This window comes from Coregonus clupeaformis, chromosome 16 (genome assembly GCF_020615455.1).
Source record: "Coregonus clupeaformis isolate EN_2021a chromosome 16, ASM2061545v1, whole genome shotgun sequence".
Lineage (NCBI taxonomy): Eukaryota > Metazoa > Chordata > Actinopteri > Salmoniformes > Salmonidae > Coregonus > Coregonus clupeaformis.
This window is the reverse complement of record NC_059207.1, coordinates 37,412,008-37,556,186: the sequence shown is the minus strand read 5'-3', so window position 1 is coordinate 37,556,186 and position 144,179 is coordinate 37,412,008. Positions and strand designations below refer to the sequence as shown.

Sequence of the window (144,179 nt, the reverse complement as noted above, 5' to 3'; positions counted from 1 at the left end):
CTGTGCCAAGCTAATGAGGGGAACCCTGCACTGAGCATCATCTCCACACGGATAAACAACAGTTTCACACAAACAGGTTGAGAATAATTAACTAAACGCCATCAGAATGGAAGACACTCCAATGACTTCACTGTGTGAGGATCAATCATTGATCCCATGTCGATTAATAGATAGAATCGCATCTGTAAAACACACCGTGGCCAACTGCATGTGACCTTCAGTGGGTAAAAGAGCCAGACAAAAGAGGAATCTGCTCCTGTGTGTTCTGAAAAGCAAACTAGATCTTGGCTATAGAGACAGTGGAAATAATATGCAATGTATTGTGTTCTTCTATTATTGTACTCTATCCACTGTCCTTGAGCTTGCTCAATGCAAACACACAACATACTTAAGATTTCTTATACACCATTATAAACTGGGTGGTTTGAGCCCTGAATGCTGATCGACTGAAAGCTGTGATGTATCAGACAGTATACCACGGGTATGACAAATATTTGTACTAATTACATTGGTAACCAGTTTATCATAGCAATAAGGCACCTCAGGGGTTTGTGGTATATGGCCAATAGACCACGGCTAATGGCTGTATGCAGGCACTCCACGTTGCATCGTGCATAAGAAGACCTCTTAGCCGTGGTATATTGACCACCACACCTCCTCGGGACTTATTGCTTAAATATAGCAAATCCTTTCTTCGCCCACATTACATCCTGGCTGACCATGAAACTATGGACGGTCCAGAGTTCATACAACCAACAAGGAACATTAGTCTACAGTATCAAGGCTTTGTGTTGAGACTGAGGATTGTTCTGCCTAGGGTTTGGCAAATATAACACAGACCCTAAAACAAAACCTTTTCTTTTTTTTTAACGGAGAACACTTCTGTTCCTGTTAGGTTCTTAGCTATGAGGTAGAACCCGGTGGAGTTTCATAAAAGCTAAAATACTGTCTGTTTTGAGTGTGTAGTTGTATCATGAGGTATTGAACGGATATGTCACATGAAGCTTTGCACTTGCAGAAAAATAATTCCTTGTGAGTAAAGTGACCACCTTTGGCCACGTGTGCAAAAACAGGTCAGGTAAAAACTTGTGACAAGCAGCAGAGCGTTCATATTATCAATTATTGCAACATGCCTATATTACTCTGTAAATATGTTTTTTTTTAAACATGGAAAGATTAAAGAGAAAACAAAAACAACATAGAGGCCTTGATTATTGAGGCAACCTTATCAATAGCAAGTTGATTCTCCTTTCTTTTGAAATAATCTACTTCTCTTCTTCTATGTTAAACATTCTACTTTCACAAAAATGGACAGGCAGAAAACCTGGACGCACAAGGTAGGTTCAACATTTGAAGGAGCCACTTCCAAAAGAAATCCTAAACGTAAAAAACAACAACATTATGTTAAAGCTTTTTCAACCCGAAGCAGGGCCTAATAATCACATCTGGACACCTGGGCTTCCTCGGGGCTGCACTTTGAGCTTTCTTCCATGTCGGTGGCCGGAGCCTCCTCAGCATACTGCGTCTCAAAGGCCATCCCCTCAGAGGCATCCTCTGGGTCTTTCTGACCAGAGCTCCCCTCCGTCCTCTCTGGAGAGTCCATGTGGTTGGTGCCCTCTGTGGCCCCCAAGTGCTTCTTCCTCAGGTGCTGGTTGAGGGTGCCCTGGAAAGGGAAGCACTTGCCACAGATCTGGCAGTTGAAGGGCTTGTTGTCCGTGTGGCCGCGGATGTGGTACTCCAGCTGGTCCTTGCGCGTGTACTTCTTGCCGCAAAACTTGCAGACGAAGGGTGTGATTCCCATGTGCAGGCGCATGTGGCGGTCCAGGCTGCCCTTCTGATTGAAGGACTTGCCGCAGTAGATGCAGAGGAGCCTCTCGTTGTAGGGGTACCACTGGCTGCGCAGGCTCAGTTCCTGGACGTCATTCTCAAAGCCTGCTTGGCCCAACACTGCTTCGCTGCGGTCCTCTGTGTTTCCTGGTTTGATCTGACACTGGACCTCTGCTGGGACGGCTACAGGGGGGCGCTTGGCTCTGGCCCGGCCGCCCCTGAAGCCACTGAGCATGGAGCGGGAGGAGCTGGAGCTACTGAGGCTGACGAAGCAGGGAGACGACAGGCCTGAGTAAGTGTAGCCGGTCGGCTGGATGACAGGACCATAGGAGCCCACACTGACAGCCAGCACCTGCTCTCCATCCACCAGCTCTGTGTAGTAGCCATCGTCGCCTGCCGAGGAGCTGTCGGAGTAGCTGGGTCGGTCCGTCTTTTCCAGCTTCACATGCACGTCTGTCACCAGGCCATCCTTCCCAATCAGCTCCACCTGTTCCGTCTCTCCCTCCATGGCTGCCTCCTGCTCGGACACACCGTCACTGCTGCCGCGGTCTGACTGGCCCTCCTCCTGGTGCCGCGCCCTGCCATGGCCTTTCCCTGCTGCCAGCTCAGAGCGGGCCTCTATGCTGTGTCTGGAGTAGTACGGGGGGGAGATCTGTGTGGGGTTGATGAAGAGGCTGCTGTCTTTGACACCGTTACGGCTGGCCTGGGAGCCCTCCTTGTCTGGGCTGGTGGCGCTGGAGGGGATGCTGATCTTGGAGTGGATTCCCTCCAGGATCTGGGTGCACTTGTCGATGACGGCCTGCATCTGCAGGAAGCTGGCTGCTGTGAGGAAGCTGATGACATCCTTGAGCTGCAGGGACATTCGGCCAGTGTAGCAGAAGGCCAGCAGCTGCTCAAACACCTCAGGGTTCTTGATGACGGAGATGGACAGGCCGCTCATGGTTCCCAGGGCCGAGTGGTCGCGGAAGTACGGCGAGCTGGCCGCCAGCACAGCCTTGTGGGCCCGGAACGGCTGGCCCTGGATGTGAACGATAATGTCACATAGCTTCCCTTGCAGTCGCAACTCGTTGAGCTGGTTGAGGACGGTGTTGCTGAATTCTGGCACGTCAAACTCTATGTAGGTGCTGCTGTCATCCATCTCTTGGATATGTCTTTCCAGTTTGTAGACAACCTGGCAGAAACAGAGAAAATAAAACAATTATTAGGAATAAGAATCAGGATATATCTGAGAACACCTGTCATGCAGTGACAGTTTAGTGACTAGTGTATTTCAAGTTTAATTTTCACATAAAAAATATATAAAAGAACATTGACAGTTAATGTTGGAGGTTTATTTGAGATATTTTACAAGTACAATCATGGTGTGCCACAACAGCCAAATAGAAACAAGCATGCTTTATGAGCAAACTTTGGCTGTCTGTGCCAAAAAATATGCCAACACTAAGAAACCTGGCTACAGCCAACAGAATGTCACATTCACACTGGCCTGAGAAAATACTGTATGCTTTCGAAATGGCTAATACAAGTTAGACTACCCTCTCATTCTTTGGCAGAAAAAGCACAATGGTACTTCATTAAAATAAAAAATAATAATAATCTTGAGTTTATTCAGATAAGAAACGCCTGGACAAAAATGTAGTGCATTTGGCATATTGTTGTAATAGGCATTGAGAGTCATAGCCTAGTTAAGCATTGACCCTACTGACTCTCATAAGAGAACAATTTGGCAATCTGGACTTGAAATAAGATCCATCCAGCAGCTGGGCAATTTCATAGTGATTTGCCAAAGGAATGACTGTAGGGATAACTGTAGCCTCATCCAAGTTTGGAGATGGCGTGCAAGAGCATACTCATTCCACCCATTTCAGGATTCAGGCTGTCTTTAGTGTTGGAGTGCACATGTTCAAAACACAAAAGCTCTCAGAAAACAAGTAATCTGCACCACAGCAAAACAATTTACGACAACAAAAAATACAAGCAGATGTTTAATCTGGAGTGAAAATCCTCACAGCACGAACATAGCTGGCCCTTAAACCTTGAGGAGAGGTCAGAACAGATAGAGCTGTAGCATGGTAGTCTGATCATTTGAAATTAATTATCAGATGGAATATGACAAGAACCGTAGTCCTCCATGTGGAATAGAATGTATTCTAAAAGCATTTCTGCATTTTAATTAGACTAGCACATTGTTTTATCTGTTTTGGCAAATAAAATAGGAAAATCTGGTTAATGTCAGAAAGTCACTTCGTCACACCCAGAGTAGGACTAAACACTGCTTTGTTAAAGAGATCAAAATAAAAATGCTGTAGGCTACACCAACACAGATGGAACTAGCTTAACCACCCCCTGAGGGAAATTATTATAAGGGTTGAACATGCAGGCCAGGGCACCTTGATTACCAATGCCATGATAATATGAGGCAATTCCAGTTTTATGGATGTGACATTTGCACACAAAATGAGAAACCGAATGTCTCACAGAATTGACTTATCAAGCATAAATGAAAATGTTAATGTATGTATTTGTAGAACCCTATCGGGGAAGTGCAGACACAAAATTACAATTCTAAGTAATACCACTTTGAAGTAACGGAACAACAGAACTTGTGTTATGGATGTGATGGAAATGGACAGGCATTTTTGGAGAATAAACATACAAAAACTAAATTCAAAGTTTTTTTATAAACTCATGCTTTGTGTTAATCTCACACCATTTAATCTGCCAGCACAGGCTCTATTAAATGGTACCTCCTCCTCCTGTTGTCCACAAAAGGACACAGAGACTGGACAACTTGACCTGCAGCCACCCAAGCCTTGTCGTCCTTGGCTGGCAAGATGTACACAAATCCTGTGTGGTCGTTTCTCCTCAAGAACTGCATTTCAACAGCATCAGTCAGTCTTTATCGGTTATCAGTCCCACAAACTGCCTGTATATACACTGAGTATACCAAACTTTAGGAACACCTTCCTAAATAAATTACACCCCCCCCCCCGTCCCCCCTTTGCCCTCAGAACAGCCTCAATTCGTCAGGGCATGGACTACAAGGTGTCGAAAGCGTTCCACAGGGATGTTAGCCCATGTTGACTCCAATGCTTCCCACAGTTGTGTCAAGTATGAAAAATGTATGCACTCACTAACTGTAAGTTGCTCTGGATAAGAGCATCTGCTAAATGACTAAAATGTAAAGTTGGCTGGATGTCATTCGGGTGGTGGATCATTCTTGATACACAGGGGAAACTGTTGAGCGTGAAACCCAGCAGCGTTGCAGTTCTTGACACAAACCGGTGTGCCTGGCACTACTACTACTACCACCATACCCCGTTCAAAGGCACTTATATTTTTTGTCTTGCCCATTCACCCTCTGAATGGCACACATTCAATCCATGTCTCAATTGTCTTAAGGCTTACAAATACTTATTTAATCTGTCTCCTCCCCTTTCTCTACATTGATTTGAAGTGGATTTAACAAGTGACATCAATAAGGGATCATAACTTACACCTGTCATGGAAAGTGCAGGTGTTCATAATGTTTTGTAGACTCAGTGTATACCTCTGACCCTAGACTCAGGGATTGATACACCCATTTCATTCCCTTGTTTTTTTGAGACAGCTGGACTCATTACTCACTCATCCCTTATCTCTACTATATCTTGACGTATGTCATTAAGTTGATATCTTTCCTATGAAGGTTTAACTATTTAATTTTCGTTACTGAAATACAATTTTTTTTTTTTACTACCAGTGGCACAGGTTTTGCACTTTCGTAGACATTCTGAGGCTTGACAGCTGCAGTTCACAAGCATGCGCATGGCAGACTATACATATACAGACCAATAGTCACTGGGGGTACCCGTAGTTACTCAAGGAAGTAAACAAACTCAGCATGACCGGTGAAAGTTTGTTATGGATTTTTAAGACCTTAATTATGTTTATGAATTTAAGACCTTTATTATGCCATGTGATCACATGCAATGCTCCAGTTAGCAGAAGAACGCATGATTGCAGTTCATATGAGAACGTGAGTACACCCGAAATAGATCACACACACCGATAAAGATTGCCCGCTAGCTTGTTTGCTAACATAAACACACTTCGGAAGCAGTAGGAAGGGCATGAACATTCGATCATGATCGTGTTATGCTGACTAGTGAGTCAATTATCAAGTTATGAAGTGTCCGGAACAGTCACATCCGTTACGCTTAGAACGAGTACTGACAAAGAGAGAAAGGAAACATTTTTACATTTTAGTCATTTAGCAGACGCTCTTATCCAGAGCGACTTACCAAATATACACTACCGTTCAAAAGTTTGGGTTCACTTAGAAATGTCCTTATTTTTGAAAGAAAAGCAATTTTTTTGTCCATTAAAATAACATCAACTTGATCAGAAATACAGTGTAGACATTGTAAATGGCTATTGTAGCTGGAAACGGCAGATTTTTTATGGAATATCTACATACGCGTACAGAGGCCCATTATCAGCAACCATCAGTCCTGTGTTCCAATGGCACATTGTGTTTGCTAATCCAAGTTTATCATTTTAAAAGGCTAATTGATCATTAGAAAACCTTTTTGCAATTATGTTAGCACAGCTGTAAATTGTTGTGCTGATTAAAGAAGCAATAAAACTGGCCTTCTTGAGACTAGTTGAGTATCTGGAGCATCAGCAATTGTGGGTTCGATTACAGGCTCAAAATGGCCAGAAACAAATAACTTTCTTCTGAAACTTGTCAGTCTATTCTTGTTCTGAGAAATGAAGGCTATTCCATGTGAGAAATTGCCAAGAAACTGAAGATCTCGTACAACGCTGTGTACTACTCCCTTCACAGAACAGCGCAAACTGGCTCTAGCCAGAATAGAAAGAGGAGTGGGAGGCCCCGGTGCACAACTGAGCAAAAGGACAAATACATTAGTGTCTAGTTTGAGAAACAGACGCCTCTCAGGTCCTCAACTGCAGCTTCATTAAATAGTACCCACAAAACACCAGTCTCAACGTCAACAGTGAAGAGGCGATTCCGGGATGTTGACCTTCTAGGAAGAGTTGCAAAGAAAAAGGCGTATCTCAGACTGGCAAATAAAAAGAAAATATTAAGATGGGCAAAAGAACACAGACACTGGACAGAGGAAGATTGGAAAAAAGTGTTATGGACAGAAATCGAAGTTTGAGGTGTTCGGATCACAAAGAAGAACATTTGTGAGACGCAGACCAAATGAAAATATGTTGGATGAGTGCTTGATGCCATCTCTCAAGCATGGTGGAGGCAATGTGATGGTCTGGGGGTGCTTAGGTGGTGGTAAAGTGGGAGATTTGTACAGGGTAAAGGGGATCTTGAAGAAGGAAGGCTATCACTCCATTTTGCAACGCCATGCCATACCCTGTGGATGGCGCTTGATTGGAGCCAATTTCCTCCTACAAAAGGACAATGACCCAAAGCACAGCTCCAAACTATGCAATAACTATTTAGGGAAGAAGCAGTCAGCTGGTATTCTGTCTATAATGGAGTGGACAGCACAGTCACCGGATCTCAACCCTATTGAGCTGTTGTGGGAGCAGCTTGACCGTATGAAGTGCCCATCAAGCCAATCCAACTTGTGGGAGGTGCTTCAGGAAGCATGGGGTGAAATCTCTTCAGATTACCTCAACAAATTGACAACTAGAATGCCAAAGGTCTGCAAGGCTGTAACTGCTGCAAATGGAGGATTCTTTGACGAAAGCAAAGTTTGAAGGACACAATTATTATTTCAATTAAAAATCATTATTTCTAACCTTGTCAATGACTACATTTCCTATTCATTTTGCTATATTTCCTAGTCAAACTAATTTCATGTATGTTTTCATGTAAAACAAGGACATTTCTAAGTGACCCCAAGCCCTTGATGAAAGTTAGCTTTGCATACAATCATACTCAAAACGCGTCCACAATAACAACATTTCCTCAAAAACATTACGGATGTGACACCGCCTGTCCAAATCAGTGTTCCATCTTCACTAGATTGTAGTATTCTATACTAGCACTCAATGGACAAACATTTGTTTGATATTGTTTCATTAACCTTCTGACTTGGTCAGAAACACAGGGGGACAGATGTGAGTACCAAAACAAGTTATGTGAGCCATTGCCAAAAGCTATGAAATCTGGTTGACTGGATCCTTATTTTGATACTTTTTATCCTACTTTGTAGTAACAATAACATTCAATTTGGCAAATATAAAGGCCAAATTGAGTCTACTTCCAAATACACATATTCAAGGTAAATATGAAAGCAGTTTAATTAGGAAATAAGCCATTTCGTTAGCCACTAGGCCTGAGCAATTTGACAAAAACTGGTTTGTCTCAGTCCGTTCTCCAGCTCTGCCCTCTTCTGCACATCGACTCGGTACTAGTACCGCATGTATATAGCCAAGTTAGTCATTGTGTATTTATTATTACGTGTTATTACTTTTCTATTTTATTTCTCTCTGCATTGTTGGGAAGGGCCCGTAAGTAAGCATTTCACTGTTAGTCTACACAGGTCATTTACAAAGCATGTGACAAATAAAATTGTATTTCTCCCCACAATCTATCGGCCCCTCTCCCATCTCTCCCCCTCTCTCTGGCAATTCAGCATGATCTTCTGTCAGCAGTTTGAGAAAGAAAACACTTTCTCCGATTGCCAAGGCTTGCCAAGACACCCGTCACACTAACCATATGTTCTCATCCTGGCACAGGAGACTGAGGAGGGAAGAAGCAAGATGGAGAGAAAGGGGAAATGGAGGTGCAGTCTAACAATATTTTTTACTGTGCCATCATGAGGCTTGCAAATATAGCGTGCATATTAAACGTATCAGTGGCCTCAGCCAACACCATGCATTGCAAACTGAACTGAGAACCAAGTTGAAGGGCAGCCAAAGAATGTATGCTCTGTGGCTGAGCTGAACGCAAAGGAGTGCAGGTCACATAAGCAATGCTAAAATGGACTGGATGGGAAACACAAACACTCACTTTAGTTTAGCAGGTCTGACTAAGCCCAAATTGTAAACATCCAATCTCTTGTGGGCCTTTTTTTGTAGAAAAAAAAAACAGAATGAAATATCAGCACTGGCAAACATGCAAAGCCAAAACAAACAAGACATGGCAGAGCAATATGAGATAGGCAACAAACAGTCTGCAGATTGAGACTTCTGAGAAAAATGTATCTTGTGAAATTGGAGGGGGATAATATCTTATCTGCCCTGGTGTGAGCAGCATAATATGCAAGCACATTGATGTATTTTGAATTTGAGCGCTGGAAATAACAAGGAAGGAATTCATAAATGTAGCACTGACCCACATGAAATTGGGTTTCTGGGTTGATTAAGACATGAGAAAGAGTTCCATTATCCATTAGCCTATAATCTGACTCCTATCATATGTGTAGCAGGCCTATTAGAATTCCCCATGCATTGAAGAAAAAGCACAACGCAATCCTTTAGCTACTAGCCTAATCAAAATGTGACCAACACCATGAAAATACCACATTTGGGATGTCACTACCTGCCTCATTCTATTGGCAGGTCATCACTCTAACCTCTGTTAACTTTCAATTACTGACATGGACTGCTATTCTCGCCATTCAGTCATTACATTCAAATTTTTTCACATTTACGTCATTTAGCAGACGCTCTTATCCAGAGTAGTGAGTGCATACATTTTCATACTGGTCCCCCTTGGGAATCGAATCTACAACCCTGCCGTTGCAAGCGCCATGCTCTACCAACTGAGCTACACGGGACTACCATCTCAGTTCAGTCATCTCCGTTCAGGCCAGTCCCATTGGGTAAAGAACATTTCAACGACCAGAAAATGATAACCAAGCTGCCCTGGACTAACTGCAGTACAATTACAAGTAGTACAGGCCTAATTAAAACATGGCTATTACAAAATTAGCAAGGGAAATCAGTCTTCGCATAGGCCTATTTGCTGGGCATAGCCTAATCAGTACATATAAAACTACTTCCCTGTAAGTCATTGGGCAGAGAAGACAAATCCTTCTCTTTTATACTCAGCCAAACAGAGCGCTGAGCTGAGTTAATCCAACACTATGCTAACTAGCCTACTGGTAATAACTATAACTTCCTTAACCTGTTCTCAAAGACAGTGCCCTAATACAATTTCAAGCATATATTTAGCATAAGTAGCTACTCACCATTGAGATGTCAAAACAGACAATGTTAATAAATCTGAAAATGAGAACCACACATCAAGGCTATTACTGCTTTATTCAGAGCCAGACCTTCATCTGGCTATTCCTATCAGCTTGCCCTTGTATTGCTCAATCAACACTGATGGCAGAGGCAGGCTAAAACCAATACAATTTTAAAGCTTATCCTGAAGAGAACCATGACTATAAATGCAGCGTTTAATGCAGGGGTGTCAAACTCATTTTTAGCTCAGGGGCCACATGGAGGAAAATCTATTCCCAAGTGGGCCGGACCGGAAAAATCATGGTATATATACAACTTAAAAACAACAACTTCTGATTGTTTTCTTTGTTTTAATACGATCAACATAAAACATAAAGCTGGAGCCTGAGGACAGTGTGTCCAAAATAGTACAAGCACAACATCACTATTAATCATAAAACACGTCAAGTTTATTTGAAAATTCTAAAGAAAAAGAACAAACACACAATGCCTCAGTGATTAACAGAACTGTTTCACAGATCACAGAACTATATCAGGGTGTCATATCTCAGGCAGAAATGTAGATACAAATAATGAAATCCTGTTCCCCAAACAAGTGCAAGAACCACAGAGTCAAGAATAGGTTAAATATACAAATAAAATAAAATCAATTAAAAACAATAGCACATCAACATAAAAACATATAAACATAAATCTGAAAGCGTTGCTCAAACTCCCGTAACAGTCCCGTTATTTTATCTTTGAACCGCTTCATGTCTGCCACATGTTGGGTCGCGCACACATTTTTCAGACAGGGGAAGTGAGCTGCATCACCACCGGCAAGTTGCGTCTCCCACAATGACAGCTTCAACTTGAAAGAACGTATGCTCTCATAATACTGCGTGACAACTTTGTTGCGCCCTTGCAGCTGTTTGTTCAAGTTATTCAGGTGCTCTGTAACATCCACCATAAATGCAAGGTCCTGCATCCATTCTGCGGAATGAAATTCTAACACTGGTTTGCCCTTTTCTTCCATGAACTGTTCAATTTCTTCTCGTAAATCAAAGAAACGCCTCAGCACAGCACCTCGGCTTAACCATCTTACCTCAGTGTGGTATGGCAGGCCATAGATGTGGTCTTTCACTCTGAGAAGGCTGTCAAACTGACGGTGATTCAGGCTTCTGGATCAGATGAAATTAACAGTTTGGATGACCACCTTCATGACGTTATCCATCTTTAATGACTTGCAACACAAAGCCTCCTGGTGCAAAATACAGTGAAAAGTCAAAAAATCACGTCCTCCATTTGCAGATTGCACTTTCTCTCTGAACTTTGTCACAACGCCTGCTTTTTTCCCGATCATTGAGGGCGCACCATCTGTAGCCAGGCTGACAGCGCGGGACCAGTCCACTCCGACCCTGTCCAGCGCGCCGACGAGTGCGGTAAAAATATCAGCTGCTGTCGTTGTATCTGTCATCGGCACCAACTCCACAAACTCCTCGGTGACGGTCAATGTGTCATCAACTCCGCGGATGAAAATGGCCAGTTGTGCAACATCTGTAATGTCCGTGCTTTCATCAATTGCAACCGAAAAACGCAATAAATGACTTTACTTTTTGCTTCAACTGGCTGTCCAAATCCACTGAAAGATCGGAAATCCTGTCTGCAACTGTGTTTCTTGTCAGGCTGATATTTGCAAAAAGCCTGCCGCTTTTCAGGGCACACAATCTCCGCTGCCTTCATCATGCATGTTTTTACAAATTCACCCTCACTAAATGGTTTTGAAGCCATGACCATTTTTCTTGGAACACTCTGCACTCTGCGTCCACTTTTCTCTTTTTTGACAGAGACATATTGGGGCAATGAGGGTGCCAAAGCACATAATGTTAAAAGTAGAAGCCGTAATAAATATCGCGGGCAAAACAAAGTAGCTCATTGGCTGCACGTGCTTGACCTACTTGCTCTGCCCCGGTATAAACAGTTTGCTTGCTTAACACAATTGCTATTGCGCCATCCAGTGGACGCAATTGGAACAGCAGTTTATTTTATTGAAAAATTGCAGCGCATTTTTATACTTTACAAAATTATTATTACCATTTTTTTTTTTTTTTATCATCTCGCGGGCCGGATTAAACTCGTTTGCGGGCCTGATCCGGCCCGTGGGCCGGACGTTTGACACCCCTGGTTTAATGGGTGCAAAGTCATAATGCCTTCTCATGCACAAGGCTTAATTGGTACTGTCTGTTCTGACAAGCCATGTAGTGAAATATTCAGTGGTTGAGTAACTCCTATAATACTGCACCACAATAGAAAACCCCAGAAGGTTGTATTGGCTTCTAGGGTGTTGTTTTCCTGTCTTCCCTTTCATAAAAAAAAAATGAACTGTTACAATGTACTGCCCTTTGTGTTTGTGGTATGGCTCGACCAAGTCAAAGTTATTGACAAAGTAGTTGGTGCATTAGCTAGTGAAAGGGACACCAACAGAATTGTACTGTCTAACAAGTTAATATAGCAGAGCTTTGGAATACCCTTGAATTTAAGGAGAACTCATGAGAACAGGATGATCCCAGATGGCAATGCACTTTGTACTGCTGTGTCCTTACATCATGTCTATAACTAGTGTTCACAACATACAACCAGACTACCAGTGGTTTTATCTGGCCTTTTATCAAGGTCAGATGCTCCACGTAAAGTTGACTACCAAAAACAGACCCATCATGTGTTTGTAAGCCAATAGCCTACATCTTATATTTCTGTATTACATTACTGTTAACTTACAAGGTTAGACCCCTCTGTAGCTCAGTTTGTAGAGCATGGTTGTGGGTTCGATCCCCACGGGGTATGAAAATGTATGCACTCACTGTAAGTCGCTCTGGATAAGAGCGTCTGCTAAATGACTAAAATGTAGTTTTCAATCAGTGAAGCTAATTTGCATGCTATTAAGCTAAATGCCTAGCTAGCTATCAATTGACTGAATACAGGAGACTAGGCTACTTTACTTGCAACACAGTAACTTAGCTAGCTACTAGCTAGTTTATTAGTTACTTGTTCTACAGTATGTCCCCACAAATGTCACCTACCTAAAGGCAAGCGACCTTTCCAGTTCCACAAAAAAGCGAACGTTAATAATGCAATGGCGCCATTGCTTTGGTTCCCTGCAAATGAAATGGAATGAACACCGTAACGTCATCTACTAGCTACATGAACTGGGCGTTATCTTGATACACTGACAAGATAATCCTCTTGAGAAAAAGTTTGATTTTAGCTAATGTTAGCTACTTTTCTAGTGGGAACTAACGAGACAGACATTACCTTCGAAAAGTTGCAACGGCATTACTCCCCGTGTCTGTCTCTACTAGAGCCAAGTTTGCTACCTCCCGAACTGACGTTAACGTCAGCCTGCAACAAATTCTGACAGGCTAGATAGCTACTAGGTGGCTACATCCAACGGCATAAAAACACAAGACTTACACACTTGGGGCTAGCCAAAATAAGCTAATGTTGTTGGTTAGCGAGCTAACTAGTTAGTTAGGAAGCTAATTGACGTTATTTGGCTAACGTTAACAAGCTACGTGATGCAGAACAAACCTGTGCGCGCTGCGCGGAGATCATGGTTGTTATCAGATATCGAAGATGACTCGCTAACTAGCTAGTTAGTTTAGCTAACTTGGAAACCTTGTTTAAGAGGCAAATTCAGAAAAAAATTACTAGGCGTGTGCGCTAGCTAATGTTACCCACGTTGAACAGCGAGCGAGCGCGCGCCGCCAGTTGAACCCTTTTCACCAAATGACACAAGCAGCAATAACGTTTTGGCGATGATGTTATATTCGATTAGTGTCCAAATCAATGTTTTCAGTCTGTCGAACTCACCTTTTCCCGATCAAACGTCGCCCATTCCCCCCAGTAGCTCGCTTTCACTAGAGCAAGGCCTCCCCCACTCCAGCTTTGTCAGTAGCTGTAAAGTTTTTTTTTTCTTATGCAACCGGAAGTGTATTATGTTTCTTGCCCGACCTGCCAGTGGTTTTGTCTGAACAGAGATTTTGATATAATGACGAGATACCAAATATTTTGGCTATAATGGCAAGATGCATGTCTCTCCTCACTAGCAATGGGAGTCGTTGTCCACAAAGCAGCACGGCGGGCTGTCAAGCACCCGCCTATCCTTTCTTTGCATTATTGTAATTATATTCGAATGTTCGATAAGGGTTGTTGAGCCTGTATTCAATGGCGAGAGATGCTATGCAAGCCTCATATCATGAATATGCATATCCATCGCGAGACAACTCCGGTATAAAGTGTTTTTTTCTCTAAATTGCCGGGATGTCACGTGTCCTACTTTATTCAGTACACTCGTAACAACTTAAGCATTACGAAACTTCTATTCGATCAAATAAACCTCACGTACAAATAAGCCATTTATTTTTGGGGGGACCAAATTCATCACTCTCATTGACCTCCATACAAGAACTCCTTGATTCGTGGGCGAAACAACGAAAAAACGCCACCTGCTGGAGAGAGACAGATTTTCCACCGAGTTGGGCCTCTCTCTTCCTCTCTGGAGATACAGTTGAAGTCGGAAGTTTACATACACCTTAGCCAAATACATTTAAACTCAGTTTTTCACAATTCCTGACATTTAATCCTAGTAAAAATTCCCTGTCGTAGGTCAGTTAGGATCACCACTTTATTTTAATAATGTGAAATGTCAGAATAATAGTAGAGCGAATTATTTATTTCAGCTTTTATTTCTTTCATCACATTCCCAGTGGGTCAGAAGTTTACATACACTCAATTAGTATCTGGTAGCATTGCCATTAAATTGTTTAACTTGGGTCAAACATTTCGGGTAGCCTTCCACAAGCTTCCCACAATAAGTTGGGTGAATTTTGGCCCATTCCTCCTGACAGAGCTGGTGTAATTGAGTCAGGTTTGTAGGCCTACTTGCTCGCACACGCTTTTTCAGTTCTGGCCACACATTTTCTATAGGACTGAGGTCAGGGCTTTGTGATGGCCACTCCAATACCTTGACTTTGTTGTCCTTAAGCCATTTTGGCACAACTTTGGAAGTATGCTTGGGGTCATTGTCCATTTGGAAGACCATTTGCGACTAAGCTTTAACTTCCTGACTGATGTCTTGAGATGTTGCTTCAATATATCCACATCATTTTCCTTCCTCATGATGCCATCTATTTTGTGAAGTGCACCAGTCCCTCCTGCAGCAAAGCACCCCCACAGCATGATGCTGCCACCCCGTGCTTCACGGTTGGGATGGTGTTCTTCGGCTTGCAAGCAACCCCCTTTTTCCTCCAAACATAACGATGGTCATTATGGCCAAACAGTTCTATTTTTGTTTAATCAGACCACAGGACATTTCTCCAAAAAGTACAATCTTTGTCCCCATGTGCAGTTGCAAACCGTAGTCTGGCTTTTTTATGGTGGTTTTGGAACAGTGGCTTATTCCTTGCTAAGCGACCTTTCAGGTTATGTCGATATAGGAATCGTTTTACTGTGGATATAGATACTTTTGTACCTGTTTCCTCCAGCATCTTCACAAGGTCCTTTGCTGTTGTTCTGGGATTGATTTGCACTATTCGCACCAAAGTACATTCATCTCTAGGAGACAGAACGCGTCTCCTTCTTGAGCGGTATGACGGCTGCGTGCTCCCATGGTGTATATACTTGCGTACTATTGTTTGTACAGATGAACGTGGTACCTTCAGGCATTTGGAAATTGCTAAAAATAAAAAAATCTGAGGTTTGAAGGTAGGCCTTGAAATACATCCACAGGTACACCTCCAATTGACTCAAATGATCTCAATTAGCCAATCAGAAACTTCTGACCCAATGGAATTGCGATACAGTGAATTATAAGTGAAATAATCTGTCTGTAAACAATTGTTGGAAAAATTACTTGTGTCATGCACAAAGTAGATGTCCTAACCGATTTGCCAAAACTATAGTTTGTTAACAAGAAATTTGTGGAGACGTTGAAAAACAAGTTTTAATGACTCCAACCTAAGTGTATGTAAACTTCCAACTTCAACTGTACCTATGTCTCCACCCTGACAATGAGGGGGTTCGATTAATCTCGACCGGTCGCCCGTGTATTTGTTTTGTATCGGCTGAAGTTTGATTGCATTCGATTTGGAACCGGACTGCCTCCCGGAACTGAGCCAGGTGCTCGTTCAAAGCCCATGCCGAAATTGGCTCAAAACAAAAGTGACGTCTGTGTTTTCCCATGCAAAGTGATTGCTTTTGATAAAACGCCTTCCCAATTAAAAATTGTTAGAAAACTCAAACATTTACTTAGGGAAAATAGATGTTGTATGTTTCTGGACGATGCACTATGCTGCCTTGTTGACAAAATGACAGAGCGGCACAGATTACTGTTTGATTTGAAAAGGGCGCTCCTCCCTCCCGCTTTCGCCCGATGACGTGCCGGACCTTTGCCCTGAGCCCCACGGCTCAGCATAATCGAAACCGCCCACTGGGATTCGTTGCCCACAGAGCGGAAAGTTGGACTGTCAAGCTCCCGCCTATTCCTCTCTTTGGATTGGTGGATACATCTTGTTATTTTAATACTCATTTAAATATTAGATGAGGGGTGTTGTCGCCAACAGCCTAAATTCAACTAATATAATGGCACCGGAGGAGATGGCTGCCGTTTTATGAGCTCCTAACCAATTGTGCTATTGTGTGTGTTTTCACGTTATTTGTAACTTATTTTGTACATAATGTTTCTGCCACCATCTCTTATGACCGAAAAGAGCTTCGGATATCAGGACAGCGATTACTCACCTCGTACTGGACGAAGATTTTTTCTTTAACGAGTCAGATGCAAAGGATTTACTTCAGACACCCGACAAGGCCCAAATCCCCGTCATTTGCAGGAGAAAGAGACAGAGATATTGGGGACGTAGGTCGGGGTGCCTTGTAAAGATCCGACAGCAAGTGGGTAATCTGCCTCTACCATCAGTTCTATTAGCCAACGTACAATCATTGGATAACAAAATAGATGAGCTACGATCACGAATATCCTACCAATGGGACATTAAAAACTGTAATATCTTATGTTTCACAGAGTCGTGGCTGAACGACGACATGGATAACAGACAGCTGGAGGGGTTTATGCTGCATCGGCAAGATAGAACGGCTGCCTACGATAGGACAAGGGGTGGCAGTCTGTGTATATTTGTAAAGAACAGCTGGTGCACGAAATCTAATATTAAGGAAGTCTCAAGGTTTTGCTCGCCTGAGGTAGAGTATCTCATGATAAGCTGTAGACCACACTATTTACCAAGAGAGTTTTCATCTATATTTTTCATAGCTGTCTATTTACCACCACAAACCGATGCTGGCACTAAGACCACACTCAATGAGCTGTATAAGGCCATAAGCAAACAGGAAAACGCTCATCCAGAGGTGGCGCTCCTAGTGGCCGGGGACTTTAATGCAGGGAAACTGAAATCTGTTTTACTTAATTTCTACCAGTATGTTAAATGTGCAACCAGAGGGGAAAAAAACTCTAGACCACCTTTACGCCACACACAGAGACACGTACAAAGCTCTCCCCCGCCCTCCATTTGGCAAATCTGACCATAATTATATCCTCCTGATTCCTGCTTACAAGCAAAAACTAAAGCAGGAAGCACCAGTGACTCGGTCAATAAAGAAGTGGTCAGATGACGCAGATGCTAAGCTACAGGACTGTTTTACTAACACAGACTGGAATATGTTCCGGGATTCTTCCGATGGCATTGAGGAGTACACCACATCAGTCACTGGCTTCATCAATAAGTGCATCGATGACGTCGCCCCCACAATGACCGTACGTACATACCCCAACCAGAAGCCATGGATTACAGGCAACATCCACACTGAGCTAAAGGGTAGAGCAGCCGCTTTCAAGGAACTGGACTCTAACCCGGACGCTTATAAGAAATCCCGCTATGCCCTCTGACGAACCATCAAACAGGCAAAGCGTCAATACAGGACTAAGATTTAATCGTACTACACCGGCTCCGACACTCGTCGGATGTGGCAGGGCTTGAAAACTATTACAGACTACAAAGGGAAGCACAGCCGCGAGCTGCCCAGTGACACGAGCCTACCAGACAAGTTAAATTACTTCCTAAATGACTACAGACCCGTAGCACACGTCTGTAGCCATGAAGTGCTTTGAAAGGCTGGTCATGGCTCACATCAACATCATTATCCCAGAAACCCTAGACCCACTCCAATTTTGCATACCACCCCAACAGATCCACAGATAATGCAATCTCTATTGCACTCCACACAGCCCTTTCCCACCTGAACAAAAGGAACACCTACGTGAGAATGCTATTCATTGACTACAGCTCAGCGTTCAACACCATAGTGCCCTCAAAGCTCATCACTAAGCTAAGGACTCTGGGACTAAACACCTCCCTCTGCAACTGGATCCTGGACTTCCTGACAGGCCACCCCCAGGTGGTAAGGGTAGATAACGACACATCTGCCACGCTAATCCTCAACACGGGGGCCCCTCAGGGGTTTGCCGACGACACAACAGTGGTAGGCCTGATCACAGACAATGATGAGACAGCCTATATGGAGGTCAGAGACCTGGCCGTGTGGTGCCAGGTTAACAACCTCTCCCTCAACGTGATCAAGACAAAGGAGATGATTGTGGACTACAGGAAAAGGTGGACAGAACACGCCCCCATTCTCATCGATGGGCTGTAGTGGAGCAGGTTGAGAGCTTCAAGTTCCTTGGTGTCCACATCACCAACAAACTATCATGGTCCAAGCACACCAAGACAGTCGTGAACAGGGCACGACAAGGCCTATTCCCCCTCAGGAGACTGGAAAGATTTATCATGGGTCCTCAGATCCTCAAAAAGTTCTGCAGCTGCACCATCGAGAGCATCCTCAGGGTTGCATCACTGCCTGGTATGGCAACTGCTCAGCCTCCAACCTATTTTTTACTTAACACTTATTTTTCTTAAAACTGCATTGTTGGTTAAGGGCTTGTAAGTAAGCATTTCACTGTACAAATACAATTTGATTTGATTTGAAGAGACATGCTAAGCTACTAGCCACATATCATGAATATGCATAGCCATTTCGAGACAACTCCGATATAAAGTGTTTTTTCTCAGTGTTGCCGGAATGTCACGTGTCCTACTTATATCAGCACTCTTTTAACAACCTAAGCATTAGGAAACTTCTATTCGATCAAGTAAACCTCACGTAGCAAATAAGCCATTACATTTTTTGTTAACCAAATTCAACACTCGTTAACCAGGTTTGCATCCAAGCTTTTTATGCAAGTAAAGTACATATCAGATAAAAAATGTTGTGACTGGCCTGATGGAAACCGAAAATGTTTCAGTAAACTTTCCAAATGTCGACAAAACAGTATTTTTGTGTCTGTAAAATAAATTATGCGAGAAATGTCGATGGAAACGATTTTATGCGCAAATATTGATATACTAACCATCATATTGAAGTACACTTGGGAGTCACACGATGATATGTTGTGTGGTCCTCCCACTACGACTAGGGAAACCATGCAGTTTATTACACTAGTACAGATGAAATAAATTATGACGACCTTCACAGGGTTGTGAAAGTGCAGTTGATGAGCTTGATGCTCCTTTAACTATCGAGGGTGTTATTCTGGTGACATGATGATTGATGCTTGGCTGCCATTTGACAAATAAAAAGAATATTGCGTTTATCCATAGTCTAATAATGTACAGTTGAAGTCGGAAGTTTACATACACTTAGGTTGGAGTCATTGAAACTAGTTTTTCATCCACTCCACACATTTCTGGTTAACAAACTATAGTTTTGGCAAGTCGGTTAGGACATCTACTTTGTGCATGACACAAGTAATTTTTCCAACAATTGTTTACAGACAGATTATTTCACTGTATCACAATTCCAGTGGATCAGAAGTTTAAATACACTAAGTTGACTGTGCCTTTAAACAGCTTGGAAAATTCCAGAAAATGATGTCATGGCCTTAGAAGCTTCTAATAGGCTAATTCACATCATTTGAGTCAATTGGAGGTGTACCTGTGGATGTATTTCAAGGCCTACCTTCAAACTCAGTGCCTCTTTGCTTGACATCATGGGAAAATCAAAAGAAATCAGCCAAGACCTCAGAAAATTTTTTTAGACCTCCACAAGTCTGGTTCATCCTTGGGAGCAATTTCCAAACGCCTGAAGGTACCACGTTAATCTGTACAAACAATAGTACGCAAGTATAAACACCATGGGAGCATGCAGCCGTCATACCGCTCAGGAAGGAGACGCGTTCTGTCTCCTAGAGATGAACGTACTTTGGTGCGAAAAGTGCAAATCAATCCCAGAACAACAGCAAAGGATCTTGTGAAGATGCTGGAGGAAACAGTATCTATATCCACAGTAAAACGAGTCCTACAGTGAGGGGGAAAAGTATTTGATCCCCTGCTGATTTTGTACGTTTGCCCACTGACAAAGAAATGATCAGTCTATAATTTTAATGGTAGGTTTATTTGAACAGTGAGAGACAGAATAGCAACAAAAGAATCCAGAAAAACGCATGTCAAAAATGTTATAAATTGATTTGCATTTTAATGAGGTAAATAAGTATTTGAACCCCTCTCAATCAGAAAGATTTCTGGCTCCCAGGTGTCTTTTATACAGGTAACGAGCTGAGATTAGGAGCACACTCTTAAAGGGAGTGCTCCTAACCTCAGCTTGTTACCTGTATAACAGACACGTGTCCACAAAAGCAATCAATCAATCAGATTCCAAACTCTCCACCATGGCCAAGACCAAAGAGCTCTCCAAGGATGTCAGGGACAAGATTGTAGACATACACAAGGCTGGAATGGGCTACAAGACCATCGCCAAGCAGCTTGGTGAGAAGGTGACAACAGTTGGTGCGATTATTTGCAAACGGAAGAAACACAAAATAACTGTCAATCTCCCTCGGCCTGGGGCTCCATGCAAGATCTCACCTCGTGGAGTTGCAATGATCATGAGAACGGTGAGGAATCAGCCCAGAACTACACAGGAGGATATTGTCAATGATCTCAAGGCAGCTGGGACCATACGCACCAAGAAAACAATTGGTAACACACTACGCCGTGAAGGACTGAAATCCTGCAGCGCCCGCAAGGTCCCCCTGCTCAAGAAGGCACATATACAGGGCCGTCTGAAGTTTGCCAATGAACATCTGAATGATTCAGAGGAGAACTGGGTGAAAGTGTTGTGGTCAGATGAGACCAAAATGGAGCTCTTTGGCATCAACTCAACTCGCCGTGTTTGGAGGAGGAGGAATGCTGCCTATGACCCCAAGAACACCATCCCAACCGTGAAGCACAGGGGTGGCAGCATCATGCTGTGGAGGTGCTTTGCTGCAGGAGGGACTGGTGCACTTCACAAAATAGATGGCATCATAAGGAAGGAAAATTATGTAGATATATTGAAGCAACATCTCAAGACATCAGTCAGGAAGTTAAAGCTTGGTCGCAAATGGGTCTTCCAAATGGACAATGACCCCAAGCATACTTCCAAAGTTGTGCCAAAATGGCTTAAGGACAACAAAGTCAAGGTATTGGAGTGGCCATCACAAAGCCCTGACCTCAATCCTATAGAACATTTGTGGGCAGAACTGAAAAAGCATGTGCGAGCAAGGAGGCCTACAAACCTGTGTGATGAGGTGGTGTTGAAGGAGTCAGGCGCAGGAGGGTAAATCACAGAATAATAGGCTTTAATCCGCAAAATACAGGTTTATGCAGAAATGCGTCAAACACACTCCAGGGCACAAAACAGCGGCACTGGAAAATACAAGTCACACGGGAAAATTCTCCCGTCGATACAAAATACACGAGCTCCACTGAGCTTCACTAACCTCCACAAAAAACAATCACCCACAAGGACAAGGGGGCAGAGGGAACACTTATACACAGACTAATTAGGGGATTAGAACCAGGTGTGTGTGATTGACAAGACAAGACAATTGTGATGATGATTGGGGCGGCAGTGGTTAGTACTCCGGTGACAACGAATGCCGAAGCCTGCCCAAACAAGGAGGGGAGGCAGCCTCGGCCGAAGTCGTGACAACCTGACTCAGTTACACCAGCTCTGTCAGGAGGAATGGACCAAAATTCACCCAACTTATTGTGGGAAGCTTGTGGAAGGCTACCCGAAACGTTTGACCCAAGTTAAACAATTTAAAGCCAATGCTACCAAATACTAATTGAGTGTATGTAAACTTCTGACCCACTGGGAATGTGATGAAAGAAATAAAAGCTGAAATAAATCATTCTCTCTACTATTATTCTGACATTTCACAATATTAAAATAAAGTGGTGATCCTAACTGACCTAAGACAGGGAATTGTGAAAAACTGAATTTAAATATATTTGGCTAAGGTGTATGTAAACTTCCGACTTCAACTGTAGGTAGCCTGTTGGCTATAGCGCACGTGCCAAGGCCAAGGTTGGCTATATAACGCAACAGTTTTCATGAGAAAACCACCAGTAGCGTTGAAAATGCGACGCAAATCCATTTAACTTGCATTTTTCATTCGTACATAGGAATTTAACCACAAAAGTTATTTTTATGTGCACTGCGTCATCATGCACAGACTTTTATCCACAATAGGTCAGTTTGATGGAAACACATCTATTCACATGAAAATCTTTCGGCAAATGGATGGAACCCTAGCTATTGACCTCCATACAAAAACTCCTCGCTTGGTGAGCGATAGAAACAAAACAACGCCACCAGCTGGAGAAAACAAATGTTTGGCCCAGTTGTCCCTCTTGCTTCGCCTCTTCCTCTCTTGTCTGGGTCTACTAGTATCGAATCTTTGTCCCTTAATAACTGGTGATGATGAATAAAGTGTTTGCCTACAGGTAGCTAGATTGATAACCAAAACAAAACAAAGATGCCTACATATGGGATAATAAAACTCACAAGGTTCTATCCCATACCTACACAGCCTACTGCATCAAACACCTGCTAGGTACGTTTTTCTATACATTTTTTTTATGGTGACACATTTGTAGCATATCCTATTCTTATATCTATACAATAAGGTACAACAAATAATGATTTGTTTGAGTTACGTTCAGAGTTGCTAATCACAGTATTTAAGAAGTTTATGGGTAGGTTGTGGGATCACAAAATGCATTTCTGTACTGCTGTTTAGATTCCATCTCTATAGGCAAGCAGATGGCCTATAGGGCCTGCCCTACAAAATCTATGCTACATACACAGGAGACTCTTTAAATTATATTAATAATGATTACCTACAGCATATCACAACATAAAACTCCAAGAAAAATAACATTTGGGATTTGTAAAGAGAATCCTCTCACAGTTGAGTATTTTCAGAGAAATGCACATTGGGCCAGGGGTGCCAAACTGTTTGAAAGTACGGGTCAGAGTCTGCATTTGGACAACAAGTCAAGGCCAAGGCCCCTATATTGGGGACACATGGGCAGCATTTAGACAGGCTGCCCAATTCTGCATTTTTTTTTCACTAATTGGTCTTTTGACCAGTCATATCAGCTCTGAAAAATATCTGATGTGATTGGTCAAAAGGCAGCTCTCCTTTATCATACCACATATGTGGTGATCTACAGTGCCTTGCAAAAGTATTCATCCCCCTTGGCGTTTTTCCTATTTTGTTGCATTACAACCTGTAATTTAAATTGATTTTTATTTGGATTTCATGTAATGGACATACACAAAATAGTCAAAATTGGTAAAGTGGAATGAAAAAAATAACTTCTTAAAAAGATTTATACAAAATAAATAACGGAAAAGTGGTGCGTGCATATGTATTCAACCCCTTTGCTATGAAGCCCCTAAATAAGATCTGGTACAACCAATTACCTTCAGAAGTCACATAATTATTTAAATAAAGTCCACCTGTGTGCAATCTAAATGTCACATGATCTGTCACATGATCTCAGTATATATACACCTGTTCTGAAAGGCCCCAGAGTCTGCAACACCACTAAGCAAGGGGCACCACCAAGCAAGTGGCACCATGAAGACCAAGGAGCTCTGCAAACAGGTCAGGGACAAAGTTGTGGAGAAGTACAGATCAGGGTTGGGTTATAAAAAAATATCAGAAACTTTGAACATCCCACGGAGCACCATTAAATCCATTATAAAAAAATGGAAAGAATATGGCACCACAACAAACCTACCAAGAGAGGGCCGCCCACCAAAACTCACGGACCAGGCAAGGAGGGCATTAATCAGAGAGGCAACAAAGAGACCAAAGATAACCCTGAAGGAGCTGCAAAGCTCCACAGCGGAGATTGGAGTATCTGTCCATAGGACCACTTTAAGCAGTACACTCCACAGAGCTGGGCTTTACGGAAGAGTGGCCAGAAAAAACCATTGCTTAAAGAAAAAAATAAGCAAACACGTTTGATGTTCGCCAAAAGGCATGTGGGAGACTCCCCAAACATATGGAAGAAGGTACTCTGGTCAGATGAGACTACAATTGAGCTTTTTGGCCATCAAGGAAAACGCTATGTCTGGCGCAAACCCAACACCTCTCATCACCCCGAGAACACCATCCACACAGTGAAGCATGGTGGTGGCAGCATCATGCTGTGGGGATGTTTTTCATTGGCAGGGACTGGGAAACTGGTCAGAATTGAAGGAATGATGGATGGCGCTAAATACAGGGAAATTCTTGAGGGAAACCTGTTTCAGTCTTCCAGAGATTTGAGACTGGGACGGAGGTTCACCTTCAAGCAGGACAATGACCCTAAGCATACTGCTAAAGCAACACTTGAGTGGTTTAAGGGGAAACATTAAAATGTCTTGGAATGGCCTAGTCAAAGCCCAGACCTCAATCCAATTAAGAATCTGTGGTATGACTTAAAGATTGCTGTACACCAGCGGAACCCATTCAACTTGAAGGAGCTGGAGCAGTTTTGCCTTGAAGAATGGGCAAAAATCCCAGTGTCTAGATGTGCCAAGCTTATAGAGACATACCCCAAGAGACTTGCAGCTGCAAAAGGTGGCTCTACAAAGTTTTGACTTTGGTGGGGTTAATAGTTATGCACGCACGTTTGTTTCACAAGAATCTACAAAGTGGTAGGCATGTTGTGTAAATCAAATGATACAACCCCCCCAAAAATCCATTTTAATTCCAGGTTGTAAGGCAACAAAAATAGGAAAAATGCCAAGGGGGGTGAATACTTTCGCAAGCCATTGTATTGTTGCCCAGAATAGTTAACCCTCATTTCAAAACATTATGTCCAGCATATGTCCTAACCACAATGATATGTGATAGGCTATATCCTACTGTCTGGAGATTATTTTGTGTAATTGAAAGTCAATGATCCACCCTTTATGAACCAGTCATAAAGGTACTGTATGTAGTTCTGTAGTCTCTCCAGCATGGGGTGCCACTGACTAAAGAGAGGGCTGTGAAACAACGTAATCTATGTGGAGCAATAGGGAGCAAAGAAAAGAGTAAGGATAAATAGAGATATAGTTATTTGACTTGAAAGCAAAACAGAGGAGAGGAAAGGTCACAAAAATTACATTGTGGCATTGGTTTGTTATGTTTCTCTTAAAAAATACATGCTTATCTGAAAATTCAATAGAAATATAGTTGTTGATATTTTATGTGTAGCCTAATGCTACAGTATGTCTGCGATACTGTAACTTCACCACAATCTGATTTAGAGTAGGACACTGCACCTCAGAGCTATGCAATAGTATGAAACATTACTGACAAGGAGTCCCTCCCTCCTGATTTAGAGTGTTGAAATGCAAAAGTGATTTGCAGTTTTAATTTCCAATAAATCAGTCTAGCTTCTCAATTATAATTACAGTTAACGCAGTACATAGTGTTGTACATATTATCTAATGTAGCAATTGCAGAAAACATAATCTTCCAGTTAAGTTGTGTCAAATTACCTGTGTCACCTCAACCAAATCTATTTTTAAATATGAACCATAATACAAAATAAATGTAACATTCATCCAAAAAAGAGAAGCTACATTTATTTACTTATTGACCAATGTATGCAAAGAGGCGAGTTTGAAATCTTGCATATGTATGCTGCTATGTGCTGTATATAAAATGTTTATTTGTCAAAAGTAAATATTTCTGTTTAAGACAGTCCTCTGTAGCTCAGTTGGTAGAGCATGGTGCTTGCAACGCCAGGGTTGTGGGTTCGTTTCCCATGGGGGGCCAGTATGAAAATGTATGCACTCACTAACTGTAAGTCGCTCTGGATAAGAGCATCTGCTAAATGACTAAAATGTAAATGTACATAGACATCAATACATCAATTTGGAAATGTGATACCACCACATAATAAACACCTTTCAAAACATAAATACTCTTTGTGTGCTGTACACTACACAGTAGACTTTGGAACATATCAAATGGGCAATCTTGTTGTTAGTGCATGGTTGCAACTTTTTCTTTTTGATGATGAACAAACTGAAGCTCACAAACCTGAATTTGTAATGATTGTAAAAATGAAAAGGAAAAAATTATTCCTATAAAGCAAGAATGGAAAAGCTCTTGTTTTTTTTACTCTTTTAGACTATGGTAGTCTCTGGTCTTCCTAGCCTGCAGTATTTATGGAAGAGAGGGCTGAATATGATCCTGTGTGTATTTCTTCTCATTCTGTGTGAGTGACAGCTTGGCAGCTCTAGTGAATATCTGACCTAATCTGGGTGCAGGTGGATAATCGAAATAAGGAACAGAATGGCTTTGTCATTGCACATGCTCTTTGTTAAACAAGTTGCTCCTCTATTCGCAACAGTAATTTGCTTTTTTCAAAAGATCGACACAGAACTGAAGGTGCAGCCAAGGTATGGTGATTAGAAATGGTTTTGTTGACCTGAAGGGGTGATCATGGTATTGATAACATTTCAAACAGCCTCCTAATCAAAGGGTTTCTTGTTGAAGTTGTAATCTTTCTTGAAAAAGGGCTTTGTTAGTTGCAGTGCCGTTTAGGCTACTTGACCAAGAACTCTTTGGTGGTAAGCTAATTGGACTGGGTTTGAGTGGTGCGGTGGCAAGGATCAGGAGAGGGCTCCAGGTGGGGTGGCTTGGGACTCTGAGATGCCTCACTACCTTTTTTTTTTTATTCCAGGTGACTTAGCAAATTCCCCAATGACCCCCCTCCTTAAATCTTTGGGGCTCAAAGCCTGCTAGGATCTGTTTAAAGTCATTATCTCAGGTATCAGTGTGAAGGAATAGGGAGCTCTACTGTTTTGTTTTGCAAAACTGTTTTGTTTTGACTATAGAACATTCACTCCCCTCCCCCAAAAATGAACATATGCCAAAGTTCTTGCCTTTGTTTCAGGATAATAACAGAATAACCTGAACAATGAAATCCTATCATTGTTGTCATACAACTGTCACTTTCATTTTCAATGTCAAACATGATTGAACTACAACATCTTGACATGCAAGAAAATGGTTGACACATTAATAATGTTTAATAGCAATGGAGGACATTCCATTTGTCTCCTTGTAAATATAACATGAATAACACATTGTTCTCTATGTGCAGCAAAAGTCCAGAAATAACTTGGCTGTCAGTACTCAGGAGGAACAATGGCCTCCCAGTCCTTTAGTCTAGAGAGAAGCTATAGCTCACTGATGGAGAACATATTTCCCAATAGCAGGTGTTTGAGTCTGTCAGTGCCTGGTCCTCACCATGACTGTCAATGAAAGGGCCAGCTCGGCCAGGTGTGGGAGCACCTCTCGGCCCTCTCAGGTTACACCTTGAAGACGTTGATGGTTTGGGGGAGGATGTAGCTGATATCAGCAAGGAAAATGTTGCCATTATTTATATAAAGAGAGAGAGAGAAAGCATACCGCATATTTCCCCTGTCATTGTGCAAGACTGAAGATTGGAGCAAATTATTCTTATGATTCTAAAACCACAAACCATGCATTTGCATCTTTTGTTTAGCGCTTTATCTCTCCCTTTCAATATTTAGGCACCTCAATTAAATTGAATAGTTTAGATATCTTAATTTGATCTGAAAATCTGAACTACCAAAGAAGAACAAAGGTATGGCACACTAGTCTCAGCAAAATCATAATTAGAGGTGCATGGATACAAATGATAATGACGCTCTAAATGCTTCTTCTTCAAATGTATCATATTGCATTTGCCTAAGAAATTAAGGCAAATTGTGGAAATAATGGCCTGGGCTTTAAGGGAACACAGAGAGGCCTGTGGGGGATGAGTGATATCTGGCACACCATGAAGAGAAGGAGAGGTGTGCTGTCCGGTGCATAGCCCAAATGAAAGCCCTGCTTAGTGGAGCAGAGATCAAGATGACGGACCGGTGGAGGGTTCAGCTGGACCTTTGTTATTGATAAGTCTGTCATCCCTGCTGATATTGGAGCAGTAATGGCAGCTGATGATTAGGCCACTCCTGAGCTATTAACTACATTTCTTATCCTTTTACTCGAGCCCAGGAGAGCAGGCTAAAGAGACAAAGGCAACCTTTATGAAGCCAAGGTCTTAAACGGCATCCACCTGACCTGAAAGATACAACTGTTACGTCTTTCTGCCAGGCCAAAGAAGTCAGGGATGAGGTACGTGTCAAAGGTTGCTATTTTAAATGAAGGGGTTCTGAGTGACTGGGCTGTTGAAAGAAGGCTGCGATGAAATTAGAGAAAATTGGCTGTTTTGTCAACATTTCATCGGCAGATTTACAGAAAGCTGACCTCGACCCTCTCTCTCCCCTTTTTTTGTTAGGCTAAGGGGATTGGGTCACTCAGAATTGACTGACAAACAAATCTCCTCTTTATTTCTCTCTCGCTTTCCCTCTCCCTCTCAAGAAGTGATATTTAATATGATCTCTTTTTAATGATCGTTAACTGGCTGAAATTTCATATCCTCCAAAACATGTAAAAAGACAGGCTTTAACTTTATTTACCAAAATATAAAGGAAATGTGCCTCTGAAATGTTTACAACATATAGGCTGCTTTTATTACAATTAAACTAAACAGTAATACAAAGTTATATTTTGCCTACAAATATAGACATTAGATATTATAGTGAAACCGGCAAACAATGTTGTCAATCTCACAAGTGAACCAACCTGTAAATTAAAAATGACAGACCTGAAATTAAAATAGAGCTACTGGATTGGTTGCCTATGAACACATCACCTTACAAGTTTTGCAACACAGCATTTACATCTCAAATCCCTATCCTTGTCCCTGACCCCATACCTGTCTTATGTCTGTCTCTGGTATTCCCTGACAAAGACCAGCAGGAATCCTGCTCTTGTTGCTTTAGACACCAGCAGCCAGAGGCAAAGCATCTTTCATTAAAGTATAAAACTTCAGTAATATGATACTGGCCCCGTGATAAGATCTGGTAATGCAGTAACATGGAATTATGGAAGAAGAAAATTGCCATTTTGTAAATAAGCACCTATGATCTCTTATGAAAGCCCCCTGTTTATGGGCCGGGTCAGTACAGGGAGAGAGGTGGCCCTGGAACCCAATCCATCCCCGTATGCAGACTCAGAGGAGGGATTTACAGACCAGGGGCCATGTAGGGGCCGGGGGCAGTAATATTGGAGCTGTGGAAGGTCAGCCCAGGGAGGACCAGACTGTGCTCTCTCTCTAGTACCTGCTGCCAGAGAAAATCATTTCCCCTGGCCTCCTGTAGATGGTCCCTTTCATAACCACCAGTCAGTGGGCCATGTTAAAGTCATGTTGAGAGTTGTGTTGTGGTGGTCAATGCTAACAGGGAGGTAGGCTCTACAGGGCAGCATTCCGCACTGTCCGTAGTGTGTGAACCAGGCTGACCACAGCACTTTATTGCATTGATCCCTGACCTCAGTGTGGAGGTGTTGTCATGTTATCAGAGACGGAAGAGGAAGCGAGACACCCCACTCACAGTTTGTTTTCATGATTTTTTTTTTGTTCAACGAAAGTCAATGAACTAAGTAGACCAGACCCAGCTGCTATTGCGGGAGGGTGATCTCTCATTCGCCAGCTTAACAGGTTCTGAGACAGCAAACAGCTTAACATTGTCAGACAGAAAATGAAAGGGACAGTTCCAACAGAACGGCAGAAAAAGGACTAATGTTTATCAGCACATTTGTTTGCAGTTCCTTTTTTGACATTATACGTAGAGGCCCGGGTCATGAAGCAGCTAAAACATTGCCGTTATTCTCTAATCCTTGTTAATTATCCACATACACAGCACTTGTGGAGGTTTTAGAATATAGGCTACCCAACACTATAGCGCTATCCATTGTTTCGTTTCCTCTGTCACTTGTCAGTTATTTTTAAAGGCTTGTAATGGGTTGTAATGATCTAGTGATTGATCTCACAGAGGCATGTCTGTTCTCCCTCCCCTCCATCCCTGAAAGTGCATGTCAGGTACGATAGAGTTATGTGACATTCTGACAGATTTGACGAAGGAGATACAGTGTTGTACTTTCACTCACCCCAAGTTCAGAACCATCAAAAGAGCCCACCAAGCATGCAGGTGTTCTGCTTGCAGCAAAACCCCTGCAAGAAAATTCTGCTCCCCTCCCCCACCCCTTTGGTTCTCTCTTTTTCTCTCTCTGAGCAGCCACAAGCAGAGCTATGCTTAGTGCTCACATGCCAAACATTCTGAACATACTGATATCAATGATCAGGGCTGGCTGTAGCGTTTTGGGGACCCTAAGTTTGGTTGGGGGTTGTCCTTACCTCGCGGGCAAAACATTTTAGTGGCCCCCCTCTTTGTGAATTTTCTGCAATTTATGGGGCGGAGAGAAAACGTTGCAGTTTTATAGCAAATTTCCTGAAATTCTACACATTTGCCATCTGAGTGTAAAGTGACTAACAAAATCAGGGACCCTGGGCACGTGCCTTGCGTGCCCTGTCAGTAATTCCGCCATGATTACTACAAGGTTTAGATAGCTGGCTTGACTAACTTACCTAGCAATCTATAAAATGTTAGCTGACATGGGCTAATTGAGTGACTGTCAGTGACTGACATAACAAGAGGAAAACCGCTCATGCACTACCAAATTTCAAAATTGCACCTTGTGTATTCTACTGTTCTAACCCTAAACAGTAAGTTGAGACCTCGACTGACTTGTTTTAGGTTTTGGTCGGGGGCCCCCTAGTGGCCGCGGGGCCCTAAGCGTCCGCTCATGTTGCTTAGTGGCAGCACTGTCCATGTAGTTTCCAACAAGGTATCATTCTCATATATTGTGGTTGAAATCTTCAGCCAAGAACAGGCCTCTGGTCGTTCACACCTCATAGAAGTACAGGACTATCTGTAGACTGCCACCCCAGAGGATTTGTTCTGTTTCACCTCATTATACGCAGCTTGCTTTGACAAATTCTTGATTTCCGTTCGTAAGTGGAGGCTTTGGTGAAATTTATGTCAGAATGCCCAGTTCTCATTGCAATTAATTTACCCAGCCTTTCCTTAAACATAATCCCCACTGTTAGTTAAGTGGCCACTGACTCATGACTACATAAGTCCCCCAACACAAGAACAGGTTAAAGTGGCTGGAAATGAGTGCTCAGGGGGTCGGCTAAAATGGAGAGGTTGGATGGAAGAAAGAGAGAAGTCTTATAGTGCTAGAACTGATGTTTTTCTTGTCTCCTCTGGGTAGTTTCCTCATCACCTCTTTAAATTCGAAAGCGATTGGCACACAGCCCACAGCAGGTTCTCTTGAGGAAACCAGCAAAGCAATGAGGGTCAATGGTGGCCATACATTTTAAACTCTGCAGATTATAATCAGCCATGGACACACTGAAAGAATACTAACACATTTACCTTGATCATATTATTGTCATACTACCCTCTACAAGGATAACGTCAATTAAGATACTCTACAATGAAAGGTGATTGAGATATTTTGAATGTAATAATCCAAGTATCCGAATGTCTGTCCAGGACATTTTGAGGAGTCAGTTTTAATATAGGTGGCTCTGTGCAGTAAGTGCGAATTCAAAAGTTACTTTTAATTAGTTCCCCAAAGATGTCTTGTGAATGAACATGAAAGATTGGAAATTGAATTTAAGTGCTCAAATTACTTGGCAAAGGCTAATCAAGGAAAAAGAAATAATATAGACATTTTGGAGAAATGGTCTCTCATGGAAATTCATTTGGAATAGTGTCTTAAATCACAAATAAGTAAACTTAACTTATATTGTCAAGAGATTTGGGGACCAGAAATGTAAAGCCAGTGTGACTACAAAACAGATTTTTGCACAAATACCAATCTTTAATAACCATAAACTGCTTTTGACCTGCAGAGTACAATGTGTAACATGCTCAAACTCCCCATAACTCTCACTCTCGGTGGAAGGTCCGGAGATGGAGTGGGGTTGGCAGAATTTTTTTCGCAGCTCATTCCAGAACGATGTAATAAGTGACATGACAAGTGGCCTTAACTAACACTCACAGACAAGTGTTTTTCCACCAAGTTTCTCTGTCCTACCTCACCTAAATCATGCCTCTAGACTACACTGTAAAATGTACTGTATGCCCTCATGTGGTCATCATAATTGGATACATATCCTTAGGCCTTCCCAATATAGAATATATCAGGGGCCCAAACACAGCAACTGTTTTGTACTGTAGACCCAAGCCTATACTGTGCCACATGTTCAGACATACAGTACTATGACTTCCCTTTCCATGAAGTCTATGTTATATTTTTATATACCATCGGGGAGTGATGTGAGAAAGCTAAAACAAAACATCTAATCATTCGTCCATTAGTCCAATAAACAAGCAACCAATGCAAACGTTAATTATAGTAAACTACAAAGTTATTTAAACCTAATCTCTCTTGGACAGATTTTGTGTGTTAACCGAAAAATCTGTCTGTTTGGGTTTCTCGTCACTGGTTATTTGGATTTCACAGGGGTTAGCATCTTTCGAATTTCTGAAGGGGAAGGGACATTCGGCCCATAGACTTGCCGGTAACTTGCAAAGAAAGAGGGTGGAGCTCCTTGTTCCGGTTCTGTTCCTCATTCTAGCATCTCTTAATCCCTTCTCTTAACATATATGGTCCCAGAACCGGAATCGAGCAGCTGACCAATTACGCAAGAATTTAGTTCTGGGTTAACCAAGATTATTTTAAACTTAATCAGGTGTAATACCGTTATGGGGTTTATATAATTAAATAACAACTATTTTACCATTCACTGTTCTTATTTTGCTAAGTCAAAGTTGAGGTAAAATCATGTGTACTGTGTGTAATAAAGTCTCTGAACTGAAGACACTGAGGGGGAGAAGTTCAGAACAATATTTACAAGCTGGGAGTGTGATTAAGACAATAATTCAATTAGACAAGTATCCCCACCTGCTCTCTCTGTGGGTCAAAGTTAACCACCATCTTCATCATGGGAGACCGGAGATGCCTGAGCTCCGCTGGTTTCCTTTTTGGGTTAGTCAGATTGGACAAACAATGGCCATTACATACATTGACTATTACTGCTAGAAATATCAATAAATTATGCCACTGATGTACACACACAAACCACAGTGATGATTATAGGCTACAGGAGGAGGGAACAAAGTATTGATTAGAGTTCAGTTTTTGCAAACATTTTCAAGCAGAGCAGTTTCACCTGAAACAAACCACAGCTGTTTTGCCCTGGAGGAGAACATGAAAACAAGTTATATGCAAAAGATAATTCATTACATAGGGTAAAGAGGCATGACAGTGCACCAAGGGACATGCATAAATCAGTAGATTGTAACCACCACTGTTCAGTGTAGCTCTTACCTTGTTGGAAAGCACATGTACAGCATGTTCATCTGCTATTAATCCAACCCAGAGAGAGACACTGTGTCATACCTTGAGTCTGATATAACACTCATAACAAAGCAATACAATCTACAGGACTGAATATACTCTACATACAGTGCATTCGGATAGTATTCAAACCCCTTCACTTTTTCCACATTTTGTTATGTTACAACCTTATTCTAAAATTGATTAGATAAAACAATTTCCTCATCAATCTAAACACAATAACCCATAAGGACAAAGCGAAAACAGGTTAGAATATTTTTTGCAAATGTATTACAAATAAAAAACAGAAATACCTTATTTACATAAGTATTCAGACCCTTTGCTATGAAACTCAAAACTGAGCTCAGTTGCATCCTGTTTATTGATCATCCTTGAGATGTTTCTACAACTTGATTGGAGTCCACCTGTGGTAAATTCAATTGATTGGACATGATTTGGAAAGGCACACACCTGTCTATATAAGGTACCACAGTTGACAGTGCATGTCAGAGCAAAAACCAAGCCATGAAGTCAAAGGAATTGTCCGTAGAGCGCCGAGACAGGATTGTGTCGAGGCACAGATCTGGGGATGGGTACCAAAACAATTCTGCAGCGTTGAAGGTCCCCAAGAACACAGTGGCCTCCATCATTCTTCAATGGAAGAAGTTTGGAACCACCAAGACTCTTCCTAGAGCTCGCCGCCTGAGCAATCGGGTGAGAAGGGCCTTGGTCAGGGAGGTGACCAAGAACGTGATGGTCACTCTGACAGAGCTCCAGAGTTCCTCTGTGGAGATGGGAAAACCTTCCAGAAGGACAACGATCTCTGCAGCACTCCACCAATCAGACCTTTATGGTAGAGTGGCCAGACGGAAGCCACTTCTCAGTAAAAGGCACATGACAGCCCGCTAGGAGTTTGCCGAAAGGCACCTAAAGACTCTCAGACCATGAGAAACAAGATTCTCTGGTCTGATGAAACCAAGATTGAACTCTTTGGCCTGAATGCCAAGCGTCACGTCTGGAGGAAACCTGGCACTATCCCTACGGTGAAGCATGGTGGTGGCAGCATCATGCTGTGGGGATGTTTTTCAGCGGCAGGGACTGAGAGACTAGTCAGGATCGAGGGAAAGATGAACGGAGAAAAGTACAGAGAGATACATGATGAAAACCTGCTCCAGAGCACTCGGGATCTCAGACTAGGGTGAAGGTTCACCTTCCAACAGGACAACAACCCTAAGAACACAGCCAAGACAAAACAGGAGTGGCATCGGCACAAGCCCTGAATGTCCTTGAGTGGGCCAGCCAGAGCCCGGACTTGAACCCGATCGGACATCTCTGGAGAGACCTGAAAATAGCTGTGCAGTAACGCTCCCCATCCAACCTGACAGAGCTTGAGAGGATCTGCAGAGAAGAATAGGAGAAACTCCCCAAAAACAGGTGTGCCAAGCTTGTAGCGTCATACACAAGAAGACTCGAGGCTCTAATCGCTGCCAAAGGTGCTTCAATAAAGTACTGAGGAAAGCGTCTGAATACTTATGTAAATGTAATATTTCAGTTTTTAATTCACAATAACTGTTTTTGTTTTGTCATTATTTGGTATTGTGTGCAGATTAATGAGGGGGGGGGGAAATAATTTAATGCATTTTAGAATAATGCTCTAATGTAACAAAATATGGAAAAAGTGAAGGGGTCTGAACACTTTCCCAATGCACTGTACCTTGTTCTCCAAACTGCTTTGTTTTGTGGGCTTATGAGACTTGATGCACCTGCACTGTAACTTACTGGCAACCAGTAAAATAAGATACAATATGTTACCGTAAATTCCATAAAGAAACTTTGGTTTAACAGTACCTTACTGTAAAGTTTTGTATTTACAGTAACATACTGTACCTTTCTTTATAATAACTTACATGTAACTGGCTGCCAGTTTTTTTTTTTTACTGTGTGGTGTTAATTGATGTGAAATTGATGAACAACTTCTTGGGCCTGTTGTATTTATTTGAAGGCTACCATATCAACTGCATATTTTGCGAGACAAAAAAAAATCACAAGTTAGTTAGCTCTTTGCCCCAAGCCATCCTCACACTAAACCCTTTCTGTTTTGACAGATGGCAGTCTGTCCTCTCCCCTGGCCTGTTATTTCTATTCCCAAAGTAACAACTTCCCATTGAAGCCTTTGAAACATTCCAAAGGCAACTTTAATAAGAGCTGGGTCTTAATTGGATGCACAAGTGTATCTTAAACTGGATTTCCGTACCTTCCTTTACCGTCTGAGACCTGTCTGAGACCTGCCTGAGACCTGTCTGAGACCTGTCTCTGCACCATGTATCTTCCTGTATGTGATTTCATACCGCCTTATCTTTTAAATAACTAAGTGCAAACAGTCCCTTCCCCTCAGTCTGAACCATTGCCATCAGATTGAACCGAAGCTGGGGGCACCTGCAGTACTTTGCAATAAAATATCTCTGAGCTACATTACAGACAATGACAGAAGAATGTATATACAATTTGACTTGGACTTGTTGGACTTTATTACCAGCTTCTATAGGCCTATATCTAGTATGGTAATACATATGCAGGTGATGTGACAATAACAACAAAACGTGTGAACAGGGATGCCAATAGTACTACCATATAAATTATTAAAAACAATTCAACCGGGACAACGGGGAAAAATCTATGGGAACAATATTCCAAAATCAATAGGGATATCTATAATTAATGCTGTATGTAGCTGTAATCTAAGGTGGTGAAGTGACAAGACAGGTATTGGCAGCTGACACTTTGAGAACATTGCAAGGCCTTATGCATTATTAAACATCTCCAGTGACCTCTACAACCCTGTAGTCCTCTCCCTCCATAGGGCTCTATTGAAAATTACCAAGTTGTCCTCATAATGTGGTTTCGGTATGACGACAGAGCCAGCATCAAGTACATGCAGTGGAATGTTGAAATGATGGTGTCTTTGTGATCATACAATTCCATACACTGTAGAACTCTTTGATGTGTAGGATCTCTGTGTTTGTGACAGCCTCGTGACAGCCTATCACATTTTCTGAAAACTTTTAAGTACTATTTTATTCTATTTCAAGAAATCAAAAAAGACGGTTGGATATCTCTGATTCAAACAAATTATACAATATTTGCTGTTTGTCATTTCATGTCATGTGGGCATCTCAGGTGAACAATTTGTCACCTGCCACGTCCGTGGACTGAAAGTGGCTGGGTGCAGGGGAGAGAGAGGGTGGGGACAGCAGGGTAGACAGAGAGCGGGAGAGGAGAAGGACCATGGGGAATTAGTGTGGAGGTGAAAGTCTGCTGAGGACCATGGTGACAGCAGATGGAGAGAGATAGGATAAACTCTCCTGGAATTCACAAATGGTATCAGCATGAGGAGACAGAGTGAAGGAGAAAGAGAGAGAGAGAGGCAGAGAGAGATCGAGAATGAGAGAGACGATAGAGAGAGATTTTGTGTTGTTCCAAGCTCTTGACACCAAAATAGGCAGATATTACTTTCTTCACACAAAAAAACACAGGGCTCTGGCCACTAGGTCATTACAGTATGACACCAGTACAAACTACATCCCTGGTACAGATCACTGTTGACCTTTCTGTTTGATAACCTGAGAAATCACATCTTATGATATAAAATAATGAAAGCTGTCTGACAGAGTGGATGATGTGTTTGTGTATCCTGCGGCTGTGTGTGTGTGTGTTGTGGTCCAGCAGCACCAGCCATTCCTCCTCCAGCAGACACACTGACTAGGTGACCGTGGGCTCAGGTATCTCCAGTAACCTCCCTTTTGTCCTGCGCTATAATAGAGCCTTTTGTCTGCTGGTTCCTGCAGGTCATTGTGAGGAGCGCTTCTTAGTGTCAGCTTTAATTTACACTGTAATCCTAACCATGATGCCCCCAACTATCCACGCTGCCTGCCATTCAGCTGCTGTGGGGAGCACTGCGGCAGCATTACCCGATAACTGCACCCAAGGGGGAACTTGTAATGTTTGTTGCTTAAATATTTAAATACCGCTTCAATTGACATCCGTCAGACCTCACCCGGAGTAATGGCAGGGTCCACAGGGCTGGATGGTTGTCTGGAAACTTCCTAAGATCCCAGCCAGGAAGATGGCCCTCGGGCTCTGTCTGTCTGTCTGTCTGTCTGTCTGTCTGTCTGTCTGTCTGTCTGCCTCACTGTCCTAAAAAAAGAAAAGACACAAAGAGAGAAAAGAAGACAGGTCCTCATGTTAAAACAGCAAACATTATAATCAGACACAGATACTCAGCTTGAGTCAGACAGTGACTGGGACATAACACTGTCTGTACAGTGCTTCTCTTGCGAATTATATGATCCAGCAGGAAGAGTGTTTCTTCAAACTTTAGACACCTTACTGTTGAGAAATGGTTAGCAAAATGTTTGTCTTACTTCGACATTAAATTATTATGTAAAGTAAATGCAATATGAATGGGCAGGATTATAACCAATCAATCAATAAATCAATCAATCAATATAATCATTGATCATTAATGAGTCTGGCTGTTCCTAATATCTTATCTAAAATACTTTTTGTAAATAACACAAAAACTGACCATTTCAGGAAAAATCTTTGAGTGTAATGTGTACTTATAGTAGCCATACCAGAACCCAGTTTCCCAGCGACAAGCAAGTAGAAACATAGGGAGGTTCAAACGGGCCTGTTGACTTGTGGAGTGGAGGGTTGTGGGAGCCAGTCTCAGCCCTGTTCCCCGGCACGGCTCACATTTTCTGGGTGAACCTGTGTCCCGGGGCCCTGGGCCAGCTAGGCGGCTCTGTCTCATGTCTCAGGTCCTCACAGTTCACTGAGCCTTTTAAAATGAACACACCCACCAGGGGCACTCAGGCCCACTAACACAGACAGGGTAGTCTTGGCTCCCATCTGAGACACACACACATGCACACAAGCACACAAGCACGCACACACACACACACACACACGCACGCACGCACTCACACACACACACATACACACACACACACACACACACACACACACACACACACACACACACACATTTAATTAAGACACACTACACAAAAGAAGAAGAAACGTTTTATCTCCTGAGGCTGGCGGCATGACATGATTGTAGGCTACTTCTTGAAGACAGTCAGTTTGAGGCTATGTTTAATAATTAGCAGATTTGTGTATTATGGTTACTGGAGGGAAATGTCAAGAGTGGATCAGTTTTCTGACATGGCACACTCCAGTGAACATATGCATGGAGATCAAAGTGACCCCTGTGTCTACCACAGTGCATCCCCAACAGATCTGACAGTGCCCCCATTGTGCAACCCTGACCTGTTACTGATAATGGATAGCCACCACAGCCGCCCCCTTTGAGAACCAGTCACACACAGAGAGCCAGTTAGAGCTATGGCTGCAGTAGCTACCCCCCTGGATCATCATATATGACAACAGGTCAACTCTCATGTAGTATGACAGACAGGACTATGGATAATACACACAGTGCTGAGTCCTTGTATCTTCATGCAAGTGAATGTGATTCATTACAATTCACTAGATTCATAGCTTCCTCCCTGTTGCAGCCATTTCGGTCTGTAATCCCTCCCCCATATGACTGTTTATTTATTGTAATGCAGAAACTCTTGGAACATCAAAGAAAGGGAACAACTGAATGTGAGTTCCGCACATAGAAATGGTTCTCTGCAGTTGTTTGATATTTCTGCTGAAACAGCAATGCACAGGATTTGGTTTCCATCAGGTCAGAACTATTTCTCCCCCCACATCTGCCTCTTGTCTGTGTTTTCAATTCTACTATGTTTTAGTAACTTGATGGAACTTTAGATTAGTCTAAAACAGACTCCTTCAGGCTGGTGATAATTATTTTGTTTTGGTACTTGAATGGATCTGCGAACCTGTTCAGAAAGGTTTTATACCTGAAAGTGCTATTAGCATTCAGACAGTCTCAGAAAGTCTCCCTACCAGCCTTGCCTTTGCCCAAGGCTGATTATCTCTATGTCCTGCCCCTCTCAAAACAAGTTTGGATGATCAAGGCCAGAGCAGTAGTAAAGTAAACCAACATTGACCTTGTCATGAACTCTGTCTTCACTGTACCTTGGAGGTTGACACACATTATTGGCTCTGTGTATATTAGAGACCGATCCATGACAGGTTTGTGAATTATCACTGGCATGAATGTGTAAGATATACTGAAGGGCCGCTGGTGGCTCCATCTCACCCAGACTGACTCCCCTGTAGCAGAGACAGTGGGTGCATGAGGAGGTCAAAAATGCACAAGTTATCAAATGATCCCCAAAAGCTCCCCCATACCCCCCGCCTGGGCTTACAGAAACATGCCAGACTCCCACAACGCACCTTGCCTGCCAGCCTGCCAGCCCTGAGGGCTCCTCCAGACAGCTCAGGAATTTAGAATGGGGATCTGACAAGGCCTACAGCTGGGAGGGGAGTTTCTATCCTCCTCTGTTTCAGCTTCTTATTGTCTGGGACAGGGATCCTGGTGCACTCCATCTTCCTTTATCTTCCTCTGAATCACATGTTTGGATGCCCTGTTTGTTGGGGCTCAGGGGTCATAATCATAAGACATCACTGTCTGTCTTTCAGAGGAAAACTAGAATGTCACCACAACAAAGGTGCACCAAGCTGAAACATTACAGGAAAAAGGAGGGGCACAAAACAGAACTAATACTTCACCTCTCAGGGTGACCCTTGATGGAATTAAAATCTATTGATTTATATCATTCCATTAGATTGAGATGTTAAAGAAATTGTAAATGTAACACCAGTTTGTAAAGTTGAAGCAGCCAAGGCTGGGTCTGTACTGAGAAAGTTCCATAAGAGACAGTAGTTCAATTTTGTATAAAATAAAAATGAGACAAATGCCTCTTGCAATGTGAAGGTAAATATAGGTATGCTAATTATTTATTTATTACATAAACACGTGTTGCACCTTATTATTTAAGGTCTGGAAATTACCAACAACAACAATATCTAAAACACTAATTATTTTCATAATTACATTTGGAAATATTACTTGGAATAAATACCCTCAATATGCGAAGGGATGTTTTAGCCTTTAGGGTTTTATCACCATTCTCAGTTTAAAATCAATATTGACAATCCATCATTATACTGAGCCATGCATGTTGGTATGGTATGATATGGTGATGAACATAACCTATTAAAAACTGCAGTAATCATTTCGGATAATGGGAGATTATGAAGTTATTAACACATGAAAACCATCACTAACACATGGACAAAGTCAGATGCTTAGCGCTAATTATTACAGTAAGAAGTTACCACACTTCATTTTAATATGTGCGCATATTTCTAGAATGATTTCAGATAACATGGTTTTAACATGATTTTGATTAAGTACAAAAGGCTTACAAAATATTTACACGTAAATTTTTTTATCTAACCACTTCTAATCAATCCACAATTCCATTTGGAACATGATTGCAGTACAGGAAATTCGATTCCAGGGGGCAGTATTGAACTGGCAGAGATACATTTGTCCCCACTGCAGGTTGACTACAGAACAAATAAAATCCAATTTTATTGGTCACTTACACATATTTTGCAGATGTTATCATGGGTGTAGCGAAATGCAGACAAGACAGTAAATAATCAAACTCTTATCTATAGCTTAGGTAATATCACCACAAATATTTCACCACAAATGTACTGTTTCATGAACACTGTATCAGTAACACCCATGCAGAATCCTACTAGAGAATTAAGCTCTCAGGCCTTACTGTATTACCAACTTCTGGAGTGTAACATTTACATTTGATTGGTCATTATTTTCACCTTCCCTGTGGCAGGTAAATTAAGTAAGCCAATCTTGGAAGATACAGTGTGACAGGAATGTGTCACAGTGCCATTTCTGAAAATCACAAATTTGTTAGTAATAATATTCTTCACTTCCATCTTTAATTTGATAATTACCATTTTGACAAGCAAGACTATATCTCAAAGATGCATCTTGAAAGTAGTTCTAAGAATAATCTTCAATTCAGGTGAAGCAATTGTATTTTTCAGAAGGTAGGCCTTGTTGGATTTAAGAAGGAATGAAATGAGGGGTGTGTGGGGTGTGTCTTCCAACTCTGATGTTGAGCATGTTTTTAAATATATATATGAATCACTTTTCTCTCAATTAACTGGAGAGGGAGAGCAGCAGTATAGTATGATCATATGATTTCAAAACATTGTTTATGAAATTCATCGCACTGCTTATACAATCAAATATAAAAGCAACCCTTATTTTTTACTGCCTTGGCACAGCTAAGAACGTTCCTCTGTTCCACCCACTGCTTATTGTATTATCAAAATATGATTTTACATTTCTATGATTTTAATAAAACATTCACATAAAATTTCAAGTTTCAAGTTTTAATGTCACATCCACAAGTACAGTGAAATGCCTTTCTTGCAAGTTCTAAACCCAACAATGCAGTAGTAATAACAGTGTAATACTAAAAATAACAAGGTAGAACAAAAACACACGAGAAATAAAAATACACAAGAAAGTAACACAAGAAAGTAAACATACTATATACAGGGTCAGTCAGTCCCTGGATATTAGATAAGCCTAAAGTGAAAAAGATCACAAGGCCATATGACAACAAACAAGTTGCACAGTCAAACAAACAGAAAACAACAAAATACCCAGCTAATCATTGTCCTGGCTAGCTTCATTGTTGACAACAACATATTGTGAAAGCTGAAAAGCAGCTGAAAAGCAGCTGAAAAGCAGCTGAAAAGCAGCTGAAAAGCAGCTGAAAAGCAGCCAGCACAACAATGGTTAAAGACCGGGCCACAGCTGAGGCCACGACACTCGTCACATACAAACTCAGCCGGTGAGATGGACAGATGAGATGGAATGAGAAGATATTAGAGTAGAAGAGAGCAGGATATGGCTGGGCTGCAGATGAGGCCTGGCAGAGAGGGGCAGCTCCAGGGAGAATAGGCCAGCAGTACCATGCAGGTGGCTGGCTGGTTGGCTGGCTGGTGGCCCTCAGATGGGCCTGCCGCCAGCCTGGCCACGGGCCCCATCCCGACCTCCTGCTCTCTATGCAGCCCTTTGTGTTGCTGTAGGGTGGGCCAGACAAATTCATGTCTCATCATCATCACACACTGTGATAGCAGTGACTCAGCGAGTGTCAATATCTCCTGTCACCTGAATCAATAGTGATGACTGTATTACACAACACACGTGCCCGCGCACACACACACACACACACACACACACACACACACACACACACACACACACACACACACACACACACACACACACATGTACATGCACACGCTCATACACACACAAAATACTGATAAATACACAATTAAACAAAGGCTAGATATTGTCCTTGCAGTAATATATTCTTCTCATTTACATGAAGCCTTAAACTCAATTAGGAAGCAATATACCCATACAATGCAAAAATGTCGTTTGAAATGTCATGAGAATGTAATGTCTTTGGACTGGCTCTCACGGCTGATATCTGCAGATATCAGAGGATATCAGAGGAAGTGTCTCACCTTCTATTTGATTTTTCTCTATGCACACTCTACACACTCACTCACACACACTCAGACTGACATTACAACACACACACACACACTTCATTTGCTCACACATACATAACACACATACACATTATTACTGACTCTACACACACTCACATATAATCATCAGACACACTGCTGCTACTCTGTTTATCATATATCCTGATGCCTAGTCACCTATACATATCTACTTCTATCACTCCAGTATCCAGGGCCGGCCCGCTCATTAGGCAGGATTAGGCGGCCGCCTATGACGGCAGATTGACGTGGGCGGCATTTTCTGAGCTAAACTGACCAAGACCCACCTCTAACAACAAAACATTAAACCTCACATAATTCTGCTCCAAACAATGACAATTTCTCTCAACCAGTGGCAAATGGGCTTTTTAGGTGAGCGCTGATGCCGCCCTATGATAAACAGTGCCCACTTTGTCAAAGGCAGGGGTGCAAAATATTTTGCTTGTCCATTCCCAGCGCGCCTGTCCAGGGTGCTGTTGGAGAGAGCTGCGGTGCTCCACCAACTTTCCGTCAAAAAACTAATCTAACATAAATCATGTAGCAGATATAGGATATGGTAGAAAGAGTATGCAGCCTTTTCTGTAACCTACAGGCTGGAGATAACATGTATGAAAATGTAATGAGACGGACACTTTTAACATCATGCAGGTTTCTCCGATCAAATAGCCTAACCTAAATGACGTCCAATCAAATAAAAAATGAACTGTCATGTTAACAATCAGCATATCCTAAAAACAGGACAGGTCAAAGTAAAATGGACAATATGGAATGGACAATCACAATTGTTGTCCAGGAGATTCACCCCATTGTCATGATCAGGGGTTTCAAGTTTGTATCCATCAATTTTTGACAAGCTGATCATAGCAAAAAAGAAAATATGTCTGCTTTTCCCGCTGTGTAAACACATTGCAAATAGGCTGACAATAACTCCTAATAAAGTTGGGTTGCTGATATTCAGAGCTTAAATAGCCAAATTAATTAGTCACAGGAATCAGGACTAATAAAGCCAATGCAACGGACAGTTTTACAAATGGTGGGCCTACCACATGGATGGGCATTCATAAAATTCCATTGCAGCCGACAAGGTAGGCTACACCCCAGTAAGCACGAGCCGACGACTTTTGGACGTCTTTTTTTGGTGTTTTACAAATGGTAGGCTTGCCAAATAGATACTGAACTTCAATGTCTGGAAAATACATATTTTACATGTCTTTTCAACTTCATTTTGCTTACTGGGACTATTCTAGTTTTTTTTGGTTGGGGGGCATTTTTTGGTATCGCCTTGGGTGGCAGAAAGGCAAGGACTGGCCCTGCCAGTATCCGTGCACATTGTAAATACGGTATTTGCACTGACTCTGGAACTGACCCTGTTTATACAGTACCAGTCAAAAGTTTGGACACACCTGCTCATTCAAGGGTTTTTCTTTATTTTTACTATTTTCTACATTGTAGAATAATAGTGAAGACATCAAAACTATGAAATAACACATATGGAATCATGTAGTAACCAAAAAAGTTTTAACACATCCAAATATATTTTATATTTGAGATTCTTCAAATAGCCACCCTTTGCCTTGATGACAGCTTTGCACACTCTAGGCATTCTCTCAACCAGCTTCACCTGGAATGCTTTTCCAACAGTCTTGAAGGAGTTCCCATATGTGCTGAGCACTTGTTAGCTGCTTTTCCTCCACTCTGCCGTCCGACTCATCTCAAACCATCTCAATTGGGTTGAGGTCGGGGGATTGTGGAGGCCAGGTCAACTGATGCAGCACTCCATCACTCTCCTTCTAGGTAAAATAGCCCTTACACAGCTTGGAGGTGTGTTGGGTCATTGTCCTGTTGAAAAACTAATGATAGTCCCACTAAGCCCAAACCAGATGGGATGGCGTATCACTGCAGAATGCTGTGGTAGCCATGCTAGTTAAGTGTGCCTTGAATTCTAAATAAATCACAGACAGTGTCACCAGCAAAGCACCCCCACACTATAACACCTCCTCCTCCATGCTTTACGGTGGGAACTACACATGCAGAGATCATCCGTTCACCCACACCGCGTCTAGCAAAGACACGGTGGTTGGAACCATAAATCTCAAATTTGGACTCCAGACAATAAGGACACATTTCCACCGGTCCCATGTGCATTGCTCGTGTTTCTTGGCCCAAGCAAGTCTCTTCTTATTATTGGTGTCCTTTAGTCGTTGTTTCTCTGCAGCAATTCGACCATGAAGGCCTGATTCACACAGTCCCCTCTGAACAGTTGATGTTGAGATGTGTCTGGGACTTGAACTCTGTGAAGCATTTATTTGGGCTGCAATTTCTGAGGCTGGTAACTCTAATGAACTTATTCTCTGCAGCAGAGGTAACTCTGGGTCTTCCAATCCTGTGGTGGTCCTCATGAGTGCCAGCTTCATCATAGCGCTTGATTGTTTTTGCGACACTTTCTTTAAATTGTCCGTATTGACCTTCATGTCTTAAAGTAATGATGGACTGTCATTTAAAAAAAATTATTTGAGCTGTTCTTACCATAATATGGTATTTTACCAAATAGGGCTATCTTCTGTATACCACCCCTACCTTGTCACAACACAACTGATTGGCTCAAACGCATTAAGTTAACTTTTAACAAGACACACCTGTTAATTGAAATGCATTCCAGGTGACTACCTCATGAACCTGGTTGAGAAAATGGCAAGAGTGTGCAAAGCTGTCATCAAGGCAAAGGTTGGCTATTTGAATAATCTCAAATATAAACTATATTTTGATTTGTTTAACACTTTTTTGGTCACTATATGATTCCATATGTGTTATTTCATAGTTTTAATGTCTTCACTATTATTCTACAATGTAAAAAATTGTAAAAATAAAGAAAAACCCTTGAATGAGTAGGTGTGTCCAAACATCTCATGTGTTTTTGTTCTATTTGACTTTTTTCATAGTACTACTGATATTGAATACTGCATTGTTGGGAAAGAGGAAGCAATAAAGGCATTTCACTGTACTTGTGCACATGACAATACAACTTGAAACTTGAAACATTCCAAACAAGCAGGGAACCAGAATAACCCACTACTATTTGTTTTTCCTTCTGTGGCTGTGAAGCTACGAAAGAGACTGTACAGTATTTGTTACCTGAAATCCATGTTGGTGTGGTTTGATGGTTGTGAAGGAGGCATGAGGTTCATGTACTGTGGTCCCATGAGTGGACAGGACCTAATGAGAAGCAGGGGGGCCTGGGAGGTGGGAGGTGGGAGCTGGATGGGCCCTGGGGATGGGGTCACCCTGGGTTAACTATCAAAGATGAGGGCAAACCTATCCCTGTGGAAAAAGGCCCAAAAGAAAACATCACCCTGCACAAGCTAAGCCCTCCAAACAGAGCAGGGAGTTCCCAGCCATACAATAATTAATCCAATGCATTTTTTTCACCCTACTAACTCCTTACTGGTCACAGCCCACACGACTGGACACTGAGAAACTTTGGTCCAAAAACATATTGGTCTATTGAGACTAGAAAGTCATCATTCAGCCATCCTGTTAAGGATTTTGGTGGATCATTTGACATTTGGCACAATTGCTGTGTGTGATTGTTGTATAAAAAAGGCTTTTATCCTCTTTCTTTGTAAATACAATAGTTTGCTTTATATCAATTTGCACAAATATTTGTTTTCGTGGAAGAGCTGTATTACCCCATGTGTGTATTGCCAAGCCTTAACTTTTGAGAGCATTTCATGGTTTTCAACAAAACTACTGACCATAAGAAATTTATACATGTTTATTTCTCTGACTGTTTATTGAAATATATCTGAAGGAATGAATAAAGTATATATGGTTAACCATGGAGAAAATATGATAATAAATGTATTATAGAGTCTTGGAAAGATTCGTGTGGGGATTTCGAGAAACACCCAGCAAATGTGGAAACCACACAGTGATAGACAGTGAAAAACCATATGAAAATAAAGACAGATGTGGAAGCCCAACATTTAGCTTGACAGAAACAGTGGCAACAATGAAGTTGTCTAGACAGCTAGTTTTTATTAGATGAAAAGCTGGCTCTATTAATGCATTCTCTTGATTAAAGTCAAAAAAAAAAAAAAAAAAGTCAGAACCCAATCCACATTTCTGTGGATGTATAGTGTACTTTACTGTTTAAACTTTTAAACACAGTAAAGTGGCATTCACAATCCCAACATAACTCTTTCTTACAATGCTATTGCAATCTTTCAAACAAGCTTACTTCAAAATGTGACACAATCTGTGAATTTAACTCAAAACGATAATGCTGATTTTTATTGTTATCAACAGTTGTCATCACCTGTTATGAGACGTTGTTTTCTTGATGGCGTCAGGCAATGTAACTGTTATGACCACCACTCGATGAAGATTAAGTGCTTCTTATACAACTAGAATAGCGTTTCCTGAATCCATTGTCCACCATGGTCCAAGAGGGCATGCACCTGTCATGCTGTCACTGGGGCTGGCTGATTCATCAGTGTGGTCCAGCTAACATCACAATTCATAATATAATATAATATAATATGCCATTTAGCAGACGCTTTTATCCAAAGCGACTTACAGTCATGCGTGCATACATTTTTTTTGTGTATGGGGATCGAACCCACAATCTCAATTCATGTCAAACCCTCCATGGGACCACTGCATGGATATCAAGTGAACAGCTCCTCCCTATGTTCTGTGATGATGATAGAGGATCCCAACTGTACTGCTAACAAAACCCAACTTCCCAGCAGATCACTGGATGTTATGCATGAACAGTACCAGTCAAAGGTTTGGACACACCTACTCATTCAAGGGTTTTTCTTAATTTTTTACTATTTTCTACATTGTAGAATAATAGTGAAGACATCAAAACTGATGACAACTTTGCACACTCTTGGCATTTCTCTCAACCAGCTTCATGAGGAATGCTTTTACAACAGTCTTGAAGGAGTTCCCACATATGCTGAGCACATGTTGGTTGCTTTTCCTTCACTTTGCGGTCCAACTCATCCCAAACCATCTCAATTAGATTGAGGTCGGGTGATTGTGGTGGCCAGGTCATCTGAGGCAGCACTCTATCACTCTCATTGGTCAAATAGCCCTTACACATCCTGGAGGTGTGTTTTGGGTCATTGTCCTGTTGAAAAACAAATGATAGTCCCACTAAGCGCAAACCAGATGGGATGGCGTATCACTGTGGTAGCCATGCTGGTTAAGTGTGCCTTGAATTCTAAATAAATCACTGACAGTATCACCAGCAAAGCACACCATCACACCTTCTCCTCCATGCTTCACGGTGGGAACCACACATGTGGAGATCATCCGTTCACCTACTCTGCATCTCACAAAGACACGGCGGTTGGAACCAAAAATCTCAAATTTGGACTCATCAGACCAAAGGACAGATTTCCACCGGTCTAATGTCCATTGCTTGTGATTCTTGGCCGAAGCAAGTCTCTTCTTCTTATTGGTGTCCTTTAGTAGTGGTTTCTTTGCAGCAATTCGACCATGAAGGCCTGATTCACGCAGTCTCCTCTGAACAGTTGATGTTAAAATGTGTCTGTTACTTGAACTCTGTGAAGCATTTATTTGGGCTGCAATCTGAGGTGCAGTTAACTCTGATGAATTTATCCCCTGCAGCAGAGGTAACTCTGGGTCTTCCTTTCCTGAGGCGGTCCCATTGAGAGCCAGTTTCATCATAGCGCTTGATGGTTTTTGCGACTGCACTTGAAGAAACTTTCACAAAGTTCTTGACATTTTCCGGATTGACTGCCCTTCATGCCTTAAAGTAATGATGGACTGTAGTTTCTCTTTGCTTATTTGAGCTGTTCTTGCCATAATATGGACTTGGTCTTTTACCAAATAGGGCTATCTTCTGTATACCACCCCTACCTTGTCACAACACAACTGATTGGCTCAAACGCATTTCCTTTTAACAAGGCACACCTGTTAATTGAAATGCATTCTAGCTTACTACATCATGAAGCTGGTTGAGAGAATGCCAAGAGTGTGCAAAGCTTTCATCAAGGCAAAGGGTGGCTACTTTAAAGAATCTCAAATATAACATATATTTAAATTTGTTTAACACTTTTTTGGTTACTACATGATTCCATATGTGTTATTTCATAGTTTTGATGTCTTCACTATTATTCTACAATGTTGAAAATAGTAAAAATAAAGACAAACCCTGAAATGAGTAGGTGTGTGCAATATGTTGACTGGTACTGTATATGTACCCATACTATAGATAAGATACTATAGATAAGACCCCCCCACACACACACAACACATAACACAAACACACAGGCACACAGCAGCCTTTACTCACTGTCTCACATCTAGTCTTTTTCAACACCTGCCATTGACACTCCCTACTAGAAGGCCCCTTAAAGAGAATCTCTTTCATCACAGCAACACATTAGTCTCATTCCACATGTCCAGACAGAGGTAGCACTGCTAATGGGGTTGTAATAATTGTCAAATGGGTTACAGGTCCTTGGGCAGAGGCAGTAAAGTCACATCATTGAGACACTGCTTGTCTGACAGCTCACTGCATGGTTCTACCTACTATAAAACTATGAACATGCAAGAACCTTCTGATGAATATGTCTGCTTTATTCTTTATATTTGTCTTGAGTCGACTTGCTTTTCATTGTGGTTGCCTTAACCACATGAAAAAATACTGTAGTTCAAAATACTGTAGTGTTTCTGCAGAATGTAGTATATACTATAGTAATTACTGTAGTGTTTTTGTGGACTGTAATATAATGTAGTATTTACTGTAGTGATTTTGCAGATATTACTGTAGAATAGTATAGTATTTACAGTTTACTATGTATAAATACTGTAGTATTACTATAGTAAAACATTTGTAGTATATACTATAGTAATATATGTAGTGTTTTTGCAGACTGTAGTATACTGTAATATTTACTATAGTGTTTTAGCAGACATTATTGTAGTATACTGTAGTGTTTTTGCAGTCCTTACTGTAGTATTTACTACAGTTTTGGTTATCTTTAGAAGTGGATTCTTTCTCCTTGAGAAAACCTACTGGACACATACTAAAAGACCAAATGTTGACCGACCGACCGACAATCTGATAGTTCAGAGCTTCTGGTCTTTTCTATAATCTGTAGGTAATACAACATATGGTCTAACCTTGGCATGTAGGTTTCTCACTTATGGGTGGCACAAATTGGAATATGGGGGAGGGGAATGGGAAGGGTATATGCAAATTAACTGCTGGTATTACTGTAGTTAAAAAACTGTCATGCGTTTGCTGACTGTAGTGTTTTTGCAGACATTACTATAGTATTTACAGTAGTGTTTTTGCGGACTGTAGTACTCTGTTGTATTTACTGTAGTATTCTACAGTATACTACAACATTCTATAGTAAGTACTACATATGATCGAGGGATACTACAGTGTATAGTTTAGTAGAGTATTCTACAGTATACTACAGTTTACTACAGAATTATATAGTAAGTACTACAGAATACTACAGTCCGCAAAAACAATACAGTAAAGACTATAGTAAACTGTTGTATTTTTCATGTGGGTAGAGCCATAAGAAATATGTTTAGACAAGTACAAAATGTATGCGGGTAGGACCTTTCTTTCCCCAATATGTCAAATGAATCAGCAAAGAGTACAACTGTGAAGTAATGCAGGCTGTTAAAGACTTTAGTTATTGGTTATTCGAAATGATCATAATGAGTATACTAGATCAGCGGTTCTTCATCGTCCAGTCAACATGGAGGAAAAAGTGAAACCAATAGCCATTGAGACATCGCTCAGCACTTGTAGCCTACTGGGTCCTAAAGCACCAGTAATGTGTTGTTTCTATATGTCCAATGCTGATTAGTTTATTGTTTTAGAGCAGGGCTCCTCCTGCTGAGATCATTAACAGCTTTAAATTGTTCTAGGCTGAACTCGTGCTGAAATCCAAGCTTCCAGACATCATTCATTAATTCAATTAGGCCACAATGACATAATTTGCTGGGGGAGCATTGTCGTAAACACTAAAGATGGCTGACACCTGTCTATGTTGATAGTGCAGGACAGTCGTACAGTCACATACTTTGCATATTTCTCTCTTAATTGTATTAATACCCGCATGGTCTATTAATGTTGTTCTGTCCAATTGCTGTGGTGACACAAATATGCCATGTTTGCCATCATCCCTGCAGTGTGAGTCTAGTTATGTTTGGCATACAACCTACTGCAGGGATAATGCAATATTAGATTATGTTCTCTTTCTTGTCAGGAGACCAAGAAGAGCACTAACAAATTATGTTATTATCTAATGATTCTTTATTTCTCTGTGAGAGATGAAATATTTGGGATACACATCATTCTGTAAGTGTATGTCAGATCTGCAGCTATTTTACAGACCTATGACTGGGCTAGCTGGACAGGGACAGTTACACTTTACTTTTACAAACAGTTTACGTGGACTTGAAGGATTAAATAATGTACTTCCCTCACCTCACACTGAGACAGCTTATTTTTTGAATCTTCTTCCAGACAGTTTGAACACAAACTTTAAGACAGTGAAGAGGCAACCCAATGTTTCCAGGGCAACTTGACAAGAAATGACATGCACCTTCAAAGGGACAGCCAAAGGCAAGGGGTTTGTGGGTAGCCTTTCCCCCCTGAGCGATGGTAGCTCATTCCAGGCTGGCTGGGAACACAGCCCTCTCTCTGTCAGGGCTTGCTGCCTTCACCTGAGCCTCCTGCTCCCTCCCAGAAGGCTGCTGCTGCTGCATCACATTGTTTTCCTCCTCTCAGAGGCAAATCAGGTGATCCAGTCACACAGTGATTGACACCACCGCTGTGCATCTCAACAAGAGGATTGGATCAGCTCAAGAAGTAAAAGTCATTTAAAATGTTGTTTTTAGGAGCTAATACAGAGTAGTTGTTTCTGAGTAATATGCAGACATCATAAAACTATGAAACAAGAGCTTTATAAAGCATGGGTAATGTTAATGTTAAGTAAATCTTTCTCAAACTCCTTCTCCAATAATATTTTCATTAAGAGAAAAGCTATAACATAAAGACATAAAACAGTGTGTTACTTATCCTAATTCATGGCACTGCTTAGAGCTTAGCGCTCAACACCATGTAGCTTGTCAGGCCTCCCTTTTCAGCAGAGGAAGTCAACAGAGAATTTTCAATCAGGAGGGTACAGGGAGTCTGATGACATGCAGGGAGGTGGGTGATAGAGCCATGTACCTCCACACCACCTTGGGAGAGAACCAGTGAATGCCCGGAACGAACCGATCCATCGTGACCTTGACTTTCCATTGCCTGCTCTGCCTCACTGATGTGAGGGTCTGACAAGCGAGGAGGAGTAGGACTAGAGGGAGGGTCTGTGAAACTCAAGCCTCACACACACACATGCATGCACACACACACATACACGCACGGCGGCCACAGCCGGATGAGTGGTCTGCTGCACACATCAACACACCAAGAAAATGTACACATAAAACCTGTTTACACAAGACCGGGCAGGGCGGTACTGGTGGGTCCAGAGGCTGGGGCTGAGGCTGAGGCTGGGGCTGAGGCTGGGGCAGTGCAGGTCACCAAAGCCTCTACAGCCTCTTCAGAAAAACACCACAACTCTATGTTCTGCTCTGGTAGGTCCACTTAGGTTGTAAGGTAATCAATATCAGCACATAAGGGTCATTCTGGGATGTCACAACCTTTGATATCTGTGCTAGGATGTAATCTGGAGCCAGAGATTATTGCTCCTGCTAAAAACATATACTATAGAAAATGATCATGCATCCTCATCCTAACACTGACAGCTAAACAGTCAATGAGATGGAGGTTTACATAACATGGTGATCAATGAAACATCAAATTATTTGACATGCTGTACATGTTGTGGTGTTCTAGGTCTAAATTTTGACATGGATCTATTGAAATAAATATGTTATTACACCCACCAGTTAATCTAAAAAATCTATCTTCATTAAACGGAGAAGACGAACAATAGCAACACTTAACTTCACCAGACTCAGAGACATTGAAAAAATGCAATTTCTCTCCAAAACTACCCCATAGTTAATTATTAAACCATGACATTTAAGAAAGCCCACAAAAATCCATATAGTGAATGTACTAACCTTTTGAAGAAAAGTCTGGCAGGGCTGTTCATCTGAGGTTAATTTGGGATGTTTAAAGCCTTATAATAAAGCTGTCAAAGCCAGTCAAAAGCTGCCCATCTGAGAATATTGGTCATCTGGTGTGATGCTTCGGTTGGTCAGCTGAGAGAAGAAGGTACTGGGGTTCAGTCAGGCCTCTGATACAGTCAATACAGTCTGGGAGGCCTCACTATACATCCATCCATCTTATGAGACATGTATGGAAAAAACATTCACTTTCACATTAAAATAATAGCATTGATGTCCTGACAAAAACACTGGAGCCTTCATAATATCTCAGAGAAGTTCAGAGGGAAGGGCATGCAAGTGACAGTGGTAGGGACCTCTATCCTCTTGGAGAATACACCCATTATCAGATAGGTCACATAGGTCAGACATAGATCACACAGGGTGACGTGACAAGGTCCAGAATCCAGCCCACAAGTCATTAGGTTTGCACTGTTAAAGAATAGCTTTGTCACTGCAACTGGAGTTAAGCATGATTCCAGTGTGGGGTTTAACGAGGGCTTAAATAATTGAGGTCAGCCAATTAGATTTTTGTGGATTCATTGCATGACTTGTCTGGGTGTAGTTAATCCCTTGGACCATTTCACTTAAACATGGCCCAAAGGTCCTTACTACTGTAGCCACTCCCCTCAGAATGCCACACAGTATGGCTCACACTGCCGCTGACGTTGTAAAGCGTGGAAAGGAAGCCCCTCATCGCTCTCTGTAAAAGAAGTATCCCTCCTGCCCTTGTTTGGAAATTGAATTATTTATACAGACCTAAGGACATTCTTCTAAAACTGCAAGAATGGTCGATACAGTGCCTTGCAAAAGTATTCATCCCCCTTGGCGTTTTTCCTATTTTGTTGCATTACAACCTGTAATTTAAATGGATTTTTTTTGGGATTTAATGTAATGGACATACACAAAATAGTCCAAATTGGTGAAGTGGAATGAAAAAAATTACTTGCTTCAAAAAATTCTAAAAAATAAATAACAGAAAAGTGGTGCGTGTATATGTATTCACCCCCTTTGCCATGAAGCCCCTAAATAAGATCTGGTGCAACCAATTACCTTCAGAAGTCACATAATTAGTTAAATAAAGTCCACCTGTGTGCACTCTAAGTGTCACATGATCTGTCACATGATCTCAGTATATATACACCTGTTCTGAAAGGCCCCAGAGTCTGCAACACCACTAAGCAAGGGGCACTACCAAGAAAGCGGCACCATGAAGACCAAGGAGCTCTCCAAACAGGTCAGGGACAAAGTTGTGGAGAAGTACAGATCAGGGTTGGGTTATAAAAAAATATCACAAACTTTTAACATCCCACAGAGCACCATTAAATCCATTCTTAAAAAATTGAAAGAATATGGCACCACAACAAACCTGCCAAGAGAGGGCCACCCACCAAAACTCACAGACCAGGCAAGGAGGGCATTAATCAGAGAGGCAACAAAGAGACCAAAGATCACACTGAAGGAGCTGCAAAGTTACACAGCGGAGATTGGAGTATCTGTCCATAGGACCACTTTAAGCCGTACACTCCACAGAGCTGGGCTTTACAGAAGAGTGGCCAGAAAAAACCATTGCTTAAAGAAAAAAATGAGCAAACATGTGGGAGACTCCCCAAACATATGGAAGAAGGTACTCTGGTCAGATGAGACTACAATTGAGCTTTTTGGCCATCAAGGAAAACGCTATGTCTGGCGCAAACCCAACACCTCTCATCACCCCGAGAACACCATCCCCACAGTGAAGCATGGTGGTGGCAGCATCATGCTGTGGGGATGTTTTCCATCAGCAGGGACTGGGAAATTGGTCAGAATTGAAGGAATGATGGATGGCGCTAAATACAGGGACATTCTTGAGGGAAACCTGTTTCAGTCTTTCAGAGATTTGAGACTAGGACGGAGGTTCACCTTCAAGCAGGACAATGACCCTAAGCATACTGCTAAAGCAACACTTGAGTGGTTTAAGCGGAAACATTTAAATGTCTTGGAATGGCCTAGTCAAAGCCCAGACCTCAATCCAATTGAGAATCTGTGGTATGACTTAAAGATTGCTGTACACCAGCGGAACCCATCCAACTTGAAGGAGCTGGAGCAGTTTTGCCTTGAAGAATGGGCAAAAATCCCAGTGGCTAGATGTGCCAAGCTTATAGAGACATACCCTAAGAGACTTGCAGCTGTAATTGCTTCAAAAGGTGGCTCAACAAAGTATTGACTTTGGGGGGGTGAATAGTTATGCACGCTCAAGTTTTCAGTTTTTTTGTCTTTGTCTGTTTCACAAAAAAATATTTTTGGCATCTTCAAAGTGGTAGGCATGTTGTGTAAATCAAATGATACAACCCCCCCAAAAATCCATTTTAATTCCAGGTTGTAAGTCAACAAAATAGGAAGAATGCCAAGGGCGTGAATACTTTCGCAAGCCACTGTATATAAAGTAAGATAAAAGTCAATTATTTAATTGTTTAGAAGTTTATTGCAATTCTATCAGAGTACATTATTTCATTACATACTATACAGTGGGGGAAAAAAGTATTTAGTCAGCCACCAATTGTGCAAGTTCTCCCACTTAAAAAGATGAGAAAGGCCTGTAATTTTCATCATAGGTACACATCAACTATGACAGACAAAATGAGGGAAAAAAATTCAGAAAATCACATTGTAGGATTTTTTATGAATTTATTTGCAAATTATGGTGGAAAATAAGTATTTGGTCAATAACAAAAGTTTCTCAATACTTTGTTATATACCCTTTGTTGGCAATGACACAGGTCAAACGTTTTCTGTAAGTCTTCACAAGGTTTTCACATGCTATTGCTGGTATTTTGGCCCATTCCTCCATGCAGATCTCCTCTAGAGCAGTGATGTTTTGGGGCTGTCGCTGGGCAACACAGACTTTCAACTCCCTCCAAAGATTTTCTATGGGGTTGAGATCTGGAGACTGGCTAGGCCACTCCAGGACCTTGAAATGCTTCTTACGAAGCCACTCCTTCGTTGCCCGGGCGGTGTGTTTGGGATCATTGTCATGCTGAAAGACCCAGCCACGTTTCATCTTCAATGCCCTTGCTGATGGAAGGAGGTTTTCACTCAAAATCTCACGATACATGGCCGCATTCATTCTTTCCTTTACACGGATCAGTCGTCCTGGTCCCTTTGCAGAAAAACAGCCCCAAAGCATGATGTTTCCACCCCCATGCTTCACAGTAGGTATGGTGTTCTTTGGATGCAACTCAGCATTCTTTGTCCTCCAAATACGACGAGTTGAATTTTTACCAAAAAGTTATATTTTGGTTTCATCTGACCATATGACATTCTCCCAATCCTCTTCTGGATCATCCAAATGCACTCTAGCAAACTTCAGACGGGCCTGGACATGTACTGGCTTAAGCAGGGGGACACGTCTTGTACTGCAGGATTTGAGTCTCTGGCGGTGTAGTGTGTTACTGATGGTAGGCTTTGTTACTTTGGTCCCAGCTCTCTGCAGCTCATTCACTAGGTCCCCCCGTGTGGTTCTGGGATTTTTGCTCACCGTTCTTGTGATCATTTTGACCCCACGGGGTGAGATCTTGCGTGGAGCCCCAGATCGAGGGAGATTATCAGTGGTCTTGTATGTCTTCCATTTCCTAATAATTGCTCCCACAGTTGATTTCTTCAAACCAAGCTGCTTACCTATTGCAGATTCAGTCTTCCCAGCCTGGTGCAGGTCTACAATTTTGTTTCTGGTGTCCTTTGACAGCTCTTTGGTCTTGGCCATAGTGGAGTTTGGAGTGTGACTGTTTGAGGTTGTGGACATGTGTCTTTTATACTGATAACAAGTTCAAACAGGTGCCATTAATACAGGTAACGAGTGGAGGACAGAGGAGCCCCTTAAAGAAGAAGTTACAGGTCTGTGAGAGCCAGAAATATTGCTTGTTTGTAGGTGACCAAATACTTATTTTCCACCATAATTTGCAAATAAATTCATAAAAAATCCTACAATGTGATTTTCTGGATTTCTTTTTCTCAATTTGTCTGTCATAGTTGACGTGTACCTTTGATGAAAATTACAGGCCTCTCTCGTCTTTTTAAGTGGGAGAACTTGCACAATTGGTGGCTGACTAAATACTTTTTTCCCCCACTGTATGTGCAAAAGATGCTGCAAACTCGAGGCATCAGCTGATTTGAATGTTAAAGATTAGGAGAAAAATTATCACGGTGTCACTTCAATAGGTTTTGCACTCACCAGCTACAGATTTAATATTTTTCAAAGACCTTTGGGCATGAACAAAAATTTGAGCTAATTTATGTAAACAAATATAGACCTTAAGAACAGGCTTGCTTTTATAACTTCCCTCATAAAGAACAGGCAAACCCGTATTTTGAGAGCAAATGTATGTCTTACAAGTCAGCAATGGCCTCCAGGAAGCAGAGAAAAAGGGCCTCTTATTGGAGGTATTAAGCGTATGTAATAAATAGAAAATACATGACAGGATGTGCGCCAAATGCAGAATTCCTGCCAGTTTAGTTTACCAGTTATTGGCTGTTGACTTTAGGATTTACTGTCTACGGCAAGTTCTATGCCTACAGTACCTGTGATTTATTAGCCAATGGCTAGTTCTGTCAAAACACCCAGGGGTGGAATATAGCAGAGAGCCCAAACACCTTGTCCTGTACTACATCTCAGGGTAACTGAAAGGTCTCTTCTACTTCCCAGAGGACTAGATGTGCTGTCTGGAGGGACCCAGTCTAATGCGAGCCAGTTATCTGACTCTTCCCTGCGCTGAGTGTGCCTGGACAAGTTGTCTCCTATTCAGTTTCAGCTATACAAGTGTGATAGGATCACAGAGTGCAGAAAGCATCGGGCTTTAACAGGCTATCAAATTAAACTGATTATGTCTCTCCGTTACATGAAGCCATTTTTTGAGAAGAGATTGAGACGGAATAAACACTTAAATAGAGCTCTTTATTTGACGGTTTGTAAACTGCCTGAGTAATATGAAACCGCAGACACACACTCCCTTCCAAGCCTTGTGGTTAACAGACAGCTTATGTAGAGAGACAAAGCGGTGACAGGTCTAATTCTATGTTCCTTTTTGACATATGCCCATCCAATACAACAGCAGAGGTGAGTTTTAATTGGTAAGAAGTTTGTTAGAACACTGCATAGTGTTCTAACAAACCTCTAATTAAAGTTAAGACCACAAGCAAGATAATAGGTTTTCCAATTAACTTTTCTTTATCCACATTGAATAGCCTTTCTTAGGTTACATAATAGGAGCAAAATACTGTCTGTCTGTATGTCCATTCTAATTAGACGCAGCAAATGGAAAACTCTTCCTCTACTCATTCTTATTCTATAAATTGAGGTCAACGGTCAAGAAATTGTTCTAGTTTGCAAGACATACAATTCCCACGAGGGAGTCCAAAAATGGCTGTGGCAAAAATGTGTTTGGGGATTGTAGGGCAGCATTAAAGGTGGATCTCCAGGAGGTTAGGGGTGCTGGCTTGTGTTAGCCCTGGAGGTTATCACTACCACATCCATTGCCCCTGGCCTCACCGTCCTCCTCAGACTTCAAACAGTCAGACTGCATTCCTCGGGCCATGTACCAATAAGGACTAATAATGCTGAAAAATGAAAAGCAAAACAGATGGTGTCCAATAGCGTGGGAGAATTACCGGGGCTATCCAAGGCTATATCTACACCTCTGGGCACGGAGAGGTAAATCCCATTCCATTTCTTTCACAGCAGAAGGACACATAGTTGACCAGCCTCTCACGACGTAAATGGTTTCATACAGTATCTGTGGAACAGTGTGGTGTTTTTGATTGACAGCCTGAACCAAAAGCTTCTCTGGGGGGGCGGTACCTGGCTGGATAGCAGGCTATGACCTCTCTATTTGGTGACAGCCACAGCACAGTCAGTCAGCCTCAGTCATGTGCTCATCACATTTAGGGCCCTTCAAGACTCTTTCTTCAAGAAAATGACTGGCTTGAAGAAAGTGTCAGAGTCAGACATTGGTTACCACCACTCTCCCTAACAGTTAACCACACACAATGAAAAGTGCTCAACAAAAACAGAGAGAAGCTCCTTTGGACTAGCGTTGAGAGCAGGGAGAACCAGATAGTGGTGAGCCCACAAAGGCCTGATTGTCTTTGGCCCAGCCTGTAATTAATTGTAAGGTTGGGAAATAATGGTGATAAAATATGCCTTAAAGGATCTAATTGCCTTAAAATATGCTGTGGATATGAAAACAATAGTCAGATAAAAACAATGTATTGTGGGATATTCAGAGCAAACCCAGTCATCTGTTACAGTAGATGAATTAATGAAGGGCCTCTACTGATTTGAGCGATGGAGAGAGGATGGTTGTAAGACACATAGTACTATCAATTGTCTCCAGACATGCTGTGTTCTTAAGAGGCCTGCTGCTAAGAATGTATCTAGCCATTCATTTAATACCTTGGATAAACGTATAGGAGAAAAAAAACAGGCCTACAATTGTCTCTCAGGTGGAAAATGTGGCATTTTTGTAATCTAATGAAAATATACTAATTTCCTAAGTGGTGCCAGAGCGGCAGTGGTGAAAATGTGTGAAAAGTCTAAGGAGGCCAACGGTTAACAGAGTGGAAATGTGTGTATGAGAGTTTGTGTGAGGGTGTGTGTGAGTGGTAGAGGTCAGCTCATGTTTCAGGAGTGGTGTTTTCTTGCCCAGGCCACCCCACTAGTCCCTCTCAGGGACTTCTCTGGGCTAGCTGAATCTCAGAGCAAGCAATGATACAGGCTGGCATTCAACCACTGCCTGTACTGTTTTGGCTTGATTAGTTCCGCTCTAATTTGAGAAGCTAGAATCTCAAGTTTGTGTTGATGATGAGCAGTACATTATTAATGACAATAATTAGGGAAGGTGAATGCATTCAACTGAAATGTGTCTTCCAATAAGCGGTTTGAAGTTTGAAATGACAGGATATGAAGGCACGGTGATGGAATAAGGAATTATGGTTGGGAAAAGCTTAAACAACCAGTAAATCATTTAGACCCAGAAGTGCCTAAGAGTGAAAATGTTTAAAATATTGTGATATTCACTAATATGATATAATATCTTAAAATAATGGAATCCAACATGAATAAACATGATGTCAACTCTGTACACTAAAGTACTATACAATACAATATATCACACTACATGCTTGTGTTTGCTGGTAACTGAGCTTTCAGTTGTCCTCAGAGCCCTACACTGTGGGTTCACCTGGCCTGATCTCTACTAGGTGAGGTCCTGACCAACTGTCTTTTTGAAATGCAAACGCACTGTGGGTGTGCCAGCTCCCTGTGTGTTTACTGTAAATGAGGCTCCTTTGTCATCCCAGTTTGCTGTGGCTTTCACTGTGTAATCCGCACACACGACTCAGCCCAATGAGCCCATCACCTCAACCGGCTTCCTGAGAGGAGTCATTATGAGGCATATGCACAGGACATAGCTCCTCACAGCTGGTTGAGGTGAATAAGTCCTTCCTAACATACTAATAATACCACACATATATACTGTATATTAGCTAATATTGTACCGTAGAAATGGCAACTGCATTTGGCTATTGGTAAGACTGTCATAGTGGAGAAATGACAGGAATTCAGCCAGAGGCCATAACTCTCATAGATTTACAAGCTGATATGGGTGGTACCCATTTCCCTGTCATTTGTAGCTGAAGACACTGAGGTGTTTGGGCTGAAGTGGTGATGTCAGCGATGCTCCTTTAAGGAGTGGCGGGATAATGCCAGAGTGACAGGGGAAGACGAACGACCCCATACCTTCCAACACCTGTGATGTCAGATCTCTGGGAAGAGATATACTACTCTACCAGAGATGGCAGGCTTTCAGCAGCTTACGCACACCACAAGCCCTCCAAGCCTCAGTCGTCACCATCACAGCAGTGGATCTTGCACGCCTTGTTCTTGCTGCTGTGGAGTTCTCCTCAGGTAGACATTTATTTAATACCTGTGAAACTATGAACAAAAACTCACTCACTCACACACTCTCATGTATGCTGTGCATGAAGCACACAAGCAAACACACAGAAAAAAAAAGAAAGGGCAGCTACTACCCAATGATGATACAAAAAAAATCGAAGTGAACATCCTGATCGCAGCAGCTAAATGCTAAACGAATATACATACACATGTGATTCACTGTTTGCAGAATGTCAACCTGCAGCCATAGAAGGCCATCGAATGGGAGGACAAGGAGGACTATAAAATCGGATTGACAGAAGTATCACCACATTTAGTATGATAAGATAGAGCTCAGATAACCCCTCATGATTAGAAGAGACTGTAGGCAGTAAGCAGGAGGCAAAGCCTGGCTCTGGAGGAAGTGTCAGCTTGCCTGACCGCATTGAGGAGCTGTCAGGGAGATGAACGATCACCCAGGTGGTATCTAGCCTACATTCAAGCAGCTGCTGGGGGTGTGTCTGGAGCCTACTCAAGCCATGCTACAGTATCCTGCTCATATCTCGGTCACCCAAACTACCCATCTCCCACTCTCCCTCTCTCCCTCTCTCTCTCTCTCTCTCTCTCTCTCTCATCCTCTCTATCTTTCTCTCTCTCTCCGTCTCTCTCTCTCTCCCCTCTCTCGCTCTCTCCCCTCTCTCTCAATTCAATTTCAATTTCAATTTAAGGGCTTTATTGGCATGGGAAACATATGTTAACATTGCCAAAGCAAGTGAAGTAGACAGTAAACAAAAGTGAAATAAACAATAAATATTAACAGTAAACATTACACTCAGAAGTTCCAAAAGAATAAAGACATTTCAAATGTCATATTATGTATATATATATAGTGTTGTAACAATGTGCAAATAGTTAAAGTACAAATGGGAAAATAAATAAACATAAATATGGGTTGTATTTACAATGGTGTTTGTTCTTCACTGGTTGCCCTTTTCTTGTGGCAACAGGTCACAAATCTTGCTGCTGTGATGGTACACTGTGGTTTTTCACCCAGTAGATAAGGGAGTTTATCAAAATTGGGTTTGTTTTTTAATTCTTTGTGGATCTCTGTAATCTGAGGGAAATATGTGTCTCTAATATGGTCATACATTTGGCAGGAGGTTAGGAAGTGCAGCTCAGTTTCCACCTCATTTTTTGGGCTGTGTGCACATAGCCTGTCTTCTCTTGAGAGCCAGGTCTGCCTACGGCGGCCTTTCTCAATATCAAGGCTATGCTCACTGACTCTGTACATAGTCAAAGCTTTCCTTAAGTTTGGGTCAGTCACAGTGGTCAGGTATTCTGCCACTGTGTACTCTCTGTTTAGAGCCAAATAGCATTCTAGTTTGCTCTGTTTTTTTGTTAATTCTTTCCAATGTGTCAAGTAATTCTCTTTTTGTTTTCTCATGATTTGGTTGGGTCTAATTGTGTTGTTGTTGTTGTCCTGGGGCTCTGTGGGGTCTGTTTGTGTTTGTGAACAGAGCCCCAGGACCAGCTTACTTAGGGGACTCTTCTCCAAGTTCATCTCTTTGTAGGTGATGGCTTTGTTATGGAAGGTTTGGGAATCGCTTCCTTTTAAGTGGTTATAGAATTTAACGGCTCTTTTCTGGAATTTGATAATTATTTTGGAACACCATTATTTTTGTCTTACTGAGATTTACTGTCGGGGCCCAGGTCTGACAGAATCTGTGCAGAAGATCTAGGTGCTGCTGTAGGCCCTCCTTGGTTGGTGACAGAAGCACCAGATCATCAGCAAACAGTAGACATTTGACTTCAGATTCTAGTAGGGTGAGGCCGGGTGCTGCAGACTGTTCTAGTGCCCTCGCCAATTTGTTTATATATATGTTGAAGAGGGTGGGACTTAAACTGCATCCCTGTCTCACCCCACGGCCCTGTGGAAAGAAATGTGTGTGTTTTTTGCCAATTTTAACCGCACACTTGTTGTTTGTGTACATGGATTTTATAATGTTGTATGTTTTTCCCTCAACCCCACTTTCCATTCATTTGTATAGCAGACCCTCATGCCAAATTGAGTCAAAAGCTTTTTTGAAATCAACAAAGCATGAGAAGACTTTGCCTTTGTTTTGGTTGGTTTGTTTGTCAATTAGGGTGTGCAGGGTGAATACGTGGTCTGTTGTAAGGTAATTTGGTAAAAAGCCAATTTGACATTTACTCAGTACATTGTTTTCATTGAGGAAATGAAATAGTCTGCGGTTAATGATAATGCAGAGGATTTTCCCAAGGTTGCTGTTGATGCATATCCAACGGTAGTTATTGGGTCAAATTTGTCTCCACTTGGGGTGATCAGTCCTTGGTTCCAAATATTGGGGAAGATGCCAGAGCTAAGGATGATGTAAAAAAGTTTAAGTATAGCCAATTGGAATTTGTGGTCTGTATATTTTATAATTTCATTGAGGATAACATCAACACCACAGGCCTTTTTGGGTTGGAGGGTTTGTATTTTGTCCTGTAGTTCATTCAATGTAATTGGAGAATCCAGTGGGTTCTGGTAGTCTTTAATAGTTGATTCTAAGATTTGCATTTGATCATGTATATTATTTTGCTGTTTGTTCTTTTCCGTAGTGTATTTCTGTATTGTTTTAGTGATTCACCATAGTGAAGGCGTAGGCTCAGGTTTTCTGGGTCTCTATATTTTTGGTTGGATAGGTTTCTCAATTTCTTTCTTAGGTTTTTGCATTCTTCATCAAACCATTTGTCACTGTTACAAGATTTTTTGATTTGATAGGGAAGCTGAGAGATCAAATATACTGTTTAGGTTTTCTACTGCCAAGTTTACAACTTCACTATTACAGTGGAACGTTTTGTCCAGGAAGTTGTCTAAAAGGGATTGAATTTGTTGTTGCCTAATTGTTTTTTGGTAGGTTTCGACACTACTTTCCTTCCATCTATAGCATTTCTTAACATTATTCAGTTCCTTTGGCTTTGATGCCTCATAATTGAGTATTGCTCTGTTCAAGTAGACTGTGATTTTGCTGTGGTCTGATAGGGGTGTCAGTGGGCTGACTGTGAACGCTCTGAGAGACTCTGGGTTGAGGTCAGTGATAAAGTAGTCTACAGTACTACTGCCAAGAGATGAGCTATAGGTGTACCTACCATAGGAGTCCCCTCAAAGCCTACCATTGACTATGTACATACCCAGCATGCGACAGAGCTGCAGGAGTTGTGACACGTTTTTGTTGGTTATGTTGTCGTAGTTGTGCCTAGGGGGGTATATGGGGGAGAGAATGCTGTCACCTCCAGGTAGGTGTTTGTCCCCCTGTGTGCTGAGGGTGTCAGGTTCTTGTCCAGTTCTGGCATTTAGGTCGCCACAGACTAGCACATGTCCTGGGTCTGGAAATGATTGATTTTCCCTTCCAGGACGGAGAAGCTGTCTTCATTAAAGTATGGGGATTCTAGTGGGGGGATATAGGTAGCACACAGGAGGAAATTTTCTCTGTTGAGAAAATGTCCTTTTGAATTTCTAGCCAAATGTAAAATATTCCTGTTTTGATTAATTTAATAAAGTGAGTTAGGTCTGCTCTACACCAAATTAGCATACCCCCTGAGTCCCTTCCCTGTTTCACACCTTGTAGTTTGGTGGATGGGACTACCAGCTCTCTGTAACCAGTGGGTCCGTCTCCTCTATACCATGTTTCTTGTAGGATGACAATGTCTGTATTTCCGATTTCTTTGGTGAAGTCCAGGTTCCTGCTCTTTAGGCCAAAGGCAGATGACCTCAGGCCTGGGATATTCCAGGATGAAATAATGAAGGCTTTGTGTTCCATAAAGTGTCTAATGTTGTTGGTCATGTGGTTTGGCCTCAGGCCAGTAATTATGCTCTCTCTCCTCTCTCTCTCTCCCTCTTTCTCTCTCTCTCTCCCCCTCTCTCTCTCCCCCCCCTCTCTCTCTCCCTCTCTCAATAAAATAATAAATGAACATGGTTGCAATTGCAAATTTCATCCATTCATACAGTTTAATAAAAAATAAAATAAAAACTTGAGTTCAGTCTCTTGAACAATTACTATACAATGAAAATACACAATACAATGTTGAATTTGCTATTATGAGTTTCAGTCTTTTGAGTACAACTTTGTTTTAGTGTAGCACGAATTAAGCTATTATCAGGAGAAGGAAATATTGTTTATTCAATGAACCAATCGACTTTGGTCAGTTAGCCATTTCTTAACATTCAGAATTTACATTTCACATGTTCTCAAGTCTGTACGAAATAAATAGCACAATTTTGCTCATTTACAGCTTGGCTGAAAAAAAGGGTTATGGTTGGTTCATAATTAAATGGCATACAAATTAATTTGATAATCATGTACTCACCAGTGGAGGCTGCTGAGGGGAGGACGCTTATGATAATGGCTGGAATGGAGTTTAATGGCTGGAATGGAGTGAATGGAATGGTATCAAACACATGACATATGTGTTTGCTAACATTCCATTGACTCCATTCCAGCCATTATTATGACCCATCCTCCCCTCAATAGCCTCCACTGGTACTCACTAGTTACATCACAAAATATTATCCTTTTAAATAAAGCTTTTCAGATTCATAAGTAACTTCAAGAGCATGTTGTAGTTAAATAAATAGAATGTTTTCCATTTTAACATGCACAACCAATCTGTTTGGGAAAGTATTTACACTAAACAGACACTACACTCCATATTTCTTTTTCTAAAGGTGAATATGTCTACGCTCTTTCTCGGATGGACACACACTCACATCCTCTCTTGCGAACACACTGTCTATTTACTATGAACGCCATATATTCTCTTTAGGGCTACAACTATCAATGTGAATGCATTATAAAGAGGAAATGGAGTTCAAAACAGCATTCTGACATCTCAATAATTCACATTATTTTTTTTAAGGGTTTTTCACTTTTATGGTCATAGGATTAACTATGGAGTCATGCATTATGAGAACTGGTAGGCCTGTAGTATTTGGTTAGAGGTTTTTAAATCAGTGGCTCCATGAATTTTCTTTAGGTGGACAAAGAAATATGTGCTACTTCTGTGACAGTAATATACAAATATGCTACCAATAATCTCTAGAAAGGAGAAGAAAATAGTATTTTCCCAAGTAACCTCAGTTGAGAAACTAGTTTCTCTCTCTTTGAGTCCATTGTCTGCAAATGATCCAGGAGTCATTGGAAGAGGTTGTTGCTTATGCCTTGTCCATAGCAGTGTGGAAACTCCTTGATGTGAAGCAGTTGAGGAAGTTGAGAAGCAGAGTTTGTGGATGATCTGCTATATTACGTAACATAATTTCTGTATGTGGTTCTTTCATGATGCAAAGTAAGAGTTCTGCATGGAATAGAGTCGGTCAATGGGTCCCACACGTGCTTGCATGTTCACTTCCGAAGATGCCATGAAGCAGTCACTGAGGCTGGTTAAAGATGTGTCACTGTCTATGTCATGGAAAATTGAGTCATTACCTGTAAAGAGAAAGAGAAAAATAAGTTGCAAGAATATAATCATGTACAGTAAAAAAATAAATATGCATGGGGCATTGAATAAAAGCAAACTGCAACTTCCAATTGCAATGATAATACATCTGATATACTGTATTTATGACTGTCTTGAAAAGTGATAATTGTTAGTCTTGAATCCCACTTTGAATGATTGTTATTACATGCTAGTGTAATTCTGAAAACTGTTTTGACAATAACTCTCTGAAGGCATTGTCCTGCCTCTCTGGGACACTTACTATGGAACTGAGAGGAACATGTCAACAAAGAACTTAATATGCATTTCATAATTTCTTGTCCTATTATTTTCCTTGCGGGAATTGTTAACTTTATTGCACTCCAGATTTTAATGACGCTGACGGGGACAGAGTGATGAAGAGACATATCGTTTAATGTGTTGGCAATATCATCCTTCCCTCTATTTATCCCATAAAAACAGAGAGAGTGTGATGAGACTGGGACTTTGGGTGTTGCAATTGCAAGAAACAAAAAAGTGGTTTAAGAAAAGTATATAAAGTTCAGGAAGCTATCTTTATGGGGTTGGAGACACTGCTCAGAATTGTCTTCTAACAGTTTCACCCCGTGTAAGTAAAGGGAAGAATAAAATAAGAGATTCAAAATTGATTAAAATATTTGTGTTTCTTGCTTGCAGCTGCATCCCTCTGATTGTCACATTAATCACATAATATGGTTATTTCCCATCGTGGCACATTATTCACTCATCATGGTCACCATTGTTTTGATTATAATTTACCGCGAGCCCTTTGGATTATCTAAAAGCTCTTCACATAGTCCGCAATGCAAACTGTTAGATAGCATAGCAGAGCATGTCACCAAACCCCATGCACAGAGAGAATATAGCGAGTGATTGTGGGGTGGGAGGAGGAGGGTAGTAGAAAACATGTTGGATTGATTAAAAAATGTACTTCAAAATAAACCAGTGGCCTGTGAGTATGTTTGTGTCATCTCATGTGGGAGGGGGGGGGGGGGTGCTTGTACTTTGTGCGAGCAGCCTAAACCAGGGGTCTGTGGCCTGAACACATGTCCCACACTGGGGAGCGTGTGAGGTTGAGTAGAGGGGCAGGAGGACTGATGCTCACCATATGGGTTCATGTGGTCCCCGGGCATCTGTGGGGGGGTGAGGCCCTGCTGGAAGGGGTCCGTACTGTAGCCGTTCTGATCCATGGCAACCAGCTGCTGCTGGGGAGGGGCCAGTGGTGTGAAGGAGTTCATCATGCCCTCCATCCGATTGGACATCACCTCTGTAACACAGCCAACCACATGGAGAAAGACTTTACATTAAGACTGCTATCGAAGAGGCATTTATCTGATAAGCATTTTTCAGCTGGAAGGAAAGCCATCAACTCGAAATCTAATACAGAAACTAGACCAAGAGCACTGTCTCCATGGAAACCCTCCCTGCTCTGCTGTGGCCAAGGGAGATTCTCCCAGCATTTCCTGGTAGAAGGTTGCTCTTCACTCAGTGGTGAGTGGGATGCACACACAGCCCTTGTGGGTTTCAGTCTAGAGCCCACCACCCTGCACTTTCCTTTACAGTTGTGCGCCCTTGTGAAAAGATATCTGTCATTCATTTATTTTTATATGTTCTTGTGATTTTTTCTTGTTTAAGTTAACTGCACAGAATGGATTTGTTATCTTAAATACATACAATGCCTTCAGAAAGTATTCATACCCCTTGACTTATTCCACATTTTGTTATTACAGTCTGAATTTAAAATGGATGAAATCAAATAAAAAATCTACACACAATACCCCATAATGACAAAGTGAAAACATGTTTGATCATTGCTAGACAACCATTTTCAGGTCTTGCCATAGATTTTAAAGTAGTTTTAAGTCAAAACTGTAACTCGGCCACTCAGGAACATTCAATGTCTTCTTGGTAAGCAACTCCAGTGTAGATTTGGCCTTGTGTTTTAGGTTATTGTCCTGCTGAAAGGCATAGTCATCTCCCTGTGTCTGATGGAAAGCAGACTGAAGCAGGTTTTCCTCTAGGATTTTGCCTGTGCTTAGCTCCATTCCATTAATTTTTTATCCTGAAAAACTCCCCAGTCCTTCACCATTACAAGCATACCCTTAACATGATGCAGCCACCACTGTGCTTGAACATATGGAGTGGTACTCAGTAATGTGTTGTGTTGGATTTGCCCTAAACGTAACACTTTGTATTCAGGGCAAAAAGTTAATTGTTTTGCCAAATCTTTTTCAGTATTACTGTAGTGCCTTGTTGCAAACAAGATGCATGTTTTGGAATATGTTAATTCTGTACAGGCTTCCTTCTATTCACTCTGTCAATTAGGTTAGTATTGAGGAGTAACTACAATGTTCTTGATCCATCCTCATTTTTTTTGCTATCACAGCCATTAAACTGTGTAACTGGTGAAATCCCTGAGTGGTTTCCTTCCTCTCCGGCAACTAAGTTAGGATACACCATCCAAATTGTAATTAATAACTTCACCATAGTCAATGGGATATTCAGTGTCTGCTTTTTATTTGTTTTACCCATCTACCAATAGGTTGCCTTCTTTGTGAAACATTGGAAAACATTCATGTTCTTTGTGGTTGAATCTGTGTTTGAAAGTCACTGCTTGACTGAGGAACCTTACAGATAATTGTATGTGTGTGGGGTACAGAGGTGAGGTAGTCATAAAAAAAATAATGTTAAAACACTATTATTGCACACAGAGTGAGTCCATGCAACTTATTATGTGACTTGTTAAGCACATGTTTACTCCTGAATTTATTTAGGCTTGCCATAACAAAGGGGTTGAATACTTATTGACTCAAGACATTTTAGCTTTTCTTTTTTAATGAATGTGTAAAGATGTTGAAAAACATAATTACACTTTGACATTATGGGATATTGTGTGTAGGCCAGTGACAAAAAAATCTAAATTTATTCCATTTTAAATTCAGGCTGTAACACAACAAAATGGGGAAAAAGTAAAGGGGTATGAATACTTTCTGAAGGCACTGTATATCCTATCTCCTCCCATACTATCCTATCCACAGTATGCACTTTTGGGCAACAGCATTTCAGGGCATGACTACAAGCCTTTTCCTAGAGAGTTTGACAAAAGGTCCATAAATTAACACACCACGAGGTCAGTCTTACAAACTGGTCCATAAAATGAAAGCATTATTACATTAAGTTTATACTGTAACCGGAAATGATTCAATGAGCTTCATGGCTTTTCAGTACCAAGGCATTGTAGTTGTTCAGTAATACAATGTCAATGTAAGCCTTGGGATTTCCACAGTAAAGAAAGATAGAGCTGCTTTAGCTTGTAAAACTATAATTTCTCTAATGCAACATCTCTTAAATCGTGAATCTTATGTCTACTGTAAACTTTGTGTGTTTTCTTACCATACTGTGAGATCCTTCCTCCATAGTGGATGTATGCCTTTCCAATTGAGCTTTTGTCTATGACTGGATTGATATCATTACCACAATTTAATCTAAAAATCCCAATCTAATATGATTTGTAAACATTTTACAACTGCTTTAGGTATTATGCCTGGCGGTGTGTTACCATGGTATTATCTGCAATATTTTTTCATTTTCCTCTGTTTTTATTTGCCTTGAATTCTGAGAAGATTGTCTGTGAACACGTGTTGGTGTGGCTCTAACGCTGTGTGTGTATGACATCATTACAGGAGTGCAGTATCTGAACGGGGACGTGAGAGTTGGACCTGGCTACAGCATGCAGACTACAGTACTCACACAGGGCGGGTCATCTAATTTACAAGGATGCTTAACAGGGTTTGAGTTGTAAATCTCCCCACCCACACACACAGCTGACACGGTCTCTCCTGTACCACGCCTGACTGGGGCCACAGACGCTAGCTAGCCTCCTCCACCTCCGCACACCAGTGGACACTAGGGATAATATGAGTGAGGTCACACATGAGCAGAAGCCATTACGACCGTTCTACTCCCATGGTTCGCATGTTGCCTCAATGAATGCCATGTTTTGGAGTGGTTACACAGAGCTGTGGTTTACAGTAAGTGATTATCCTGCCTCTGTGCTTCTCATTGAAGTGCCATGCTACACGTTTAGCTGGCTGAAACATCATTTTCATTTCTGCTATGTGATAATCCCAGATCACAATTTAAACATCAAGTCAAATGCAAAATAACTGTCTAAAGTCATGGTAATAACAGCTGTTTTTAAACTACTGAAACAGCTATTGAAAACGATACTGGGACAGTGGTTATTGCCCTATTTCAGGCCGAACTGAAGGCTGTGTCCTGTACCTTGGCCAAGCCGTTGAGAATTTTGTTGTTCCTGTTGCTGCTGCTGTCTTCTTGCCAGCTTCTTCATCTGAAAAAAAGGAGACAGTTTTAAGTAACTCCCCAAACTAACATGTGCTCTTTTTAATTTGAAAACGATGCTCCTTGTTGCTCACCCCTGAGTGAACTACAGGAACACGTATCTGACTATACTTCATTATCAAAGGCTTTTGAAGATAATATCAAAAAAAGAGGTGGGTGTATACATCTAATGGAAGACTGAGGTAGATTTGCAAGCGTTGCACTTTAACTTTACAGAGTTGAAAGGAATGCAATGAAAAAGTTTAATTTATCGTTGATAGCTGTGGTGATTTGTTAGCTGTATTACAGTAATGTTTTGCTCATTCCAGCCAATCCATGTGTACCATTGCTGTTGCTACTTTGGTCTCTTGATTAGTAGCAAATAACATCATTATCTCAAATAACACTGCCTTTGGGGTGGTTATGCTCTCACCTTGGCTCTCTGGTTTTGAAACCACACCTGCACCACACGAACACTGAGGCCTGTCTCAGCAGCCAGAGTCTCCCTCACCTTTAATAGTCAACACAAAAGCATTTCAACATCACACAAGAAAACAAACTTAACTACAGATTGGAATCGTATGTGCTTTTTGAAAAACCTTTGGCATATATCCAAGTGGGCGCCTTGACTCTCTATTTGCTTTGATTTCAAATGTTGAATTAATGTGGTGGTCTTTTTGGACCTCTTGGTTACTGCCTCTTCAAAGCTTTGGACCGGGTGCAGTGAATGCTTTTAGGGCCTACGCTAAATGCAGTTCCTCTCTCTCAGAATGTCATTTGGCGCAGGGCAGGCGGGCTACGTTACCCTCTACCTCAGTTAACACAGACCAGAGTGCTGCTTGCCACTTCAAAGCACCGCTCTGAGGTGCTGGAGATTTTTAGATTTGAGAATTTTATTTGTAAAACTACTGTAGGCCTCATGGCATGCCTCCAATTCTAAACATGCCAGTCTGTCCAGGGGGATATTATAAAGTATTAGTATGGATTTGCATCGACCATATACTACAAAAACACCTCAAAGCAAGCTTAAAAGATTGATTTTGTTTCACAAAACCCAGGTTTCAGTTCACAATGTGTGGATAATGCAGCCATGCAGACATTTCAAATAGCTTTCCCAATGTAGGCCGTTCTTACAGTTCATTTTCTGTACATATACTTGTTCCTCAGCTACTTTTGTGCTCAAACTGAAGCCAGCTGTCTTCACGCAAGAGGTTAAATAGAGTGTTAGTTTTCACCTCTGTTCAGTGTTCAGTAGGCAGACAGTGGGATTACATGTGTCTGTCCTTCTGTCTGTCTGTCTGTCTGTCTGTCTGTCTGTCTGTCTGTCTGTCTGTCTGTCTGTCTGTCTGTCTGTCTGTCTGTCTGTCTGTTTGTCTGTCTGGTGAGAGTAGAGCTGCTGTGGTGGAGACCAGGTCATGTGGAGGACAGGAGAGGGCCTCACCTTTCTGCAGGGTTTGGATGACACCTCGAAGGAGGCTTTGAAAGCTCGTCTCTGCTGAGTGGTCAGAATGGTGCGGGGTCGCTTGGGTCTCCTTGGATCCTTCCCATCATCTCCCTTCCCCTGGCCACCCGTGCCTTTCTCCTGCTTGATATCCAGATCCTCATCGTCGCTTTTCTCTGCATGGAGATACAGACATTTTTCACCAATATCAGCATGAGTTTGAGCTGACAACATCCCTGACAGTCTACTGATAAATATATGTTTTTGTTCTTTTCAATTCCAAGAGATTCCGACTTCACAAGTGTATCCATAATGAATGGAGACACATGTGGTTTTAATACTTTCTTATCAATTTATTACAAAAACAATAGGCCACATGCACGATTAGACATTCAGAGGACTGTAGTTCTTACCAGAAAAGCATAATGGAAAATGCACATTTGTCATTAGATTTGACATTGTGTCATTGGTAATTCATTACACTGGCTGTTTTACACCAAATAAATCTTTGATAAGAATCCTACATAGCAGATCCACCACAACATGAAAAGGCAGCATGAGCACATATGGGAAATTCACTCAAGATATCAAAGGAAATGGGAAATATATATTTTAGAACCACACAAACTCAAAATAATAGGAAAATGCACATTGGGTCCCAACAGACAAAAATACTGAAGGGAGGCTATGCATAAAGAGTAAAATGAAGTATGAAAAAAAAAGAATGTATGCACTCACTAACTGTAAGTCACTCTGGATAAGAGCGTCTGCTAAATGACTAAAATGTAAATGTAAAATTGCAAAAAGTTACCAAAAGGTGGAAAGCTGATGTAGATTGTATTGTCTATGGTAATTGCATGTGTCCATAAAGGGATCTTGATGTTTCTCTCTATTGGCACACATTAAGTGCCATCTTAACCAACTAGCTAAATTGCTTTATCATCAAAATAGTCTGCTAATCTAATAAGCAATATCAGTGTAATAGAAAGATAATCATAATTATAACACTAAACATAATGGGTTTGAATCCTGTGTTGAATAATGTATCCCCAATGCATTAGTAAGATAATATAAGGCCTGTGTGAGTGAAAGGCGGTGTTCTCAGAAGCAGCAGCAATGTCAATTCAAGCAACAAATGATGTGGGCTTCCAGTGATTGCTTAGAGATGCATACATGATGGTTCTGTTCTGTCTGCTGTCATCTGGTTCTGATCATCTCTACTGTAAATAGTGTGGTGTAGTAGGCCAAACTGCATTTCTCCAGTTTATTTCAACATTCTGTCTGACATATACGTCAAAGTTATACTCTGTGCATGTCAACTCGGGAATTTTGGAGACCCTCCATAAACTGCCTGTGTGATTCACTGGGATAAAACGAAGAGCGGAAGTGAAACAAATATTCCTATAAGTTGACAAAAGTGTACACAGGCACAGATGCGTTTGACAAGTTCTCTGTCTTTGTGTTTAAATGAGAGCCAGATGGGTCTGAACAGTAAGGCTTGGTGAGATGCCTCATTGTATGGAGGTGAGGATGCAAGGAACACAGAGGAGCAGATAAGAGGTGCTCCGCTCGGCCCTCCGCAGAAAGGCCCCAAATCCTCCCATCAGTCACCATGATACACTGATTTAATTCCTTCCAGCACAACAGCCCGCCAACACAAGAACCCAACAGCCATTAATACAGATTGGCTTCTGCTCCCTGCCCATAATATTACTATTAGAATAAAATGAATCACAAAAAACTGGGGATCTCACCCAGAATATGTTTTTGAGATAAGATTTGGTCCTAGGAAAGGAAATAGTGCTACCTGAGTCGGAGTTGTCTGGGCTGACAGAACTGAGCAGGTCCTTCTCCTTCTCATAGTCACTCTTGCATAGCAGCTGGCCCTCCTTCAGGACAAACTCATCCCCTTTCCTCAGCTGCCGGTCACATACACAGCAGGAGAAGCAGTTTAAGTGGTACACACACTCCAGAGCACGCATCACAAATTCTGTGGGGGAGATCTTCTCCAGGCATCCGCTGCACTTGGTGGCAAACAATCTATGGAAGAAGATGAGAGAAAATCTAGCATTACTAATCACTGCATTGAAAACGTATGTAACATTAATATTATTATTTCATCACAGAATCTTATACTTAGTCTCCCTAGCTTGGCCTGTCACCATGGGCTTTTGATTAAGAGGGTTTGGGGGCAGGGGGCAGGCGGCTGTGGGCTGATCCTGTGGGCAGCCAGTACCAGTAAGTGATTCTTTTGACTGGAGCTCATGTGTTAAAGTGCCTAGGGTTGCCCCAGCCCCACGCCACTCCAACAGCGCTCGGTCATGGGTACCCAAATGCCTCTTAGCCTCAGACAGCTGGCCAACACTGGGTTCAGTCAGTTATAATGCTCAATTAGAATCAGCACATTAAAACCCTACACATGTCCTTTTCACCTTTTCACTTGTTTATCGTAATCACCGTTTCTCTGTCGGATTAGCATCTGATATATTTGGCCCTATGCAACTGTTGCAATGGGTTGTCAGCATGGTCTGTTGGAGTAATACCTTGGAACTGGAACATGCCCACTGTGTCCCCTCCCCATACTATTCTACACCCACTATATCTGTTTATTCATCTCCTCCTACTTATCAGACCTCATCTGGCCATCCTAAACCAGCCTCTATGGTACATTGCAACATTACCAGTACCCAGACAACACCTCCATCTTCCTTTCTATCCTTTCAGGAAGATGTCAAACTGTTTGTACTGTTTTATTGGTGGCTGGGAGAGTTTTTAATTCATGTGTTGTTGTTCAGAAGGAGCCCCATTAGCTGGAGCAAGGAGACAGAGAGTGTGGTTGATTTTGTCCAGCCATGAAGTTGGATTTACTAGCATGCTCTTTGTTTGCGTTGGTCTGGAGGACAGCTGGCAGCCGCCTATCTATTTGTGGTGAACATCTATTTCATTGTGCAAGGGAGCAATTGACATCATCTGCTGTTTCAGGACAGGGATGAGCGATAGTGATGAATATGTGTAAATATGAGGGGAGAGAAACCCAGGGAAGGTTTTGTCATGCTAATTTTATTGTAGATGCTGAATTAAAACTTATAGGGAGTTTGTGTCTGCCACACAGTTCAGTAGAGCAGCTGTTTGCATGGTTGAAACAAGATAGTACACGTTTGGTTGCTGTCTCTAGTCTCTACATCTCATATTAGGTCCATCATTGAGCTGCCATTTACTACAGATCAGACTGTACTACAAATCAGACTGGTTCTACACCAGTGGATGGGTAATTTTATAAGCTATCCAATAGTATCATCATCACAATCCTCATTACCATCAAAATCATTGATAATAGAGCAAATATGACATTTTCTTAATGGTTATAACCTCCAGATATAATGTTTAATACAAAATATGCCATTATTATCCAAAGTGGCGAACACATGTGACCTGAGCGGGAAAACAAGCCTCCAATCCTAAGATTGCCAACATCGCACTCCAACTTTTCTCACTATAATGGCAAAATAACAGAGATAACAGAATTAGCACACACAGGCTTTATGAAATCATTTCATCTTTCGTTTATTACAATACGTTAAGAAGATTATTATTAAACTATGGAAAAACCTAGAGGATAATCCCTTAAAAAATAACTTTTTGCAAACAAGCTGACTTCTTGTGAAAACAACCTGCTGACCTACATTACGCTTATCTGCTCAACAATGAAATTACTGTGATCGCAACAAAATATGGTATTCATATAACCTTAAAGATCACCTAATATGAATAGTCATGCATTATGCATCACAAGATAATAGTAGGGACATCAAACATCCATAATCCAAAGTCTACCACACAAAAGCGTACGTGTAAAACAAAAAGAGATCAGTTACACTGAAAGCCCTCGTGGATCAACCATGCAGTTGCTTGGAATATTAGCTATTGCTGTTTACACAAATCAAAATGTTCACCTCCTTTTTCAAAGATAGATCAATAATAATTCATAGCTTTAGAAAGATGGACTGTCTAACTGTTGCATGCTGGGATTGAGGGACATGGGGGGATGAATGTGTGGAGACCAGCCCAGAGGTCCAGCTCTAATGTTTAGCTAATGATTGGCGTCTTAGTCTGAGAGGATAAAGGCAGAGGAAATGACTTGTTAGTATGGTTTGATATGTCCCGGATTCCACATTCACCTTCAACCGCTCTCTCAAATCTTCTCACCCAGATGAAAACATTCTCATTCAGCCCCTTCTTTATTTTCTTTCTTGCCTCTCTGATTCTAATCTTGTAAGCCATTATTTTTCTATTTCCCCTCTCTGTCACTTTGCATTATTTTTGGTGCTGTAATTCCTATTTGTCCCTTCTGGAATCTTCCTGTCCCGCTTTGTCCTCTGGTCTAATCCGGACTTCTAGCCTGTTGTCGGCCCCTGTTCCCCATTCTCAGTGGGGTTCAGATGGAATATCCATGCATGACGCCCCTTCTATGGCAACCACACCTCCACAGGAAGGCAACAGCAACTTTTCGGATGGGCAGAGAGGGCCTTTCAGAAGCTGGCAGCAGAAGTAAATCCTTCTCTAAGGAACAAGGGGAATTAGCAGGGAGCACTGGACTAGAGATTTAACCCTACCTCTCTCCTTTGAAAGGCCCAGTCACTCCGACTCCCGCGGCTAGCCACAATCAAACAGAGAGGGGGTGGGTGGATGCGGTGCAGAGAAGAGAACCCAGCTCCCTGAATGACACAAGCACTGGATTGTGGAGGACCCTAATCCCACTTTAATACCTTTCCAAGTTCAGCTCCTAAAGAATGCTCTTTAAAACAACACCAGTGTGTGAGCAGTGAAGGCCGACCAGGGGGAGGCACGCCATTCAACCTCCCTAACATTACCTGATTAGCAGATAGAGGCCCAGGCGGTGGGGCGAACATGCCCACGGGAGACAGGGGAAAGACGTGGACTATGATGATTACGCTGATCCATAAAAATACTATAATAAACACATCAACTTGGTTGTGCTGACTCCAGACATAAGATGAACAGGGTCTGCAGTTTGTAGTGTAGGCTAAGCCTAATGGGGCAAGAGGGAAGAGATGCAACAGTTGTTGGGCCAGCATGGTTAGATTATTACTTTCATCCAAACGTAGAAATATGATTATAAACTGGGTGGTTCGAGCCCTGAATGCTGATTGGCTGACAGCCGTAGTATATCAGACCGTATACCACGGGTATAAAAAAAACTTCATTTTTACTGCTCTAATTATATTGGTAACCAGTTTATAATAGCAATAAGGCACCTCGGGTGTTTGTGGTATATTTCTAATATACCACGGCTAAGGGCTGTATCCAGGCACTCCGCATTGCGTCGTGCTTAAGAACAACCCTTAGCCGTGGTATTTTGGCCATATACCACACCTCCTCGGGCATTATTGCTTAATTATGACTCATAAGACAAAAAAATGACCAACTGACTCAATCAAAATCAATATCTGCTAAAGATCCATCAGTTTCTACTGCTGCCAATATGAACCCCTCTGAAGGCTGAGGTAGGACGTTTGTTGTGTGGTCACAGATAGAGCAGGGACCAAAAAGAGGACCACCAGCAGGATCCTCTGTCCCTGCTTTCGTTTGCAGTCAGGATCTGCTTTTCTCTCCTGCCACACCTGAGTGCACAGATCAGCCCATAAGACCCTCCTGTGTGGATCAATGATCACGATTCCAGCAGCAAAGTGTCAATATTTACCCAGACCTTCTCAGCATTGGACCTCATCACTAGAAGAAGAGATACTCTCAGCAGATACCTTTAAGAGGACTCCCAAGGGAATCATTATCTCCTTCCAATCCTTTGTCCACACAATTCCTCCTTCCATCCTTCCATCTCTTAGCACTCACCGTCTCTCTCTCTTCCCTCACTCTCTCCCTCTCTCTCTGTCATGTACACATTCTATCAGTTGAGATTTACAAGAACCGAGACTCTCACCTCGTTAGAGCAATGCACTATTACTACAGCATAGCATAGTTGTATTCGATATGGTGCAGCTATGAACCCTCAAAGCACCCCTTCAAATGGAGAAGACCAAACATTTTGACAAGCTTTGTCAGATAAAGATATTTCAAAAAATATCCCTGCATGGTTAAAGGCTAAGCAGTGCAGCTGAGAGGCCTCAGCCATGGGAGTGGTGGGTTTTCACCTCCCTGTTCCTCTTCTTTCTTTCTCCTGCTAAAGCCCGCTGGAGAAGTATGAACTTTCCCTTTGAACTGATTATAGGCAATTTAATAAAGTGTGACAACAACTTAAGCTTTCACCACATGTTGCCAATGATTTCCCACTAAAGACATTACTTTCAATGCTTCTGCCGCAGTGATAAGTATCAGTGTGAGTGGGTGAGCTAAAAGAGGAGGCCGGAGGAGAGAGAGGGGTATGGAGGAGTTTGTGGTTTGATAATCATGGTACATTTAGCAACACATGTTCTCGTATCACCTACTCCCCGTTTGCTATTGAATAACCAGAGAAATCCCATAACAATTTAGTGAAGAATAGCCCAGGCTATTATGTCCTGGCATCCCCTTCAAAAGAAAGAAAGGATCAGGATTAACCCACGGAACAGCTGTAAACTATCACTTTGAAGATCCTCCTTGTTTCACTAGGAAGCGGGTGGGCCTGTGAGGCTAGCCATGTCAATCAGCCAGACGTGAGAGATGAGGTGTATGGGCCAGGGTCACAGCCACAGGAAGGCCTCCGGACACTGATTGCAGACTGAGGACCTGTGGAGCGATCGGTCAACACCGCATGGCTGGAAGCTCATTGATTTATTTACAGGCTACATCTCTGGCTTGACCTTTCTCTCCAACTATCCATCTCCACTGCAGTCCAACAAGAGCCCAAGCCGCCGGTGTCCTGGAGACAAAGGAGAAGGGTGGAGGGAGAGAGGGTTGAGAAGGGGTAGACCAGAGGCCAAAGTTACTGATAAACAGCAGCTCCATAACAGCTCCGATAAACAGCAGCTCCATGGTAACTCTGCTCCAATGAAGACTGGAGTGTAACTGCGTGAATATGAGGATGAGGTTTACAGTTGAACAGATTTACTGGTTGTGGATGTATTTTCATGCAAAAATATTAGATATCCAGATGTTCTTTGGTGCATAGATGAATAAAGGCGATCCCTTTCAACTTTATTTCAACATTTTGAAAATCACTTTATGTACAATTGTGTTGGTTACTACAGCACCCTCCATGTTAGATCACAGAGGCACATGTTCCAAATATAGCAGAACTACAACCCTACTTTTCTTACATTGATAACCACAGTTGTAAAACACACATAGAGGGGGACTTGACATGGGAGAGTATGGACTGTCATCATAACCAAATCAACACAAAACTTGCTCATTTACACTCAATCCAATTTCAAATCTAGAGCACACAATTGTAATCTAGCAGCATTCATTTTAATAATCCTAAAAGTATGGCTCAATAGCAGTATGGTCTCAGCATGTATCTTAGGTTGGTGTGTATAGATACGTATAGAAAGTAATGAAGCCAACTAGGAAGTGCCATCCTTCCAGTCCCCAGGGCCAGCTCCAGTCAGCTCCAGTCAGCTCTAAAAGCTGCTTAATCACCTCCCTCCCAACTCTTAATACATTAGCATAGTAATGGGCTTTAAATTGAGCCTCTGTTTTTTAATTAAACTCCCAGCAGGTAAAAGTAAAAGGCATTAGAGGAAAATGTGCATACCACTAATGGCCCAAAGGGTCCTTTTCCATCACAACAACGGGCGGCAGGTAGCCTAGCAGTTAAGAGCGTTGGGCCAGTAACCGAAAGGTTGCTGGTTCGAATCCCTGGTCCGACTAGGTCAAAAATCTGTTTATGTGCCCTTGAGTAAGGCACTTAACCCTAATTGCTCCTGTAAGTCTCTCTGGTTAAGAGCATCTGCTGAATGTAACAACTCTCTCACAAGACTGTCATTTGCTAAGATGTCTTGTTAAAGCAAGCTACATAATAGCTCATATGCACCTGCCCCAAAATGTCACTATGTTTAAAACATTATAAAGTGAGTCACAGTCTGGGCTGAGGAGGTGTTATTCTTGTCACTTGACCCCCACTGCCGGTCTGGCTCAGATGAACACAGTATTTCTATGACAACATGATTTCCTATGTACTGGAATGCTGAGAGATTTCTTCAGACAAGCCTCTGGCCACACAGACAGCCAGCCAGCTAGTCATATTAGTTTGGGCAATGTCACTCTATTACACAACAACACACAACAGTCCTCTGCTTTTAGTCAGTTGTGTCATGTCGTTTGGTATCAATATTAAATGTCTTCACATCGCATTATATGGCAAAATGTATCAACTTCTATAGCTGGTGTTTGTTCCCTTAAAATGTGTTATTTGTTTGTGGAGGTGTGCTCTACTGTAGCATGTTGGCCTTTCAGGATCCCCAGACACTGTAAACCCTGTGGGCATAACCTAACAGTCAACTGCAGGAGAATAAAAGGACCTGGGAGAGCCTCATCACACCTATAGGAAAAGGTCAGACAGTTAATCAGCCAGGGCCCTGACATGTCACTGCTGCCTATCACAATGCTCTGTCTATCATTTAAAAGACATTCTGCGGCACCAAGCATCAGAACACAGAGCCAAGAGCAACACCCACATTCCTCCAAGCATTGATCAACCTGTTGGGTACTTAAGTCTGACGTATGGAGTCCCATGGTGTTGGTGTTGAGTTTAAAGGCCTGCTTCTGCTACGTTATCACCATCGTTCCCATGAGTTTATAACAGATGCAAATTAACACCATACATTTAACCTCTGTCTTTTTCACTCTGTAGTCAAGAGAGCTAGCGGGATAACGTTCTCTGCATGTTAGGGAAAGAGTTGTACTTCTACAGGTGTAGGATCTTTATTTGACATATATTTTCTTTTCACATCAAAATAATTCTGCGCAACAGGATTTGAACATTTAGTCCATAATGTTGCTTCATCGGTGGTTAGCCTGGCCAAAAGTAGGGTACATGAAAAGTGCAATACTGTTAATATAATCATGTGTTATTGTGGGTTTTCAGTGAATGTATGTAAATCACAAAGCTCATCTGCATTCTCAGCAAGAAGAGTGATCAAATTAAGATCCTACATCTGTAGCACACAGCAAGAAAAAAGCTAGTGTTGAAATGTGAAAGGACAATGAAATGGCTGGCCAGCAGAAGAGGCTGAGTACACAACTAAGCCGGTGAGCAGGCAGCCAGGTACACAAGTGCTGTTTGGACAGCTGTAGTTTCTGAGGGTGGATGCTCAACGCAACATCACATTCAAGCTCTTCATCCACACATACAGTGTCATCACTAAAGAGTGGGTGAAAAAAAAACACAAAAATTAGCTAGTCTTACGATACATAGAATAGACTACCTTCCTGAATATTGCATCTACACGTACATTTGCTAATTAATAGCATAATATTCAAGGTAATCACCCGACTGTCCCTTTTTTTTCATAATGTCCAGTTGGTCTCAACTTACTGCTGAGAGTTAGAATAATATTTGGTTGTGCATCAGCAGTCACTCAATTAGCCCATGTCAGCTAAAAAATGTTTTATAGCGGCTGACCGGGGTGGGGCCCATTGATTTTCAGTTATCATATTAAAAACTGCAAACATTTGCCTCCACCCTATGGCAAAATGTGTAGAATTGCAGGAATTTAGCTGTAAAACTACACCTTTTTCTTTCCTTCCCATGGCATATTTTTTTTAGAATTGCATGAAATGAGTTATAAAATTGCCCCTCATGATGAGTTCAATTTTTTTGTGGCCCCCACCCCCATCAAAGTTGCCAATCCCTGGTCTAAAGGTTTAGGTCCATTATGCCATTGTAACTGTCTCTAAACTGGACCTTTTTCTTGGATTCAAAACAGCTGAATTGATTCCACTACAAATGAGGCAGAAGGCTGTGAATTACCAGACTGGTATTAAGAGTGCTTGGATTCAAAACAGCTGAATTGATTCCACTACAAATGAGGCAGGAGGCTGTGAATTACCAGACTGGTATTAAGAGTGCTCTGCTTCTTCTCACTCCAAACCAGTCAGTCTAGCCGACAGTAACTGAAGCTGTTTGTATGGCCCATCTCACCTGCCGCCCTGCTGGAGATTTGACATCTTAACAGCACATGCGCTGCAAATGAGAGCTGCTGAGAACAGAGCAAGGGCTGGGGATAGCTCCCATTTAAAGCCACTGTAAATTCCTCTGCACCCATTTTATATTTGTAATAACTGTACTGCAGGGCTCTTTGTCTGTCCCTTCCAAGCTAATCTAGGTGAGGTGCAGCAGACCCACCATTAAGGGCTTGGCCCACTCAATGAGGCATCCTGGGTGATTGCTTCTTTTGAGAGAGGGAGCTGGCGATGGCTAGCTACAGTTGGAGTAATAGTTATAAGATGTTTTGGAGTATACTGCGGCCTATAACTGCCCACAGATACAGTCAGCTCTTATGACAGTGGACCTGAGGCCTGCTGTACTTAGGGCAGCAGTTAGGGCAGAGGAGGCTCTGGGTCTGTGTACTCATTACCAGCCACTGCATCTGAGGGCTGACATCATCCTTCAAGCATGGAGACACTGTACTGTAAAAGCACAGTACATAAAATAAACCAAGAGTAATGGCTAATGTTCCAGTTTTTTTTTCTGTAAGTAAATATGGAGGTCTTTGATGATGAATGACCTGATCCTCCATCAAACACCAATCTAAGAAGAAATGTTAAAGCCACACAAAAAAAACTTTAAACTCAACTCAACACAATACAGAAGTGCTACTAGGAATCAAGATGCACATGGCTGTTTAAATTTATTGAATAATGGGGTTCTAATTACTAAAAACTGGAATTATATTTGGGGACTTTTTGGGGAGAAATAGATATGTAACATCAGCTTTTACATTCAGCTGTGAAATTGTTAAAAATAAACATTTGGAGCGGAGGGCTTTATAATTACTATTGACCCCAGAAGTTCCTGGACTAAGAAATAAAACAAACAGTAATATAAGGTGCTCTGCAAATATGCAAAGACAGGGTCTGGTGGAGAACATCACGCATTGGTTTCTTTTCTCAGCTCCTAATCTGTGGCGAACACAATATTAAAATGGCTTTGGATCCACTTGTGACCCAGCTATTCACTAATGAAAAATTCCACAGCTCCGTGCAGAGGCCAATGGGGCCTGCCCCTCTACCCCAAACCATGCCCTGTCCATCTTGTGGAGTTTACCATGGCTGAAAAGACACTGGATTAATAGGTAGAGAGGGATAGTCAGACAATCTGGAAGAGAATCCCATGTGTGTTTTCCCCCTCCGCTTCCTCTCAACTTTAGGATATTGGTGCAGACAAGTGTTTGCCCAGGTTTTAATTATCAGCAATGATGTGGTGATTATTGTGATGTTGAATAGTTGGGTGAGGGGCTCTATTTATTCAACAGAGATTCAGCCTAAGCCTAAAATCAGTCTGAAGAGAAGAATCCGAGGCAGCCAGGGCTTAGCTTTTGTCCATGGGAGCTGGACTCGTCTGTTTGTGTTCCTGCTTTTTCACTCTCTCCACTGATTCCCTGTCTTTCTCAGCAATGTAAACCTCTTAACTCAGACTGCTCTGATCCACTGGTTTGATATCACTTTCGATGGAGATCAGCTTGAATTATCCTTGGCTATTATCTCAATTACAGAAAAGCACTGATTAGAAGAAATAAAAACCAAAATGTTAAATTTCCAGCACAATTATCACAGAAATTCTAAATATATTTCATTCATTCTCAAGGGTCCGGAATTGAACATCCCCCTTCAGCCCTCATGTTCCTGTCTGGCTAAGTATACAAATGCACATTTAATAGGCATACTGGAGGTTGGCACCCAGCTGTGAACAGCAAGGCACACAGAGAAATACAGTCAACAGCTGCTCATCTGACTCCCCTAGTTGACTCTGAAAAAATTATTTGGGTTGTAAAATGAAATGATTTATATAATTTCATAATGTCATACGTTGTCCAATTTACAAAAGATTCCCTTAAAACGTGGAAACTTAATTCCAAAAAGGTTTTGACAGGATTTGCCCAGAGTGAAGGCAGGCAACTTAACCATACTGTAGTAATGCTCTTAAAAGATCTGATTAAAGATTGTTTTGTGGGAAAGCGTGTTGCCATGGCAACATTGGCAGGTGCTATAACATGTTTGTGATGGATATCCTGGAGGGTCTCAGCGTGAGGACACCACAGCATCACCTCCACAGCCAGGACACAGAGGCAGTGTTCTTTAAAGGACATGTTCTAGGCAGGGAGCACAGCACAGCACACATTAACCAGGGAGATATCTGGGACGCTGCTGGGAGAGGAGGAGGAGGTTTACTCTAAATCCCATTGCTGCTTCTTTAAGGGACAGAGTTCACTGAAGGACCTCTGTAAACTCTGGTTCTATCAAAAAATATAATGAAAGGCTTTTTCTTGACAGGGACATCAAAAGCTTTAGAAGATGAAGCCACAGATAATGTAAAATGTTAGAGGGAACAAATGAGAGAGAGTGGGACAGGATGGGAGAGAGAAAGCCAATGAAAAAAACAACTATATTTTTCAATGACAGGATGTTTCAGGACCCAAAGGCCAGGGATTAACACTCAGATTAGCATGCAAATAATATATTTGAATTTCTGATCTGCAGGCCCCTTCAAAAGACTAAATCCAAGATTAGCAGGTGTTATGCTAAAAAGCTTTTTGTGTGACATAGTTACACTAGCCAAACAAATATGTCTTTCAGTGTGAAGGGCTGGCATGAATGTATGGCCGTAGCCATAGAAACCAACTGGTATCTCAGAGCCTTGGTGATGGGGGGCAGTGTTGGAATGTGTCAGACAGAGAGAGCGGCACGCAAAAACCACAGAGCTAACCAAAAACCTGCTGTTTCCCCCAAAAAGCATAATCTACTCCACTGTTCTGCCTACAGACCACCTATAAATATCAAGTATCTTTGGCCGAGGCAAATAAAAAAGTTCATTGTGAGATCACAAAGCTTCTCAGTGCCTGATTATCTCTGTATTGTCTATGTTTTGTGAGAGAGGAGCCAATTGAGGAAGATTGAAATAAAAAATGTGTATTCATGAAGTGAAGCATTCACACAAAACATGCATTTTACTGAAAAATTACGTTGTGCCGTACGGTGTGTATTCTAAAATAGATGGACTATATGTGCATATAAAGGCTGAAGTCAGGTGCTCTCCATTTTGTTGACAAAGAATTGTCACTCATATATCACTGCACCAATGACAGGGAGCTGGCGAGCTTTTAAAGAGAGAGACTGAAACTGCAGAGGATAAGATCAGATAGAGCGATGGCCCAGGATTCCTCTGGAATGTCAGGGAAAGCAGGAAACTGACTGGCTAAAGCATTCTGGACCTTCTGCCAAAGCCACAGCATGATGCATAGACCAGCAATGCCATAAAGAGGTCAGTTATGGTATGATAATACAACTGAAACATGGACATGACTTGGTTTTGTTTTACACACAGATATACAGTCACAGAACTGGTCTGGTGCCACTCCAAATCAATACAATGGAAGAAAATCCTGCACTCAAATACCCCTTTATTAGGTATTGGGTTATTTTCAAATGTTAACGCATTTGATTTGACACTGTTATGTAATTGGAGTAAGGGATGACAATCAGAGAGGAATATTCAGCATTTTCCCTGAGAGGCAATCATCAAATGAGAGGGCAATCATAAAATCATTTGGAAAGGTCTGCAAAGATTCATTAAGAGGTAAGTTACTGCAGGCAATGAGAGGGTTAGCAATTAATTCCTTGTTTGCAGATATTGAGCCTTAAAGGCCCAATGCAGCCATTTTTATCTCAATATCAAATAATTTCTAGGTAACAATTTCATCAGCTGTTGTACAATATGATACAAAATACAGGAAAACTGAATTTTGACTGCACTGGGCCTTTAATATTTCATCTGCTTTTCAGAATATTTGTTTAAAAACCTAAAGATGGATTCAAATGCAAAGTCTGCAATATTGCCTAAAATAGCATTTACAACACTATTTATGTGGTCTGTTCTGTGTTTTAAACCTTCCATCTTGAAAATGCCACAGCACCTGAGCAATAGTATTTTCCCTTTGTGAAACTGGAATGATAAGGCTATATTTACTATGTGCAGAGAGCCCAGCAGTTTCTATAACAACGGCATAAAGAATATCAAATGTGCTCCAATACAGTGAGAAAACCATGAACAGCAATGTCTCTGCATCACAGCGGTGAGATTAACATACTGTAATGTCTAGACATTGTGCAAGGGACAAATAACAACCCCAAAAGAACAATAAATAATTGTCTGAGTTTTCCCTTACTTGCTGAAACTTGTATTGGTATATCTGAATTGGAGGTATTTTTTTGTTTAATCTTGAATGGGTTTTTTCCACCCTACTTGTTGCCATCTTATGTTACCATGAGGCTATTCTGTTCATGTTTTCAAGTATTCAAGCATGCATTTCGCCTCCAGAGATCTGGCAAAGGAGTTGTCTGTCTGAGATGCCCTCTATCTTTAACCCCCCACACACAACATTTTCGTAACTCACTGAACTATGGATGTGAGTTGGATGCACACGCACATGCACACACGCACGCACACACACACGCACACACACTCACACACACACACGCACAAACACACAGCTCTCTTTCATGCCGTTGGCTGAGTGCTTGTGTGAATCACTCCAGCTGGAAGAGAACAGGTTGGACAAAATTCTTCACGTGGAGCCTTCGAGGCAAAGAGAGGAACGGTAAAGCATGGCAGAGCACGTCCACTCTCCCCACAATCCAACCCACACACTGACTCCCCACATTCCCTACCAGCACTGACCCCAACTCATCTCACTGGTTTAACCATGGCTCCTGACTGCACACTACCCCTCTGACTGGCCATCAAGGGATTTGATCTCGGCAGGACTTATTTTCTAAACATACCCTGTAAGTGCCATCAGCTGTGAGGTAAGAGAATGAATCCTGGTTAACAGAGATCTAACCTTTCTAGGGTATGTGACATTGTACCAGCTGTATGTGCAGTGAATGTGGCTTGTCTACCAAACACGATTCATTATACAAACGACTGATATGGATCTCGATTTCTCTTCAGAAAGGGTGACAGTGAATGTATCCTCCTACACTGACAACCTTAGTGATCCCTCTCAGCTAGTGAAAGAGTGTGTACTCACCAGCCAATTTTACACTCCCTTTGGGCACATGCAGCCCCCTCATCGTGCCTGGGAGCAGCCCATTCTCTGGCCCTGCTTGCAAAAAGCAGCTGTTTATATAATGCGGTGGCAGCACTTTATGTTACAGAATGATAAATGAAGGGGAAGAGGCAGAGCTTAAAGCCAATGAAAAGCAGCTGAAACACACAGACAAGTAGGAGGAAATGCACACAAGCACCCACACACACACTATGCATTTAAGCACCCAGCTGGTAGGGGTGGTGAAGAACAGACAGAGCCAGAGGTTATGGGGACGTGCTGAGGGGCTAACAGGCTGACGCGCCCCACCAGCCGAGGTCAGTCCCAGGGGGGTGAGGGGGTGTGTGGCCCCCTGTGCCACCAGGGCCTGCAGATCTCCAATCCTCAGCGCAGTCACCCATCTCTCCACCTCCCACCTCTATACCCTAATGACAGAGCCCTGAGGCCTCGTCACCCCCACACCCCTACCTCCTCTCCCCTCGCCCCGCTGTCCTTTCCAGGTGCCTGTCAGAGGAGTGTCTGCTTCACGACTGGTGTCACCATGGCCCCAGGCCCAGTCTTTCATTTGAAGTGCCCTGGTCCAGCTCCTCCACAGCCTGAGCCCATCACCCGTGGCCTGGGCCATTGTCTGGCCTCAGAGAAACACCATTATTCAACTCAATTTACTGTGAGTAAACACTGAGTGATGAGCCCCCCCACCCCGCCCTATCCCTCACACACACACAAACACACACACAAACACACACACACACACACATACACACACACACACACACACACACACACACACACACACACACACACACAATTATCTGATTCCTCTCTCCCTGACCATGGGCTGTAATATACACAGCTAACTGTTCTTTTCCCATTTCTATCTCCAGTGTCACTCACTAATTCACTTTCCAGCACAGAGTGGAAGACAAGCCCCATGTGCTTCTGAGTACACTTTCATCACTGAATGGGATTTTGAGGGCTGCTGGCCCTATGGTGCACCCTTATAAATGATATCCACAACACACTGTGACCATACTGTGACCACCATGGTTCCAAACAAATAAATAGTTATCAGACTCTAGTGTGTGTCTCAAAGATTCATAGATGGTAGAACCTCTGGTTTTGTCATGAGAGACAAACAGTGAGGCAGTTCTGACCTGGGAGTAAACATTTTGGTGGCTTTTGTGTTCCTCAGACAATGGTCACAGTGTGACTTGACACACGCAGCTGCAGAATGAGAACGCTGGGAGTGTGTGTCTAATGTGGTCAGAACAGTCAGTCCACACAGTCAAAAGGCAACATGAGAACAGCATCCACTGACTGACACTTCAGATGAAACCGTGAGGATGTAAATGCGGGAACATACATCCACCCGACTCTGTGCATTTAAAAGATATTTGCATAATTTTTTTAAATAAAGGCGCAGAGATGTTGTTGTTTAGTGAAATAGCACCATATTCCCATTTAAAAAGCCTTTATGTGGGAGACAATACAGTATGTCTTAATTATAGGGAATTATCAGGCAGCTTTAACTAGTGGTCGTTTGCACTGTCTCTGCCCAGCATTGGTAATAGGATTATTTGGAGTGTACTTTATCTTAGGCAGAAAGAGGCTGACACAGTAGCACAAACTAATGTGATAAAAGCTCCTGCTATCACTGCTTGATTCAAGGATTTTAAAGGTAACTGTTTATGACAAGGTAATAATGCCACATGCAAAAGGCTGGCCTGTAAATTGGTTAATTAGGGCATGATGGATGAGGGGGAGCCTAACCTTATTTCCAATAGAACTGCTTGATTTCTAGAGCTGAGGATAATTAATTTGATGTAATTAGCCCCTCCCTTATCTAATTAAGAGTTTAAGAAATATGACCCCGCATTTACTCACATGCAAAAAATAACATTGTGGTGAAACTGATGAAAATATCTAAAACAAAACACCCAAAATGAAAGACCACAGCGCGCAGGAGTAAAAGTAAAAAAGTTATAGTGCATTTGCTATATTTGTCCCTTTATTTGCCAACTGCTCCATCCATCTGTTTAAATATGGCATCATACATTTAAGCAATAATATATGAGAGGCCATGTGTTATGACATTTTTATCATGGCTGTGGCGTGGTCATAGCCACGAGGCGAAGCCGAGAAGACCACCACAGCCATGATTAAAATATCATAACACATGGACTCAAGTGTATTATTTCTTTTATACAACGGGTTACCAGCATTGAAAAGCACAATTATTTACTAAACCTTACATTTTTCAACTAAACGTGATGCTACATTCACTTACACTCTTTGGCAAGTGCAATTTTAGGTGTTCTCTGGTCGTTAGTTCTATTCGTATTGACTGCCATGTAAAGAAAAACTACCCAAGCACTGGTTGATAGTTCCAGAACTTAGCAGGTTGTTATGGCAAACAAAAATGGTTGCTATGGAGGCGCTTCCCCCCTTGCTAGCTAGCCAACTACACAGCTAACACAATCCCTTCAGACTGAAGCTGGAAAGAAGACAAGCTGCTTTTCGTTTTGTTTTACCTGTTTTTATATTGACATTTCTTTGTATATATCCATAAGTCCAGTTCAAAGTAAATGGCACAGATCCATATATGGCAATGGTCTATTTGCATATAGACCTACTGCAGCTCTAATCGGTTATGTCGCACCAGTCTGTGTAGAGTACAGGCTAAGTCGTGCGTGTCAATGCAATAGAATCCTACTCCTATGCATTCTGCCTACAACAAAATCTTTTGCACAGTTAGTTTTGTTTCGGTATGTTGCATTGAACGTGGCTAATATTGCGTTGATTCGATCACAATTGCCACAATAAAGGGAAACGTTGATAGTGTTAACAGGGAAAACTCTAGAACAGTGGTCACCAACCTTTTCTGAGTCAAGATCACTTTCTGAGTCAAAATGCAAGCAGAGATCTACTGCTCAGATTTATTTTTACATGACTTAAAAAACGTAGGCCTATGCAACATTAACCAATTAAAAACAGTACTGTAGCAATAAAGTTTGTGCAGTAAACTATAGGCCCAATACATTATCACCACATATTGGCTTTGCTTGAATTGCCCAATGCATTGTTGTTCAGGCCATTTTTTAAAATTATTATATTTCAAAATTTGAGGTAGGCTATATGATCACACCGGTAATAGATCTGTTGTTGTATTATTTGTGAGGCACAGCTGAGTGAGCATACATTTAAAGAATTTGCTTTTTATTTTTATTTTCTGGGCTGATGGTGCCTGCATCTGATGGCCAGTCTCAGCAGAGTGGCGGGAGAGAGCAGCAGATTGAGGGTACGCCTCTCAACATCAATCCGCTCTCCTTTTCCTCCACTGACCAAAAAGGGATACCGTCTTCCAGCTGATGGCGAATCTCGAGTCACACAGCATTATTTCTGCCTCAAGCACAAATTCATGTTGCTACTCCTATGAACAGAGAAAGTGAAATATTCCTAGATATGAAAAAATACCCCACCCGCTAATAATAATAGCAACGCAAGCCTATAGCTAGACTTTCCTACTCATTCATTACTGCTGCAGTTCCTTGAAATAGGAAGAATACGCATTTTATGGCTTATAAAAGTGTTTAATATAAAGTGTTGACAGTGCTAAGAACTTAAACATGAACTCAAGCATATTCATTGATAGTCTCTCTCTAGTCATGGTATTAAACATTTTGAAATCTCACATGATCAATTTTGCTGTAGTTTCCTTTTATGCCTGCTACGTTACTGCAGACACGGTAATCTGAGCCATCCGATTAGCCAGCAGTAGGCCTATGGTGCACTTGATATGCTATCCGGGCCCACCGGGAAGGCAGAGTTTGTACCTTCAGACACATTAAATGGTTCAAAATGGCAACAGTTCGCCTACCCGGCGCGCAGGGCAGCTGAATCCGGTGCACCTACCGCTAACAACCTGAGACGAATAAAACAAATAGTAACACAATGCTTTATCATTGTTTTTTTACAGAAATGTTTGGTGATCGACTAGAAATGCATTGGAGATCGACCAGTCGATTCGACCGGTTGGTGACAGCAGCCTCAGGGCTACTGCGCGCCCGTGCACATGTGCAGTTTAGAGGGAACATTGGTTGCTAGGTAACAATGTAAACAATGGCACTTTTTATGAATGTGGCCATGTGTGTTGTCTAGTATATTATGGACAGGATAGACTCTAACTATGGGAATTCAAAACCCCCCGTTGTACAATTTGTACTATCGCCATCTCTTTTACCAGTTCCTCTACATATCTACACTAAAGAAAGCAAATACATGAGGAAGTGTTGTATACAAACCTTTAAGAAGTCAGCTGAGAGGAGGAGGCTAGGGATCAGGCACTAGCTATAAATTGTTAATTAAGGTAGTGATTCATCATCAGATTATTAATGAAGCTTGTGTTGGGCCCTCAGCTCCACAGTAATGGGCTGGTGTCTATCTCTCTCCTCCTGGCCCTCTGGGTGGACCTGGGCCTGGTCGAACACTGCCAGCTAATCTCTTTAAAGGGAGATCCAGGCTGCAGGTCCCTGAGGCTCCATCATGCCTCTGAAATGTTACCCATCTATGGGTCCCCATGCCTTTCCACACAGGCCTGCCTGACACCTCCTATTATGACTGCTACTTCTATTCCACCTTTGAGAACAGCCCTCTCAAGTCCATCATTCTGACAGCCCCAGGTATGTGTCAACCTATCACTAATTGACCATGCATGCGAGAACCGAATAAAAAAAAAAGCACAAAGAAAAATAGAGCTGAGAACAAACGATGGGTTCAGCCACTGCAGAACCTCCCTCTCCAACATAGGGCATGATGTTTATACAAGTCAGGGTTTTTCTGGAGTTATTTATCTAAAGCCAGTTTGATTTGCTGTGGGTTGTGTTGATGTCTATGGCCTGAGCCCTAAACTTCCTGGTTGAGGAAATCAGCCAGCACTACAACAAGACATAAAGAGACATACTTATCACTGGCAGTCCATCTCATGCTCCCACTGGTAAACTGGGTGAACAAGAGCAACAATACACAGCCCATTGATGTGTAAGAGGGGTAGCACATTGCAGATCCAATTACCGGTAATACACATTTCAGTTTATCTCACTCCCAGTCATTATCTAAACTGCCGACTTATCATTAGGGTACCTGGTCGAGAAGTGTGTGTGTTTTTTCCGTCTCCTAATAGGGCCCAACGGGACATTGTTGTTTTGTAACTAACCCTTTGTAGGCCATGAAGGAATGGGTTTATAAACCATTAAAAAAACTGGAGACATGCAGGACCCACATAACACTACCATGATGCACTAAATACAAACATATCTGTCATGAGATGGAGACGGTGAGCTCTCTCTCCCTCCTTGTACATTGTAGAAGCAGGAGATCAATTATGTGATTGTGGAGAAGAGAAAGAGCCCAACAACCCTCAGTCAGACTCAGAAAAGTTCCTCATTACATACTGAGGCCTCTGGAGAAACCACAGCTCCACTGCTTCAGCGGTGGAGGAGAGAAATACCTACCCACAGTAGATTTACACTGATTGAGAACCACAACATCTATTAAGGGGGTATTTCCTGCTTCTCACATAATGTCTCTGTGTAATTCCACAAGGTCAGGGATAAATTGCAGGTTAAAACTGACTGTAGTGGCAGCAGAATTACAGAATATTTCAGTTTGTATACATAGTCAAGTTTGCCTCTTATGCTATCAATTATTAGCAAATCAGAATGTTCCGGTATTCTCCTCTACTGGATTATCCATACAGTATTGTATGGAAGAAATGCATTATGGCTCCAAAATGGTAAAATCCTTGAAAACCATAAATAATCATTGTGCATGACATTAGAAATGCCGCTGCTTTTAAGAGCAGTACAGTGCATTACTTCTGACCACCACAAGCATTCCTTTTAAGATGGTGGATATGAGGAATAAATTATTACCCTACTAGGAGCCAACAAAAATCACAAATTACATCTCAGATACAGATAAAAGAATGCATTGGCATTAAAATGTTCCCTTTTGTGGACTGTCAATTTATTATTTTCTATTTCTTTTTGTAACCTCATGCTCATACCATGCCATTTAGTTAGTTGGCTGTCCTACAGTATTATCTGTGACGTTGATACATGCTAAAGGAACTAATACTCATCTCTCACTCCTCACATCTAAAGCACCAGCAGCAGATACCATCTCTGTCATCATAAAGATATCCATGCAAGTGAGATCTATGACCATGGCCTTCTCTCTGAGAGCCACACACCTATGCAATTACAGAAAAGGTGAGGTAGAAAATGCCTCATCCATAGGGAGTTTCACACAAGCAATAACATGCTATCTGAGCGATAGACAGCTAGATTAGATAGAAAGACAGCTAGACAGGCAGAGATCAAGCTGGATCCGTCATCTGGCTATATGTTCACAGGTCAGTCTTAGCTAATCTAATTCCTAGGGTTTCCCACAAAAAAGGCAAGTGCCACTCAGGAGAAGTGGCAGGGAGAGAGAAGGGTTGAGGGTGGATGGGGAGAAAGGGCTTGAATAATTATGAATCAGGGAGCTTAACCTTCTGGGGAGTTAATTTGAAGAGCACTGGGGATAGGGTAGAGGGACTCTTTATTTCCCTGGGGAGCCTCTAATGCCATTGTGTGGGAATGGAGAGATCAGGCAGCAGTGCAATATCGTGTTTGTTAACGGCCATATGACGAGCTGACCCCACTGCCATGCCCACAATCACACCTGCCGTCATCACGGCTAATTTGTTAAACATATCAATTGCGCTCTATTGGCCTTTTCTCTCCCGTATTGGCCCATTGATGCTGCCACCGTGCTGAGTGACAAGACCCCCACCCCCAACCCCTCTGAAGAAAAGAAAGAAAAAGGAACACATTAGATTCTCAGCTATGTATTGGCTGAAATAACTGAAATAAATGAAATAAAAAAGTGTTATAGAACAATAGATATTCAGCATAAAATTGAATAGAGATAGATGAATACGGATTCATATAATTTAGGATATTTAAGTATCTTCTGTGTAAATGTATTATAGACCTACTTACAGTATATGATAGTGTTTCCCACACCCCTCAAATCTTTTCACTGATCTCCCATATGTAAGTTGGGAGAAATAGAGACAGAGAACGGGAGAGAGAAGGGAGAGAGCTGGGAGGGAGGGAGGTGAAGGATACAGACACAAACCAAGGGTTAGATAAATCACAGCATGTGCAGAAATGATACTTTGCAGCCCTTGGCTTTGTTAGGGGGGCTAGCTGGAATTCTTTCATTTGGAGTGGGGGCCCGTCCCCAGCTCTCTCCGGGAGAGTCTCCTGTCATGTTTGCAGCACATTGGCTGAAAGATTGGATTGGTGGATGGCAGAAAGGCTCTGTTGTGTTGCTCTGGCAGCAGCCTGGGCTTATGGCAGCACGGGCCGTGACATCTGGATTGAGTTTGCTGTGAGCACACTCAGACAGGGCTGCCTCTGCCAAGAGGAATCTCAGCCCTTTGACTCCTACTCCCATGGCTTGCTCTAATTGTCATCTCTCATTATTTAGTCAAAGGTGCAGGGATGAATCATAAACTATTATGTAGGGATGACATTCTCCTCTCCCAGTGAAATCCTCCTCTCCTTCTAGCTCTCTCCCCCTTCTCACCTTTTCTGATAACGGAACTAGATTTTTGTTTTCTATGTGGAGGAAAGACTGGAAGATAAACATTGCTCATCTCTCAGACTGGATTTTTTCTGCTCAGATTTGGCTGAGAGGGGCTCTGAATTCTCCACTAGAGTTTCTTCCCAAACCGCAATCGACATGAGATGAGAGCAGTGGAAGTTCACAATGATTTAATGAGTGTTCAATTAGAGAGGACTTAGAGAGGACTTTGTCTTTTGTCAGGAATGTCTCAACACAATAAGGGGAGTCATTTCCAGGCTAGGGTTTAACCAGTAGCAATTGCGGGGAATATTGCAAATAAAAACAATGTGTTTATTGTTTTATGGAGCATGGTGTGCTCTAATAAAGAGCTTCATATTAAGAGGGTGGGTACTTCATATGAATCAACATCATACTCAATGGGATTATAATCTTCCAATAATTTATAGGTAGTGGAGACAGAGATACAGTATGGCAGGGAGCTCAGAGTGTAAAAAAGGGTGTGACTATTTCAACAGTATTGGTGAATAAATCAGAGAATTCTCTAAGATAGCTGTATATATGTTTATTATCGCACTCCATATGATATTCTAAGATATTGCTTTCACATTTCATGGTTGAGGCCCACTGGTCCAAATCTACTCAAACAAATAAACCTTTGACATTTTGATCAGATAATCTCCCCCCAATTAAAAAAATATATATACTTTGAGAAAAGCAACACCAGAAATGTGAACCATAACTAACTATAAGTAATTTAATATTGGGCGAGAACAAAATGTAGCACTGTCACATCATTCTAAGCATCCATAGTACAGTCCTTGATCAATGTGGCCTCTACAACCCTTGGGTCATAGGTTCAGTGAGCCTAGACTCCTATTTGATGGTGTTAAAGAAAATAAAAGTCACACATAGCTCCCAATTATAGCCATCTAATCCTGCTAGCTATGTGGCTGAAGAGTGTGTCAGTCAGTCAGGTGAGAAAAGGTTAAATTGCACTAATACGATGCGGTGCTCTGAACAGGGCGGGGTCTGCCTTTGACGTGTCAAATGCTTGTTTTGGAAACAAAGTCAGGCGTGAATATGTGGAGTGCATGTGTGTGTGTGTGTGTGTGACATGCCCTGCTAGTCACCCCAGTGGTGGTATGCTGCTGTGTGCTCTCCATGACACTCACATCACTCTCCTCTCGTGCCATACATTCTACAGGGATGAGCTATGGTAACCTTATGTCTAGATCCTCAGGCTAAAGGATTCACTATAGGGAAGTATGGATATTCATACTGCAACAGATTATAACCAACAAAGTATTTAAGACATAGATGGCCAGAAAGTATAATAGGAGTCGAGTCCTATGTATTGAGCCACCAAATTTGAGAGACTCCATGACAAGTACCACTTGCATTTGCAGGTATATTGAATGGTTCAAAATGAGGCAGAAAGATTAGTATCAGTCCCTTCTCCCTTACACAGCTTTGACTGCTCTGTTTATAGTAGCCATTACTCATTCATCACTGGTTGGGAGGGCTATTTTTTCCCTTTTGTGTGTCAAGCATACCATCAGATTAGGCAGGCTCGGATTTCAGCACTAATTCTGCTCGTCCACTTATGAAGGTGACAGCTCCTCGAGTGAGGAAGCAGGCCTTGGTGACACGACACTCATCCATCATTGGCTAACCGATCACATCCCTCTCAAGGGCTATACGCTAACACCATTAGCACTACTGCTGGGCATCTGACTAACACATCACTCACACAGAGCTACATGCTAACATCATTAGCTAGCTCTAATGTTGGGCTTCTAACTAACACATCACTCACAGAGCTACATGCTAACAGCATTAGCTCTGCTGCAAAAACACCCCGGACCACAATGCAGCCTTCTAAAACAATCAGATAGATTTCTTGCCTCAACACCCTCTGTGGTTGTCGTGAGAAATGCCCTCATTTGTCTCTGAGAATGTGGCCTACAATGTTACGAAGAGAAATGCTGTTTTGATTCCACCCTCTTATGCCCACAAAAGCTCTATACATTTTATTGAACTTGCAGTACATGCCTCTAGCAGAGCAACGGGTCCCACCGTTCAAATCCTATTATAATGTAATATTTCACATAGACATTGAACTACCAAGATGATTTGTAATTAGAACCAGAATCAGTCAAATGAAAATAGGGTAGAGACAATAAAAAATGAATGTTTTCATCTATGGGAGGATTCTCTGGCTTTATTTCAGATCTGTGTGAATGTGCTAACAGCATTAATGATGTTAGAAAGAATTATGAGAGAAAATCAAATTTGCCTCGCCACTTGAGCGCCACTAAAATGCCAAACAATAAACTACCAGATTGCAAATTAGATCAGTAAAAATATCAAACACATTGCGGTGGAAGAAAATCCATAATTGCGTTTAGCGCCGGGCCTCTCCTGGGAGGCGAAACACTAGAGATCATCAGCACGCTGCTACACGGTAGCTGCTACATAGGAACTGCTATTGACAGAGAAGTAAAAATCGACAGGCTAACTAAATAAACACTCCAGGCATCATTAAATATTCAACATCTGAGATTTGACTGGAACGCCTGCTTTTCCCACCCCCTCCGATGGCTTCTCTCTGAAGCACATCTTCCTCAGTCGCCCCATCCTCCACCCCCCTGGCTCTTCACAACAACAAATGATGCGGTGCCTGAGGGCCCTACTCCAGCTGGAGACGTGGCTGGGAGGACAGGTGCAGGAGAGCAAAGGAAATAAAGAGAAGACAGCCTATGACCAATGCCCATTAACTGAGGGCTGAGGCAAAGCCCTATGGCATCCAGTGACCCCCCTCAGCCCTCATCTATAGAGACGGAGAATGTGTCACACACGGACATCCACCCACCTAACGCATCGTACCTCACTTTCTCTGTCAAGATGTCCCATCAAAAGCCAAAGTGTTAAAGAGAAATCACACAAATCTGATCCCAATCACACAAATCACACTGTGGAAAAATTCCATTGTGTCAGCAGAAAGACCAAAGGACCTGTTAAAGGACAATTATATTTGATTACAGTATCAGAGGCCAGTACAGTTAAATACACAATATATTGTGTTGCACTGCTAAACTAAACACAATCCAGCATCTGTTTCATCATAGCTTCTGTATTTCTAGTACTGGCAGCATAAAGGAGAGACAAACATATATCCATAAATAATATAAACTCCCTGAGGCACATGACAATATCATATGCATTCATCTGCCTGTGTGAAGAGAGCGGGGTTATGCAAATTACTGATGACAGCGTTATTGTGTGAGGAATATCAATGGAGTAATTACAGTTATATGCCCCTCCACCGCTGAGCCTTGCTCGACGCTCTCCATTTCTCAGCCGCTCTCGGGGGAGAGATGAGCCGCACGCTCTCGAGAGCAGAGCTAATAACGGCAGCTCAGATACGGGCATGACTTAGACGAGCCCTGGGGTCCTGAGCTGCAGACTGCTAAACGTCACCCGGGTCTCAGAAGAGGTCCCCACCACAGATCAAATGATTAAAAAAATACCAGAGCTGAGTGACAATCATGCCAGCCACCTAGGAGACTCTCTCTGTATGTCGGGGTCAAACCAACAGCTCTCACTTCAATAAGAACAACTGGTGACCTTTTACCACATCAGATGACCAACAGACACTGACACGTGATTAGTCCACCAAAACTTCCTCATTATACAAATGGAATAAAACAAGCTAATGCACACTAATGCCACATTATTTTGATATGACTAATATCATGTACAGTAATGAACGTGTAATCGTTTTGTTTTACGGTTACTGTTAAGGGTAGGTTACAACACATCTGCCACGCTGATCCTCAACAGGTGGGCCCCTCAGGGGTGCGTGCTCAGTCCCCTCCTGTACTCCCTGGTCACACATGACTGCATGGCCAGGCACGACTCCAACACAATCATTAAGTTTGCCGACGTCACAACAGTGGTTGGTCTGATCACCGACAACGATGAGACAGCCTATAGGGAGGAGGTCAGAGACCTGGCCGTGTGGTGCCAGGATAACAACCTCTCCCTCAACGTGATCAAGACAAACGAGATGATTGTGGACTACAGGAAATAGAGGACCGAGCACGCCCCCATTCTCATCGACAGGGCTGTAGTGGAGCAGGTTGAGAGCTTCAAGTTCCTTGGTGTCCATATCACCAACAAACTATTATCATCCAAACGCACCAAGACAGTCGTGAAGAGGGCACGACAAAGCCTATTCCCCCTCAGCAGACTGAGAATATTTGGCAAGGGTCCTCAGATCATCAAAACGTTCTACAGCTGCACCATCGAGAGCATCCTGACTGGTTGCATCACCGCCTGGTATGGCAACTGCTCTGCCTCCGACCGCAAGGCACTACAGAGGGTAGTGCGTACGGCCCAGTACATCACTGGGGCCAAGCTTCCTGCCATACAGGACCACTATACCAGGCGGTGTCAGAGGAAGGCCCTAAAAATTGTCAAAGACTCCAACCACCCTAGTCATAAGTTATCTTGGTAACCGCACGGCAAGCGGTACCGGAGCGCCAAGTCTAGGTCCAAAAGGCTTCTTAACAACTTCTACCCCCAAGCCATAAGACTCCTGAACAGCTAATCAAATGACTACCCAGACTAAAACACTCTCCTTGCCATTAATCTATGTGCAGCTGCAGCAATCTGCCTGAAGACCTCTAATATATCATATTTTACAGGTGAGGGATTGTCTAATAAATAAAAAGGTTAGAGGGCAGAGGTACAGTACCAGTCCAAAGTTTGGACACACCTACTCATTACAGGGTTTTTCTTTATTTTTACTATTTTCTACCTTGTAGAATAATAGTGAAGACAACAAAACTATGAAATAACACATGGGTCATTCTACAGATTCGGTGACATTTCAGTATTGTCAGTGTCCCAAGATGTACTAGTGTTATAACTTGTCAGAACATTTATCAAACTACACTTAAATTACAACATTTCAAAGTTTTACATGTTTTTAATATGGAGTAGAGAATATGATTTTAAACAGAGATGAATTTCAATACTTATATGTTTGCTTTTCTTAGGAGTATTAAGAATTTCGCCTGTCCCTATTGACCATCATGCAAATGGCGTGACTCATTTTGAGTACACAGTGTTAAATAATAATGCTTTTTTTTGTTAAATTAATTGTATATGCCCCCTTATTATGCATAATCCATTTTCTCAGCATAAGACATTTTATTTTCTGAGAAATTCAGGCTTTTACCCCTGTCCTTGTATTTCTTTCAACCCCGTAACGCAACAATACCCCCACTCACAATTAAATAATGGTTTGATCCTGTGGACATCATTTATGAGGAAGTGACATCATACAAGTCTTCAGAGAAGCCTGGTGTGACAAGTGGTAAGCTGCTCTCTCACTTTTTATAAATATTTCATGTTTTTAAGCACATATGGGCTTTGTCAATCTCAGGTATTCAACTCTGTTGGGGGGAATTCATAGTTAAGATTTTACCAAGAATTGTTTTTATAGCTATGAAGTATAACAATGTCTTTTGTTGAATAAGGCCATGTGGCACACTGCTAGCTGCTAGCATCCCGAATTAGCAACAGATTAGCACAAAATCTTCAACCCTGTCACATTCAACCCCATCACATTTTTCAATGTTACGGGGTTGAATGGCTGTTACAGGGTTGAATAGCTGTTAAATCTTAGCAATATTTAATGTATATTGCTTAATACCAATCATATTTTCTTGTTGAATGTTTGTTGTTTACGGTTTTACAGTATCAACTAAAAGTACGAGGAATTTTTGAAAATAATAACTTAAAAAAAGTGACAATTATTTTGTTCTCTCTCCTATATACATTGACATATTTAGGAGTATTATCTGCAAGTTCCTGTTCATTTTACTACATAGTGATTAAAAGGATACAGTAATTAGTTTTGGAGAGTAAACTGGTCATTGACTTGACCTTGACCTACAATTTCAGATTCAACAATGGCAAAAACAGCAGCAGAAAGGCAAAGATTTGCCAGTAGTTCCATCCACAATGCGGATCCACCAAGTTGTTTGTGTGGCTGCAAGGCAAATTGCTTACCGTGATGTAAGCTGTATGTGCACAGTCCACAACAAGAAACTGGAATGCCAGTGTTTCAATACACAACATTTCACATTTACCCCTAAAGTTACATCAGTCGTGTCACAGAGGGAGGTTGATTGGGCAAATCCAGACATATGCGGGAAATGGTGCGTGGCCAAATATGATGACGATTTCTATCCCGGAATAATTCTAGCCACAGATGAATCCCATGTGCAGGTCAAATGCATGTGCTGTGCTGGACCAAATAGGTACTTCTGGCCACTTCTTGATGATATCCTGTGGTATCCATTTGAGGACATCTTGGAACACATTGATCCCCCTAAACCGGTGACTTCTAGGCACATGGAAATACAGAAGGAAGTGTGGGCTAGGCTCTCTCAGTAAAAATGGTGAACAAACTGTAGGCTTACCTATAGGTTATTAATGTTAAGATGTTTGCTTAATGTTCAAACATTCAAACAACACAGACATTCCTGCCATTACTCTGGATATTTCTATGAAATCAATGAAATGTTGTAACTGTTGTTAGTTTATTAATGTGTTTTAATCTGTCTAGATTTCATCTTGATTGTTTAAACTTTAAAAGCTATGTTGACAGTAGTTTAAAATGTTAAAAAATGGCAACATGTGACCTATATAGGTTATCAATGTTAAGATGTTTGCTCAATGTTCAAACAGACTCCTGCCATTATCAGATGGATATTTTTATGAAATCAATGAAATGTTGTTACTGTTATTAGTTCATTAATGTGTTTTACTCTGTCTAGCTTTCATCTAGATTGTTTAGATTTTAAAAGCTATGTTGACAGTAGGTTTAAAAATGTTTAAAATGTTTAAAAAATGGCAACATGTTAGTGATCTCAAAAGATAAAACATATGACACGTGATGCTTTTCACTCAACCCTGTTACATGATTTTCAACCCTGTTGCGGTGCATTCATCCCTGTTACGAGATTATTTTTTTACATTTTTGTATTAAATACACAAAATATAACATCAATAGTGTTTTTATTGTGTGTATTAAATCAGGGTAAATAAGGCTATTTCAATTTTGTCAGGAATTACGCAGCATTCTTGCACATTTCTTGCGAAAATGTGGAGTTAGATTAGAAATTTCTTCATCGTAAACTGGAAAGGATGGTGCTGGTCAGTTTTTCTTGATTTTCTCTTTAATTACAATATGCCATTATTTACAAGGGACATCTAAACTGTGAGATTATGCCAGAAGCTGATCTCAAGCTTATTGGAAAAATGAATAGTTGAATAACAAAATGACTGTGACGGGGTTGAATTAAATTGGGACTTGTTTGAGAAAATAATACAGAATAATAACTTAATACTCTACATTGAGATGGGAAAAGGTATTTTCTATCAAGTACACACATTACTTTGTCACATCAAATAAAAAAAGCTTAAGATTTTAATGTTCATTGTTTCATCCTCCTCAATCACAAAAGGCACCGAATCTGTAGAATGACCCACATATGGAATCATATGTGATGGGACTTTATTTCTGTATAAAATCAAATTTGATCCATTTGAAAACAAGGAAACAAATGACCAGGGATAAATTCAAGATGCAAGTGTAAGCTACCCTTCCCCTGTAAGTCAGATAATGATCTAGTGTGCTGCAGTGTGGGTTGAAGAAAGAGGGCCAGGGCTTGCAATTGCACCCTCACACCATTAATTTCCTGATCAGGTGCAACTCATATATCTCCCTGAGTAGGATCAGGTTGATCTCCACACTTATCTCACAAGTAATAAGTCCCACTTAGACCTGCACCAGTCTAATAGATGACCAGTGAGGGTAGCTACAGATACTTGGGTGGTAGGCTACACTGCCCCTAACACAGGTCTGACTATGAACACTGTCATCTCCCCTCACACACACAACACACATGCACACAAGCGCACGCAAATGCACACACAGCACGATACAGTTAAGACATTGCTCCAAGCTCTGAAACACAAGATGCATTCCAATACAGAGCTGTCTGTCAGGATGTGTAAAACACTTATGAAATTATTTGCCTCCTGTCCTCAGTCTGTGCCATTTTTACAAAATAAATACAACTTTTTCTTCTACTGATGTAAACCATACATCATCAGGTCTGAAACTATAATTTATCATTTTGACCACAATGCTGAAACAACAACCCCAAAAATGATGATGTTATTCCAAAGCATTTTTAAGCAGGGGTTTAGTGTAAAAGTAGAAAAGACCATTTCAGCCATTAGCTTCAAGCTCAGCTAGATTTCAGGAATAAAAGACAGTCAGTGCTAAAACAGTCAGATCAATTAGACTTCCCTTGCCGACGAGCACCAGTTAACTCCAGTATTTTAAAGGCTGAGTAGCAGAACCGAGCCACATACTTGTTCTTGTCTGACATGAATGCTTTATTTACAGTGTTCTGCTCAACGTTTCCTCACAAACCCAGAAATGCATTGATAATTAAAATGCTGTCAAACACGATTTTCATCCAATTAGTGTTCTGTTTCAATCCTGGACAGAGAAAATAAAATATTACAGAGCAATAAAAAAAGAGCCAAAAACAGAATATACTGTATGTCTGTGGTGTGACAGTTCAACTGTTTTCTGTGAGTTTTTTCCTCTCCCCTACTTTTAACTGCTATTGTTCTTATGTTTAAGTGGTCTGGTTTTTATTTTCTGTCTTTTTTTCACAGCAATAAAGAAAAATATAGTAAAGAAATTGGCCTCTCCCCGGCATGGTTTCTCACCCTGGGATGAGTCGTAAATCTGATAGCATGATTAACCGTGCATGACAAAAATAAGGCCATTTTGTTTATTTGTTCCTGTTTCCTTGCCTAATGTCCTTTCAACAGGGCTTTGATCCATCTAACCTTATGGATCTTCACCGTAAACACGTACCTTCTCATGACACTTTTAGTGCCATGAGGTTTGATGCCAGGCATCTGCACGGAAGTCCAGAAACAGATAAAATCTCAAGGCACAAGAACATATCGTACAACTGGCTCTCCTATTGAAATGTCTTGGGATTATTGTAGTACACTGACAGATAAAGGACATTGACTACTTTCAGTTCTTGCTTTGTGAAGATAATGTTGTACAGACGTTGCTGTTGTGCTGAGGTTTTATCTTATGAAATGTTCTCTCGTTGTGACAGTAGGCTATGCTATTCACAGGGAGATTCATCTTTTAATATCATCTGTGCTGCAGAGATACCTGGCTTCTCTCTCAACCAAAAGGCCACCTACACCCAATCTCAGGAGAAGAGCTTCATCTGAAGCTTTGAAAGGCATTGCAAAATTACCCAAAAACCACGCTAATGCCCTCTGCCGTGATACATCTCTACACATTCAAAGGGACAGTTTAGACATGACTGTTGTTCAGAAGAATGTCTGACTAAAACCCAGCTTTGATACGGCCAACCAGACACATTATTGTAAACAAGGCGGTTTTGACCCTGACCTAAACATAATCATGATCTTGATACTACCGTCCTAATTTTATGGGCACTACAACACAGTCTTTTAATTAAGCAATAAGGCACAAGAGGCAGTGCTGTATAACACATCGGGCCGAACAACGCCATTTACCTGTGACTGTATTCATGATACAGCACTACCTCACGTGCCTTATTGCTTTTATAAAACTGTTACAAACATATACAAATAACAATTAATTACATGTTTTCATTAATGATGCATATGCAGAAATCAGTCCGCCATTTCCTGGTTGCTAAAATTAGAATAGTTTGCCTAATTTCAGTTTATGTGACTAAAGCAAGTACTAGAAGCAAGTACAGTGTAGATAATCATTGCACCATCTAAACTGCTGTGAAATATATTTTCCATATTTTCAGCTGTTTGAAACTGGTGTACAAAACCGAAAGTAAAAGAAAAGAAAACTTAAGAACGGGAAGCATAGAAATAGCGCACATAGAACATATATACCACTTCTTAGACTTGCTTTCAATGAGAATGACATCTCTATAACTCACATTTCTATGTGAATTTGGTCAGGTTGCCCAAAAAGTTACATATTGCAGCTTTAAATGTTATTTCGATAAGTCAATTCATACAATTTAATTATTCAACCAGAAGATATAGTCCGGACAAAAATCATGTTGGTCATGTTGCTACAGATGCGACCCAGTCGTTAATTATTTTTGCATAGCTGCTATGCTCAAATCCATGCTCAAACCCTACACCCCAACCCGAGCACTCCATTCTGCCACCTCTGGTCTCTTGGCCCTCCCACCCCTAGGGCAGCTCTAGCTCAGCCCAGTTCAAGCTCAGCGTCCCCTGAAGCTAGGTCCCTGCCCATCTTCCGAAAGCACCTGAAACCTTACCGCCTCAAAGAGTATGTTAAAAAATCCCCCTCCTCACCTCGACCCCCCCATTTAAAAAAAATAAAAATACTTTCCTGAACCAACCCATTTCACTTGACTACCCCCCCCACCCCCCCACCTTTCTAGCTCTGACTTTGCTGATAACTACTTTATTGAGGAAAAGTGTACTTACTATGACTGTAATATGTGCTTGTCCCACCTAGCTATCTTAAGAAGAATGCACTAACTGTAAGTCGCTCTGGATAAGGGAAAAGTGTACTTACTATGACTGTAATATGTGGTTGTCCCACCTAGCTATCTTAAGAAGAATGCACTAACTGTAAGTCGCTCTGGATAAGAGCGTCTGCTAAATTACTAAAACATAATAATGTAAATGCAAAAGACCTGGTCGTCCGTTCTAAACAAAATGGTTGCTATGCAGGCTGGATAACATTCTTGCCACTTGCTAGCTAGCTAGCCAACTTCAGCTAACTCAGTCACGTCAAACATTGAACCTGGAATGACAGTACACTAGCTGCATTTTCATTTGTTTTGGCATTTATCATATGTCCATGATAATGACGTTGATGCGTGATTTCGCCTAGCTCAGAAAGAGTTTTCTCGTATCGTCAGGGGCACCGTTCACTCTATGTATTGTACAGAGATCGAAATTCAAAAATAAAACATTATTTCTGAGGATGGACAGGCAGACAGCGAGGCTTATGTTAACCCCCGCTGTACCAAACTAAATGTTAGGCTGGAAGCAAGGTGGAAAAATGTGTTGAGATAAATACAAGAGATGATTCGGATAGTAACATGAATATGATATTCTTATGGAGGCGCTGTGATAATTTTCTAATGGAACTGTTAGCAAGCATAGTGTGCTTGTTACGGCCAATACCAGCACGGCTTGGAAAGCTGCTTGTCCAATCAGCATCCAGGATCTAAACAACCAGTTTTATAAGCACCATACATCATCAGGTCTGAAACTATCATTTATCATTTTGACCACAATGCTGAAACAACAACCCCAAAAATGATGACCAGTTTTATAAGACCACCAATACAGTATAGAAAACATCCGTAGGCTAATAGAACTCATTTAATATTATACATAACACACACTCAAACACACACATACAAAGACATGCCACAAAAAAACACAACATTGAGAGCGGAAGAGCTCCCAGTAAATTTGCAGAGAGCATGGAGAAGATGACCACAGGAATTGTTTATCAGAGGGAATCAGAGTGACTAATCACAACCAGTCTTGGACATCTCAACCTGTTAGAGGTTCACAAGTTTCTTTATCCCACACTGACCTGGTCCTCCTCCTCCTCCTCCTCCTCCTCCTCTCTGCCCTCCCAGCCCCTGTCACAGTCCCAGGCAGACAGCTCCAGAGGAACACTCTGTGATGTTCCTCTCTTTCCCAGCAAGAATACAAACATTCAGGCCGAGGGCACAGTGAGCAGGGCACTGTGCCATACTCAAGACAAATGTTCCCTTTCGTTTTGGTTTGTATATCCCATCAATGATCTTAATAATTAGCAGATAATGCATATTTTTTCCCCTCTCAACCATGTGTTCATGCCTGTGTATATCAAAGACGCAAAGGAATAATTATTGTAAATAATAAAATAAATGCAACCAAAAGAAGGGGAACTAAACGTGATTGCTACTAGGCAAAGTAAGAGTTTCCATTAGCAGTTGCCAAGGCGCCATTAAATGTTATGGGCACATGTTGGTCAGCACAGTGTGAGTATGACATCTTACACTGTGCAGGGCTCCATTCTGGACCGTGGAGCCAGCTTCAAAAGAACTTAACCATCAAGAAAAACAGAGTCTGTATGAGGCTCCCAATGGAGCCAAGAAGCATTCCTAACTTAGTTCCACTATTATTTTCCTATAAGAGCTAAATTCAGCTATGGCTTAAGGTAAATGTTGAACCAAGCAACCAACTTGAAGATTGGAAGTCTGTCACTCAAATAACAATAATGTAATATTGTACAGCAAAAACTCAAACAAGGCCCCCATACACAGCAGCTCCATAGTCAGCCGATGCAACAGAAATGGAGCCCTACTGCCCATAAGGGATATTTCAGAGCCACTCAAACGCTTGTCAGAGCAGTTTATTACTTCCCTGACATATCTGTAAAAGAGGAGCTATTGAGCAAAAAAAACAACTGTTTCAAGGACTTGGGGTGTAAATCTTTTTTAATGTTGCTGATCCCTGTGTTAGTGGCGCTTCCAGAAACCTCTCGCTGTTTCTCGCACCCGACAGTTCCCTCATTACGCATCGTGTGGGAGAAAGGGCAACTTTTTCACTTCAGCTTCTCAAATATTGCAAACTATAAGCGGTTTTCGAAGTTACAACTGCAGAGAATGACTCTGCCAAGAGTCTGTCGCTCTAGCTCGCTCTGTTTTTTTTGTTGTTGGTTAGAAAACCCATAAAAACAGAGCAGAAGTTGTGACATAAAAAGGCTCTTACTGTACATTACAGCTCTGACTCTGCTTATATTTCTACTGTGGATTCAGATTCAAATTGACATATCTGGGCAATTGAGTATTTACCAAATAATATGTACATTAACAATGCAACAGAAGATGTATGGATCTGTCCAGGCAAAGATGGCCACCTCTCCTCCATCTCTTCCCCCAGGGTCATGGGATGTTTATGTGTAGATTGGCCTTCTCTCTCTCTCTCTCTCTCTCTCTCTCTCTCTCTCTCTCTCTCTCTCTCTCTCTCTCTCTCTCTCTCTCTCTCTCTCTCTCTCTCTCTCTCTCTCTCTCTCTCTCTCTCTCTCTCTCTCTCTCTCTCTCATCTTCCTGCCATCTCTCTGTGGGACATGTGGGACATGACTCCCTCACTGGCTCCAAAGCCACACGCCTCCCCTGGACCCAGAAGTGCTGCATATCTGCATGTGTGTATTCTTTGAGGGGGTGTATCTGTGGCGTGTGGTGTGTGTGTGAGTTTATTAGTGCCAGGATATGCGCAGGAGGGAGTAAGGGAGTAAGGGAGGGGGAACATCTCTGGGTCGGCTGTGTGTACAGTATTTAAACAAGACTCATCAAAACCTATGCAACATCACTCCACTACTAAGTACCCTGACATGAGAATAACTGCACCTGATAATGTACTTACAGTCATGTAAATATAAAACTACACCTATTAATGATATCAGCAAGTCATTATTGATGTAATTACAAGGGCTCAATGCTGCATGGCATGTCAATGGGCTGTCACATACATGTGATTTACAAGAGGAAACCTTTGAAACACATATAATGTATAGTCTTTACTGTGCACATTTGGGAAGCAGACAATAAAGACTGATGCAGTTGGCATGAGCTCACAGACTTAGCTCTGCAGTCGCCACAATGATGTCGTGCTCTTTTATTTTACTACTGATAATGAACAATAAGAAACAATTCAAAACTCTTAGCTCCAACTACATCACTGCTAAGATACAGTGGGGAAAAAAAGTATTTAGTCAGCCACCAATTGTGCAAGTTCTCCCACTTAAAAAGATGAGAGAGGCCTGTAATTTTCATCATAGGTACACGTCAACTATGACAGACAAATTGAGATTTTTTTCTCTCCAGAAAATCACATTATAGGATTTTTAATGAATTTATTTGCAAATTATGGTGGAAAATAAGTATTTGGTCACCTACAAACAAGCAAGATTTCTGGCTCTCACAGACCTGTAACTTCTTCTTTAAGAGGCTCCTCTGTCCTCCATTCGTTACCTGTATTTATGGCACCTGTTTGAACTTGTTATCAGTATAAAAGACACCTGTCCACAGCCTCAAACAGTCACACTCCAAACTCCACTATGGCCAAGACCAACGAGCTGTCAAAGGACACCAGAAACAAAATTGTAGACCTGCACCAGGCTGGGAAGACTGAATCTGCAATAGGTAAGCAGATTGGTTTGAAGAAATCAACTGTGGGAGCAATTATTAGGAAATGGAAGACATACAAGACCACTGATAATCTCCCTCGATCTGGGGCTCCACGCAAGATCTCACCCCGTGGGGTAAAAATGATCACAAGAACAGTGAGCAAAAATCCCAGGACCACACTGGGGGACCTAGTGAATGACCTGCAGAGAGCTGGGACCAAAGTAACAAAGCCTACCATCAGTAACACACTACGCCGCCAGGGACTCAAATCCTGCAGTGCCAGACGTGTCCCCCTGCTTAAGCCAGTACATGTCCAGGCCCGTCTGAAGTTTGCTAGAGTGCATTTGGATGATCCAGAAGAGGATTGGGAGAATGTCATATGGTCAGATGAAACCAAAATAGAACTTTTTGGTAAAAACTCAACTCGTCGTGTTTGGAGGACAAAGAATGCTGAGTTGCATCCAAAGAACACCATACCTACTGTGAAGCATGGGGGTGGAAACATCATGCTTTGGGGCTGTTTTTCTGCAAAGGGACCAGGACGACTGATCCGTGTAAAGGAAAGAATGAATGGGGCTATGTATCGTGAGATTTTGAGTGAAAACCTCCTTCCATCAGCAAGGGCATTGAAGATTAAACGTGGCTGGGTGTTTCAGCATGACAATGATCCCAAACACACCGCCCGGGCAACGAAGGAGTGGCTTCGTAAGAAGCATTTCAAGGTCCTGGAGTGGCCTAGCCAGTCTCCAGATCTCAACCCCATAGAAAATCTTTGGAGGGAGTTGAAAGTCCGTGTTGCCCAGCGACAGCCCCAAAACATCACTGCTCTAGAGGAGATCTGCATGGAGGAATGGGCCAAAATACCAGCAACAGTGTGTGAAAACCTTGTGAAGACTTACAGAAAACGTTTGACCTGTGTCATTGCCAACAAAGCGTATATAACAAAGTATTGAGAAACTTTTGTTATTGACCAAATACTTATTTTCCACCATAATTTGCAAATAAATTCATAAAAAATCCTACAATGTGATTTTCTGGAGAAAAAAAATCTCATTTTGTCTGTCATAGTTGACGTGTACCTATGATGAAAATTACAGGCCTCTCTCATCTTTTTAAGTGGGAGAACTTGCACAATTGGTGGCTGACGAAATACTTTTTCCCCCCACTGTAGCTATACTAAAATATGTTATCCAATGAAGGGCATTTAGAACAGGAAAGAGAGGGGGAAAAAGCTGTTTTACTTTTCTTTCCTCTGCATTCATTCCCATCTCAGAGTTGTGGTGAACTTAAAACCTATAATAAAATAATGACGAGCAGCGTGTGTAGATAATCTCTCTCCGAGAAATAGTTGTGGAGAAAAAGAAAAACATATGCTGCATAGTGTGGCACCAAACCTGTATTTCATACATGACTTTGGAGAATGTTAATAAGGATTAGAAACATACTTCAGCTAATGCACTTTTCCAAGGCCAACAGTATTTTTTACTTCTGTCTCTGAAAGAGAAGGATATGGACGGTGCCAACTTACAAAGAACGGATAAAACTTAATTGGTTAGAATATTTGATTACATACAAAATATGAGTGGAGGTAGCCTGTAAAATGCTTTGTCACAGTATAGAGATCTCTGTAGTATCTATTGCATTTGATCTGACATGTCAGAGAGCATGCTCTGACCCTACTAGCCCTCCAGCCGGTGCCATGATAACTGGGATCCAGCTGAAAGCTAAAAGACACCTTCATGTGTAGATGTTATGTTTACAAGGAAATATGGACCAATTAATCTGATTATGGTCACAAATCCTACAACATGTGTAAGCATGTCTCTGATCATGTGGGGTACAGATGTTTGGGGTATGTGTGTGAAAGAGAGACATATAGAGAGACATAGAGATACATAGAGAGACATAGAGAGACATAGAGAATACAGAGACACACTGTAACTCTCTGAGTAGAAGCTTTGACATTTATGAAGATTATTCAATTTTCTCCAAAAGCCTATTGAGCCTGTTCAGCTATTTACACTCATGTTACAATGTCCATGTACATTTTAGTCATTTAGCAGACGCTCTTATCCAGAGCGACTTACAGTTAGTGAATACATTTTTTTTTTTTATACTGGCCCCCCGTGGGAATTGAACCCACAACCCTGGCGTTGCAAACGCCATGCTCTATCAACTGAGCTACATCCCTGCCGGCCATTCCCTCCCCTACCCTGGACGAATTGTGCGCCGCCCATGAGTCTCCCGGTCGCGGCCGGCTGCGACAGAGCCTGGATTCGAACCAGGATCTCTAGTGGCACAGTGCCTTAGACCACTGCGCCACTCAGGAGTGTACAGAAACCTACTGCACACACACACACACACACACACACACACACACACACACACACACACACACACACACACACACACACACACACACACACACACACACACACACACACACACACACACACACACACACACACACACACACATTAACGTTTATGTAAACATTCCCTCGACTGACGTTTTGCATGCACTATTCATTTGTCAATTGATTAATGTGTATATCCACTCAGAATAAGAGGTCACAAGTGAGCAGCAACTGTACGCAAATACAGGCTCTGGGTGAGTGCATGTCCCTCTGAAGCTAGAAAGTATCTGCAAAAAAGGACTGAAATGAAATACAGAGTGAAATAGTAAACCATCTGTCAAAGCCTTCCCTGTCTGTTTGAAAACACAACACCAGAGCACTTAAGGGTTTTAAACATCCTCTTTTCACTGGCATGGCCATGAATATGCCTATTCTGAGGGCAATCCTTTCATTTTCATGTGAGAGATCTGAGTCACTCTCAGTCCTGTCTTTCAGAGGGGTGTGTGTATTGTGCCACTGTAGGCCGGCCGTGCAAAGGGGTGAGAGGAAGGAGAACGAGGAGCTGACAGACAGGGCCAGATACTACACCTCCACCGCAGGCGAATCCCCAGCTAACCCCTGTGCTGACAGCCAGGATGTAGCACTCATCCACAGGCCACAGCCCAGGGCTCAGGGCCCAGTAAGGGAGAGCAGGGAGAGGGCCAGCCTGCCGATGATGGAGGGGGCGGTGGTTTGGGTGGCACGCACCGCTTACTGCCTCCAGAGCCGCGCAACTGGGAGAAGAAGCCACAGACTGTGTCGCCTGCCAACACCGTGTCCAATGCCTGGCTGTGGGACAGAACCACTACAAACACAGACATTATGCACACACTCACTCACTCACTGAATGTATTATACCACACAAAAGCAGATACAGTGCATTTGGAAAGTATTCAGACCCCTTGACTTTTTCCACATTTTGTTACATTACAGCCTTATTCTAAAACTGATTAAATAAAACATTTTCCTCATCAATCTACACACAGTACCCCATAATGACAAAGCAAAAACAGGTAAATTGTTAAGAAAAATTAAAAACAGAAATACCTTATTTACATAAGTATTCAGACCCTTTGCTATGATATTCGAAATTAAGCTCAGGTGCATTGATCATCCTTGAGATGTTTCTCTAGAACTTGATTGGAGTCCACCTGTGGTAAACACACCTGTCTACATAAGGTCCCACAGTTGACAGTGCATGTCAGAGCAAAAACCAAGCCATGAGGTCGAAGAAATTGTCCGTAGAGCTCAGAGACAGGATTGTGTCGAGGCAAAGATCTGAGGAAGGGTACCACTTTTTTTTCAGCATTGAAGGTCCCCAAGAACACAGTAGACTCCATCATTCTTAAATGGAAGAAGTTTGGAACCACCAAAACTCTTCCTAGAGCTGGCCGCCAGGCCAAACTGAGTAATCGGGGGAGAAGGGCCTTGGTCAGGGAGGTGACCAAGAACCTGATGGTCATTCTGACAGAGCTCCAGAGATCCTCTGTGGAGATGGGAGAACCTTCCAGAAGGACAACCATCTCTGCAGTACTCCACCAATCAGGCCTTTATGGTAGAGTGGCCAGACGGAAGCCACTCCTCAGTAAAAGCCACATGACAGCCCGCTTGGAGTTTGCCAAAAGGCACCTAAAGACTCCCAGACCATGAGAAACAAGATTCTCTAGTCTGATGAAACCAAGATTGAACTCTTTGGCCTGAATGCCAAGCGTCACGTCTGGAGGAAACCTGACAACATCCCTACGGTGACGCATGGTGGTGGCAGCATCATGATGTGGGGATGTTTCTCAGCAGCAGGGATTGGGAGACTAGTCAGGATCGAGGGAAAGCTGAACGGAGCAAAGTACAAAGAAATCCTTGATGAAAACCTGCTCCAGAGCGCTCAGGACCTCAGACTGTGGCGAAGGTTCACCTTTCAACAGGACAACGACCCTAAGCACACAGCCAAGACAACGCAGGAGTGGCTTCGGGACAAGTCTCTAGATGTCCTTGAGTGGCCTAGCCAGAGCCCAGACTTGAACCCAATTGAACATCTCTGGAAAGACCTGAAAGAAGCTCCCCATCCAACCTGACAGAGCTTGAGAGGATCTGCAGAGAAGAATGGGAGAAACTCGACAAATACAGGTGTGCCAAGCTTGTATTTGTAATCGCTGCTTCAACAAAGTACTGAGTAAAGGGTCTGAACGATTATGTAAAAGTAATTTTCCGTTTCTTTTTTTTTAATATACACTACCAGTCAAAAGTTTTAGAACACCTACTCGTTCAAGGGTTTTTCTTTATTTTTACTATTTTCTACATTCTAGAATAATAGTGAAGACATCAAAACTATGAAATAACGCATATGGAATCATGTAGTAACCAAAAAAGTTTTAAACAAATCAAAACTTATTTTATATTTGAGATTCGTCAAATAGCCACCCTTTGCCTTGATGACAGCATTGCACAGTCTTGGTATTCTGTCAACCAGCTTCACCTGGAATGCTTTTCCAACAGTCTTGAAGGAGTTCCCACATATGCTGAGCACTTGTTAGCTGCTTTTCCTTCACTCTGCCGTCCGACTCATCCCAAACCATCTCAATTTGGTTGAGATCGGGGGATTGTGGAGGCCAGGTCATCTGATGCAGCACTCCATCACTCTCCATCTTGGTAAAATAGACCAAACCAGATGGGATGGCGTATCGCTGCAGATTGCTGTGGTAGCCATGCTGGTTAAGTGTGCCTTGAATTCGAAATAAATCACAGACAGTGTCACCAGCAAAGCACCCCCACACCATCACACCTCCTCCTCCATGATTTACGGTGGGAAATACACATGCGGAGATCATCCGTTTACCACACCACTTCTCACAAAGACACGGCGGTTGGACTCCAGACCAAAGGACAGATTTCGACCAGTCTAATGTCCATTGCTCGTGTTTCTGGCCCAAGCAAGTCTCTTCTTTTTATTGGTGTCCTTTAGTAGTGGTTTCTTTGCTGCAATTCGACCATGAAGGCCTGACTCACACAGTCTCCTCTGAACAGTTGATGTTGAGATGTGTCTGTAACTTGAACTCTGTGAAGCATTTATTTGGGCTGCAATTTCTGAGGCTGGTAACTCTAATGATCTTAACCTCTGCAGCAGAGGTATCTCTGGGTCTTCCATTCCTGTGGCGGTCCTCATGAGAGCCAGTTTCATCATAGAGCTTGATGGTTTTTGCGACTGCAAAGTTCTTGAAATGTTACGTATTGACTGACCTTCATGTCTTAAAGTAATGATGGACTGTCGTTTCTCTTTGCTTATTTGAGCAGTTCTTCCCATAATAAGGACTTGGTCTTTTAGCAAATAGGGCTATCTTCTGTATAACCCCCCTACCTTGTCACAACACAACTGACTGGCTCAAACGCATTAAGAAAGAAAGAAATTGCACAAATTAACTTTTAACAAGGCACACCTGTTAATTGAAATGCATTCCAGGTGACTACCTCATGACGCTGGTTGAGAGAATTCCAAGAGTGTGCAAAGCTGTCATCAAGGCAAAGGGTGGCTATTTGAATAATCTCAAATATGAAATATATTTTGATTTGTTTAACACTTTTTTTGGTTACTACATGATTCCATATGTGTTATTTCATAGTTTTGATGTCTTCACTATTATTCTACAATGTAGAAAATAGTAAAAATAAAGAAAAACACTTGAATGAGTAGGTGTTCTAAAACTTTGGACCGGTAGTGTACTTTGCACAAATAAAATAAAAAACGTGTTTGCTGTGTCCAGTTGTGGAAAAAGTACCCAATTGTCATAATTGAGTAAAAGTAAAGATACCTTCATAGAAAATGACTCAAGTAAAAGTCACCCAGTAAAATGCTACTTGAGTAAAAGTCTAAAAATATTTGGTTTTAAATATCCTTAAGTATGTCACGTCACCCCGCTCCTCCGCACACTCCACTGGCTTCCAGTTGAAGCTTGCATCTGCTACAAGACCATGGTGCTTGCCTACGGAGCTGTGAGGGGAACGGCACCTCCGTACCTTCAGGCTCTGATCAGTCCCTACACCCAAACGAGGGCATTGCGTTCATCCACCTCTGGCCTGCTGGCCCCCCTACCTCTGCGGAAGCACAGTTCCCGCTCAGCCCAGTCAAAACTGTTCGCTGCTCTGGCACCCCAATGGTGGAACAAGTTCCATCACGACGCCAGGACAGCGGAGTCACTCACCACCTTCCGGAGACACTTGAAACCCCACCTCTTTAAGGAATACCTGGGATAGGATAAAGTAATCCTTCTACCCCCCCCTTACCCCACCCCCCAAAAAATAAAATAATAATAATAATAATAATTGTAAAGTGGTTGTCCCACTGGCTATCATAAGGTGAATGCACCAATTTGTATGTTGCTCTGGATAAGAGCGTCTGCTAAATGACGAAAATGCAAATGTAAATGTATCAAAAGTAAATGTAATTGCTAAAATATACTTAAGTATCAAAATAAATTATTAAAAATTCCTTATATTACGCAAAGCAGAAGGTACCATTTTCTTGTTTTTAACATTTACGGACAGCCAGGGGCACACTCCAACATTTACAAACAATGCATTTGTGTTTAGTGAGTCTGCCAGATTAGAGGCAGTAGGGATGACCACGTGTTCTCTTGATGAGTGCGTGAATTGGGCCATTTTCCTGTCCTGCTTTTGGATGTCAGGGAAAATGTATGAAGTAAAAAGTACATTAATTTCTTTAGGAATGTAGTGAAGTAAAAGTAAAAGTTGTCAAAAATATAAATAGTAAAGTAAAGTACAGATACACCAAAAAACTACTTAAGTAGTACTTAAGTACATTACATCACTGGCTTTGTCATTATGGGGTATTGTGTGTAGAATGATGAGGGAAAAAAAAGATTTAGCCATTCTAGAATAAGGCTGTAACGTAACAAAATGTGGAAAAGGTCAAGGGGTCTGAATACTTTCCACATACTTACAATATAGTCCCCCCTCCCTCTGCTTAAGAGGCTTTGAACATGAAAGAATAAAATGAAGTGTCATAATTTGTAGAATCGAGTACATATTGGTTATTAGGTCGAAAACGTGTGCTGGCACCAGTAATATTAAAATATTTAATCCCTAAAATAAATCTATATTCAAACAGCAATTGTGAAATATGACACTTTTCAAACAAATACTGTTGCGTCTACAGTAACTGCTGTCTATTTACTGTAGATAAACAACCCATCTGTCTGTTGTGTTTGAGTCTGCCAGTAACAAGTCTAATACCGCCAGTCTGTATAGAGCAGAGGACTCTCCAGTCCCAGTGCACACTGCTGTGGTGTAGAGTAGACTGAGCAGAGGGAGAGAGGCAACTCGTGACCCCAGTTCCACACTGAGAGAGAGGCCCCGGTCAGAGTCAGTGCTGTCTCTCCAGCTGGGATCACAATGCTAGACTGAGGCTTGGGTTTCAGAGCTGGACCCCAGCCTAGGAGGTGTAGAGGTGGGATGCCTGTCCCCTGTGTCGGCAGGGGCAGAGCCCAGCGGCAGGCCTGCAGGACTGACATCAGACAGACGCCCACCCCAGGGGGCTGGGCCCGCTCACCCGCCCGCTCTCAGGAGGAGGTAGCGACAAGCACAGGGGCCGAAGACAGATTGGGCTTCCATAGGGCTATCATAGGGCTGCCATAGACCACACGTTTGCCTTTTAAACTGCAGAGTTTGAATTTGCATCCCACCACAATGTATTTCCATCGATGGGGTTTTCCACATCACTGACTCAAAATAACAATCTCATAAAGGCACCGGCATTAAACTAATGTAAAAAGCAACAGGGCCAAAGAGAGCCAAATCAAAAGAGATTATGGGGGTACAGTAAAACTCTTTGAAAAGGATTATCCATGATGAGATATGGCAAAAACTGAGCAAACGAAACAACATATGGTAAGTTCATCAAATCATCCAGAGGTCAATGAATAAGATTCACACTATTCTCAACATAGACTATACTGTAGAATCCATATAGTGACAGTTTGCATACAAAAACCTAAGTATATGAAATCAAATTGTACTTGTCAAATGCTTTGTAAACAACAGGTGTAGACTAACAGTGAAAGAGAGAAAAAAAAAGAGAAATAATAAAAGGAGATATATATATGTTTTTCCTATTCAATATTTTTCACAATTTCAACAGAATGGAGACACATGCATCTTCATTAACACTTCATAACAAAATATATCAGAAACAATGTTCTATCTCATTCTGTAAATCTTCCATATTACATCCCCTTATTCAGCCCTCTCCAAGTTGCAGGATCATTTTGCAATGCTCACGAGCGCTGGAATGTCCTAGGAAGATGTATTGTGGCTGTTTTCGGGGAAATATTAAGATCCAGCCAGCTGAGAGAGAAGGCGAGGCACGGGGGGAGGGAGGGAGGGAGAGAGAGGAGGGAGCGGAGCGAGGGAGAGGAGGGAGGGAGGGAAGGAGGTAGTTAGGGAGAGGAGGGGGTCACAGACGATCAGTATCATCGTCTCTCTGATTATGAAATGCCTCTTATATCCCAGTTCTCTCTCTCCCTCTCCTTCTTTCTTTCTTTCTTTCTTTCTTTCTTTCTTTCTGTCTTTCTTTCTTTCTTTCTTTCTTTCTTTCTTTCTTTCTTTCTTTCTTTCTTTCTTTCTTTCTCTCTCTCTCTCTCTCTCTCTCTCTCTCTCTCTCTCTCTCTCTCTCTCTCTCTCTCTCTCTCTCTCTCTCTCTCTCTCTCTCTCTCTCTCTCTCTCTCTCTCTCTCTCTCTCTCTCTCTCTCTCTCTCTCTCTCTCTCTCTCTCTCTCTTTCTCTCTCTCCCTCTCTCTCTCTCTCTCTCTCTCTCTTTCTTTTTGTCTCTCCCTCATCCCCTCTCCCTTCACATCAAGCATGGCGTCTGGGTCCTCCAGGTCTCCAGGGCAGAGTCCAGGGTGGGCAGGGCAGGCAGCCACTCAGTTCACTAGTGAACACTTTCCACTGTCATCACCACAATACTACAGAGCATCAACATCTGCATTGTCTTACACTGGTCATCAGCACTCAGCACCCCACAAGCACCCCCTCCTCTCCCTCTCTTCCAGCTCCCTCATCTATATCATCCAAATATTTCCCCTCCGTGCTTTTTGAAGCTTCCATGGGTCACGGGACCCTGAGCACAACTCATTTTAGCTGGTTGTGTGGGGGCTGACCAGAGAGGTTGGAAGAAACACATGGAAACCTAATCTGCAATGTTTTCACTGCAGGGTTATTTTCCTTGCCAAGACAGCGATGGTCAATCAGTGGTGATCCCCAAACAGAGAGAAGGTTTAGGAAGCTGTCGCTGGTCTAGGTGTCATCGTTGCAGTTTACTTAAACCTTTCTCCTCTCCTGCTCCAGGGGAATAGGCCTAAGCATATTTAGAGTCCCTGACAGCCTGCTGTGCCTGGCTTCAGGATTTAGTCCCGGATCCAGGGCCCTGGCTCTCCTTGATAGATGGAGAACACAATACATCTCCTGGTTTCCAATAAAACTGAGCTGTTCGTTTTTACACTGTGACACCTCACTTGCCGTTCTTGTTGTTACTGAATTATGGCCCATTGAGCAGTACAACATATTTCTGAGAGACCTGCCTCCTCTGAGCTGAAAAGAACCCTTACTTTAGTTGTCCCAGCACCAGATATCTGACCTATAAACCCTAATAGATTGTAGAAAGAACCAACATCAACAAAAACGTTCATTTGCAGGCCAAAACTGTAATTGTATGAGGTGATAATTGTCTAAACATTCATAGTGAAAACACCTTGGAGGCTACTCTACAGGCAGCATTCATATTGAACACCTCTGTACGACATTGGCCTGAGAGACAGAGGCTGCTGATGGACAGGTCAGTGAGCCAGGGAGATGAGCCAGAGCAGTGCTAGAGACCCGCCCACCTGCAGCCTACATCAGCTATGAGACAGGAGAGGAGAGAGGCTGGGGAGGAATCTGCAGGCCTGGTTAAAGTAATCAGATTGTTTCAGTGCATGTGATCTGCAGTCTAACAGACTTCCAAACAGTTGAATGAGTAAATAAAGTGCCCCAGGGGACTCCTGCTGGAGACGGATTACTGTAAGGGTGCACACAAAGGAGTTTAAGCCCCACAATACTCAGGGGACTGCAGACAAAAGCCTATGTTGGGGTTCTACCAGGGAACTGGCCAGGTTTATTAATCTCGTCCTGGGCTGCACCTCCTGCTATTGCAAGCCATGTACTCACTCACATACACACAAACACATACCATTGCTCAAGTGTACGCACACACACTTGCATGCACTGTATGTGAACCCCCCCTCCCCCCCCCCCACACACACACACACAACATTTTCGTAACTCACTGAACTATGGATGTGAGTTGGATGTTTGTAGGGGTGTGTGTGTGACTCCTGCTCACTTGGCTGTGGAAGAGGGCTTAGAGGGAAGTTGGAGCTGTGGCATTATGGAGCCCCATCCCATTCTGCCTCCATTCTTCCTCCTCTTTGGACCTGACACAAGTAAAGGGATTAGGAGACCCTGTTTCCGTCAGGCCCTCCACCCAGGACAAAGCACTCCACAGTTTAGGGTCACAGTCTATGATAAATGTGCAGATCTCTGTCAGTCAGCTTGAGCAGACAGTGTTTGGAAGCTAATCTCATTAAGAGATGAAGAAAAAGAGTGGCAGAGAGAGAGTTTGTTTTGAAGTAATGACATCCGCTCAAGTGTCAGAGCACATACATATGTCAAAGAAGTCACAAAATGCACCAACATGATGACATTCCTACTGAGCATGACATATTTCATTCATCAGTGAGTGTAAGTAGCACAGTAATGATTTATAAGTTATGAGTGAATGTACTGCTACAACAAAATATGATTACAGACTGCACAGGGGAAGAAGAAAGGGAAACAGAGAGCTAAAGAGAAAGAGAGAGATCCACTGATTGAGGGTAGACTTACTGATACAGCGCATTCGGAAAGTATTCAGACCCCTTGACTGTTTCCACATTTTGTTACGTTGCAGCGTTATTCTAGAATGGATTAAATTGTCATCAATCTACACACAATACACCATAATGACAAAGCAAAACAGGTTTTTAGAAATGTTAGCACAAAAAAAATATACAAAACGAAAATGTCACATTTACATAAGTATTCAGACCCTTTACTCATTACTTTGTTGAAGCACCTTTGGCAGTGATTACAGCCTTGAGTCTTCTTGGGTATGACGCTACAAGCTTGGCACACCTGTATTTGGGGAGTTTCTCCCATTCTTCTCTGCAGATCCTCTCAAGCTCTGTCAGGTTGGATTGGGATCATCGCTGCACAGCTTTTTTCAGGTCTCTCCAGAGATGTTCGATCGGGTTCAAGTCCGGGCTCTGGCTGGGCCACTCAAGGACATTCAGAGACTTGTCCCGAAGCCACTCCTGTGTTGTCTTGGCTGTGTGCTTAGGGTCGTTGTCCTGTTGGAAGGTGAACCTTTGCCCCAGTCTGAGGTCCTGAGTGCTCTGGAGCAGGTTTTCATCAAGGATTTCTTTGTACTTTGCTCCGTTCATCTTTCCCTCAATCCTGACTAGTCTCCCAATCCCTGCTGCTGAGAAACATCCCCACATCATGATGCTGCCACCACTATGCTTCACCGTAGGGATGATGCCAGGTTTCCTCCAGAAGTGACGCTTGGCATTCAGGCCAAAGAGTTCAATATTGGTTTCACCAGACCAGAGAATCTTGTTTCTCATGGTTTGAGAGTCCTTTAGGTTCCTTTTGGCAAACTCCAAGCGGGCTGTCATGTGGCTTTTACTGAGGAGTGGCTTCCGTCTGGCCACTCTACCATAAAGGCCTGATTGGTGGAGTGCTGCAGAGATGGTTGTCCTTCTGGAAGGTTCTTCCATTTCCACAGAGGAACTCTGGAGCTCTGTCAGAGTGACCACCGGGTTCTTGGTCACCTCCCTGACCAAGGCCCTTCTCCCCGATTACTCAGTTTGGCCTGGCGGCCAGCTCTAGGAAGAGTCTTGGTGGTTCCAAACTTCTTCCATTTAAGAATGATGGAGGCCACTGTGTTCTTGGTGACCTTCATTGCTGCAAAAAAAATTGTGTTACCCTTCACCAGATCTGTGCCTCGACACAATCCTGTCTCGGAACTCTACGGACAATTCCTTCAACCTCATGGCTTGGTTTTTTGTCTGACATGCACTGTCAACTGTGGGACCTTATATAGACAGGTGTGTGCCTTTCAAAATCATGTCCAATCAATTGAATTTACCACAGGTGGACTCCAATCAAGTTGTAGAAACATCTCAAGGATGATCAATGGCAACAGGCTGCATCTGAGCTCAATTTCGAGTCTCATGGCAAAGGGGCTGAATACTTATGTAAATAAGGTATTTATGTTTTTTATTTAAAATTTCTAAAAACCTGTTTTTGCTTCGTCATTATGGAGTATTGTGTGTAGATTGACGAGGAACATTTTTATTTAATCAATTTTAGAATAAGGCTGTAACGTAACAAAATATCCAAAAAGTCAAAGGGTCTGAATACTTTCCGAATGCACTGTATGCCCAGATCCCCATGTGGTTGTAGAATGTGTGACGTTAGTGTGAGAGTGAGCTACAGGCACACAGTACTCGGACTGCAGCACTTGCCACCCTGATGCCACCCCTTTCTTGTGTATCTGTGAAAAGCCTACGTGTTGGAAAAACATTCCAGAGTGGGATCACATTTACAGAGTGCAGGGGGCCAGCCCTGAAATCCTGAGCCAGAAGCGGCCTTGTCTCAATTCCACATGCACGTTCAACTGTGGTGCTTGTAGAACAGGCAAGGAAAGAGCCGATGCTGTTTTGCAGCTACATCCACTAAAACATTTTTGTAAAAAACTAAAATGCATTCCAATTATTTATCTATTTTTCACAATAAAATCAATGAAAAACTGCAATCCTACTATCTTTTCCCAAATTGACACATCTACTAATGTGCCATTAACTCTCTACCTTTTTAATTGTATCTTCTCTGTTTTTCTCTCTCTATTGAAACGATCAACTGGATATTTTGCTTTTTTCATATTCATTTTCATATAGATTGCGTTTCCAATTTTGCAGTATATTACAGTAAACATTTGCGGTATGTTTTGAATAGTTGTCATCCTCTGCAAATACATTTGATCCCCTGAAGAGTTGAAGCTGCTGATGAAAATCACAACGTACTAGTTTCTTTACCATAGATGAGGAGCATTCCTATTTGACTGACATGTCCCGCTGGCTCCCTCACTGGATCCCTAACAGCCAACTTTAGGAGATGAGGTTATTGTGGCTACCAACAAATTGCATGCTTGAGTTGCTTTTTTTCCTTTGCTATCATTCTAATGTAAACCCACCAGGCAGCTCCCAGTACAGATCGGACTCCTCTCCTCTCCTCCTCAGGCCAACAGCTCTCCCACACCAAGCCACAGAGGTGTAGCCCCACATCCCTACCCACCAATAACATGGCTGAGCCTCTGTGGCTTGCCAAAGTATCCTGCTAACGCTTCGTTTTTCAACTGTTATCATACACACGTGCAAGCATGCATACACACAAAGACACACACAAAGATACACACAAAGACACACACACAGACACACACACACACACATTGTGATTAAGCAAGACCTTGTTGCAGACATGTTAAACATACCATTTTATTAAGTATTAGTTTACGAACGACTACACCTATATTATGTTGGGTATTATGACCTGTTTAATAAAATATTAATCATTTAATCTGCAAGTTTATAATTGGAAACTCAATTAACCATTGGGAAATGCACCAAATGAATACAAAGTGCATACGGCATTACACATTAATACCCCCTAAAATACCCTTAACAGGTCACAATGTGTAGGGGGAAATGGTTTGCACATCATGAGATGACAGATGATTGCGTCATATTATCTTGCTAGGATAGGCCAGGCAATGTTGACATAGAACCCAATACTTCCTTACAGGGGAACACAGCTAACCCAGTCAGTGCACTAAGAATCCAGGCAAGCTGAAGCAATATTATCCAGCTTACGGCAGCTAACATTAGATTTGTCTTTCTGCAGGGGCCCTCTACTTCGAGACCAGCACTAGCCGTAGCCACTTCTTCACCCCCTTTCACTCATTCTTTGGGGAAAATTTGAGGACAAAGAACACTACTTCTTGCAAAATACATCTCACTGTTTCTGACCTGGCTAGTCTTTTATCCTATTATCTAAACACCAGGACATAGCTACACTATGTCTGTGTAAAAGTAGCTTTGTCCTCTCCTCCAGAATGTCCCCGTACACAGGGATGGAGGCGTACACAGGGATGGAGGCGTACACAGGGATGTCCCCGTACACAGGGTTGGAGGCGTACACAGGGATGGAGGCGTACACAGGGATGTCCCCGTACACAGGGTTGGAGGCGTACACAGGGATGGAGGCATACATAGGGATGTCCCCGTACACAGGGTTGGAGGGGTACACAGGATTGGAGGCGTACACAGGGATGGAGGCATATACAGGGATGTCCCCGTACACAGGGATGGAGGCGTACACAGGGATGTCCACGTACACAGGGATGGAGCCGTACACAGGGATGACCCCGTACACAGGGATGTCCACGTACACAGGGATGGAGCCGTACACAGGGATGACCCCGTACACAGGGATGTCCCCGTACACAGGGATGGAGGCGTACACAGGGATGGAGGCGGCAGGAGAAAACCTTGTCCATTTTGCGTGCATCCCTGTTCACACCGAGAACAAAGGCCACACAGGAGTGTCGTACACTACAGTGAGTGGAACACAGTAAGCTAGTGCAGCTAGTGTAGAAACCTAGCCGTCAGCATGTAGCCTATCCACCACCCCGCATCCCAAACACAGCTAATTAAAAAACACAATTTCACAGGAGGACACCCCGAACAGGCCTAAAAAGCACCTATCAGCACCCCAGGGGATCGTCCAGCACTGAGAATTACGAGGGAAGGAGTGAAGGTAAGGGGGCTCTGGTGATATGAGTTCAGTGGTCTGTTATAATAATGTGCATATTGAATTGAACAATACTGCTGCTTCAACATACTGTATATTCATATAGTGGATAAAGTGGTTAGCAATATAGATTAGAAATTGTAAATATTGCAATAAATAGCAGAAATATTTATTTAGCAAAATAATGTATTATAATTTAAACATTTCACTAGATCTGTTGCCACCCATCTGCACTTGTCTGAGCATCACAATATAATAGTTGACAACAATATATCTTCAGAAATAATACACCTTAACGTTCTCATAAACTGACAAAACAGCCCGACCATTAGAATGCTCAACATTCCTCAATAGTAGCCTACTGTCCAACCCATGTGGAGTGACACCCTTATTACACGGGTCTTTTCAGATCAGATGCTTGGTTAGGGAAAACACCCCTCTCAGGGAGATGTGTGTGTCCTCTAATGATGTCTAATTGAACTCCCAACACCAGGTCTGAAGCAGCTCTCAGGGGGATGGTGTATTTCCACTCCACTTCTCACACATCATCTCACTCCCCGACCGACCGACCTATGACCAACTCATGGTTTCTACGGTTACAGCTCCCACCCAGCAGACAACCAAACCAACCATAACTATTTACTTTGGTTAGTAGTGGCTTTACATTGTCACCTATACTAGTCTAAAGTACTACACATCATAGTTGTGGAAAGTAGAGGTGCTGAGGGTGCTGCAGCACCCCCTGAAATATCAGAATTTTACAAATATATTAAATATTTGTAGTGCACAGGGCCTTTACTAGTCCTATTTAGCGGACCGATATAGCCTTCTGTAGCGCGGGGACAAAATGCTCAATTCAGTTGTTAATATCAACAGGAGAAAGTCTTCTGAACATTTATAGAATAAAATCTTATCCTAATCCTAAAATAACATTATTCAGCCTAACTCTGAGACAGCTTTTGTAAAAATATGTTGGAGGGAGAATTTACTGGGACACAAAATCATAAAATCTCCTCTGTCTGAACATAAAGCTGTAAATTGTGCCATAGGTGTGAAAATGAACGTTTGCCAATCGCTTGATTTATGGTAGCCAGATATGATTATGGGGCATGAATCAATTTCTGTAGGAATGTAATTAGGCACCTCTCCTGTTGTATGGCCAGCAGCCTGCCTTGCAGCTCACGGCAGTTTGTGGGCTGATAAATGCACCTTAAATTGGTGTCATAAAAGTCAAAAAGGTGCCAATTACATCTCTAAGTATCCCATCAATGCAAATGAAATAAACAAATACAGGTAGTGTTGTGTACACATGGGACCCCCTGCTAGTTCTTGACCTGAGACTGATGGAAGGTGAAGAAAGGGAGGCTGGATCTTGTAATGATAGATAATAGTGTGGGAGTACATGACAGGAATCAGCAGGTTGCTGTTTAGAGGCTCTGGATATCCTCGAAGCTCACACCGTTACAACAACTTCACGGCCAACACAACACTCCAAATGTGACTAGAAATTACTGCCTGTTCAGACCTCATACACAATTTAACACACACACACACACACACACACACAAACACAGTCTTGTACAACTAACCTTGTGGGGACACACAATTCAGTCCCATTCAAAATCCTATTTTACCTAACCCCTAACCCTAAACTTAACCCTAACCTTAGCCCGAAAACCTAACCTTAACCCTAACCCTAACTCGAAAACCTAACCTTAACCCTAACCCTAACCCTAGCTCCTAACCCTAACCCTAACCCTAACCCTAACCCTAGCTCCTAACCCTAACCCTAAACCTAATTCTAAGTCTAACCCTAACACTAATTCTAACCTTAACCCTAAACTCCCTAGAAATAGCATTTTACCTTGTGGATACCAACAAAATGTCCCCAGTTGGTCAAATTTTTGTTTGTTTACTATTCTTCTTCTGGTCCCCACAAGTATAGTTAAACATATCCACACACACACACACACACACATACTCTATTCGCAAACAACACAGAGAGAAAGGTGGTCAAATAACAGGATCCCTCTCCCTGCTGGCCAGCACAATTTGTCTATGTCACTGTTTCCTGGCTGCATCTCCCAGGCAATGGCATCCCGGAGCTGCTGCTATGAAATTCACATTGTTACCACTAACTGCCTATGGTCATGTTGGACAGAGCAGGATGAATGGCTGACAAAAACAGTGATGCAGGGCAATAGATGTAGCTCATTATTTGTTGCAGGGCATCTATAATGCCCCAGTGACTGAAGTAGCAATGTTAAAAAGCCCTGACACAAAAAGCTTAAAAAGTAGTGACAAGCATGAAGAGCACTACTACAATGAGTGGGGACATAGGGCCACATGTTGCACACAGTCTGTGAGGCGAAATAAACTTAAGCCTCCCATCGAGACAACAGCAAACGCCACCAGCCAGTGAGTTTCACTAATATCAAGGGGCACTGATTGGATCCGCACATAGGTAACTTTGCCAATAGAATTCCGGGACTCTCTTGTCCTTTCCATTCATGCATGTAGGCTAATCTGCAGCAAAATACCATATCTGAAATGTGCCATGTTCTTACTGTTGGTTATAGATAAATAACGTTTGTGTAATATTTTCACTATACATTTCCATTCAAGTCTTATTAGTCTACCAATTAAACACATCCGAAGCAAAAGTTGTAAAGACCAAATAATAATAATAATAATAATAATAACAATAACAATAACAATAATAATAAGTTCAAGAAATGATAGTATAAGTTCTCAGAGTGTAAAACCATTTGGAGACCATGAAGGCCATAAATCTTTATCATGCCGTTGTTGCTTTGCTCATGCCGTTTTTCTTTATGGTCGAATGCTGACATATTATTCTTATAATGAAAGAAAGGAACAGAACTAAAGACAGTATTTTCGTATATAGGCACACTATTTTCGAAAAGGCTTATAGCTCGTTCTAGTTCTATTTTGTTCGTGTGTGTGTGTGTAATTATTACAATGATATAGGATTAATAACGAAATAATATCAAGAAACTATTCCAATAGGTGGGTCGATATGTTTTGGTTGTTGTTTATCTTGAAACGAGCAAAATGTCTAGCTACATTTAGATCTAAAATTGTTCAATGGTTGATGATCAGACATTAATTGTGCCTTCCTCGTACCATACACAGCGGTTAGGCTAAATGCTCCACTAAATGCTGCAGTGACCATCATCGGTCTCCAATCCAGGAGATCATTGCCTCAAGAGATCCTTGTCATAACAATTCAGAAAATATCAACAAAATTGCAGATAATTAAGCGCCACTAAAACCAATCGTTTTGTGACTGACTATAGTTTTGACTAAGTCGTGGATACTGGCTATAATAATACATCTACGTTAGAAAATTATTACGACTAACACTATCTACGTTGGAAAATGATTACGACTAACACTAACGTGAATTGAAACTGTCTGAATTATCACATGCCACATAAAAAGAAAGAAACGTTTGAAAAGCAAAATGTTCTCAATTATAGGTATATGATAAATGTAGGCCATATTTTCTAAAGAGCGTCTGGCAATTGACAAGTAACGCGAGCGCATATCTGTGCTTGCGCATAAGGACCGCACTGGACAATGTGAGAGTGACACTATTGGAAAAAATGTACACATCAGCTAATGGTGTAGGCCTACTGATGGATCATGGGATGAATAAAGTTACATTGAAATTGGTCATTTGGCTGGAATTATCAAATTGTTGGACACATTCTAAACATAATGACATTCATGCGGCCCAAGTGAATAGGCCTAGCCTACTTGGTGATCTTTAATTGTGCGTAAAACAACCATAGAATAGTCTATATATAAATATTATTGTTCTTACTGTTGGTAGTCATGTTTGCAGTACAGTTTCCTATCCCGGAAGTAACAACTGGTAGTGAGAGGTTGTTGACACACAGCGCACTGCAAACACTCCTCATGCCATGAGGAATCGTTGACTCTCATCAGAAACCTGTCAGATATTGGACGCTGGCATCCTTCACATACAGATTGGTGATGGCATTCCGTCCCTAAAATGGATGTAAAATAAGTTAAAAGGGAAAAAAAAATATTGCAACAATAGTATGCATACTAGCTCTACTTTAGTATTTATATATTCACAATGTACATTTTCAGTTTAGCTAATAAATATAAGGTCATAGATTATAAACATGTCATAAACAGGTAACTATTTAAACATCACACGCAGTCCATATCACTCTATAATACCCGGTTGTAGGGCCTACTTAGTCTTATAATTGGAATGATCTAAATATTTTAAACGAAGTATATGCCTGGAGTGCTGAGTGAATGTGTTTTAATTGGCTAGCTATGCCAAAACCACCTAAATCTGAAAAGAGAAGGCATCAGCTAGCGGTGAAAATACAGTATTTCTTAAATGAGATCATGAATACAATGATATATTTGTGATATTTGTTGTTTAGGCAGGCCTATAGTAAATGCACTACATTCATAATTAAAATGATAACTAAAGCAAATGGTAAAATATGTCAAATGTTAAGGAGGCCTATGGCTCGTGAGAGGATGGTCTGCAATTATAGCTGCAGGACATACAATTACAGCAATGAAAGTATATTCTAAAACGTTCTCGTATTGTTTGTGCTATATGTGCTCCAGGCTCTTTTAGATGCAGATGAAACTATGCAGGACTTACCAAGCATGACTCCAAAGGTAGCTTGACGATGGGGATGATCTTCAATCTTTATACCGTCTAACATCCTTGGGTACTTGGATTGGTTTCTCTTCAAGAAACAGCGTTCCAGTGACTCGGGACCTGTTGCAATATCCATAACAATGTACTGTCAGACTTTTCTTCGCTTCAAATACTAGCTAAATCCCACAATATTTGCTGAGGATACTTGCACACACATACACAAACAATGTGTTTTCCCAGATCGCTAACTTTAAAAAAAAAGAATAAAAAAGTCGTCCCAATGTTAAGACAGGCGCCACTGTTTGTAGGACTATCCTAAGCAGAATCTTGATATGTCACAGAATCGGATGAGAAGCGACAATAAACCTGACAAACACTATTTGCAGCAGTCACCTGTTAATTTGGACTGAATACGTATTCTGTAGGCTATCTTCTTGTTTGCACCCGCGCGTGGCCAGAAGATAATTATATGGAGGATGTAGCCTATCCGCTCGAGACGTGTGTTTCTACCAAGAAAAACTACTAAAACAACAAGAATTGTAACTCCAGGAAATATGAATGAAATGTTCCAAAGGTAACTCTTCAAATGCTATGCCCCTTGGACCGATCCCTGCCGCTTGAAAAGTCTGCATAACGAGATTGAAGCGAATGGATCCTCCTCCCACCCCTCTGTGGCCGCGTCACTTTTTTAGACTATTTACTGACATTGGGATGCTATTGGTGCTCACTTTTGGTACGCTCTATAAAGTTAAACTATGTTTTGCCTATCACTTTGAACAAAGCTATAGACACAATATGGTGAGAGAAACAAAAATACAGTCAGTGTACAACAATGATCAAGAAAGACAACTCAAATACTGTACATTGTAAACTTAAAGTATATCAAGTAGCATAACTTGCTATGGCCATTTGCAAGATATTTTTATTTAGTTAAAAGTGAACACTTGTTAAGATGAGACTTTTATTATTGCAATTGATATTATTATAATAATGCATAATATTATTATTATTATTAATATTATTATTACAGTAGTAGTAGAAGTGGCCTAGTAGTAGCCTAGTAGGCCTACTGTTGTTGTTGTTGTTGTTGTTGATGATGATTCTTCGTCTTCTTCTTCTTCTTCTTTTTCTTCATGTCTTCATATAGGTTAGTAAAAGCTTTGAAATTAAGTATTGGACCATCACGCTTTCGACGTTCACATGCTTTGTGGTATTGTGTCCACTGTGCACTACAAAGACTCGAACCTAGTGACCCCTGTACAGCCGATGCACCTGGCTATGGGTGGCGATAACTGAGCACGGTGCAGCCTAGATGCCGACGGTGAGAGTGGCTTGCACTGCAACATGCTTGAAAGTAGCCGGTCTAGAAAGTAGCCTATACTGACTTTTTCTTCCTCTAATCATGTTGTGTTGCATTAAATAATCTAGAGCTTATCCATGTGCAATCTATTTTAAAAACAGGATGGAATCCTTTTTATCTAATTCAATAATTTAGGGCTATCGTTTTCATAGTTTAGGTATATGTTACATTGTTAGTAATATTGTTGCCTAATACATAATGGAATGCGACCTGTTTGGCTGTGCACCTATTTGCATTAGCCTAGTTATTGTGTGCAGTTGGATATCCTTCTCTTTTTGGTTGTGTGCATCCCGAGGAATCGAAAATATTATTACTGTGGTGTAATTTTCTGAACCAATTTTGCTAAACAACATTTTGCATTTTATTTACAACATTTATAAAAAATAAAAATAAAGTGTAGTTATACTAATTATGCATACTGACACAATGCTGTTCTGTGCCGGACACAGGCCTTCATTATTATTCAGCAGAGGGCTATAATTCCTTTAATCTTTTTTTATCAATCGCACGTGTCCTCGGTTGTGATTGAGATGCACAGGACTTGGAACCAGATTTATTCATGACAGCATGGCTCAGAAAAGCAAGCTTTGGAATCGAAAATAGTATCCCCCACAAAAGAAAAGAAACACTCCTCAATTATTTCCAATTTTACCCAATGATACAATTGAAAAAAGAAACCATGTGAAACCATGTTTTATTAAATGAAACTAGTTGCCATTATGTAGGCCTATATAATATAACATAATGTTTGTCTTAAAGGCTATATAAAATATTTTAGCTTTCCAATCCTGGCTTCATGTTTTAAGTTGTCTGCAAAGGTGAGGAATGCGAGTCGCCCGTAGCTGAAATCACAGGGTGCTACAGATAATTCGTCATGCCTCCCCTTTCGCAGTACTCCAGGGATTCAGTACCTCGGAGGCATAAGGACACTTCAAGCAGTCACTCGGAGATACTAGGCTACCTCTTTTACCTCACCCGTCTCTCTATCTCTACACCAAGTGCAGGCCTAGAAAATCTTGGATTGGCTAATAGACGCACACCTTCATGGTTTTGACCATTCCGTCGCCATGCATGGTTTTAGGATTGGAGATTCCTCAGCTCAACGGTTTAATGTGATTCTAGTCTCAATGTGATCAAGCACAACATCGGGCAGGAGGTGGGTTGGAAGAGACCGCCTCTGCTTAAGTTAATTACTCGGATCGGCTATTATTTATCGCCGCGCGTCTAAATCCAAAGGATATCCTAAATGTCCAAGTAGTCAAATAAATACTAGATCAAACTCAAACCGACTTGTTTAAATAGCTTAAAGGAGCTAAATTAGGTGGTAATAGTTTATTGCATTTAGCCCATATTTTTTCCAATAGTATTGCTTCATGTTGCTGCATGGCTGATCCAACCAAAGCCTACATTGGGATATCTATACATATAGGCTAATAAATAAGAAATATGGTAAAGATGACAATGATGTGTTGGCTGATGCAAATGATTGTAGCTAAAATTCGATAGTAAATAACAGCATTTTACATAATAATTAGCAACCACATCAAATACAAAATAACCAAAACAATAATCAAAAATAACATAATAATAATACGTTTACAATCGTAGTAAAGGCATTAAACATAACCAGGTAGCCTATATCACACATATATAAACATAACCAGGTATATTACACATAGGCCTATAGAAAATAACAGGAGAGCCAAATTACTAAATTAAACATGCCATTTTGAAAATAAAATGCTTAACATAATCCTATGAAAAACGTACAACACATGATGGAATGATACTACAGTGTGTAGTCTTAGTTTTAGGTTAGAGCTACCTGGTTTCCATATTGTTCTTGATATCCTTTGTGGACCATACAGTGAACTGTAGCCTACTTTGCAATGTTCAAAGCCCTCTGGCGTTCAGAAGAAGAACTACCAACGGCTGGGTCTGTTGAAAAAATTGTCTTGACTACAATTATTCATGCAATATGACTATTTAGACATATTCTGGATTGGGCTGGATTTGATTTGGTAAATATATTTGTTTATATGCTTCGGTTCTCTTACAAAACTTCTGCCTCAACAGAGACTAATGTTGGATTTGCTTTGCCTATAGGATATACTGTATGTCAGAGGCATCAGACAAAGGTATTATGTCATATTCAGAAAGCACATTTTGAGAAATAGATAATTCGCGTACAATAGAATAGTATATGTCTATGATAGATATAACAATAGTAAGCTTCCTGAACCGTAGGCCTATGGGATTGACCTGCCTTCTCTGAGGATGGTATTCATGTTACTCTCATTGCACCATATCGACAAGACAATTCAAACGTGATTATCATGAACACAAACTATTGGCTATCGGATAGGCCAATACTAAACCTAAACCTGTGTTTTTGCCCGCGGCGTTTAATGGTCTCTACATGAGAACCCCGTCCCCCTATAGGCCTACTAACGAAGAAACTTCACGTAGCAGGTGTGTTGCATATGCACCTTGGGAAAGGTCCCAATAAGTATGCAAAAATAGTCATTTTTCAGTAAAACAACCCATTTATTGCGTCCATCGAAAAGGTAAGAGGTTTTGTTTGATTGAAATGAAATGCATGCAAGCTCAAGTTCAATTCGTTCCGAACCTACATGGCAACAACAACATTTACTTTATTTATTTTGTAAATAGGCAACAGGCCATTCAAGACATAAGAGAACGAATGAAGTAACAGAAAAATAAACTGCTAGCCTACTTTTAATGCTAATTTGAAGAAATGTCCAAATATGGCTGAGTCAAATTTTTTAATTGGTGGTTACAAACTGGAATGTATCATTGTGTCCATTGTGATTACATTTATCTTATGGTAAAATAAACAATAGTGTAGTACAACAGACCAATAATCATAAAACCAAAACTGCAAATAAATTAGTTAAATATCTAAGTCATTTTATTATCGCATATATAGATTTACAGTGATATGACAACCAAATGTGAATTATTCTTCATTCTGCACGTTTTCCCCCTCGGTGAACAGTTAACTGTGAGAGCCCGGGGCAAAGAGGGTGTGTTTGTGAGATCACTGAGAGATATTTTAAGGGTCAGGTCAATACCTATTTCATTATCCGCTCGGATAACCTGTTACTTGTTATTTCATCGCCAAACCTTCTATAACAGAGTGACAAGGAATTAAACACGGGTTATAACTAGTATATAAAAAGACAGATTATAGATAATATATTGATAAGACAATTCAAAGATCAACTTTATATCTTTACCACCATCATAATGACGGGTCTCAAACATATTGTGATAACTAGTTGAATTACACACAAAAAAAAATCGTTTTATTGAAGTTATTGATTTACTGTTATTACAGTTCCCTTTGTATTATTATTATTATTATTATTATTATTATTATTACTATTATTATTATTATTATTATTATTATTATTATTATTATTATTAATGTTGTTATTATTATTTAACAGAAAACCTCAAATCTTGGTATAATGTAGCCGAGTATAGACATTAATTTGATTGTTATGTATTTCAAGCGTACATTTGAATACACTTAACGTCTACGATTTTTTGGTAACTATAGGCTATTGCAATTTAGCTTGCTCACACCAATATAAAAGTTGTTCTATTTCAATAATGTGCATGGGCACAAACTACGATTTTATGTATTTGGGGGATGATGCCATTGTAGGGCAAACATTATGCCTTTATTTGAGTTAAAATTGGTCAAATCAATAAAATTGGTAGGTTGGCTTTCAGTTCAACATATCCAACATAATCAATAATCAACATAATGGGAATAACCATTTAGAGATTAAACTTTGTGGAAAACATTGTAAAGCTTTTTACAGGGATCCTGTACTCTACAAAACACTATAATTAGACTTGAAATACATCAGATCGGATTATATTAATGTCAGATAAATAGTATTCCAACATATTGACAATGGCTACAAAAGGATATAGAAATATAAGAATGCAAATCAAACTTCCCTTTAATACAAACAGATATTACTTCTTTAGTCTGGAGATCCTAGTGAAAAAGCCAATTCCTGACTGAAAGCATACACCAGATACATACAGTAAATTACAGTGGTGGAGGACTTTGGTAGTTTAACTCACTTTGATCTTTTAATGAATGTTCCTCAAAACCTCTGGCTCTCCTTGATGTGTCTTTAAAGGCAAGGATAAACGCTCCCGAGCAGTCTTGTTTGCCCCACACAAGAAATGGCTTATGGTATCTTACATAGCTGCTTACAAGCATAGGCTGAGGTACACAGAACATGATCTCTGAGGATCATGCAAAATGGCCATAAGATATTATTAACTAGGTGTTGTTTGTTCAACTCTTGCCTCTTGACTTCTGAAGGCCACACCTGGAGGCCAGTATAGACCACCAGAATCCTTAATCGTGCAACTCAATCATGCCCTCTTTGATACACTCACATCCAAAACTACAAACAACATCCTTGATTTAGCCTAATCAAACATAAGTTAATAGTAAATTAAATATAAGAAAGTGAAATATTTAGCCATTAAGACACTGCGAAAATGAATAAAAATATTGAAATATGAGTGCATATTATATGTATATCATGCAGCAATCTCAAAGCGACATTATCATTTCACACCAGTTTTTAAAATACGCTGGCTACGCCTTTCTGAACAAACAGCAAATACGTGGTAGCTGTCACAGCAGAATGTACTCGTACAGATACAGTACATAGAAATAAGGAAGATAATGCTGTAATTCTACGGGCAACATCAATAAAAACATACATAATATAACATACATAATCAACAACAACAACAAAACGACAGCAAAACAACAGTGCTGAAATGATATAATTTTCACAGCGCCAGTCTACACCCCCTCTGAGAGAAAAGATGAAGCGCAGTGGCTCTCCTCTCTATCAGAACTACAATGATGCCCCCTGCTGTACAATCTAACAGTTACATGTGACTCACTTGTGGTTAATTCTCACACACCGCAGAAATATGAGCTACTGTTTCCCGCTCCAGAACTACTCCTAATTTAATATGGTAAGAGATCATAATAACGTTATACACAAAATGTGTGATGTCAAAATCTTGAATAAATGTTATCCACAATAACTGAGCATGTCAAATTGATGGTTACTGTGAACAGTAATGTAATGTTGCACAAAACAGGGTGGCCAATAATTCATTTTTTTTTAGCATACAATAAAGCTCAGTATTTGTATTATTTATTTTATACAGTCTTTTTTGCTCATTTTTATCAAGGGTGTCAATAATTTTGGACCTGACTGTATAATGAGTGAGCAATATAATCTGAGCAATATTTCAAGAGAATAAATAACAATATCATCAAAAATGACTAAATTCAAGACTGGCACATCTTATCCAAACACTGATGAATAGATGTATAATGATGTGAAGTATACTGGGTTGCCAATGAAGGGTTGTTCTCCTTGCCATTACTGCAGAGTTTCATAAAACACACAAAAAAGGTGTTTTGGAAATGCTTATGGCATGCCATTCACATAGATCAAACAACTTTCCCCACCAAAAGTCCTCCTCCACACCATACATCGATCATTGTGGAGAGAGCAGGTGAAAGATGGTAATAGATGAAACATACTGTCAAACCAGCATTGGAAAGGCTTTGTTTTCAGGGATATGGGCATCTTTCTTCTCTGGTTTGTGTCATATATACAAGGTATTGTAAAAAACGTCTTCATCCAGCCAAAATCTTCTCAATTACCCAAAAACATGGAAAACACCCAAGTACAGCAAGATTTTGTGTTACCAAAACAATGTTATTACCAAATCTCTGTCAGTCACCCAACATATATTCATGACACTACCCAGATTGTGGTGACCATAGTTGACCATGCCATTGTTGGTAAAGGCTGCTACGATCCATCTGGCATATGTACAGTGCTGTGACTAAGAAACATTAGGCATCTGAGGTAAGTGCAGAACGAAGCTGTAGAACAGTACATAGAAAACCAAGCTACATCTGGAGAAGTTAATAGGCCAAATAGACAGACAGGGGAGTTGTGTCTGTGAGTGGGAGATGATAGAAGGCCAGAGCAGAGACTACTCAGCTGAAACAATAGAGAACATACACGTTCCATTTGCTCACATAAATGGACAGATAGCGTGTCCTTCCAGGGAAATAATTATATAAGAAGTGAGTGTAACAGCTGCAGAAATATATTTTCGCCTGCTTTGAGGCTCAAGCGATGGCAAACATTTCTCAATTCTAGCACAATTTACAATGCCTTTCATCGAATGGTTGTGTTGTTCAATTGATTTGTCTCCAGGACAATAATGTATCCCCTGACAGAAAGCAAGGCTGCAGGAGGTTCCGAGCATGATTGTAGGATATGTGCCATTTACAACAGGCATACACAGATTTTTCTCATGTGGGACGCATAAATTCTCTATGAGCGCTCTAAATTACATGTGCCTACAGACCTTGTGGCTAGAGCACTGAAAGACACTTTAAATGGATCTACAGAGTCCATGCTGTGTCATAACGCCATGTTAGCTTTAGGAGTCCTGAAAGATGTATAATCATGACAAACACCACACTATGGAGAATCCATTACAGAGGTAATTGGAGACAATTGACATCAAATCCATAGCCATTTACATGCATCGCATGCAATACTATCACAAATTATGCTAAACAGAGACTAGACATGATTTCCTCACTTATTGCACAGTTATACATGCAAAGTAAGTCCATAATGTTTAGTAGATGTGTATAGGCAATATACAGTCACACCTGCTGTGCAATGGCTTAGGGGCCAGAGTTACCAAGAAAAGTACTTAAACTATAATTTTTAGTTATATAATTGATTTCTTATATAATTAATTACTTCACGTACACGTCACTTTTCTTGTGCAGTCCATAGGTGTACAACAGTGTTCTTGTGGAAGTGTGTGTGTATGAGTGTGTGTACCATTACGAGGTTTCAGAAAAAAGGTAGAAATCCACCAGATGTTTTTCAGCTGTGTGGATCTGGTAGTGAAGATCTAGACAGCATCTGTCACAAGTGAACATTTCCAATCTGTCCTGAACATTAGGCAGAGTATTCTAAAACCCCTCTCCATCACAACATGCTGCTCCTTATGTGCTGACCACAACTTCAGCATATCCCTCCCAGAAACTAAGAAATACTTGGAACGTCTGACTGAATAGTTACATATACCTATAGTGAGAGAGCGAGAGAGTGAGAGAGCGAGCAAAAGAGAGGAAAAGGCTCTCTGGCTTTTGTCAAGATGAGAAAGCCAGAGCAGAGAACCATAAAGTCTAATGAAGATATTAGTGGATGTTTTCTGCCCCTGAAAGGAGAGCTAACAGGCTAAATTAAGTGATTAGAGCACCCCACCTGGGGCTGAAGACCTTGGCTTTGAACTAGTGGTCTAGTGGTACTCATGAAGGTCACTAGAAAAACAATCATCTATAGTGTAGACATACAGGACAGGGTTTCTTGCCAGTACTGTTTTAATGATTATGAATGTAAAATGTTCTTAAAATACATTTGTTACCATTTAGCATTTCTTTCTGCAAATCACACAAAATCTTGTCAACATTAAAGGAATGTTCACCTAACATGCCTCCCCCCCTCAGTAATGTGGGAATAATTGAGAGGGTGATTGTTAGAAAGTGACCTTGCTGGTCTGCTGGAATTTCCTTCCTGGAGTTCATGTGCCTAGTTACCACTTTGGCAACCTCGTGCCCTATGAACTGACCCTGTCCTCCCTCTCTCTGGGTTCAGCAGGGTAAAGAAACCGATCCTCTGTAGAGCGCTACAACTAACAAGAAAAATGCTAGCCCAAATCTCTCAGTTCTGCTCTGTTTTCCCTCCGGACCACTTTCAGCTTAATAAACATCTTAACTGGGCAAGCATCCCACGGGAGCTGCTGGGAAATCCTATGGGCAGCCGGAGCTCAGAAGCTGACCCTTTATTGCATCCAGGTGGCTGTGTTAAAAAACGCTGCCCAGCCATAAATGTCCAATAAAACACATGTGGCACCTCCAGGGGTGTGCAGGGTCACTGCACCTGTCTGTGGAGTAAGTCTCTCCTCTCTCCCCATGGTCCATCAGCTTGCTGTACTACACCACCTCCATCCCCTTCAAGTTTGTCATACAATGTCATCTGGTGGTATTAACTCTCCCATAGTAGTACTATACTACATAACAACTACTATTCTCTCATTCCGCTGAGGGGAGTTTTAACGTCTCACTACAGTATTTGACTTCCAGTAGACATAAAAACACATTATTCCTTGACATTTTTGTGTGACTGTTGATTATTGCAAAATTTGTCTGAAGGGATGTTTGAATTTGTTGTACACATATTTTGAATGATCTAAATAATCTGAAATATACAAAATCTCATTACCGTTTGTTTGCAAACATCAGTCCTAGGCAATCACATCACCTTTGTTTATGACTAGCTCACACATATGAGACACATGGCAGCAAACTCCCTTCATGTGTCCAATCAGAAGGGCTTAATGAGGCTGCAGGTTCTGCTGAGGTCTGGACACAGCACATTGGCCCTTTGATCTCACTTGAAAGGAGTTAATTGATCTCTGTGTTACAGGCACTTTGTGTTGAAGGCCTACTCTCCCAGGAGGGAAAAAAAAGATTCTGACTGGTCATCTCACATATGGAGACATATCAGAGAGAGGGAGGGAGAGAGAGATCACCTCACACCCGGCTCCATCCTTGCTCAATTACAGTAATGTGGCTCACATGGCCCAGACGCCATGGCAGAGAGGAGAGGAGAGCCGTGGGGGAAGAGGATAGGCTCTGTTCCCCAGTGTGATCACTCATCGCACCACAGCGCTTGCTGTACTTGGCCAAGATGGTTTTGATATCCCTCTCCCCCCTGAGTCCTGTTGAGGCTTGTTAAGGTAGAGGTGCGGGGAGGACCACACGTTCAAGCTCCCCTCTAAACATTCCACTATCTGATGACACTCACAAAACAACGAAGAGACTAGAGGCCTCTAGGTGAACTTCAACCAGTACTGAAGTACCAGTACTGAAGTGCAATACCACCTCCCTCTACCATGTATGGTCCTATCCAGGTACACAGCTCTAAGCCCATTAAAATAAACTTACTATAGTGTGAAGTTTTGCTGCACGTAAAGCAAAAAAGTAATAATATCTGTGTTGCTAACCTAACCTACCAGTTCATAGATCACTTGTTAAGCTACAGTATGATACAAGACAAAGCAAAACTTCTTGCTTATCCATATCTTGCTAACGTAAAAGGATTTGTGGTGTAGAGGCATACTGTAGGTTGGGTGTGTTGGGACTGAGCGTGTGCCGTTGCTATAATCAGATTAGTGGTGTGTCGGTGGAAGTTGTGTGTATGCCGTTGCTACTGATCAGACCCTCTGTGCCAGTGGGAGAGACAGGGTTTCTGCAGCACATCAAATAGAAAAACAGCCTGACATGCTCTGGGATTAATGGCTCCCTGTGCTCCTTTTCACATTGGAGGCAGAGTTTATCAGTTGGCTGCTGGATCACAGGAGACCTGCCTGCCTGCCGTATGCCCTGGGTCTATAGGGCTGCCTGCCCCTGACAAGCCTCACACCGTCACTCTCTTTACCTCTCTCTCACTGGTCACAGGGGAAGCAGGCCTGTCAGAGGGAAAGCGAGAGGCTAAGCCAGTCAACACAGCCCCTCAAACCACCTCATAAATATAGGCTTCCTTTTCCAATTTCCAACTGGCAGATCCACCTCTGTCTACATGCTTACATACTGTTCCGTGTCTTGGGTGTGAGGTTAAAAATGACTATGGTGCATCTGGCCTGACTCTCAGAAGGCAGAGCTTTGAAGTGCTGATCCAGAGTTCAGTTGAACTTCATTAAGTCAAATCTCACATGTATTGTAGCTGAAAAGAAGATATCACCATGCCAACTGTGGTATATAGCAGTGCCAGACATAGCAGGGGAGTTACAAAGAGATACCTTTAAATAGATCCACAATATGTGTTATTCAAAACTCCTCTGCTAAAGATACATGTGCAAGCCGCTACCCTTTTAACTACGGCATGGGTTTACACAAAACAGGGACAAAATAAAGGCCTATTCCTTTCTGATTTTACAGTGTGGTCTCTGAATATCATTATTATTTTTCAATATCACAAAGTGGAGCCGAGGGAAAAGTGAAACCATGTGAGGCATCTTTTTGAAGGGCGCTGGGCATGGCTTGTGAAGGAGCTGTGGTTCAGATAGAGGAGGGCCTATTCTGAGCCCATCTGGTGGGCTTGGCCGGCCACACTCCCCAGCTCAGCAGCAATATGCCCCCACAAAATTCCCCAAGTGACATGGACCGCCACAGTCTAAGGGTACAAATTCAGCCCTGAAGTCATGTCTGACCTGCTGTTCTTCTATTCTGGTCTACTTGGATCTGTGTAACAATTATTACCTTTCAATCGATAAAAGACTATACAACAAAAGTCTTCAGGGGGCAAGGGGTCATGAAAAACCCCCAGTTGTTTGTCAAATGCAGGGTTCCCATATGATGGATCAGGTGAAAATGGGTTTAATGCTGACTAGGGTGTGAGACAACAGATACTGTGGCAGGTTGATAGCAAACACTCATATTACAGGGAGAGCATACCTTTGTCATTACTGTCGATCCATTGTCACATAACACAGTTCTCCTCCTGCTTTCTCCCAAACTGCATAGAGAGTATCTCAAACTGTGAAGAGAGCAATGTGCTGGTATTAACACTTAATCCTGCTTACCTCTAGAGTAAAACATATGAGTTTGTGTATTCTTGTGTAGAGTATGTGTGCATGTTAGTGTAGTTGTGTGTCGTGTATTGGGGGAGTGCGTGAGGGTGTGGTCTCGGGCTGTCACTGTGCTTTAGGGCTTCACTGATATGGGGTGATTGGTGTCACCATGAACAACAACATCCACAAAATGTAACAATGTTTCTCACCAGAGTATTCCTGAAGCACCCCTGTCGGTCTGTTTCAAACAGCAGAACAGGAGACAGACCGCCACAACACAGAGGGTTGTCATCTGTTGCACACATCGCTAAACACCTGTGAATACCAAAAGTCATTAGGAGTTTCGGTAGAAATCATATTAACACTGCTTACACAGAAATCACTAATTCATCAAGGTAACAAGCAAGTCTAATTAAGGAAGCAAATCATTACATTAATGTAATTTCATAAACAAATTAAATCTACAGAGATGAGCAAATAGATTCTGCTATCTCGATTTGTTCAGAATGACACATTTCAGCAGTTGTTGTTAAATTGTTGTAAAATTAAAAGAGACAGAACATGCTACCACTTAAACTTAAGTACTGGCCCTTGGGAAGAGAAAGAGGTGTGATTCCAGAGTGGCGAGGTAAAGGGAGATTATAGGTTAGGTCCTTTGTGACACTGGACTACAGTGTGATGGATATCTGTGCTTGTTCCACATACAGTGCACCTTCAAACAGAACTGACTAGCTGACTGGATCTGTCTGTCAGAGAGAGCAGAGCAGAGCAGTCCCCTGTAGCTCAGTTGGTAGAGCATGACGCTTGCAACGCCAGGGTTGTGAGTTCATTTCCCACGGGGGGCCAGTATGAAAATGTATGCACTCACTAACTGTAAGTTGCTCTGGATAAGAGCGTCTGCTAAATGACTCAAATGTAATGCGGCCATCCATTTATTCCATGCAGTCTCAATCACTGCTACTGCTACACAGCCTCAATCCTATACAGTGGCTTGTGAAAGTATTCACCCCCCTTGGCATTTTTCCTATTTTGTTGCCTTACAACCTGGAATTAAAATAGATTTTTGGGGGGGTTGTATCATTTGATTTACACAACATGCCTACCACTTTGAAGATGCAAAATATTATTTTTTGTGAAACAAACAAGAAATAAGACAAAAAAACTGAAAACTTGAGCGTGCATAACTATTCACCCCCCCAAAGTCAATACTTTGTAGAGCCACCTTTTGCAGCAATTACAGCTGCAAGTCTCTTGGGGTATGTCTCTATAAGCTTGGCACATCTAGTCACTGGGATTTTTGCCCATTCTTCAAGGCAAAACTGCTCCAGCACCTTCAAGTTGGGTGGGTTCCGCTGGTGCAATCTTTAAGTCATGCCACAGATTCTCAATTGGATTGAGGTCTGGGCTTTGACTAGGCCACTCGAGTGTTGCTTTAGCGGTATGCTTAGGGTCATTGTCCTGCTGGAAGGTTAACCTCCGTCCCAGTCTCAAATCTCTGGAAGACTGAAACAGGTTTCCCTCAAGAATTTCTCTGTGTTTAGAGGCATCCATCATTCCTTCAATTCTGACCAGTTTCCCAGTCCCTGCCGATGAAAAACATCCCCACAGCATGATGCTGCCACCACCATGCTTCACTGTGGGGATGGTGTTCTCAGGGTGATGAGAGGTGTTGGGTTTGCGCCAGACATTTTCCTTGATGGCCAAGAAGCTACATTTTTGTCTCATCTGACCAGAGTACCTTCTTCCATATGTTTGGGGAGTCTCCCACATGGCTTTTGGCGAACACTAAACGTGTTTGCTTATTTTTTTCTTTAATCAATGGCTTTTTTCTGGCCACTCTTCCATAAAGCCCAGCTCTGTGGAGTGTATGGCTTAAAGTGGTCCTATGGACAGATACTCCAATCTCCGCTGTGGAGCTTTGCAGCTCCTTCAGGGTTATCTATGGTCTCTTTGTTGCCTCTCTGATTCATGCACTCCTTGCCTGGTCCGTGAGTTTTGGTGGGCAGCCCTCTCTTGGTAGGTTTGTTGTGGTGCCATATTCTTTCCATTTTTTAATAATGGATTTAATAGTGCTCCGTGGGATGTTCAAAGTGTCGGATATTTTTCTATAACCCAACCCTGATCTATACTTCTCCACAACT

General features: G+C 41.7%; 2 protein-coding genes across 3 annotated transcripts; both read right to left on the bottom strand.

The window, feature by feature from the left end:
• Positions 1 to 613: 613 nt before the first annotated feature.
• Positions 614 to 13,932, bottom strand: LOC121584789 (zinc finger and BTB domain-containing protein 34). The gene is made up of 2 exons (XM_041900899.2): positions 13,840 to 13,932; positions 614 to 2,998 (listed from the first exon to the last, which is right to left on the bottom strand). The coding sequence occupies exon 2, from the start codon at positions 2,963 to 2,965 to the stop codon at positions 1,433 to 1,435; it is 1,533 nt and encodes a 510-aa protein (XP_041756833.2). The 5' UTR covers positions 2,966 to 2,998; positions 13,840 to 13,932; the 3' UTR covers positions 614 to 1,432.
• Positions 13,933 to 65,894: 51,962 nt separating this feature from the next.
• LOC121584790 (LIM/homeobox protein LMX-1.2) lies at positions 65,895 to 130,544 on the bottom strand. 2 transcript variants are annotated; one of them, XM_041900901.1, is made up of 9 exons: positions 130,317 to 130,544; positions 129,924 to 130,043; positions 129,093 to 129,279; positions 74,537 to 74,769; positions 72,730 to 72,905; positions 71,722 to 71,799; positions 71,232 to 71,298; positions 68,053 to 68,214; positions 65,895 to 66,919 (listed from the first exon to the last, which is right to left on the bottom strand). In XM_041900901.1, the coding sequence occupies exons 2-9, from the start codon at positions 129,985 to 129,987 to the stop codon at positions 66,768 to 66,770; spliced, it is 1,119 nt and encodes a 372-aa protein (XP_041756835.1). In that variant the 5' UTR covers positions 129,988 to 130,043; positions 130,317 to 130,544; the 3' UTR covers positions 65,895 to 66,767. The 2 variants fall into 2 exon arrangements, with proteins under 2 accessions (XP_041756835.1, XP_041756834.1); XM_041900900.1 differs by having other exon boundaries at positions 129,924 to 130,544.
• Between the last annotated feature and the right edge of the window lie 13,635 nt (positions 130,545 to 144,179).

Bases quoted from the DNA above. Each gene is read 5' to 3' on its own strand.
- LOC121584790 (XM_041900900.1), bottom strand. From the start codon at position 130,059: ATGGATATTGCAACAGGTCCCGAGTCACTGGAACGCTGTTTCTTGAAG. The intron at 72,906-74,536 runs GTAGCACTATTT...ATCTCCATGCAG, and splicing joins CCCAGACAACTCCGACTCAG to AGAAAAGCGACGATGAGGAT. The intron at 66,920-68,052 runs GTGAGCATCAGT...TTCTCTTTACAG, and splicing joins GGACCACATGAACCCATATG to GTAATGACTCAATTTTCCAT.
- LOC121584789 (XM_041900899.2), bottom strand. From the start codon at position 2,965: ATGGATGACAGCAGCACCTACATAGAGTTTGACGTGCCAGAATTCAGC.